Source organism: Panicum virgatum, chromosome 9N, assembly GCF_016808335.1.
Source record: "Panicum virgatum strain AP13 chromosome 9N, P.virgatum_v5, whole genome shotgun sequence".
In the NCBI taxonomy this organism is placed as follows: Eukaryota; Viridiplantae; Streptophyta; class Magnoliopsida; order Poales; family Poaceae; genus Panicum; species Panicum virgatum.
The window spans coordinates 27240803-27378367 of NC_053153.1; the positions used below are offsets into that span (position 1 = coordinate 27240803).

The following is a 137565-nucleotide window of genomic DNA, read 5'->3' on the forward strand; positions in this document are numbered from 1 at the left end:
AGAGCTCGGTCCGGGGAGGGAACGAGAGTGAAGAGGAGAAGAGCGATTTGGCTCGCGACTAGATGAGGACGGCTTGAGCGGCGATGGTGGTTGAATGGCGCGACGACGTGTGTAGTACTGACGTCGAGAACGGCGACGACGTCCACGGCGTGTCGAGCGGAGGAACGACGGGGGCGCGTGGCGAGCGTGGAAGGCGCCAGGGATGCCGGTGTGGGGGCAAAACTGGGGACGGGGAAGGTGGTTTTGGCCGGGGGCGCGACGCGTTGGCGGCCAGTGGCCGCACCGGCGGCGAACGGCGATTTCACGGTGAGGAACAGAGAGGAAGGAGAGAGGGAGATGGAAATGAGGGCAGTTCTGTAAATAACTCGAAGTTCCCAATTCCAGTTCGTAAACTCAGCTTTTCTCCTTCTTCATGGCCTCAAACGAAAAACTTGTGAATACCAAACTTGCTTAAAATTTTGAGATTTACAACTTTCGTTTCAGGCAAAAGTTCATTTGAGGCTTCGTTTGAAAGATAAAATTTGAAACTTGAGTACATTTGAAAAGATACTATATGCTTCGAAATTCAAATTTTCTCCCATTTTTGTGTGGCAACTCGAAAAACTTTGAACACGAAAGTTGTTCATCATTCGAAAACCCATAACATTGGTTTTGGGCAAAAGTCCATTTGAGCAATGATTTAAAATTTATTTTTAAAACCTGTTCGTTACGATTTGAAAGATAACTTAAACGTTTCGAACCTGTAATTTGAAGAACTCGTCTTTTGATGTACAAAACTTCTTTTTCTCACCTGTTTTCATATACACATAGACATACATACACATGCATATTCAAACACACACATATATTATTTCTCAAAAGAAATGCATAATTTGAATTGCTCTTGCTTATTAAGCATGATAATGTGTTTATTATTTCTTGCTTAGTATTTTAAAAATTTGGGATGTCACAGTAGCTCAACGTCTACTCACGAACACATGGCCAGAAACAAGGCAACAATATAAACATACATGCAAACAAGAGCAAACACTAAGAAACAGTACAACAATACATAAAAACAGCAAACAAAACTGGTCTAGAACTATTCTACGCGTTACAACGATCGCGTGATCCTGGCACGTATATGATTGCTCGGTTTATGTCCTTTTATAAACCAGATGTTACAGTGGCACACAAGTTAATCAAGTTCATATTCATGAAAAGGATACGACAGGAAGAAAGGGAAAAAAAAGCTATCCGGAGTATTATGTATTTCTAGTTACATCTATGATTATCCTCAGCTCTAGGCTCCCAGTCACACTATAGTGAGAACAACACATGGCTGGCTAGTTTGTGGAGCTTCTACCCCCTAATCGGACGTGGATGGTTACCCTGATCAGACAGGGCTGTCACCACCTGCCGGCTAACTCAACAAACCATGAAAAAAAGCGACATCTAGCAACAAATTATTAACACAGACACCATGCCTACATTGATAATTGATACTCTAGTATCCTACATGGAGCCTCCATGCCTACATTGATAATTGATACTCTACTATCCCACACGGAGCCTCCATACTTCAGATGGACAGACATCATATAAACATACGAATACTGGAACAGGCACTGTAGCACTAGATTTACTAATCATGCAAGGTATAAAGTATGAATACATGGCTAAGTAGGCTATAGGGATCAAGTGGTAGGAGTCATGGAGGAGAAAGCTAGGTTACGTCAAAGATTCGGTTTGTTTTCATTTTATAAGTTAAAACTTGGGGATGAAACTGAATTGCTTCCAAAATATCTAAGCTTCACAATAATTAACTTAACTTTGAATGATCTAAACTGGAATTACTTATGCACTTCAGTTGGTAAAATTTCTATTTGTACAACCACACACTCAGATTTTAATACAGATATTTGGATAAAAATTTTCTTGGAAAACCAAACTTACGAAATTGGAAACCAAGTTTTATATAATAAGGATTTAGCCAAAATATGAAATCTTATACATTTGTAATCAAGTAAAAAAGTGTTATACATGATATTCCCATAACATCAACAAGTGCGACACTTAGCATGTGCCCCGAGCAATATAAATGTATAATGTGGCTTAAAAAGATAGATAAGCATTTGGTAATGAGAACAGGTCCAAAAGGTCACCTCGCGACTGTTGTCTCGCACTACTTGTGTCCGTGAGGTGTGAGCTGCATCTTTTTGCCTGCAGACAGAGATGTGCCGTTGCTGATGGACTCGAGCGGTCAGAGAACCTGGACACATTCTCCCTCCCTCTGCATCGTGTCTTTGCTTTTGTCGTTTCTTAGTCCTAGCTCTCTATTTAAATTGGACTGATTAACGGTATCCTACACCCGAGTCACATCGTGTATAGTAGCGGAGCCAAAATTAAAATTTAGGGTCAGTTGGATTCGTGCTATTACAATTTTACAAGTTCACTGATTTGTCATTACAATTCACCTATTTGAAGATATGTCATTATAGTTTATTCTTTGCTTGAGATGAACTATTTTATACGTATTTGATTTCCTTAAATCCACATGCAGACTCTTAATATTTTCGTATGGACAAAAAGTGCCTTCACTCCATCTGCTTCCTGCTTCCTTTGGAGAAAAAAGGAAACAGGAAGCAGATGGAGTGGAGGTATTTTTGTCTATACGAAAATACTAGAGCCTACACATGAATCCAAGGGGAATCAAATACGTATAGAATGGTGCATCTCAAGCAAATAACGAACTGTAATGGCATATCTCCAAATAGGTGAATTATAATGGTAAATCAATGAATTTGCAAAATTATAATGACACAGATCCAATTAACTCTAAAATCTACCTATAGCAGAGACGTGGAGCGATGGAGGGCGAGGAATCACGGAGGCAGCCGAGGGCGACAAACCGACAGGCGTCGACGTTTTTGTACGTCAATTTTTTACGTTTCAGTTTCATAGCTGATGACCCAAAAGTCTAAAGTCTAAAAGCATCTCCAGCATATCACTTATCTCTCGTATCCTATCTATTTTCTTTTACTACTACAAATAATGCTATTTACATTTTTTATAGCCAGTGTTGTAGCAAATTACTCAAATAATAGGGTAGAGGAAGGAATTCCTCTGCATTTGACCAAGGAGGAGGTGTGTTTTGACGATCCCAAAAAATTTAGGTACTAACAATAGAATTGGTTATCTGCTTGAGCACCTCCCATTACCAAAAGAATATATTTTAGTGTTGAAGAGAATTGATGAGTAATTTACTGGAGATACTCTAAACAATTTATTTTCTTCTTCTTCAATTTTTAGCTGAATCATGATGGCTGAACATCGCAGAAACTGGCAAAGAAGTGCTCGTGGGTCACCGGGTATGGCGGCCGCCATGGCTCGCCATACCGGTGGCTCGGCCACTTATTCGTGCAACAAGCATCTACTTCTGCATGCTACTTGTTATAGGCTTTGGTATAGCCAAATTATCATATACTCTCTCCATCTCAAAATAAATATAATTATAGAACCCAACATGTAAACCAAGACTAGGTGCAAATTACCAAATTGCTCCTTGTCTTTTGTAAGAAAATTTTTAGACAATGGCTTATCTTTTGTATGAGAAGTTTTCGGAAACTCCTGTCTTTTGTGGTTGCTTAGTTAAAATTGCATTTTTTGTTGGACAAATTTGAAATCATAAAATTGCATTTATTTTGAGACAAAGGGAGTACCTCAATATTCTTTTTTAGAGAAAAGCAAAACAGAATATCTCGGTGACGCATGGGAGGCTCGTTTAACGAGCATTGTTGTGTTAAATAACCAGAACGGCACAAATCTCTGCTTGTCGGCTTCTCTCTCACCCTAATACTAGAAAATATTCAGCGCCAGACTATATACTACAGACATACAGTAGCTATGCTTCCCAGGCTCCCTCGCTCGACCCTCGCCCTCGGGCCTCGTCATCGTCTCTATCTCTCTCTCCGCGCCGCGTCTGCAGCTGCGTGCTGAATCACTGCTGCAGTTTTTCTTGAAAGCATTGAATACTCCTGCAAGTCCAAGAGGGATCAACCACATTCACCTCTTGTTTAGTTGCAAACTTCAAAATTTTAAATTTTTTTCTAACATCTGCATGGAGAATTAAATCTAAACGAAATAAAAAATACATTGCACAATTTGTCTATAAATGGCGAGATGAATCTAATAAACCTAATTAGGCCGTAATTAGACGCTAAATTACTAAGTAATACTACAGTAAACAACGTCTAATGACGAATTAATTAGTCTCATTAGATTCGTCTCGCAATTTACAGACGAATTCTGTAATTTATTTTATAATTAGTCTATATTTAGTACTTTAAATATAGAAAAATATTTTTTTGAAAACTTTACACAGTCAACTAACACAGGCCCAATACGAGTCCTCGGCAGGAGCGCAGAAAGGGTACAGAAGGGGGGCCACGAAGCCATGGCACCCCCTTGACTCATTCGCATTCCGTGCTCCCCGACGGCTCCGACGAGCGCCGCCACTTCTGAAGAGGGGGTTACTTTGCTTCGTCCTCGGCGATGAGGAGACATGGGTGGCAGCTGCCTTACCACCCTCTCCAGGTCTGCTTTCTTGCTTGGTGCTCTTCCAGGTTCCAACTAGCCATGGTGCTTTCCTTGCTGTTGCTGCCGTGTTCTTGATATGTTCAAGTGGCGCAGGTGGTGGCGATAGCGGTCTTCCTGGCGCTAGGCTTCGCTTTCTACGTCTTCTTCGTGCCGTTTGTAGGGGGTGATAAGCTGCAGTATGTGGTCGTGGGCCTCTACACCCCTTTGGTGAGGAGCATCACCACCTTGATTCAGTGAAACAAGTAGTGCATGCGCTTCTTCTTCGGATTGCTCAGATCTGCATTCCTCCAACTTTTTTTTTTGCCTGCCCCACCCCCCAAAAAAAACATTAAGGACAAATAGTATTCATTATGCTATACGTTAGACGGTTAGTTGAGTAATGGGTGTTCGTCTTATCATATCAGCTTTTGTCAGCGCGACATGTATGGGCGCATGGTTTTAAATAGCCACTATGGAATTAGTAACAAAACTTGTTTACATAGAATTCCAGAAAATGTTTCCTCGTCAGGATTTCAACAAGAGTTTTGAGTAGCTGTAATGTGCTTACATTTGGGAAATCTCATTTACCTGACACAAGAGTGGTATAAATGTTTGTGGTAGTCTCGAGAACTCAGTGCTTAGATACAACAATTCCTATCTTTCCTTATTGTTGATGGAACTTTCAGAACAAAGTCTCCGTGCTGTAATTGAGTTAATCCTTGCTTCTGCATTAGTATTTGCTCATTAACCATTTTTGAGCCCTTGTACAGATCACCTGTGTTGTCGTGTTATATGTATGGTGTGCTGCAACAGATCCTGGTGATCCAGGCAATTTTAAATCGAAAAGGGTCCCAAAAATTCAAGAAAACTCTGATCATGAATGCCCAGAAGGGAAGTCATTAAGCGATGGTTGCAGTGCTGTTAATAACAGCGAGAAATTAAGCAGTATTTTTGAAGGAAAAGATGCACCATCTCACCCTGGATTTGCTGGAGTTCTTTGCTTGATATGCAGCCCGTTTTCTTGCTTATGCAAAATGTGCTTCCACTTACATGATCAATCTTCAGAACAACATGGAAGTGAAGAAGGCATGTTTTTCTGCAGCTTATGTGAGGCAGAGGTATATGACTGGGTTTTGTCTCTGTTGCCAATCAATTTTAGTGTTGGAACTTGTTCATTTAAATGCTAAACTTATGACACTCATGTCTGATGTTCCTCTTAAGTCCATTCTAAAATTAAATTAGCTCACAAATAGACACATGCCTTTTGAAAACCACAAGAAATTGGCATTTGAGTATAAATTATATGATTATGTCATCCAGGTTTTGCAGCACAGTAAGCATTGTAGAGTTTGTGACAAGTGTGTAGATGGCTTTGATGACCACTGTAGGGTAAGATTCGTTTGCTTAATTCTGATTTTTAACATGGTTTTCCTGTAAATAAATTGTATTCTTAGGTTTTGTATTCGATATCATGCAGTGGCTCAACAATTGCATAGGGAAAAGAAACTACAAAAGATTCTTCATTCTGATGGCTTCAGCAGTCCTCTTGGTAACTACAAACCACCACAAAAGCTTTGATGAGTGTTAGGTTGTAAACAGTTACCCAATGAGACATTAGTGTTGGTTATGTATTTGTACTTATTAGTAACAGACAAACACTTAAAACCCGGAATCCAGTAGGCACTGCATGTAGTCAGCATTGCTGTCCCATATCCTTTTCATTCTAGTTGATCATTGACAGGGTCTCCATGGTTTGTACACGGACAGCTTATAATGCAGTGGTTGGTCGGCGCACTTGTCTTGATTCTTTGCTTTATGAAGCGAGGGGAGTTCTCTGGGCAGATCGTCTCAAACCTTGGAAGCAGCTTCTCGATGACGGCTTTTGTAGTTGTTTTGGTGAGTTTTTTCAACAAAGAACTTCTTGAGTATCTTCTATTTACATATATTTCTCTTGAAATGCTGACAGTCTCTTAGTAGTCAGTACCACAGATTACCACCACTGCAATAACCTTGCTGATGTGTTAATTGCTGTTTCCCTACACTGTTGACACTGAGCCACAATGTATAGTGTTGTTTACTTGTTTATACGGAATGCCTGTATTAAAATGTAAACAAAAGAAAAGAGGTTTTGATTTTGAGAAGTGCGATATAAATGTCACGTGTGCTTGCTAGTGCGTATTACAACACACAAAAAAGTGAAAATATTTTGTTCGCAGTATAATTGATTAGTTCAGAACACATTGTACTTGGCCCTGATACAAATTTCCTTTCGCAGGTAACATGTACCTTACTTGCAATGATTGCAACAATACCACTCTCCCAACTTTTGTGCTTCCACATTCTTCTTATAAAAAAAGTGAGTTCGAGAACCATTACTGACCATCTAATTACCCTGTGCATGCTAAATTTGAGAAACTAGAAGGCCATGTCATTTACAATCTCTACATTTCCTTGGTGTCAGATATAGCCACTGCATGTAATAAAAAATATATATCTATTTTCACTTAAAAATACATATTTCACTGTAGTTTCTAAATTTCCATAACAATAGCTGTATTAATTAAAGATTTTGATTGGCTTATTTCTCCAGTCACTTTGCTCTTGTTGGTAAATCTGCAGATAGTGTCCAAACCGTGCTAGTCAGATGCATTTGATGCTTGATAAAAAAGAAGAAATTAAAAGGCATAAATTAAATACATCTTCTGCTTTTGAAGTTAAACCCTTGAGGAGATTTAGAACGCTAAACTTCCTAGTTTGTTGTGGAACGCAATTAATGTTGCAAGCTGATTGTGGAGTTCTTATCCACATGGATGCAGGGAATCAGCACATACGACTACATTGTAGCTTTGCGTGAGCAGGAAGAACAGCAAGAACATGTTGAGCACCAGAGCCCACAAATGTCCATCATTAGCTCTGTCACTGGATTTAGTACTACTAGCTCTGTTGGTCCTCTTCATCGTGGGGCATGGTGTACTCCACCAAGATTACTTCTTGAAGATCAGGTATGCGCTGCTACCATGTAAATCTACCATGACAAGTATACAGAATACAAAGGCTGCATTTTTTTAAATGCTGTGTAGAGACTTCATGTGGATCTTGTTTGGTTTCATATCTACCCAACTTGGTTCTGATTATTGTTTGCTTCATGTGATCTTCTACTTCTATAACTACCATTAAATTTTTCGATTCGAACTTTCTATGCTACCTCAAGCCCTCCAAATAATTCTTCAAGGCTCCCTGCTACATGACGTTGGGAGTGAGATTGAGTGACCCCCCGTGCCGCCACCCCTCACAACCCTTCCCCCACCCCTGTTACAAGCCGCTCGAGTCTTTTCTTGTTTTGCTAGATCTTACGCCAGGTCGCGCATCGTTTGTTATGTAATTGTTTTTTCTACTTACGCGATCAGGAACCATGAACTTTTGTTAGCGGTGTCTTGACTTTGTAAAAAAAATTTCTCCTCACTCAGTGAAAAATGTGCTCAGGCATGGGCGCTCAATTTTTTTTTTTTTTGGATTGGCATCTAGGGTGGACTGTTCTTATTACCTCCTCAATTTGTAAAAATATGATATCTAGGAAGCATGTAACCAGATTTCAATAACTTTGACCAATATCGCAGATGATTTAAGATTATTTGGACTGGTCATGTGGAAATGGTACCATTTGATTTGTCACAAAAATTTCTGTAGTATAATAAGTCTACAACCTTTTACTATCACTTCCATATAAACAAGTATGGTTAAAATGGCACATCAGAGACCATGTTGATGCCATGTAGTATATACGCTGTATTTCTCTTTGTTGCTACTCTTCCTTTGCATGCATTGTCATTTTTGCCATCGCCAGCATTGCACATATCTGGCTTAGCAATTGAGCAAAAGCACGATAAAGGTTGTGCTGAATACCAAACCCATTGACTGACTAGAGACTGCCTCATATCCAGTACCTCCTTGATATGTATTATGTAATTTGAAAGTAGTACTGACTGATGTCTGATGGAATTGAACCTAAAATGACAAAAAATGAGGGGAAAACAAAATAGGGGTACTGGAAGAAATGGTGCTAACAAATGAGGGATGGAAACAACAGCTCCCCCTTGTGAGATCACACTCAGCATGTACACAGTTACTGGCTTTCCTTGTCCTTTAATATCTTGTGGATACTCAATGCTCATGCTATTTTTCTGCAGTATGTCTCTCATCCGCACATGCCACAGAATTCCATGGGCAAGAAGACAAAGGAAGATGAAGGAACCAAAAGAAAACTTCCTGTAAAAATCAGTCCCTGGACACTGGCTCGCCTTAACGCTGAGGAAGTATCAAAGGCTGCTGCAGAGGCCAAAAGGAAATCCAAAGTTCTTCAGCCAATCACAAGACGCGGGGAGGTTCCTAAGCCTGACAAAAGTAGGGTGTTACTACCTGAACAATCTCCTGATGTCTGTGGAAGGACATCTGCAAGTGGAACTGATAGCAACTTGAGCGACATGGCCATTGAAACACTTGGTAGTTTGGCCCCATTGCAGCATGAAGCAAGGAGTGTCTTCCAACCAAGCATTGCATCATCCATCAGGAACCTCAACCTTACTTCATCACCAGAGAGTAGCCTGGACTCACCTGATCTTCATCCCTTCCGTGTCTCAATGTCAGGAGCAGACAAACTTCGTAGCTTCATGTCACTTGCAGCTTCAGCATCCACTGCTCAGAAAAGCATTGCGCTTTCAAGGTCAACAAGTGGCGGGTATGAGGCGTCTGGAGGTGAGGACAGCGATCGCATACCCTCAAGGATTGTGCACCGATCGTCGAATTGGACAAATGTCATTCTTAACTCGGGTCGGCGGGAAATGGCATCGGATCTAAGGATCCCTTCATCTGGAGGGTTGCCTCCAGCCTCCTAACTAGGCTGAGCTAGCTGAAGATATGATGAGTTGCTACAACTTGCTGACCTGTTAATTGGTTATGTACTGCGACCGAGCATTTGACCAGTGTTGGAACGGCATTGCCTAGTTTTCGCTATAGGAGTTTAGTGCTACGCCACTCCATTCTCATTGTCTTTCTGTTTCACAATGAATGGATATGTATGTGTACCACTCAAAGTTGACTGTTTTCTATCGCACAAAAAAAAGGTACACTGTTTTAGCATGGTCTTGTACTGTAATTTCATCCAAATTTAATCCACGGTAAGTTTGTTTTTACCACAGTTTCCTTAGCTTTCCATATAATTAGTGGAATGCCTCGCTCTGTTGCCAGAACAGGTCTCAACTCCCTCATCATTAGTTGCTTGGGGTTCACCGTTCACGGAAACACCAAAATGGCTGCGATGAAAAACGGCCAGTTCAACTGTTTTCAATTGCATGACCAACTTTTGATTAAATTTTGATAATTTTTGTTATAAATTTGACCAAACTCAAAAAGGTTTGACTAACGATAAAATTAGAATGACTTTTTTTGGGAGGGGGGATGAAGGCAGATTTTATTCTGAAATAGATTCATTATTTAGCTATTTGGTCTCAAAATTTTATTTAAACCAGATTAATTATTTACTAATTTTATTCTTAATTTAAATATTTGGTCTCAAAAAAGTAATTTCTAACCCTTGAGCATGGTGGATTTTTTAACTCTTAATTATTAGGATAAGGTAAAAGGCAATTTGAAACCGGAAGGCCGAAAAGAACCAACTTATTGTCGAACTTTTATGCATTAATGTTATTCAAGATGAAAGAATATAGCCTTTTCATGTGAACAACAACAATCATGTATCCACTTCATTACACTGAGCAAGGCAAAAAACGCCAACCATTACAACGAACACTAATTGGAAATGAGCGATATCTCAGGTATTACAACCAACGATGTCTTCTTGGTAAAGAATGATTAGATTGCTGGGCTGGGCTCTTGTTCTGATTTCTCGGAGTTGTCCTCAAGCAACATCCCATCTTTCGGAACAAGGCAAGGAATCCCATCTTCTATCTAGAGTCAGCATGAGCACAAAATAAGAGTTAAGAAAAAATTATCAACAACATTACTAGTGCCGGGACCAAATGTTAATATACAGTTAAAGAGGGGTGCAAGATAGAAGATTTAGGCCTTGTTCAGCCGCTCTGGAACCGATACAGGCCAGGAACCATTCCGGAAGCGGATCAAGTGAATCCCATTGTTTCACTCAATCCTTGCCTTAGTTCCGTTCCTGCCTTGGATCCGATCCGGAGGAGCTTAGAAGTGGATCCATTCCGGGCCAAAAAGTGAGAAAAAAATGCAAACCGGCCCAGTTTTCATTCCAAGCCAGGCCGAAACGAACGGCCCATCCAAGTCCCACCTTGCTTGGAATCGGGCCATGTCCATCCGACCGGAACAGGCCGCATTCCGGGCCGTTCCGGGCCGAACCGAACAAGGCCTTACGCAATAAGAAATGATTTGAAATGTTTGGAAACAGCACCTTCATAGATTCCACCATTTGCGCAGTTCAAGTTTTTGTCTAAGCATAAAAAGTATAAAATCGATGCAAATCATTTATCTGTTCCCCATTTTTCCAATTGTGATCAGTTGATTATGAGCCACTTGGTGCGTGCACCCTGATCATTTGATTTCCCACACTTCCTATTAAGTTTACCCCGACGACCCCAATAAGCTCATGTCGACCCACAAAGATACTTGTAGCAGTAACACTTGGTTCTGGAAAGAGAACCACTAAATTTCGTTCCCAATTGGGTCTGAAAATGCTACGCAAGACCTGAACATGCTGAAATGAATTCCACTCTGAGCTGACAAAATACAGGGCCCCAAACATTGGCTGATTCCTAGGTTTGGTTTGCAGCCACTCGCTAGTGCTAGAAACCCATTATTCTCTCTCCTTTCATGAACGCTTTCTTTTACTCAGGCAATACAACAAACAGATTGCCGGCATACGTACACAAAGCAGGAAGCCGGAACGGCGGAGGGGCGAACAGGACTCACCGGGAAGGACACGCCGACGGCGTCGCTGACCAGGGACCCGCTGGCCTCGCAGTACCTGCTCAGCGAAAGGATTCGCGCAGGCACTTCAGTAAGCGTGGAGGGATCAATGGAGAAGATGCGCAGAGCGGAGCACGGGGCCCAAAGGGGAGACCGACGCCACCTTTTCTGGCCCGCTTGCCTACCTGAGAGGCTTCTTGGAGAGGGGGCAGACCAGCACGTCGGCGAGAGCCTGCGGGATGCCCCGGCGGCCGGCGCCGGCGTGGCCGCTGAACAGCATCGACGCCGTCCGCCTCATCGCGCTTTTCTTTTTGGTGTGGTCGGTTCGGCCCGGCAACCACCCGCCGCCTAATGGTCGCGGGCTGAGACGGGCCCCAATTCGACTCCAAATATCTGCCCTCCTGAATTTGGGCCCAAGAATTCTGCATCCTTCTTCCATCTTCTTTTAATTCTAGAAAAAGTTCTTCCAACCTCCCTCAACTATTGTCATTATTTGATTTACCTCATTCAATAAAAAAACCGGATTAACCGGATGTTTATGCTCCTCGAATTATTAAAATCAGCCAATTACATCCATAGACAGTTTTCAAAGTGCTTTTAGCCGACGCAGTGCCATACTAGCTGTCGTACGCGGCACCACGTAGCCAAGATGGAGGTAAATTGAACTTTCACGATAGTTCAGTGAGATTCATTAGGCTTTATAAAAAATGTGAAAAATATTATATATAGAAATCTAAATATTTTTTCTAGAATAAATGTGTATTAAAAAAATACTATATTCAATATTATAAAATTATAGACATATTCTTTTAAATAAAAAATCATAGATATTTCTTTCCATGTTCCTTGTGCATCGGTATTATGCACTGTTATTCAGATAAATCGTCGAATTGTATTGAAACCCTATAAAAACTTCTATTTTTTTTCCTTCCTTCCCTGTACGTAGAACAGAGCATGGCACACGCTGGGATACGTGATTCCGAAGGTCGGGGCCCTCACCGCAATCTGCATGGTGGCGCCCGGGTATACCTGGGCTAGCGCGCACCCATAGCGAGGCGTGGCGTGACTAGTAGTGGTTTGTGGCGGCGTTCACCTTACTGGCGGTAAATCGTCGGTTACTGGTGATTTTTACCGTTACCGCTACTTGGCGGCAACACTTACCGGTAGCGGTAACCGGTGTTTTCCGATTCAAAATTTAAAAATACAAAAGTTAAAAAACGATTACCGCTACAGTAAAAACGGTAAAATCTACAGTGCAAACGGTAAGGTGAACCCTACTTTGTGGTCTGTTGGTCGCTAAAGTAGGCGGCGAGGACGACCCAGACTAGACAGTCATGGTATGGAAACGGCAGGGGCAACTGGTGGCGGTGAGGAGAGGGGCACTAAAACTCGCCCTTTTAGTGCGAAGATTTATGGATATTAATTATCGAACAGGCATAGATTAATTAGCTAGGAGTTGGATTTAATTAATCATCTTTTAAATTTGCACGGTGATTCATATATTTTGACTTAAAATAAACTCTCTATGATGTTATAATGTTAAATAATATTTTGGTATTTTAATGTATATTTGCTTTAGAAAAAAATATATGCATTTTCTTAAAAATATTTCTACAATTTTTTTTAAAGTTCTAGAGATCTCCCTGAACTATCGTGAAAGTTCAATTTACCTCTCTTATGGTTGACATGGTGTCATGTAGGACAGCTGGCGCGGTGCCACATCAACCCATGATATCTTTGAAAACCATCTAGATAGGTAAATTGGCTAGTTTCAATAGTTCAAGAAGCACAAACATCAAGTTTTCTAGTTGAAGAAGGTAAATCGAATAATGACAATAGTTTAGGAAGGTCGGAAGGACTTTTTTTTTCTTTAATCCTCTCGTTCCAAATATCTATTTAATCCTCTCGTTCCAAATATCTATGACCCAGCCCATTTGAAGAGTTCAGCCTCGCACTCACTGTAGCCTAGTGGTTACAAAAGTCTCGGTAGCACCTGAGGTTCTGGGTTCGACTCTTCATGGAAGCGAATATTTTGGGATTTAACGGCGTTGTGCATTCAATGGTAGGCGACGTTTCCGTCGAAAGCGAGGCGCCTGTGGTGACTTCGTCAATCTCGAAGATTTGCCGGTTCAGTCTTCGAAAATGCTCATAAGGGTAGGGTTTGCGTATGTGTATTCATAGAGGTATGAGTGTGCGTGCATTATGAGTGTCTTAGTTGTTCTGTGTAATCTAAAAAAACTAGCTTTGCTCGAATTGGATCCGTATTATTTGCTCCGCTCAAACTTGTATGACAACGGCATGATCATTGCATCTAACGTCCCTTCTTATTTAACACAACCAGATTCGTAGTAGCGTAGAGGAAATTATAATTTGGCTCCAAAGGGATTTAATGTCCTAGCATCGCTGGGTCAATATGATGTTTTGTGGTTACCCTATAGAAACTTGACGCGGTTCAAACTGCGACAGTTGGTAATTGATACGAGTAGAGTAGAACCACCCAAGACGAGTTTTTGGTTATCGATGGTTGTACACGCATCAAATGCACAACGGCTGCAAAAGTAACTTGCAGTTGCACATGCCACTATAGCTCTTTATTTTATCACGCCATCACGCCCACTGATGGCTCTCTGCAGTCACGCGCATCCGGTCCGTCCGCTCGCATCCTATGGTGACCAGCGCATACCAGCTCCTTTCCTTCACGTATTGGGCTTCAGCTCAACACAGCACGGCCCAAACTCCACGGAGCCATCAGCCGGTTCGCCTGCCGGTCCCGCGGCTGCTGCGCCAGGGGCGGCGTTGTGCCTGGGCTCCTCGACGGTGAGATCCAGTCTTGTTGCCGACATGTCACTCCACCACGGACGAGGTAGAGACCACCGGCGTGTGAGCTCCAGCTGCAGAGCATGGGCACAGAGTCACCAAACCACCCCGAGCGCGGCCGCAAAGCTCAAGCTTGAAGAAGCTCGAAACTCAACCTTGAAGAAGCTAGAAAGAAGCCATGTTCTGCAAATCTTGAAGAAGCATTGTGTTTTGTAAATTGTGCAGGTGCTAGCAATTTGAGCAAGTTGTGATTGTATAGGAATGAGAAAAATTCTGCAAAATGTATGGCTTGAAAATTATCACTGGAATGCACAAATGTTCCTGCAAATTGTATACATTGCAAGTTGTCACTGAAAAGCACAGAATGTTGTATTGCTCTCTAGCAAAGCATCAGTGTCAACTGTTAGATGATCCCTTTTATAGTTTCAGCTCTTGGACACTCTGTTAGATGATTCCTTTTATCTTCCTTTCATTTGCACAAACATATCTGCAGGACCTAACCTTCCCTCGGACTTTCTTTTATTTGAGAACCTTTTTCTAACCTCAAATCTTTTTTGACCTCCATAGCTAGTTCAAACATCCAAGCCTCTTCTACAGTATTGAACTCCATGCCAACTTGCGGCAGCAAACCAGACAGCAAACCCTCCCTACAATGAAACAAAATAATTTGGTGGTACTTTAAACAACTAAAATCTATCTGATCTCATGGGAAAAATAAACAACCGTGACAGTACACACCTATTTGCTTCCATCTCATATATGCAGATTTCTTTTTGTTGTAGGAACACAGAATCTAATGAGGGGCCAGGGAAAGAGTTAGGCAGCAAATTTAATGGGTCGATCAAATGAAATGCAAGAAGAATGGAGGGATCAGTACATAGGAGGAGGAAGATTAACACACCTGGTGCTTCCACGATGGCAAACGAGATCGCTGCAGGCGACCGCCGCCCTCAAGACTCGCCGTTGCATCCGGCGCCGTCGCGCTTGCACCAGAAAGAGGCGCCGTCGCGCCAAAAATAGGAGTACTCGCGCCAAAAATACTAGCAGCCGATGGCTCCGTGGAGTTTGGGCCGTGTTGTGTTGAGCCGAAGCCCAATACGTGAAGGAAAGGAGCTGGTATGCGCTGGTCACCATAGGATGCGAGCGGATGGACCGGATGCGCGTGACTGCAGAGAGCCATCAGTGGGCGTGATGGTAGAGGATCTCGTTCCACCTAAGCAGTACCGTACCGTGGCTCCGGGTGTGATAGTAACCGAACAGTGGTAGCTGGAACGAGCGGCCCGTGCGCACGGCGCAGTGGTTGGGAGGGTAGCTGCTACGTGCGGCCCAGCCGCCCCCAGAACAACCAAATCGTGGCACCGGAGCTACTTCCTCTTCTAGCAGGTTTGTCTACCTGATCGCTCTTGTTTTGGGGGTAGGTGCAAGCGACGGCTTCCTGTTTTCGGTGCGGCACCCGGCCCGGGTGCTGCGCTGCTTATATGCAACCACCCGCTGCTGCTCCTCGTTCCAAGCCCACACCCGCCACGCCCGTGCCTGCGCGACCCGACGGCCAGCCAGACCGGCCATGGACATGGCGCTGCCCGTCCCGCTGCTGCTCGGCTCCATGGCCGTGGCCGTGGCCGTCGCCGCCTGCCTCCTCCTCCTCCTCCGCGGCCGCGGCGGGAAGCAGCGCCCGCTACCGCCGGGGCCGCGGGGGTGGCCGGTGCTGGGCAACCTGCCGCAGCTCGGCGCCAAGCCGCACCACACCATGCGCGACCTGGCGCGGGAGCACGGCCCGCTCTTCCGCCTCCGCTTCGGCAGCGCCGAGGTCGTGGTGGCCGCGTCGGCGCCCGTGGCCGCGCGCTTCCTCCGCGCCCACGACGCCAACTTCAGCAGCCGCCCGCCCAACTCGGGCGCCGAGCACGTCGCCTACAACTACCAGGACCTCGTCTTCGCGCCCTACGGCGCGCGCTGGCGCGCGCTGCGCAAGCTCTGCGCGCTCCACCTCTTCTCCGCCCGGGCGCTCGACGACCTGCGCGCCGTCAGGGAGGGCGAGGTCGCGCTCATGGTCGGGGACCTCGCGCGCCGCCGCGGGGGTGGCGCTGGGGCAGGTGGCCAACGTCTGCGCCACCAACACGCTCGCCCGGGCCACGGTGGGGCGCCGCGTCTTCGCGGCCGACGGCGGGGAGGGCGCCAGCAGGGAGTTCAAGGACATGGTGGTCGAGCTCATGCAGCTCGCCGGCGTCTTCAACGTCGGGGACTTCGTGCCCGCGCTGGCCTGGCTCGACCCGCAGGGCGTCGTCGCCAGGATGAAGCGCCTGCACCGCCGCTACGACGACATGATGGACCGGATCATCAGGGAGAGGCAGGCCGCCGAGGAAGGCAAGGACCTGCTCAGCGTGCTCCTGGCCAGGATGCGGGACCGGCAGCCGCTCGCCGACGGCGAGGACGGCACGATCAACGAGACCGACATCAAAGCGCTTCTCCTCGTGAGTGCTCTCGATTGATCACGAATCTTGAATCTTGATGGGACCGGCTGCTGATTTGCTTGTTCGTCGTTTTCGTGGGCAGAACCTGTTCACTGCTGGGACGGACACGACGTCCAGCACGGTGGAGTGGGCGCTGGCCGAGCTCATCCGGCACCCGGACGTCCTCGCCAAGGCGCAGCAGGAGGTCGACGCCGTCGTCGGCCGCGGCCGCCTCGTCTCCGAGGCCGACCTCCCGCGCCTCACCTACCTGGCGGCCGTCGTCAAGGAGACCTTCAGGCTGCACCCGTCCACGCCGCTGTCGCTGCCGCGCGTCGCCGCCGAGGAGTGCGAGGTGGACGGCTACCGCATCCCGCGGGGCGCCACGCTGCTCGTGAACGTCTGGGCGATCTCCCGCGACCCGGACGCATGGCCCGAGCCGCTCGAGTTCAGGCCGGACCGGTTCCTCCCCGGCGGCTCGCACGACGGCGTCGACGTCAAAGGGAGCGACTTCGAGCTCATCCCGTTCGGCGCCGGCCGGAGGATCTGCGCGGGCCTCAGCTGGGGCCTGCGCATGGTGACGCTCATGACGGCCGCGCTGGTGCACGCGCTGGACTGGCACCTCGCCGACGGCATGACCGCCGACAAGCTGGACATGGAGGAGGCCTACGGGCTCACCCTGCAGCGCGCCGTGCCGTTGATGGTCCGGCCGGAGCCCAGGCTGCTGCCGTCTGCCTATGCAGTAGAGTAAAAACGGAAGCGTATGTATGAAATCGGGCTTTTGTACGGCGAGGTCATCAAGTATAAACGACGATGTAGTATACTCTTGTGGTGCAATAAATAATATTCATTTAGATGTTAGTTTTTCAATACTTAGTTTTCAGACTAGTTTCTATGTAGAAGAAAATGTAATATTCACTTACTACGCTGTACGTAGTGCCATTTAGGATTTAGCCGTATAGCGAAATTGGAATGACGCCTGACTGGCTGACTGCTTGCCGATTCCTGTTGCCACAGCTCGTCAACACTGTACAAGTGGAAATCAGTTGCTCAACGTGGCACAATGAGCTGCACCGTGCTTTCATGCTTGCTTTTGCTTATGAGCAGCGAATGTGTCCTGTGCTGTCAAGGTCGCCTGTACTGTGAGGCTGTGAGAACGTACTGGGTGGGTACTATTGACAACGGACGGATAAGGGCTGTGTTGGTTAAAGCTGAAAAAATTTCGCGAAACTGTAGCAAATCATTAATTAATTATTGTCATTAGATTCGTCTCGAAATATTACACTCATCTCTAAATTTTTTTACAAATAGACCTCATTTAGTACTCCATGCGGAAGTTTGTCTTTTCGTGAAATCCTGATTTCACATGAAACCAAACGCGCCCAAGGATGCTGGACTAATAACTTTTTTCGATCAAAAGTATACTGTACCAACTCAATCGGTGTAGGGCAATATTGACCTTTCTTTCGATGTTGGATCAACGGGATGCACGACAACAGGACTGTGCAGCCGCTGTTTTCTTCTTCCTTCAGGATTCAGGTGCGTTGTCATCGGGTGAGGCTGGATCGGAGCAGCAGCGTTTGTTGAATGTTGACGTGAAAAACTCAATAGGTGGCCCCACAAATCAATGATGTGGCAGGAATTCATTATTTTAACTAATTATTGGGAATTATTGGAGATGAGTTTTTTCCCAAATTTTTTTTGGTAAGCTCAAAAGGCAGAGCACATCTAATAGCCTAGCTATCATACCTTGGCTAACTAGAAAAGTAGAAACATCTCTTAAAACTGGATCCAAAAGACTCATAAAAATACCACTCCCTCGCTACACTGCTAGTCATCCCCGCTCCTTCACTCGTCAAAGATACCGACATGGTGCGCGACAGAAGAGATGACTCCTCTCGCCTCTTGCGAGACGGAGCCTCCCGGCTCTGGCGCACCTAGCGCCGGCGCCACCACCACTCCTCCCAGCCCCCGACGCCCTCCAACCCTCGCCGGCGTCGCGCCAGAGACCGCCGCTTGCGACCCCAAGGGCTTCGGCACACTCGGCGAGGTTCGTGCCCCCTGTCAGGCCGGGGGAAGCTTTCCAGGACATCCTCCTCCGGGACTTCTGTTGACGGTCGTTAAATGCGAAATATAACCGTCAACTATGCTCATAAAAGAAGAAAAATTATACCTCTTACTCACATATTTGTATCACTAACTAAGCTCCACAGTTGTTTTTGAAGATCTATGATTTCAGGAGCACAAGTCCGGAATAAGAAGAAAACACGATGAATACGCACACAAAGTCGCAAATGATCGCGTCCTGCATAACACATGCAAAAGGAGGCCCATAAACCAGACCAAACCGACCAACCAAGCCCCGGCACCGACCATCTGACATCAGGACCCACCAGGCAGAGTATCAGAGAACGACAGTGGCCAAAGACGGCAAGAGGGGGTCGGCCGACCCCACATGTCAGGGTTTCCCGCTGATTTTTGGCGGGAATCCTAATCTTATCCTCCTAATGGCGGTTTGGCATGTTTCCATACAAGGAGATGGCGGGAATCGACCTCAAGCACTATATAAATGGGCCTCCCACCACTCTCACCACACACACCACTTGAAGGCCTCTTTCTCACTCACATTTGTGACTTGTACTCTTTAGGGTAGTGGAGCTAGGCTAGTACTTCATCTCTTTAGTGAATCCAGTCATCCTTAGGGTCAGCGAGCAATCCTCGGCCTCTGGTATGGCCACTGTTCGCCTACACGGCCGTTTACACCATTTACACGGCGTGTAAACGCTACTCGATGGGTAGCCGTGTAGGCCGGTTAGCCGTGTAAAGCCGTATAAACCCATTTTCACCATTTATATGGCCATTTAAATGGCCGTGTATTTCGACTATTTGCTACACGGTCAGTGACCGACTGTTCAATGTTTAACGTTTAGGCTAACACTGGGTATGGCTTTATATTCCGACTTTCGTTATGCTATTCATATTGAGTTCGTTCTTGGTTATTTTGCTATGTTCGTAGCTTGCTTAGCCTTGATCTGTGCTTTATCAAGTTATATTAGTTGCTTGCTTAGACCGGATGATCTGGGTAAGGATATTGGTTCTTTGTGGTTTCGGGCTTGCCTTAGCATCTTACTTGTCCATCCGAAGGGTGGGGGACCCGGGGGTGCTAGGGTAGTGACCTCGTATGCGGGCATGGTGCCCGGGTATGCGGGATTCTTCGAATATGACGGTGCTCTACGGTGTGACTGGGGTAGACCGTAGGTGGTGACAGCCCTGTCGGTCCGCCGGGAAGCTGCTTCTCGGTTAGCGTACTCCCCGACGTACGGGTATTGTGTAGTAGTTCATGCAAAGATGAAACGAGACTAGATGTTCTCCAGTGCGGGTCATTCTCCCCGGTGTCCCTAATTTCCCGGCACCTGCAGCTCTAAGCATGTAGTTAACGTAACTTATCTGCTAACATGAATAGTATACTAGGAATCTGTGCCTATGCTCCCACTAACCTTAGAATTGCTTGTTTATTCTTTATTCACGAGAGTTGGCTGTTCTGTGTGTGTCACATTACCCCGGATTATCTTTTATTTATCACTTACCCTTGTATAGTCAGTGGTCTTCATCTTACTTCATACGTGTCATGGTTATGAAACTAGTAAATAAACTTGACACAACCTAGCCATCCCTTGGGAAAATATAAATAACGATACCCTAAATACTTCCAGGTGAAATGCTACAACGGTATATCCGTGCGCTTGCGGATCCTTCTGTAAACATTAAGACATACCAACACGGCATTTCTGTGGCGTCGTTGCTAGGAACTAACCCCTCCTAGTGGCGACGCTAAGAAATGTCAACAAGCATTTCTGGCGCTGTTGCCGGTGATGGCACTAGGTGTAAAGATATTTACTAAGTACATAAACATGGCAATATAAGTAAGAGGTACCTACTGCTTATACAGGCTAATTTATCTTTTTATTTTCTCCTGATTGGATGAAAATAGGGTAGTGTATGTCTGGTTTCTCCTTGCCGACAAACTTTGTTGAAAATCCCGAGAAGCTCGTGAGAAGGGCCCAACCTCGCGTCGTCCCTCCTCCGATCTCGCAGTCGACAAGCGAGCCAGCCTTCCAAGCACCATCAACGATCACCGAACCCATGGTTGAGAAGACTCTCCGTGACTTCTTCGTCCCCTCAGCTGCCAATGTGGCAACTGGACCCAACGTTGATGTTGGGGACATGAACTTTGAGCTGAAGTTCAACCTCATTAACATGGTGCAGGCTACCCCATTCTGTGGCATGCCGAATGAGGACGCCAATGCCCATCTCCAGAATTTTGTGGAGCTCGTCAAGACCGTAACCATACGGGGCGTTACGGCTGATGCCATCAGGCTCCGCCTGTTTCCTTTCTCCCTCCTTTCTCCCTCCCGGGGAAGGCGAAACAGTGGTTTTATCAGAACAAGGAAGCCATCAGCACGTGGTACAAATGTTCCACAGCGTTCCTCGCTAAATTCTTTCCGTTGGGCAAAACAAATGCCCTACGAGAAAGAATTTCAAGTTTCTAGCAGACATGGATGGAATCCATCCCAGAAGCTTGGGAGAGATTGTAAGAATACATACTCGCCTGTACTCATCATGGGATGGACGAGTGGCTCGTACTCCAAAGCTTCTACAACGGCCTAACGACAACATCTAGAGCCCATCTCGATGCAGCTGCTGGAGGAGCCTATCTTGACCTTACAATTGCCAAGGCTACAGCCTTAATTGAAAAGATGGTCTCCAACCAGGGCTGGAACGAGGAGCGTTCCCAGCCTAGAACCAAGGGCGGAATGCATACCGTCAAGAAGACAGACATGCTCGTCGCCAAGCTGGACCTCCTACTGAAAAAGCTTGATGAAGGGAACCGACCACAGATGCATGTTCCCGTCCATGCCATAAACTCGTACTTTACGTGCAAGGTTTGTGTTGACGGTAGACACTCGGGGAATGGCTGCCCCGAGACTCGAGAAGATGCAGCCTACATCAACAACAATAACACCAGGTTCCGTCCACAAGGAGGCTAGGGGTGGAGTCAGGCACGCCCACCATTCCAAAGAGGAGGTAACAATTTTAACTCAAATTTCAATTCGAATTTTAATTCGAACCAACCCTCCTTGAGAGATCTTGTTTTTGGCCAAGCTAAAATAAATGAATCTTTAAACAAAAAGCTTGTTGCCAATGATAATATTTTAGAAGACATAAATGCAAAAGTTGAAACTCTTTCTTCTACTCTTAAAAATCAATTAAGTTTCAACAAAATAATAGAAACACAACTTGCTCAAATCGTTGCTGCTGTTCCTGTTTCTGAGTCCGGGAAGATTCCGGGGCAACCCGAATCTCCCATTGAAACTGCAAATATGGTGTCTACCGGGTGGGGCAACCTTCTCCGGCAGACTTTCCGCACTAACCATGCAGGCAGGTACAATCCCCCGAAGAATGACGAAGGGCAGGCACTCTGGGGTGCACCTGAATCCCAGCCGGAAGTACCTACGACCACACGATCCAAAAGAGGACGTGCAAAGAAGGTGTGGCGTAAGGTCGCAAGCTCGTCCTCGTCTAATTCTCCAAGATGAGCCGAGCAGTGGTAATCACAGCAAGAGAAAGGTCCCGCTCGTCAGACTCAAAACGACGAGCCCTTGCCGAAGGTAAATCGGTACGTATCTCATATTTATTTTCCATCATTTTACTTTTCTCGACTTTTTCGATTTCTCCCACTGCATATTTGAATTTTGAAAACATCATTGCAAGCTAGAAATTTTTCTAGCACTTTTTCTATTTTTTTAATCCAAAAAAATATTTCCGAGCATGAAAATCCTTTGAAAAATAATTTTGAATATCTTTCGAAGCAAAGTTTGGTCGGGCACCCAAAATTTCAAAACTTATAGCCGTTAGGGAGCCCCTGGGCCCTGGCTGTCAGCCAGTGGGCCCACAGGGGGGCCGGCCGAACCCTAGGGTCGGCCGACCCCACCTAGCAACGGCTCCCTGCCACTTTTTTCCAACGGCTAGTGATCATTGTGTTCAGCTCCTAGCTGTTGTGCCTAGGCATTCTCTCTTTAAATAGAGGCCGAGAAGTGGGTGTTGAGCTCTCACACTCAACTCTCATTCACTCACTCCCTCTCAAACTCTCTCAAACTTTGCTCTCAGGATTTCATTGGATTTTTGCTCAAGATTTGATTTCAAGAGACCTCTCTCTCTCATTTCTTTGCTGCAAGAAAGAAGGAGCAACTCGCGGGTAAGAACATTCATTTCGGTTTCACTAACGTAACTCATTTCGAGTTGCACGTATTTTTGTTCCATCATGAAAGGCTTAGGGCGGAAGATCTCTGGCGCACTCAAAAAGATGATGGGTGGAAGTTCATCCCATTCTCGGGGTGGCTCAAGCTCGTACACACCCGAACCTACACCTACACCAATCACGATGAACTATGAGGAAGAAGAATAATATGAAGAGATGCAAGCCGAACCGCAAGCTGAGGTCATAGAGATTGATGCAGAAGATGCACCGTACCTCGACTTGCGAGATGATCATGAACGACAAGGCTACACCATCCTCAAGAACAGAAGCTTCGTCCACACCCGAGCATTCGATCCGGACCTCCTCATCAAAACAGGTATGTACGAAGAATTCTCTAACGTTTGGCATGCAGTTGAATGGGATAATTTCGTTTCCATTGAGGAGTATGGTTCTCGACTCCTCACCATCCAATTTCTTGGCACTCTTCGGGAGGTGGAAAACGGGGTTTATTTTCGACTTTTCGAGAAAGAGTATTTGCTTTCTTGGAAAACTTTTGCCGGCCACCTCGATTTCAACAAACGCTGGTCGATTTCTCTCGATCGAGCTTGCCGCGGTTTAAATCGTCATGAATTTTGGGGCCAGATTTCGGGTCAAGTTGTCCATGGCAAGTTCGTACCTCGGTGCGGCGATATTCATAATCCAACTCTTCAGTTGATGCACAAGTGGTTAACCATCACTCTCTTTCCAAGAGATGATGTCCGATCCGTGCGCAACGATGAGTTGCTCATTCTTTATGCCATGGTCAACAAGATCAAAATCTCCCCCCACACAAGTTTTGGTTAAGCAATGGCTTTCGAATTTCAAGATTACGGGTCCTATTGAATGCACTTCTTTGATTACTCGTATCACTACACGTATTGGTGCCTTAGAGGGGAATTCTATTCCTTTCATTGAGGGCGACCGTACGTATATCGATGAGGCTTATTTGATCCAAGGTCACACACTCAAGAAAGGCCTGAATGATTCTTTGATTTTCTTTTACTTGGGCTATACAAATGAGATTCTGCTGCCCAATGCGGAGTTCCATTTGTATAATTGTCATTCGCTAACCATCTCTCTCGCTCCACGAGAAGGAGGTCGTAGGCATAGATCTTCTGGTTTGCCTGGCAGTATGACAAGAAGCAGGACCAGAAGAGAGGCAGATCCGACACCACCGCCTCAGCATCCACATCACTCACATCAACATGAGGCCGGTGGTTCGTCATGGCACAGTGCTAGCACAGAGGAGTGGACACGGCAGGCACCAAGCCGCTTATCCACAAGTTCCAGCTCCGGTGGAGCCCCGAACCTCATCAGACGGACGTCCTCGTCCCGAGGTTTCGGTGCCATCACCCATCATTTAGGTGAGCTGCGGGTGCAGGGCGACAACATACAGGAGACGCTGAACCAACACATCGATTCTACCCAAGCATGGCAGCATCACACTGGCAAAAGGATCCTCGACATGGAGCAGTCGCAGTTGCAGCAACAGGACGAGTGGAGGGCATGCTGCCGCTGGACGGGTTTCAACTCCGGTCAGCCGTAGTAAGCCTGAAGCTAGTTTGGGGGCGGACCCCCATGAGAGGTAACTTGTATCATTTATCTTTACTACTTTTATAACCTTGCATGAAACCTACAAAAATTTACAAAATCAGAAAACCCATAAAAATTTGCATAACTAAAAACAAATAAAAACTTGCAAAAACTTAGAAAATAGAAAAAATATTTCTTTTAATATGTATAGTAAGCATGATGTAAGTTTTCCTTGTTGAGATGATAAATCGTTGTTCTGTTAATTTTCTTCATATGCTTAGTTACAACTTTATGCTCTACCTAGTTTTGGGTTTGTTGGCTTAAAATGTTCAAACCTTAAACTTGAAACTTGAGGGTAGCAAAAAGCAAAAAGCATGAACCAAATCTAAATTGTTGTGAGCTATGATATGGTTAAGTAGAGTTGCTATGATCTTCTCTTATGTGATACTTGACATCCGGAGTATTTAATTTTTGGAAACACAAAAATATAATAAAGTTCCTCGATGATATGAAAATTCATATCCAAAGCCATATGTTGTTTTTCATTACAAAATCTTCCACATATGCAACTTGTTATCTTATTGAGCTTTGTCAAATTATTGTGGCCCTTAGTGAGATTCATTTCATACTCCCATGATCAAGATCACGTACACGTTTCCACCACATGCTATGCTTCTACACTAGAAGTGAGCAAAATTTCACCCATCCACAAAATAAAACTCCAAGTCCATGTATAACATATCTCTCAAAAACATGTCAAGGATATGGGGCTATGAGAAAATAAAAGATGCATACCCAAAGAAGGTATGCCACATGCTTAGCCATGTCAAAAAAAAAAGAAAAGATAGCCCCTTATCCAAAAAGAGAGAAAAAGGAGAGATGGTGCATACAAAAGGAGTTCATACACCACCCACCAAAAATATCCACACACTTGCACATCTTTATGAAGGTTTATGACTTGTTTCTCCTTTGGATCCGGTCTTTGACTTAGCAAAATATGAGAAGTAGGTATGCCTTCAAATCCTCCATACCTACAGCTCCACAAAAACAGACATTAGAGATAGGTTGAGGAAGAAACGCACAATAAAAAGCCTTGGTGAGGAATTATACACATTGAGCGACCTACAGCTCCACAAAAACAGACATTAGAGCTAGGCTAGTACTTCATCTCCTTAGCGAATCCAGTCGTCCTCGGGGTCGGCGAGCAATCCTTGGCCTCTGGTATGGCTTTGTATTCCGACTTTCGTTGTGCTATTCATATTGAGTTCGTTCTTGGTTATCTTGCTATGTTCGTAGCTTGCTTAGCCTTGATCTGTGCTTTATCAAGTTATATTAGTTGCTTGCTTAGACCAGATGATCTGGGTAAGGATATCGGTTCATTGTGCTTTCGGGCTTGCCTTAGCATCTTACATGTCCATCCGAAGGGTGGGGGACCCGGGGGTGCTAGGGTAGTGACCTCATATGCGGGCATGGTGCCCGGGTATGCGGGATCCTTCAAATATGACGGTGCTCCACGGTGTGACTGGGGTAGACCGCAGGTGGCGACAGCCCTATCGGTCCACCGGGAAGTTGCTTCTCGGTTAGTGTACTCCCCGACGTTCGGGTATCGTGTAGGAGTTCATGCAAAGATGAAACAGGACTAGATGTTCTCCAGTGCGGGTCATTCTCTCCGGTGTCCCTAATTTCCCGGCACCTGTAGCTCTAAGCATGTAGCTAACGTAACTTATCTGCTAATATGAATAGTATACTAGGACTCTGTGCCTATGCTCCCACTAACCTTAGGATTGCTTGTTTATTCTTTATTCACGAGAGTTGCCTATTCTGTGTGTGTCACATTACCTCGAATTATTCTTTATTTATCACTTACCCATGTATAGTCAGTGGTCTTCATCTTACTTCATATGTGTCATGGTTATGAAACTAGTAAATAAATTTTACACAACCTAGCCATCCCTTGGGAAAATATAAATAACGATACCCTGAATACTTCCGGGTGAAATGCTACACCGGTATATCCGTGTGCTTGTAGATCCTTCTATAAATGTTAAGACATACCAACATGGCATTTTCGTGGCGCCGTTGCTAGGAACTAACCCCTACTAGTAGCGACGCTAAGAAATGTCAACAACTTCCATGTCACTGCTTTCCCAGGTGCCTCTCCATCCCCCTCCCCCTCCCTCTGGATCACGCCACCTTTCCACGCCACCAGCTTCAACTCCTTCTACATCTCGTCGATGCTGTCCTATCTGCTTACGGGTCCTCCAAACCTCCTTTGTGCTCATTAAGTTGGTCGGTCGGTATTCCGCATTAGGCGCGCTAACTGCAATGTCGCTAACTACGCTGTTGTTCGTGGTCGCCTGGAGTTCAATCGTCTTTGGTTCACCCTGCACAGTTCCGAAGCTCAAGCTTTGGTGATGGCGGTTGTTCTCACCGAAAAAGAAGCATTTACTACCCCCCAACGCCCCCCATTCACTGGGCCGAACTACCCCCCGCCTGCAACGCCGCCCGAGGCGCCGCGGAGGCAATGGGCATGTCCTGAGGTACTGCTACAGGAGTTTACACGCGAGCCCATGGGATTTGTCAGGGGGCACCCGGCAAAGAAATCTCCCGAGATCCAGCATTCACTGCGCCCTGCGCGCCCGGCCTGCTTCCTACTCCGAAGCAAGCTGCCCCGAGCGACACCACGGCGCCTCCCCACTTCCCGATCACATCACCCTTCACTCCTGCTCCGACCTCCGCGTCGCACTCCTACCTGCAAGCTACCCTAACTCCTCCGCAGCCATCTCCACCCACCCGTCGCCGCCTACCGCCCATCCCGCCTCATCCAGACGCCTGCTTCCGGTGCCTCTCCCGCGATCACCAGGTCAGAGATTGTCGTGAGCCCATATGCTGCCGCACCTGCCACGGCACTGGTCACCGGAGCTACACCTGCACCATGGTGCTTCCCCACGAGCAAACCCCCTGCCTCATGCGCCGCCGTCTCCACCATGCCTTTCTCCCCCCGCTCCTCCCCGCCCCCTCCGCCAGGCCAACGCCCCCGCCCACCCATCTCAACCTACCTCCTTTCACCTCCGCCTTCTCCCTCTCAACAAGATCCCCCATCGAGCGCTGGGCCTGCTGTCGGAACCCAGGTACCGGTGACTGTAGCGGCCTCGGAAGACGAAGGCCCTTTCTTCCTTGGCGACCTCTTCCGGGAGCCCGTCACCGACGTGCGCCAGCGCTGCGGCATCCCCCAAGCGCGGGACATCCGCATGGTTGGTGCGGCTTCCCCGCCTGTTGCGGCTCATGCCATCGTTTGTGGCCGTGGTGTACGGTCCCCGCCTCCCCCTATGGCAGCTCGTGGGCCCACGCCGCCACCACCTCAGCTGCCCCCGGCGGGCGAGGTGGAGCTTGAGGAGCCGCCGACTCTGGAGGATAGAGAGGAGGAAGAGTCAGTGCAGAGCGACGAGTTGGCGGCAGACGGCCCCGACTATCTTCAGATCTGGGTCGACGAGGGCGACTAGGACCGTGCCGCCCGCTTCGCTTTTGTGGAGCTTGTGCCGGTGACTGTGGTGGCGATCCCTGCTCCTTGCATCCGCGCAGCTTTCATCAGTGTTGCGCCCGCTCTTCGCTTTCGGTTCCGCCCCTCTTCCCGTGGGGTCGCCCTCATGGAGTTCGACTCCGCCTCTGAGAGGGAGGCAGCCATGGTGGTGCAGGCGGTGCACCACTACGGGGATATCATCAAGCTGCAGTGGGTGGAGGACACCAACGATCGCTTCGTCCGCGAGTTGGCTTGGCTCGTGCATGTCGTCGTGTGGAACTTCCCCGAGGAGCACTGGACCGGGCCGAAAGTTCACAAGATCTTCGCCTGCATGGGGGACGTGATGGAGGTCGATCCCCAGTGCATCCCTAGGGATGACCACTCGTGCCTGGGTTTCGTCGTCGCGCTCTGCCACCCCCATGTTCCCAACCGCATCGGCGTCCACACGCGCCGCGGGCGCGGCATCACTCTGTGCTTGGATCCCACGTGTTTCCGGCCGCTTGCCGAGCAGTTCGACATGGCTGGTGACTGGATCCCGTTCTTTAGGCCTCCACCACCCACGCCACATGGTTTCGGCCCGACTCCACCACACCTCCTTGGCGAGCCCCCGCCAACTTTCGGCCCTGCGCCGCCTGCTCCTCCTCCCCAGCAGCAACAGAAGCATCAGCAGTAGCAGCAGCCGCACTAGCAGCTACACCCTGGCACATTCCTGGGCGCCACGATCCTGTGCCACAGCTTCCTCAATGCCTACTCGCTGCAACGCATGCTGGTACTCCCAATCCTCGATCATCTGCCTGACCCAGCGCCGGGTCCCCGCACTTGCTCTGTCACGCTGGTCCTCCTCCTGACTTGGCATCCCGCTGGTGCACCGCCGGCTGCGGACACTGCTTCCCCACCACATCTGCCGCACGCTGTCTCACCGCCGCCTCCGGCGCCGCAGGCCGCCGCCCGTGTAGTGTGTGCGCCGTCGCGTCGCGATCGGTGGTGCTGGGACGCGGAACAATGAGAGGATCTCTGCCAGAGATAGTGGGAAGTATGTCAGCGCCGCGGACAAAGCGGCTCAGTTGAAGGCTCTGAAGAACAGCCTGTCGCTTTGCTCCAAACCTGTTCAGCACCACATCGCGAAGAAGAAGCTGCTTCAGAAGACAAAGAAGCCCATCGGGCACGAGGACCTCGCCAAGCTCTCTGACGCCATTGGGCTTAGCGCTGTCACTGCCCGGGCGCTGGACCGGGTGATGGCGATTGGAGACGCCACCACTCACACTCTGGATCAGGTGCTCGGACGCAGGGAATGATTGAATGCCATGACGATCGCGCATTGACTGCTTTGTCGCTATTTTGTTAGCAGTAGTGCATTCCATGTCTCCCGCCGGCAGCTGCGTGTCGTCCGCTCCCGTTCCTGTTTCAGTTTCAGTTCCACTGTGTTGTGGGGTGCTGTTGGTGCTTCACACCGGCGGCATCAGTCTAGTGTGTGCTTGGTTGTTGTCAGTTTCGTGTGTTGTTGGCTCCCGTGGGAGTTTGCGAGCGTCGCCTGTGCGGCTGTCGCTCCAGTTTGTAACCAGGTGACTCCCACATTTCAATGAATGCTAACACGGTTCCCCTATCGATTGTCTCTTGGAATGTTCGAGGTCTTGGAGACTCTGATAAGTGCAAAACTGACCGGGACATCCTTGTCTCGGCCCGCCTTGACGTTGCTTGTATCCAGGAAATGAAACTGCGGCACACTGACCTCGCAAAAGCTCGCTCCTTCCTCCCCACTCAACTCTTCGATTTCTCTTGTGTTGATGCGAATGGAGCCCGTGGCGGCTTGCTAATTGCGTGGAACCCTAGAACGCTCCGCATGACCTCTTTCATCAAACGGCAGCGCACCCTTACTACTTTCTTCACCTCTACGGCCTCTGACTTGGCGTTCGCTCTCACTAACATGTATGCACCGGCTGACCACCGTGACTCGCTTGAGTTTTTGGAGGATCTGACTGAAGTAGCCAGCCACGTCCCTGCCTGCTGGGCGCTTGCGGGTGATTTCAACCTAACTCGAGGAGACGATGAGAACAGCAATGGCAATGTTCCGCATCTCGCTGACGCGTTCAACGATTCCATCCACTCTCTGGGCACGCTCTGGATCAGGTGCTCGGACGCGGGGAATGATTGAATGCCATGACGATCGCGCATTGACTGCTTTGTCGGTATTTGTTAGCAGTAGTGCATTCCATGTCTCCCGCCGGCAGCTGCGTGTCGTCCGCTCCCGTTCCTGTTTCAGTTTCAGTTCCACTGTGTTGTGGGGTGCTGTTGGTGCTTCACACCAGCGGCATCAGTCTAGTGTGTGCTGGTTGTTGTCAGTTTCGTGTGTTGTTGGCTCCCGTGGGAGTTTGCGAGCGTCGCCTGTGCGGCTTGTCGCTCCAGTCTGTAACCAGGTGACTCCCACATTTCAATGAATGCTAAAACAGTTCCCCTATCGATTGTCTCTTGGAATGTTCGAGGTCTTGGAGACTCTGATAAGTGCAAAACTGTCCGGGACATCCTTGTCTCGGCCCGCCTTGACGTTGCTTGTATCCAGGAAATGAAACTGCGGCACACTCCACTCTCTGGGCCTGATCGATTTGCCTCTGCTTGATCGACTCTTTACTTGGTCGAATCACCAATCCACCCCCACTCTAGCTCGGCTGGACAGAGTTCTCCTCAACACCCCCATGGCCACTGCCTTCCCCAACTCATCGCTCACCTCCCTCCCAAAACCCACCTCTAACCACACTCCAATTCTCTTATCCCTCTCAACCTCCATCCCAAAACCAAATGTCTTCCGCTTTGAGAACGGGTGGCTTAAACACCATGATTTCCTCCCCACCATTCTTCCTGCCTAGCAGGAGGCGCACGGCCGCAATGCCGCTGCTGTGCTGGTCGGGTCGCTCAAAGCGGTCCGTGGCGCATCGAAGGTTTGGGCGTAGAGTAAGCGTGCACCACCATCCCTCCACCTCAATTGCAAGTTTGTGATTTACCTATTTGATGTGTTCGAGGAGGCTCGTGTTCTATCTGCAGGAGAGTATGCTCTGCGGCAGGCATGCAGGGATCGCCTGGCGATCTCCCTGCGTGAACGAGCGGCGTACTAGAAACAGCGAGGTAAACACCGCAAGATGCGGGAAGGGGATGAGAACACTGGCTTCAGCCAGCGCATGCGGCGTAACCAGATCAGGGCTCTGGAGATTGACGGCGTCCTTCTCTCGTCTCACAACGCCAAGACTAGAGCGCTCACCGCGCACCTGCGCGCTCTACTGGGTTGTGCGGTGCCCATGGGCACCCTCGACTTGGAGGCGTTGTACGTGGGGGCGACGCCCGTGAACCAGGAACACCTGATGGCCCCCTTCACGGAGGCGAAAGCAAAAGCGGCTGTTCGAGCCATGAACCGCAATAGCTCGCCTGGGCCTGATGGCTTCAGGCCGGGGTTCTACACCGCGGCGTGGCCGGCGGTCGCGGGCGTCGTGATGAACTTCACCATGGAATTCCACCAGGGCGCGGCGGACCTGGAATAGCTGAACTGTTCATATATCAACATGCTGCCAAAGCACACCGCGGTCCGCCGCCCCGGCGATTACCGGCCGATCTGCCTGTAGAACTGCTCTCTGAAGATTGCGTCCAAAATGCTCATGACAAGGCTCCAGCAAGAGATTCCCAACTGATTGATGTGGATCAGACAGGCTTCATCCGCGGTTGCTCCATCTCCGAGAACTTCATCTACGCCATGGAACTGGTCCAGTACAGCAATCAGCGGAAGCTGCCGACCTTGGTGTTGAAGCTGGATTTTGCAAAAGCCTTCGATTCAGTGGATTGGGGCAGCTTGGTGGCGGTCATGCGGGTGCGTGGTTTCCCACAGCAATGGTGCCAGTGGATCGCCAACATCCTCACCACCACCAAGCTCGCCGTTCTTGTCAACGGGTCTACAGGACCGTGGTTCGGCTGCAAACGGGGGCTCCGCCAGGGGGACCCTTTGTCCCCCTACCTGTTCCTCTTGGTGGCCGACGTTCTCCAGCAGATGATCAAGCAGCATGCTGGCATCCGTCACCCCGCTGCGCCATACTTGCAGTGCCCGTTTTGTAGTACGCGGATGACACATTGATTCTTGTCCGGGCTGAGCGGCAGGATGTGGAAAACCTCAAAGCTGTTCTCGACCAGTTCGCTGCCGCCACCGAGCTGAAAATCAACTATGACAAAAGCACCATGGTCCCTATGCACACCACAGCGGCAACCGTGGGCACCTTGCAAGGGATCCTCGGCTACCAGGTTGGAATTTTCCCTCAAACCTACCTTGGCCTTCCTCTGTCGGACACCAAGATGCGCTTGACGGCCTTCGCTCCCCTGATCAGCAAATCAGACAGATACCTTGGGGGGTGGCAGGCGGCTTTGTTGAACACCATGGGCAGGGCGGTGCTGGTGAGCACAGTGCTGGACAGTCAGTTATCTATGCGTTGTCTGTGATGCAATTGCCGCAAGGGACACTAGATGCCCTAGATCGTCGTCGGCGCGCTTTCCTCGAGTCAGGTGATGAGCAGGCGTATGGTGCGCAGTGCCTTGTTGCTTGGGAGAAAGTGTGCCAAGAAAAGGAGCAAGGCGGCATGGGGATCAAGGACATCACGGCGGAGAACAAGTGTCTTTTGCTCAAACTCCTGCACTAGCTGCATAACCCTGGCGACTCTGTGTGGGCTCGGTGGATACGGGAGCGCGTCGACTTGGCAACAATGGCTGGTGAAGTTGCCGGTCCACACTGGAAGGATCTGGCGGAGCTGCTGCCTCTGTACTGCGCCGTCACCACATGCGCGGTCGGGGACGGGGCCTCTACCTATTTCTGGGAAGACCGGTGGCTGAATTGCGGGCGGTTGAAGGAGGTGTTCCCCCTACTCCACAGCCATGCCGTTAGCACAGAAGTGTCGGTGGCATGCGTGCTGCGCGACGGCGTCTGGGCGCACCTCATGCCGTGCCTGAATGCCGGCGCGCGGGAGGAGCTTGCCAAACTCTCTCCCTCCTTGAAGACATTCTACTCACGAAGGATGACGACCGGCGATCCTCTCCACTCGTCGAGCTGGATAACGTGATGCGCGCTGGCCCCATCTACAAGGTGCTGATGAAGACGACAGGAGCCCCTCTGTGTGCCTTCTCCACCTTTGTCTGGCAAAATCGCACGCCGCCGCGAATTCAATTCTTCGCTTGGCTCCTTGTTCAAGAAAGGGTGCAGTGCAAAACGAACCTCTTGCTGAAGAACATCGTCGACGACGCACGCTGTGAGCTATGCAACCAAGCGGATGAAACCTGCGACCATTTCATCTTCACCTGCCCCGTCGCTGCTGGCATCTAGTCTGCACTTGGGGTGAACACGGCCGGGTGCAGTGTGGCTCGGCTTTGGACCGTTCCTTGCCCAGCAACGCTGCCAACCAAACATTCTACTGTCTACATCCTCCTGGTGTGTTGGCAACTATGGAAGCAACAAAACAACTTCGTCTTCAATGGTGTGCCGCCCTCCATCTTGCGGTTCTGGTCCGTATGCAAAGAGGACGCACAGCTGTGGTGTCAACGGTGGCCTGTGGTGGATCGTGTTCTAGCGGATATCTGGTGCTCTACGTTTTCTTCAATGTAAAACCTTAGCAGAACATGGTTGTACTTCCCCTAGTTTAAAACCTCTACCTCTGCAAATGTAACTGATGTACTGGCATTTTGGCTTGCAGAAAGCCTATCAATATCTTCAGGTGGGGATGCTCCCCCGTGACCATCAAAAAAAAAAATACCGACACCCTCAGCTCAGTGCCCATCTATTTCCCACGGCCCCCACCGGCTGCCGAGGAGGACGGAGCTCCCCGCCGCCGCGCGCCAAGGAAGACGGAGCTCCTCACCATGTGTCCCTCCGCCGAGGAGGACGAAGCTCCCTGTCGCGCGCCCCTCCGCCAAGCTCCCTGTCACCGCACACCTTGATCCCCCGACAGGGCGGAGCTCTCCGGCTGGCTGTCTTGACAGCACGTGGCGACGTGCGGTGCCGAGTAGAGCAAGCAGGGCAGGAAGGAAGAGGGGAATGGAGGGAATGAAGAGGGGAATGGAGGGAATGAAGAGTGAGAATGACTGGTCTATTAGAGTGTACATGAAAAGGAAATTCTAGCTAAACGAAATTATAGAGATTGAGATTTAGCTAGGCATTTAGAGATGCTCGTCTCTAGTTTTTAATATAATACCCGAGATGCAGTCAGGGTCGTAAAGTGGCAGGTGCAAGGTGTGCATTTGTTCAGGTACCAGAAATTAGGAGCCTCCAAATCTTTCTTTGGCAATAGTTATTCATGCTTAATTAGCACAAGATTACAATTAATTATTCATGCTTATTTAGCACAAGATTACTTGTTCCATACGTTACATATATTGAGTTCTTATAATTAATTGGAATATTTTTTATTATGTTGTATTTTTATATAGTAGCAAATATGCTCATACGTTGCTATGAATGAAGTTCATATTCATATATATTAATTGTGTAATCATCTTAGTATATAAAATGTTTTTATGTGTCAATATATTTTGTAATTGCACTTAGTGGATCTCTACATCCTCGCTCAGTCTCATAAAGAGTGCAATTCTAGTTTTTTTTCTAACAAATTAGTGGTGTCGTGAAAGGACACTCATATCCTCATTTGTTGGCCATATACAGTTAGTTTTTTGCATGAAAAATATAACTCCTTAACTAGGTAAGTAGTTGAAGGACTGGAACATGCGACCAGAGAGGGGGCAGTAAATATGAGCCTTCAAAAAATTATCCTCGATGAGCATAAGGCTTATTTCATAAATTAAATCGACATGTCTCTCTTCTAACGGTCAAAGTGACACCAGCCAACTTGTAATGAGCTTACCTATAAACGGTTAGGAAAAAGCTCGATGTGAAGCGGAAGCAAGAAAACCAAAATGCCAAAAGCTCAACACAAAGCGGAAGCAACCAAGAAACAAGCTACTCGAACAAGGACAGCACAAAGCAGAAGCAAGCTACTCAAACAAGGTACATCACAAAACAGAAGCAATGACTTATCAAAGTGTCGAAAAGCTTTATCCAAAAAGACTTGCAAAAGAGTTTTCTTTACTAAGCAAACAACAATTTAACAAAGTTTAGCAAAGATAAAGATCAAGCAGAAGTAAAGCTTATACAAAAGACCAATCAAGAGTCTCATAGAAAAGACTAGAACTAATCACTATAAAATAGTTCTCTTAGTTAAGCAAGCAAAGAATAGGAATAAGAACTAATCAACATAAGTTAATAAAGTATGCAAAGATCTAGTAATGATTAGCGAGAACAAATACTTAAGTGAGCATGCAAATACTTCAGCTTCATTAGCAGCACCAAAAACTAATCATAGGAGTGCATGAATTAATTTATGGGAGCATGAAATAAAAAACAAGCTAAAAAGAGCTCACTGATGTGACATTGCTTGATCCTTCCTCATGGGCCGCGAGCAGCAGAGTTGCTGGCCTTGTGCCCAGCCTGCCTGCCCTCGGGCTGCGATCTTGGCAGCTTGCGCCGGCCTGCAGCGCTGCCCTCCTGGGCTGGCTGCTAGCACAGGCCTGGCTCGCTACGGCCCACGTGCATCAGCTCCTTAAGCGCGGCCGATTTTCTACCATTTCGTATTGACTGTCTTGTATTTCTAATAAATTGTTTAATTGTTGGCATGTTGTATGTATATAGAAAAAATGGGTCAGTTTAGATCGATCTTAACCTGATGATTCATCGTCATGATGTATTTCTATTTTCTATAAAATAGCATAAAACCCAAATTTAGGTTTGAAATAAATTTACAAGAAATCCAGCCACTACCAATCTTTAAACATTGCTGGAAATCACACTGGATCAGTATCGCAATGCTCGTCAACCATTTCATCCTCAGAATCGGTCCCTTTTTTGAAAAATAGGGAAAGAGGAAAGCTTTTAAGATCATTTACGCATTTGTTTACCAGAGTGAAAGGAATCGATTCTCATACCTATACCTAAGAGGGAGAGGAGTGAATTAGACAAACTTAAAACTTTAATCTATGGCTCCACCTAGAATTGCACAGAACATAAACTAGATCATATTATATAGATGTGCAACTATGGTTCAACTAGTGTGAAAACCTCATTCCAAAACAAGTTTTGCAACCTGATGAGGACGCGACACCTTTATATATGACCATTGATTATAAGGTGAGCTCATTCCTACTTTTGTGTAGTGATTTTCAATACAATTCACTTGGTTCCATATGTACATGTCATTATTTGTTTGTAGATACAAATATGTCTCAAAGTACAAGTACATCAAAGTTGAATTGTCAGGTCGTCAACAGGCCGACATTGCTTCATTGGGAGGGTCATAACTCATCCATCGCGAGTAAGATAGCGGTCAATGAGCAATTGATGGAAAGCTTGCTTGATAAGCTTTCAAATGGATTTTGTCCCACATCAATATCATGTCGGCGAGATCTCCAAATCATCAAGACTTGATGTCGATGTTTCTGCAAAAAGCTATCAAGAAATCCCTTAAACGTCCTCTCCCTTGGCCACTTCCTTAAGAGCAGCAGTTCCAGCTGCCTATCCTAGCCTTAGGAAAGCAGCCGTCGCTCGGATGCACTTCCCGTTGCCCAGAATTCTCAAGGCATGTCGTGCGTCCTATTCCTTTTTTTTCCCTTAAATTTATGCGTGTCAATCATCTTTGAAATCTGAACTTTTATGTGGCTTCATTCAAATCCAGCACGAAACTCTCGGCTGTTCTTTCAAGCTGGGAGGTGGATGAGTTTGGTAAGAAGATTCGTGCGTTCTTTGCTCACTTGCAACGGTTCCACCGACACGTCCTGACGTCCACCGGCCGAAATTCGGTTTGACATTGTCTATTCCGAATAACCACCGCACCCCAACATCAGCCACGGTGGACCAAGCTAGAATTAACGTGAACACGGCACGGCTGAGCCTGCTGCCACGTACACCATCACTGATTCACTGTATCCTCCAGGCTCCAGCTATCAAGTTCAGTTAGAACGGGGCAGTCAGAACTCAGAATAGCTGATATAGGAGTAGGTAGTAAAGGAGTCTCATCCCAAAGAAAACCAAAATCTAAGTTGCCAAAACTTGTGAATTGTTATCGGCCAAATCAATGCAAGCTGTGCAAGAAATGGAGGGGAGATCATACAAGCCATGACCTGAAAGTCTCTCCAACTTCGATTTCTCTGCTATTATATCTGCACCAGAGCATGCGTCAGAGTTCAGGCAGGCAGAGAGGGAGCACCGGCATGGCGACCACGCGAGCCGTGTCGCGGTCTCTCCTGGTCGCGATCGCGACGGCGGTGCTTATGCGCCGCGCCTGCTGCGCCGTCGACGCCCCGGCGCCGGCGGCGAACCAGACGCGGCCCCCGGCGCTGTTCGTGTTCGGCGACTCCATCGTGGACTCGGGCAACAACAACGCCATCACCACACTGATCCGCTGCAACTTCCCTCCCTACGGCCAGGACTTCCCCGGCCACAACGCCACAGGCAGGTTCAGCAACGGCAGGGTCCCCAGCGACATCCTCGGTACGAACGCCGCGCACGCACACGACATCCCGATCAGGAGGGCGTGTCATTGATAGAAACCTTGTCGTCGTTCTCATGCAGCCAGCCGGCTGGGCATCAAGGAGTACGTGCCGGCGTACCTCGGCACGGAGCTCAGCGACTTCGACCTCCTCACCGGCGTCAGCTTCGCCTCCGGCGGCTGCGGCTTCGACCCCCTCACCGCCCAGCTCGTGGTAACCGATCCTCCGTTCCAACAACTCCGGGCCTGCATGCAACTCCTGCGCCCCGCATTTCTGATCGATTTTCTCTGTCGCAAGTCGGTGCTCACCATGGACAACCAGCTGGACCTGTTCGAGGAGTACAAGGGGAAGCTGGAGCGCGTCGCCGGCGCACGGCGCGCCGGCGAGATCGTCGCGACGAGCCTCTACATGGTGGTGACCGGCACCGACGACCTGGCCAACACCTACTTCACGACGCCGTTCCGGCGGGACTACGACCTCGAGTCCTACATCGAGTTCGTCGTGCGGTGCGCCTCCGACTTCATCAAGAAGCTTTACGGGAAGGGAGCGCGGCGGATCAACATCGCCGGCGCGCCGCCCATCGGGTGCGTGCCGTCGCAGCGGACCAACGCCGGCGGGCTCGACCGGGACTGCGTGCCCCTCTACAACCAGGCCTCCGTCGTGCTCAACACGGCGCTGGAGAAGGAGATCAAGCGCCTCAACGGCAGCGCCGAGCTCCCGGGCTCCGTGCTCAAGTACATCGACCTCTACACGCCGCTGTTCGACATGATCCAGCGCCCCGGCGGCTACGGTGAGCCGCCGCACCGACCCAGAACGCATTCGGCGACGCCATCCATTTCCTAACCGATCCCCGTGCTCCCAGGGTTCGACGTAATCAACAGGGGGTGCTGCGGAACGGGGGTGTTCGAGGTGACGCTCATGTGCAACCGCTACACGGCGCACGCCTGCAGGGACCCCAGCAAGTTCCTCTTCTGGGACACCTACCACCTCACCGAGAGAGGCTACGAGCTCCTCATGCAGCAGATTATAAACCGGTACGGGCTCTCGTGACCGCAGTTGAGGTTCCGGCACAATGACGGTGCAGTTGCAGTTTGTAGTTCAGAGGCTTTTGCTGAGTCTTGGGTGTCCTGATCAAAGATATTGAGTGTGCTCTGATCTTGTAGTTGAACTGCAGCTAAAGCAATCAGCAGGTCGTTATCATGTCCCCAGTTTGTATTGTGGTAATATGCCAGCAGCAAATTGCTTATTTCTGTTGCAACACGAAACCTGAACCTTCTGTTGCCAAAAAAAGTGTATCTGAGAAAAATCATTCAGCAATTCTGAATAAAACTGTTACAACCATACAAAATTCTAGTCCTAGAGACAGTCGAATTCAAGGATGTATAAATCAGAACAAGCAACGGCAATTGACAAGGTTGTCACTTAAGCTCACAAACCATTTGACAAATACATATCAATTCACGCAAATCCTCTGCTCTTGATGGATTCATTCCAACATGATTTCAACCGACAAAAGGCTAAGATAGAAAAACAATTCATCCAGAATCCAGATTGATGATTAATGGGGAAAGTACACCACTTTCGCAAGGAAAAAGGATATAAGGTATAAATAAATACATAAAAGGGTCCATTTTATTATGTGATATATACAAACCATGGAATAAAGCAAACTGGACACTTATGACATAAGGGTATATGACAGTCTAACACTAGTCTAAAATCTAACCTGGTAACCATCATCTAAGATGGCAGCTAGGAGCTAGCTGGCAGACAAAATCCTTACCAAGGGCCTTCACACTATACACTACAGATGAAAGCAATAAACTTGTTGGATCCTCAAAGAAGCTTATTCTGTGCCACAGCTTCACAAAGCTCCTCATATCGTAAAACTCGAGGCGAGGGTGCAGCTTTGGATACAGGCCTTGGCAGTCCAGGTGGCACTGAGCGTCGGAGACGCTTTGTAGGAAAAGAAGTAGAAGACTCCTGGAAAAGAACTGCTGTAATTGGCTTCACATCAACCAGCTTAAGGCGTGAAAGGCGAGCAGCATGTTTTGGGGCCCGCGGGGTCCTTGGGGTGGAAACAAGCACATCCTTGCCATCGATTCTACTGAACATGCAACGTTATTGGAAGGGATTAGAGTATTTTTGAGGAAACAAGAGATTAGATATTACATTAGTTAGCACTATCTGTAAAGCAAATAAAATGTAGCCAACCTCAAGAAAGGCCAATGTTCTGTTGGAAGAGGAGTCTTGTTTAGGAGCAATTCCTGTCTGCTTCGATCTGGTGTAGTATAATTAAAATGGTACTGCCTGGCCAGTTCAACCTGGATTGAATTAACCTTATAAGTGAGCTTGGCAATACAAGTAAGGAGTAGAGCACTAGCTGAGAGTGCACAATAAACATGTAGAATATTGAACATGCAAATTAACTCAACAAATAGATTGTTGGGCATGCAAAAACAGTGACAGTTGACAAGAATGTATCAATTCACAAGTACATTGTTCAAATATTAGAAAAAAATGGAAGATGCAAGTAGGTCATTTGGAAGTAGAACAATTGACATTCTGTAACAGAAGAGCAAGCAACATTTTGTGCAATAAAGTATACCATCATTGATCATTGTCAGTCGGGAGAGAATAAGGTAAGTGTACAAAAAGTAAGACTATTTATTTCCACACCTTGTTGACAGCAGTTACTCTGCTTAATATGCCATGGTTTAATTAAGACTAAAGCTTGTAAGGGAGCTAGGAAATGAGAAAAAAGGTAACTTTATCCTACTTGACAAATAAGGATAGAACTGAAAGATGATACTTACTGCTTTTCGAATCCTTTTGGAAACATGGAAAACAGCCTTCAGTTGGTCATGGTGCAAGCAACACATGATCTTGATCTTTGCAACAAAAAAATGGAAATCAGGTTCACCACAAACATAATACAAACTGAAGTTAAAAAGGTGGTCATTTCAGTTCCATACCAGCAAATCAAGTGGAAGTGATTCAAGTCTTGAATCACCAAACTCAGCTGCATCAGGAGTCCTCGGAGTCCTCGGCAATATCTGCCCTTTATTGCTACCAAACGGCTCAAAATTGAGTCTTGCGGGGGACAAAATTGGTCCAGTGCTTTCTAGGAGAACCTCAGCCTGTGGTGATATCTCCAGCTCATCTTTCACATTCAACAGAATCCTTTTCTTCCCTATGTCCCTGCTGGTGCTCCTAGTATAACGAATCTGAGCCAGGGCACCAGGTTTCAAGTACTTGTTCTTTGCATGTTTCACTCGTTTCTTTTGCTTCAGAGTCACTGATCCAGACCCCATGGTGATTGCAGTTCACAATTAAATAGGAAGTGTCAGGTGCCGCAGAACTTCGATTCTTGTCCAATTTCATCTCTCAGCTTCAGTACAAGGGAAGAGAAATAAAGAAATTAGGATAACAAAAAAATTATCAGTGTCACAAAGCTTTATAAGCAATCAATCACTTTGCTGAAAAACAACTAGACTGAAAAGATGATTGGTATTAACATGTGTATCCATCATCTAACTAAAATACAAGAAGGCACTATTCTGGAAAAAAAAAGGATGCGAGAATCAACATTTTTGCCAAGTTTTATGCTACAATCACCCTGTTCGGCAGGCTGGAGCTGGAGTGGTGTGAGAGAAAAACACTGTTACCTGGCTGGTGGCTGGAGACGGGAGCTGGAGGAATGGGAGTGAGAAACACTGTAGCGCTGGAGGCTGGAGCCTCCAGCCGAACACGGTGAATGTAGGCTCGAGGGAATCAATGTTTGATATTATTTAATTATATTTGCTGATATCAACTTTAATAAATAACTAAACAGAAGTAGAGAACATGGTAATAAAATTGAACAAATGAGGGGTCAGATTATTTAAAGGATATGAGATGCATGTTTGTTTCTTTAACTAAAGCTCATTAGAGGATTTCTTTTTCTATGGGGAGGGACAGCCTCAGACACAACATAAAGGATATATACCAAGGATCAACACCTTTCATTTATACTGCCTCACGTACATGCACACAGAACTCAGATATATGCTTGCAAAGACAAATGTTAAAACACAGCCTGGCTGATAGACTAATGACTATTATAAGAAGTAAAAGCTTCTAAAATTGAGACTTGTATTGCAGCATCAAGAAACATTTGATCCAGCTAATAGTGGTACCTAGTACTGCTCATAGTATCAATTTTACCGATTGGTAGTTATTGATGTAGCATGGATTAAATATTTTGCTACAATAAGTGCTGTAGCATCGATTAAATGGTTAATCCCTGACAGATAGTAGTTTTAAATAGGAACAAATCTTCGCCGATTAGTACAATCATTTTTTGTAGCACCAATTAAATGTGTAGTCTCTAGTGTAGTAAATCTTAATTTTGACGAGAAATCCTTAACTTGTGGAAAAGGCACCAATTAGCATCTACAGCAAGTATCGAGCACCTCAAATAGCTACCGGAGATAAAATTCATGGGAGACGATTTGGCCGCCGAAACAAACGGTAGACCCCAAATCTACCACAGATCCGGGCGGCCAACAAAACATTAGGTTCCAACTGTAAGACACGAAACTCGCACTCCCAGCATCTCCACAGCACCACAGAAGCGACCGATAACCGCCCTTATCGCGTGGCAGCAGATCTAGAAGGAGATGCGTCATGAAGCAGCACAAGCACCCGCGCCCAATCCGCCCGGCAAACGAATCAGGGGGTCAAGAGAGGTAGCGCTATCAGGCATCTCAGCTGCCGGAGGACCGTCCGTCCCCCACCCCCAATCCGCCCGGCTCCGGCAGCGGCGCCAGAACGCACAAGAATCCAGCTAAAGACGCCGTATTTGAGGGGGGGAGGAGGAGCATAAGCGTTTACCTGGAACAGGGCAGGGCAGGTCAGGACCCAGCAGCTCCCATCACGCGCGAAGGGGAAGAAGCAGGCGCGAGCTGGGTGGTGGCTGCTCCCCCCACACCGCCGGCGAGGGCGAGCCCGGAGGAGGAATCAGCGGGGCGCCCGCGAGGCCGCGACCGCACTCCCACGGCAACAAATTGCTCCCCTGCTTTAATGGCTGGCAGCGAAATCGGGAATCGAGGGGGAGGAAAGAGAGAGAGATGGGTCAGGTTTTGTACGAGGGCGGGGGTGTGGGAGTGTGGGGCGAGAGGTGGTGGAGCCGTGGAGGGAAAGCCGAAAATTTTCGGCGGGGCTTGGCGCCAAAACGATCTCAGAGGTGGGGGCCCACCCACCGGCAGAGTGGGGGCACGGGCGCGGCGGGAGGATCGGGAGGAGGCCGTGCCGGGGCGGCGGTCTCGGTCTCGGGGCGCGGGCCGCTACCCGGCCGGACGTGCGCGGCGGGATCCCGATGGCGAGACGGACGCCTTCCAAACTGAGGCCCCCGTCGTCAATCACTGGCCAGCGGGTCCCGCATAGACGGCGTTCGCTCGGGCGTGAGAAGGGCGACAGGTGGGTCTCCGTGTGGCTCCCCCTTCTCAGAGGCGGTGGGTGCCAGGCAGGCTGGCGGCTGCCATGCCAGTGGGGGGTGAATGGCCGGATGGCGGCCGCCGCGCCGGGCTCCGCGCGTGCAGGTGTCTGGGGCTCGGAAACCGTGAGCCCCACCAGACTAGAGTCGTGTGGCGGGATCCGATTGTGGGGTGTTAAGTTGGTGAAAAAATTTGAATTTGGTTATTGGATTATATTTCGTTGTTATTTGATAATTAATGTCTAATTATAAATTAATTAGTATTATTAGATTCATCTCGTAGGAATCGGTTAGACTATGTAATTAGTTATTTTCTTTAACTGTATTTAATATTCTATGTATGTGTCCGAAAATTTGATGTGACAGATACTGCGTATTTTTTTTTAAACTAAACGCAGCCTCTGCTAGAATCTCTTTCCGCGCGTCAGTCGTTGGGGTGGGTGGTTTGTTTCCGTTCGTGCCGACGGGTTAAGCTCCGCGCGTGGACAGCGTGGGGCGCGTTTAGTTCCCAAAAATTTTATCTCGAAATTTGTGCTTCTTTTTTGCCATATGTATGTAGTACTAAATGTAATTAAACAACAAAACTAATTGCACAGTTTGGATGTACACAGCGAGATGAATTTTTTGAGCCTAATTAGTGCATGATTAGCCATAAGTGCTACAGTAACCCACTTGTACTAATTAGGGCTGGACGAAAAACTCGTAACTCGCTAGCTCGCTCGACTCGCTCGTTAATGGCTCGGCTCGAGCTCGACTCGTTTTATAATGAGCCAGCTCGTTTTATAACAAGCCAGCTCGTTTTATAACGAGCCAGCTCGAGCTGGCTCGCGAGCCGCTCACGAGCCATAACGAGCCAGTTAATTATGAAGCCAGCAAATTTAAATGGGTGCATTGTTAAAGACAAAAAATTCTAATGACTCATATTTGAAGAAAATGAGTGCTGCAATGTTAAACAAATTTGATAAATATTTGGAAGAGAAGAACAATGTCATGGTTATTGCTACAATCCTTGACCCTAAGTTCAAAATGATATATATTCAGTTCTATTTTAGTCAGCTTTATGACTCCTCAAGGTATGAACAAGAGGTTGCTTATATAAAAAATGAGTTAGAATAGTTGTATAAGAAGCAAGAATTGGAACAATGCTGGAAAATGGGTAAGAAGAGCAGCATAAGAAGCAAGAATTGGAACGAGCCAAACGAGCTATAACGAGCCAAACGAGCCATACCCTGTGATGATGTGTGTTCATATTGTCTCTCTACATTGGCTCGCGAGCCAAACGAGCTAGCTCGAGCTCGCTAACGAGCCGAGCCGAGCTAGCCTGCTGGCTCGTTAGTATAACGAGCCGAGCCGAGCCAATATGTTAACGAGCCGAGCTATAACGAGCCGAGCCATAACGAGCCGAGCTGGCTTGATATCCAACCCTAGTACTAATGATACGGTCAAAGGCCTCAAAAGATTCATCTCGCGGTTTCTAGGTGAGTTTTGAAATTAGTTTTTTAATTAGTGTCCGAATAGTTATCCCGATATCTAGTCAAACTATTGATTTGACAATCAAAAATTTTTGATTTGGAAACTAAACGCACCCGTGGTTGCGCCGGAGCGGACTGGCCCAGCTACGACTCCATCCGGGGCTCGGGCTCGAGCGTCGGCGGCGGCAGTACGGGTGCTAGTTTTGACAGTGAAATGTTTGTTTTTCTAATTAATTCGTCTTATGTCTTTATAATTTTTTCCCTCACCCTCCTCTATCTTCCCGTACCCTCGAATTCGAGAACGGTGGCCGGAGCTGCGGCCGGCTCGAGCTCGAGCTGTTCAGCCATGGCCGCGCTGAGCACAGGGACGACGTCCCTCTGTTTCTTCCCGTGACTCTCTCCCACCTCTGTCTTGTGTAATTCTGCCAGCCCACACAAGCACCAGCCCAATTAGTAGCCGCAAAAGTCCAAACCAACAGTCCAAGAACCCTCACGTGTATCTCCTTCCATTTAGGTTAATTCAGTTTTCGGAATTAATTATGCACCCTATCTCATATTTACAATATCTTAGCCATCCCAACTCCAATTCCATTGATTCTTTTTCCTAAATTCTTCTAAAAGCTTATACTATTTACTCCTTCTATTTTAATCTTCTTTTGAGCTCATTTTATTTTATGTTTGTGCATGCTTGTGTTTGTTCGTCGTGTGTGCCGTCGTCGCCGTAGCTGATGGAGTGATCGAGGAAGGGAACGCTGAGGAGTTTGGAGACCAATACCACGAGCCAGAGCCAGAAGACCCGTACCGCGAGCTGGAACTCTCGGAAAGCTTTGAAGACGGCAAGTTCAATCTCATCCTTTTATGCATGTTTTGTCCCAATTTTATAAACACAACATATTGGCATATTTTACAAAACTGCATATATTTTTTCTGCTGAAAACATGGTTGGATAGCCACCCCTTGATTTGTTATAACCATTACTTAACCACCTAGATTAATGTCTGAATATTATTTATTCTGTTTGGATGTTAATCGCTGCTAGAACGCTTATGACCTCGAACCCGGTACAACTTGTTTTATAAAAGGAAAATGTGTGAGTGTGTGAGAAGGAAAAATGTGAAATTTTCGAAAGATGAGTTAGATGGGATGGATGGCACTTCTGTGTGAATTGCCGAATGGTGTGCTCGTACCTGTGTGGTTGAGCAAGGAAGGGGGGTATCCATCTTGTCACAATTAAGGACCGAGTTCATGTGTCATCTTGCCTAACTCCACTATCGTGCAAACCACTCGACCGTTGTATGATCAACGTCTTAGCATAAATCCCACTAGTTAGTCTGATAGCCATCAGGAGAGCTGAGAGCAACGGGTGACTAAGGAGAAGGGATAAGCTCTGTGTGACTTATGCCCCGGTTAAACCTCGGAGATAGGTCAATGGCCCTTTGGTGGATACCGTGGTGGCTAGTCAGGTCTAGCTAAGGTGGGTAATGGCCTTGTTGGGATCTGCGCCAACACTAAGGTGATCGTGCTGCGGTACCCCACTTGTGGGTAAAGTTGCATACCTCTGCAGAGCTAAAAATCTATCCGAATAGTCGTGCCCACGGTACTGGGCGAGTTACGGTTTGGTCACACAACTAGTGTTTCTTCTGGGAATGGATGGGTTGGCATCAGTTGTTTTGGAAAAGTGTCTGGCAGTTGTGCCGTGTGCTATGACGGATGAGGAGCCCGGTAGCAATTTAAAACTTGGATCATATGTGGATCAACCCTACGTGTTACTCAGTGCAAGATAATGGCTTTTGAAAACCCCTTTCTTTCAAATAAACCCATGCATAAAAATTAGCTTTCCGCAAATTAAACCCTAACCTTATCCTTGGTTTACCCTGTGCATTATATTCTGTTTATACCCCCCTCCGTGGGTGTGGTTGGACTTGCTGAGTACGTTTGTACTCACCCATTTTCTAATTTTTACAGAGGAAGATCCAGACTTCGTTCCCGAAGACGTTGAGTAGGGGTTCTGTTCTGCACCCAACCTTGCCTGTGGATAGGGTCACCCGCAGGAAGCTCCGTATGGCGCAAGACTCTGATGACCTCTTCGTAGTTAATATCGTTGTGTGGGTTTTAGTTGTTATCCTCACGATAGTGGCGCTTCACTACCCATTACCGCGTAGAGTTGTACGGTGATGTACCATCTGATGTAATAAATGTGTTATCAGCCTTCTGGGACTAATATTTGTATCACATTTAAGTCTTCTCTTATAAGGGGATGCTTCAGCACCCCTACATCCATGTTGTTGAAGCACTCGCTAAGAGTATCGCTTCTCGGCAATCAAGTCTCTCTCGTGAACTCAATCACGGTCACCTTGATCTCGAATTCCACTAAGGAGCTTCTCCACAAAGGATGGGGGTCTCCACGTCCCCCGCACAAAGATGTCATCGCCGCTCCACACCAAGTCGGAGGGTCGATGACGTACCGGCAAGCCACCAAGCTCCAAGGGGCTGGCGCACCAAGATATCTTCTTGGTTCAACAAAGAACCACAGCACAATGGCTCAAGACCTTGCTTTCTCACTCACTAAGAGCTAACCTAGCACTAACACTCTCAAGAATGTGCTAAGGGCTAAAGATATGATCACTAAGTTATTGGATGGCTTGGAGATGTTCTTGAGTGTGAGTGTGATGTTCTTGAATTCTAGCAAACTTCAAATGGCCGGGGGAACCCATATATATAGGCCACCAAGTGGAGAGAGCCGTTGGGAGCCGTTACCCAACTTTTCTGCGTAGCGTTAGATAGACCGACGGGGTGGCACCGGTTCATCCGGTCACACTGAGCCCTGAGGTAGCCATTGGGCCTTCTGACATGTGATGCAGGAGGCGCCAGATAAACCGATGGCTTGGCATCGGTTCATCCGGTGCGCATCGGATCATCCGATGCTGAAGAGATCTTCAGCTGTTGCTGACGTCATTGCTCCGACGCTATGCTCCGGTGCCCTTCGGATCATCCGGTGCTGAAGACTTTGCTTCAGCGCGCTTGACATGCTCTCTGGTACATCCTCCGGTGATTGCTCCGACGCCCCTTTTTGACACCGTCGGATCATCCGGTGCAACTTGGCCTTCTATGTGGCCTTTCTTCAGTGCACCAAAATTGCACCGACGCTACTGTGTCGGTTTATCCGGTGCCAACCGGATACTCCGGTGCCCTAGCGTCGAATCATTCGGTGCCTATAAAAAATGCAGAACTCGTCCATTTTATTTTCTCTTTGAGTTCTTTCTTCGTGTTTTGCTTTGCTTGACTTTTTTGCTTCATCCCTGGGATCTATAATTATTCACTTGACAAACTCATTAGTCCTAATGATTACGTTGTTACTAAATCACCAAAATCACAAAATAATGGTCTAATGGGGCCATTTTCCTTACAAGATCTCCGAACTTGAAAAATTATAATAGCACGAAAAAAATTAACCATTATTTTTTTGCGAGTAGGAACCTTATGTAGGAGGTCCACAACTCACAATTGATATTATCCTTATAGTTGCCATATCCAAATTGGATATCATAGCGTACATGGAATTGCCATATCCAAATTGGATAAAACTAAATCAATATATTTTAATGCTGTATTTATTATTGTAAACTACTTTTATCACCCGTAGTAATGTACGGGCATGAACCACATGTGTAATAAACTTTGGGTTTGTTATTTTAGATTGACCAAAAAAACACAATTCTGTGGAGTTCTTGACTGCTCCTGCTCAACCTCATCCCTGGCATCGGGCACGTCAAAGGCTATTTGATTCCTTCTACGCTATTCTCTGCTAGAAAAGAATCTTCTATTCATGGGCTACTAAATAAAGTCTATTTGTAAAACTTTTTCAGGAATGGGTGTAACTTTTCGCGACGAATCTAATGACGATAATTAATCGATGATTGGCTACAGTGGTGCTACAATAACCATCCTCTAATCACGCGGTCAAAAGTCTTATTAGATTTTTTTAGAGTTCCTAGCACGGGGGTTCTGGAATTGGTTTTGTAAATTGGCTTTGTTTGACACCGTAATTAGCCGTCAAAGTATTATTCCCTAGCATAGCACAAGCCAAACAGGGCCAAGGTTGGCCTCTCGGTGGGATGAAGCAAACCTGAAGGCTTCGTTGTCTGCTACACTTCCAGAAAACACAGGCCGCAAAAATCGAACATTGAGTCATGCGAAGAAAGATACGCTAAGACTTGAGAGCTCTGCTTATCTCTAGCGCATATTCTACTTTCAATCGGAGAGTGCTAGTTAATTTCACATGTAAATTGATAAGGAAAATAAATTTAATCAGTAATCAACAGCAAACATATCAGCTGGAATTCCAAATAGTTTCAAAAAAAACATATGAACTGTGGAATCCAATACTTAACTGAAACTATCAGCTCAAAAGACTATTTCATTAGTGATAAGTGAAAAAATAAACTTTATCGTAAAGAAACACATCTAGCTAATTAAATTCAACTTATCATCACCATCAGTCGGATTAGATTATCGAGACGGCACTAATAGACAGGACCATAGATTAATTCAAACTTGTTGATAAATCTAATTACAATAAAAAAATTTCTTGATGGTTTTTGATCGGCTAACTCGACCGATTGGAACTCCAAGTTACCATTCCCATGTTTTTTTCACCACTTGAAAGGATCTTGATCACACGATGTCGTAGCCTAAAGGGGGGTGAATAAGCGTTTCTTCAAAATTTGGCGCTTAACCCTGTTCTCAGCTGTCTGGACCGGTCAGACCGGTCCACCAGACCGGTCAGACCGGTCTGAACAGGCAGACAGGCCAACAGCAGGGATAAAGTCCCCTCTCGAGCTTGAACCTATACGAAACTTGGAGTGTAGCTTTTCCAGAGTATTTCTTTCAATATAATTAGCTTCCTACACACAAGTAAAACACAACCAAGTAGATCGAGCGGAAGCACAATTCAAACTCAAAGACTATAAATGCAAGGTAAGTAAAACAAACCGAAATGAAGATGATGCAAAGGAGACACTGTGATTTATTTTACCGAAGTTCGGATTTACCCCGTGCACCCACGTGTGAATCCTACTCTCCGTTGAGGAAGCTTATGGTGACCCCAAGATCAAGCTATCTCCTCTCTCCACTATATGACCAGTGAGGAAGCTTATGGTGACCCCAAGATCAAGCTATCTCCTCTCTCCACTATATGACCATGCGCCCTCGTGGTACACAATCGCTGCTGCAATAAACTTGCCGCTGCTCACCACAATCTTGGGAGCTAGCCGGCGACACCTAGCCGTCTAGGAGCCGATGCTCCAAGAGTAACAAATGCTTCAATCGAGTTGGCCAACGCAACCTCAAATGCTAAAAAGTTAGGGCTCAATCTCTCTTACTCAAATGACTCTCAAGAATTGGATTCACTCAACCCAACTCAAGGATTCAACTTGAATCAAACAACTCTCACAAAGAGAGGTTGAGGAGGACTCTCCAATTGCTCACAAGGCTCTCACAAGTGTTCTGAAATGAATAGCATCAGCACGCACGAATAGGTGAAGTCATGGGGTATAAATACACCTCTCTCAAAAACTAGTCGTTGCCCCTGTCAGTGTTAGACCGGTCAGACCGGTCAGTTTGAAATACTAGCCGTTAGAGGCCTTGCCATGCCTAGACCGGTCAGACTGGTACCCTGGACTGGTCAGACCGGTCCCTCACTGGTTTTTGCAGTTATCTCTCTCTTTGGCTATTCTCTCTAGGGACTATTTGAGCACTTTTGGTATTGTCTAAACCCACTAATGTTGCATCTCTTTTGATAGTATGGTATACCTATACTCAAGTGCATAAATGAAATATACAACAGTCACAATTCTCAATTGAGCTTCGCAGTATGATCAAGCCGACCTTTCTTTGATCAATCCGTGAGGGCATCAACATCTTCATTCTTTGAGCATGCCCGCTGTAACATCCTGAAAATTTACCAAATCAAATCACGCGCTAAGTAATTTTAAAATCTCTTTTCAATCGTTGAGCTCAGTCCATTCAAAATCATTCCCCGCCCGATCTCCTGATCTCCCAAAAACCTAGTCCCGATATCCAACCGTTGTCCCGTCTCCCTGTTACTCCTCCTCCCGTGCACCACGCCCGAACGGCGCGCGTGCGCGACCGGCCGTGGTCGCCGCCGCGGAATCCGCCGAGCGATCTCTCTTCTCTCTCTCTCTCTCTCTCTCTTTTCCTCTTTTTCTTTTTCCTCCCCTTTTCTTTTTCCTTTTTCCTTTTTCTCCCTCCCTCTCTCCTTCCTTCCCTCTCTCCTCCCCCAGGCGCTGCAGGGCAGCCCGCTCGCAGCGCCGCCCCGGCCACGCCCGCGCGTGCACCTGCCTCGGCGCCGCCCATGCGCACGCGCGCGCCCCGCTCCCGGCCTGCCCACGCGCACGCACACACCCCAGCACGCCAAGCCCCTCGTCGCCGCACGCGCTCCCGCCCACGCGTGGACCACGCGGCCGCGCCGCCCGCCGCGCCGCTCGCCGCTCGCAGCGCGACGCCGGCTGCCCCGTACGCGCCCCGCCTAGCTGAGCCGTTGTCTTGCTCGCCTGCCTCGGCGCCCGGGCTTCCGCGTCCGCCAGCGAGCTGAGCCTCGTGCGAGCCCCGCCTTCGCTGCCGGCCACCCCTGTGCACGCCGACGCGCATCACGCGCGGCACTGCTCGCCGCGTCAAGCTGCACAGTGCCGCCTTTGCCGCTCGCCGCCTGCCCGAGACGTCCCATCACCCTGTGGCCGCCTCGCCACCCGTGCGCCACTCCACGACGGCCGCAAGCGGCCGGAGCACCATTAATGGCGCCACGCGATGCTCGCCGGCCGCCACCACCGCCTCGCTCCCCCTCCACCGCCTTTCCTCGCCCATAAAAGGGACCTCCGCCACGCCCTTCACCTCCACAAGCTACGCCGCCACCGCAGCTCCCGCTCCCCGGCCTGCAGCGTCGCCTCCACGCCCGCCACCGCCGCCGTCCTCTGGTCTTAGCCGCGCCATCTCCTCGAGCCACCTCCGCCCAAGGTGAGCGGGGGGATGGAGTCCTCGCATCTCCCTCTCCCTTTCCCCCACAAGCGCCCGCCCCTAGCCGCCCCTGCCTACGCTGACCACGGCCGCCGCCCGGTCGCCGCAGCCCTGGCCGTTGCGCCCCTCCCTGCAGGCCCTCTCCTCTGAAATTGGGGAGGGGAATCGACTCCCCATGGCCCCCTCCCTCTTTTCCCCCTGACCCCGGCCGCCGCCATGCCTTGGGCCGCCGGCGAGGGGCGCCGCCGGCGCCCAGTGCCCCCCTCCTCTGTTCTGCGTCGGGAGGAAGGAGAAAGGGGCTATTTTGCCCTTAAGCCCCTCCCCTTCTCCCATTTCAATTAAGAATCCCCACCCTTTATAACCCTTTTTCCAAAAAGGCCCTTCCACTTTGATTTATTTAGGGAACTAGCCCTCCACTATATAAACACAATTTCAATTATACCCCTACACTTTTCCAGAGTGGCCCCGATGTTTTCTAAAATTACAACCAAGCCCTTACCCCTCAAAAATATTTACAAAAAGGCCCTTTGACCCCGTTCGACCCCTAAACCCCCCTACAACCTATCATTTCATGCACCAAACGATCTCCGATCGACCCGAAGCTTTACCACGCCATTCCTAACATAGTTTTGGCCATGCCATTAGGAAATCGCTCAAAAACTTTACTTCTATCTCCATATCTTAATAGTTTCCGATTCGAGCTCAACGATAAAGCTTTTTTCTTTTTCTTGATGGTGTGTTGGTTTGTATGCGTCGTAGATCACGGTGTGAACAAGGGCGAGCCCGTCGACGAGCAGTATTGCGAGCAAGTGAACGAGGATCAGTTCCGCTACCCCGAACCCGAAGGACAGTACTTCGATCAGGACCTCCCGGAAGGCTTTGAAGACAGCAAGTTCAATCCCGCCCTTTGATGCATATTTTGTCCTAGTTTTTATAAACGCAACCTATTGGCCTGTTTTATAAAACTGCATATGTTTTGCCTGCTGAAAATATGGTTGGATAGCCACCCCTTGATTTGTTATAACCATTCCTTGACCACCTAGATTAATGGCTGAATGTGATTTGTTTGGACGTTAATCGCTGCTAGAGCGCTTAGGACCTTAAACACGATACAACTCGTTTTATAAAAAGAAAATGTGTGAGTGTGTGGGAAGGGAAAAATGGGAAATTTTCGAAAGATAAGTTTAGACAGGATGGATGGCACTTCTGTGTGATTTGCCAAATGGTGTGCTCGTGCCTGTGTGGTTGAGCAAGGAAGGGATATATCCATCTTGTCACAATTAAGGACCGAGTTGGTGTGTCATCTCACCTAACTCCACTATCGTGCAAACCACTCGACTGTTGTATGGGCAACGACTTAGCATAAACCTCACTAGTTAGTCTGATAGCCATCAGGAGAGCTGAGAGCAACGGGTGATCAAGGAGAAGGGATTAGCTCTGTGTAACACCCGGTTTATAAAAGAACATAAACCGAGCAATCATATACGTGCTAGGATCAAGTCACACGTATATACAACAGAATGAACAGTATATCATAGCACATATCACGTAAAAGACATAATAAAGCGAAAACGAATGTTATTTATCACAATAATGACAAAATGTCTGATACAGCGGAAGCGAAGTACAAAATACGATAAAAGCTCTCCGAAGGTGAAGCAGGGCGCCACAGGGACGTCGACTGGGAGACGAACGCCTAGAAGTCCTCGTAGTCCTTGTAGCGCTGAGCGAACTCCCTCGCGTCGGCAGGAACTGAGCAGCAGTAGCGTATCCGAGAGGAAAAAGTAGAGAATAGGCAAGAGTGAGTACACAACTTGTACTCAACAAGTATAACACAAACTATGAGGCCCTAAGGTTGGCTGACTCAACTGCATTAGCTTTTAAGTGTTGGCAGAATTTTATTAAAGCTATTTACTACGAGTGGATGAATTACCATTAACCCAGTTACATAGTAATTAGTCAAATTTACTCATGTTACTACTGAGAACCAAACCAAACCAAGCCACCAAGATAACCCCGAGAGGCACCTCCCTCGTCGGAAGGAGACAACCCCACTAATCAAAAGGAGGATCTGGGCCGCTCATAACCGTGAGCACGGCTAGTATACCAGTTTTACACTCTGCAGAGGTTGCACATCTTTACCCACAAGCCGTGAGCTACGCTAGAGGTTCATCACACTTCCGTAGGTGAGATGACTAGCGACTCACTACGAGGCCGTTACAAAGGACACGTTGGTAAGGTGTAACCGCTAAGGAATCAGGCTCCGCAACGATGGTAACCACCTCGAGGGGGTACAAGACACACAGACCAGCCTCGTAGCCTGGCCACCATTGAAGCTCACCACCCCCCCATGCCCCGTCGGTAAGTTACTCCTGAACCAAAATGGCCTAATTAGTAAGCCAAGACCGTCCCATTCCAGTCTTGTGGTGGCGCTGTTGTCCCAGGTTGTCGCTCTATGAACCGGTCCTTATGGAGAGTGGCCAACCAAGCACTAAGCACCGTGCTAGCCCCCTAAACCATGTTTCTAACAAAACCAATTTTAACGAGAAGTAAGCCACTCAAGCCACACAGAGTGCCACTCTCAGAATTAAATTCAAGTAAACCATTAATCAATTTAATTAAAAAGGACCAGAATATGTTGTAGCGCAGCAACCTAGCACAACTAACCAAAATGCAACCCAAAGGTACATATAAAGGATATAAAGTGGCTAGGAAAGTCCTTATAGGCATACAGTATTAAAATGCAGTATGAAATTGTAATTAAAGATGATAGGTGGTGTTCATGTTATACTTGTCTTCCTCGTACTGCTCCTGCTGCTGCTCAAAGTGCTCGGAAGACGGCTGCTCCGGGTACTGGTACTGGGGCTCCTCAGATGGATCAACGTCTACTCACGAACACATGGCCAAAACAATGCACAATAATAAGCATACAAGCAAACACTAATAAAAACTAAGAAACAATGCATCAATACATAAAAATAGCACACTAAACTAGTCTAAAACTATTCTACGCATTGCAACGATCGCGTGGATATAAAGAACGCTAAAAACGGAGCTAAAACGCATAAACTAGGCCTAAAACAAGGTTCAGGGGCTTATTTGTAATAAAAACAGGGTTACATGGACTTTTCTGCTAAAACCGAGGGCCTAGACGTAATTAAACTAAAGCTTCAGGGCCTAACTCGCAAAAACTTCAAGTCTAGACTGCGGGTACTATTTTAAAGAAACTCAGGGGGCTACGCATTAAAACCAGGACTTAAATCTAATTATTTTTGAACTCAGGTGGACCGCGGGTTGATTAAAGAAAACTCCAGGGTCTCTTTAACAAAAACACCAGGGCGAAGGGGTACGTTTAGATCTCGGCCGTAGGATTTGGATCTGAGGGTTAGGAATCGATGGTTTATGGATCTAATAGTGGCCGTCCATCCGAGATCGGGCGGCCAGGGTGGTTCGGGCTCGTGGGGGCGGCGGCGCGGCTCGCCGGAGCTCTGCTCCGCGGCGGCCGGCGGCCGGAGAAGGGGAATGGGGGGTGCCGGACTCGGTTTGGATCGCGGTTGGGTGCAAAAGAGCGAACGCGGCACGTGTAGTCCACTGGGGTACCCAAGGAGGCGGTGCGGGGCTGAGAGCATGGTCCCCGACGGCGAGGGCTGTTCGGTGGCAAAGGAGCTCGCCGGGGTTAGCGTGGTCTGTCCCCTATGGTGCGCCAAGGGCGAATACATCTAGCGCAAAAGGGATGGCGGGGCTTGGGTTGCTTACCAAGGTTTGGTCCGGGTGGGGGCGTGACGCAGGTGGCGCCGGCGGCGAGATCCGGCAGCGGACGCGGGTGGAGCTTCGCGGTCCGAGCGGCGCTGGGCTCCTCCGGGCTTGGATCCCCTCGAATCAAAGTGCCTAGGTGCTGCAGAAGTGGAATGCGGTCAGGGAGGGCAGGAACGTCAACGGCGGCGAGGAAACCAGTGGCGGCTCAACTCACCGGCGACGAGTCGAAATTCCGGGTGAAGCGTGGTGCAGCTGGCTGAGGAGATGATCGGGGGTGCTCCAGGAACTCAAGCGGGCCTCCGGTGGGGGTTCTCGGAGGCCATGAAGCAGCAGCGTGGCGAGGGAACGGCGGCGCAGGGCTCTGCTCCGCTCGGAGCTCGGAGGGCAGTGGCTAGGGTTTGTTGGGGGCGCTAGCGCGTAGAATAGGGAACAGGGGGTCCGTGGGGGGCCAATTAAAGGCCGGGCGGTGATCCTGGGCAGGCGTGCCCAAGGAAGGTCATGCGCGGGGATCACGGAGGGATTGGCATTGCCGTTGCACGGCGCGGGGGAGGCGGAGGGGATAGATCTGACCTGTGGGGCCGCGGTGTCAGCGACGAGTGAGGCGAGCGACGCGGGGTCTGCGCGGGCCGCCTGGGTCGGGCGCGTTGCTGGCGCTGGGCCTGGCACGGAGTGCGGAGGCGAGCGGGAGGGAGTGGGCCGAGTGAGGCGCTGGCGCTGAGCGCGTGGAGGGAGACAGGCCGCGCGCTTGGGCCGAGCTAGCGCGAGCTGCGGCTGCTTTGCGGCCCGGCTGGAGCGAGCGGCGCTGCTGGGCCAGGCACAGAGGAGAGCTGGGCCGACGGAGTCTGGGCTGCGGGTTTGGGCTGGGGAAAAGAAAAGGAAAGGCCTGCAAGGAAGGAGGGGTCGGGTTGGGTTTTCTTCTTTTTTTATTTCTATTTACTCCCTCTTTTCTATTTCTAATTCAAACAAAGTTTGAATTCAAATATAAATTTGAATTCAAACCACACTCAAATAATTAAAACTATGCACCAGCATGAATGCAACAACAATTTTTTTTTAAACTTAGACAAATTTTAATTACTTGTGAAACCAAAAATTAGATTAAATGCCAGACTAAGCAAAATAAATCCTAGAAAATTAAATAAACCAATTAAATTTATTATTAAATGCTGGAATTTAAATTAGGGTGTTACACTCTGTGTGACTTATGCCCCGGTTAAAACCTCTGTGATAGGTCAATGACCCCTTGGTGGATCCCGTGATGGCTAGTCAGGTCTAGATAAGGTGGGTAATGGCTTTGTTGGGATCTGCGCCGACACTAAGGTGATCGAGTTGCAGTACCCCGCTTGTGGGTAAAGTTGCACACCTCTGCAGAGTTAAGAATCTATTCGAATAGTCGTGCCCACGGTACTGGGCGAGTTACGGTGTGGTCACATAACTAGTGTTTCTTCTGGGAATGGTTGGGTTGGCGTGAGTTGTTTTAGAAAAGTGTCCGGCAGTTGTGCCGTGTGCTACGGCGGATGAGTAGTCTGGTAGCAACTTAAAACTTGGATCCTGTGTTACTCAAAAAAAAACTTGCTTTGAAAATCCTTTCTTTCAAATGAACCCTTGCATAAAAATCAGCTTTCCGCAAATTAAACCATAGCCTTATCCTTGATTTGCCCTTGCATTATATTCTGTTTATACCCTCTCCGTGGGTGTGGTTGAACTTACTGAGTACGTTTGTATTCACCCCATTCTTAATTTTTACAGAGGAAGATCCAGACTTCGTTCCCGAAGACGTTGAGTAGAGGTTCCGTCCTGCACCCAACGTTGCCTGTGGATAGGGTCACCCGCAGGAAGTTCCGTATGGCGCAAGACTCTGATGACCCCCTCTTCGTAGTTAATATTGTTGTGTGGGTGTTAGTTGTTATCCTCGCGATAGTGGCGCTTCACTGCCCACTTCCGCGTAGAGTTGTACGGTGATGTACCATCTGATGTAATAAAAGTGTTATCAGCCTCCTGGGACTGATATTGTATCACTTTTAAGTCTTCTCTTATGAGGGGACGCTTCACCCGCTTTGAGCTAGTGACTTTGAATCTTCAATTTGTATAGGAATGAAATCCATCTTGATTCACAAGTCACTTCCTTTACTTAAATAATGACACTCTTCAACATAGAGCTCTTCATGACTCTAGGATCTCCGGCCTTTGACCCGTATCGGTTTCTTTGCTCCCCCCAAGTCGTCGCTTGCGTAGCCTCTTGAAACACGCCTCTCGGTCCTCTACCTTTATCCTAGCCATCCATCTTGAACCCAAGTTGATTTGTTTCATGCATGAAATCTTCTTTATTAATTCAAATTTTCAATTCAATCTCATATGCAAGCTTTCCAATTTGAGACATCATATATGCATCAACTCATGTCTCTTTCACTTTTGCATCGTTTGCTTCTTTTGTTAACAACATTCATCACAAATGACAAGTTCTTCCACATTTGAGACTATGCAAAAGCATATCACATCTCATTCACAAAACCTTTACTTATCATTTTGAATCCCATCATAAGTCTAACAAGCCTTCACAAATATTATAGCCTTTATATCAACCATGAATACCTTGCTCTATTTTTCCTTTTCTTGTTTTGCTTGTCACATATATATTATGCCAATGAGATAATCACACTTGCTTGTAACACATGAGCCATCTTATTTAGTATCAATTTCTCAATTAAATTCCTGCTCATAATCTCATGCAAACAAGTTAGTCCTTTAATCGTGTTGTCAATCAATACTCCAAAATCCACTAGGGGCCTAGATGCTTTCACCACTACACAATCCTTCATTTATCCCGGTTCCTAACTGGCTTTAGTCCCGATTTTTCAACCGGGACTATCTGGCCGGGGCAAATGTACCAACTCTTTTGTCCCGATAGGTATGGAACCGGGATCAATGTAATTTTTAGAATAAAAAAATTCCAGCTTCCGCCCACACCCCCTCCCCCTCCCGCCGATACCTGCAGGTTTCTGTCAGAGTAGTTCTTGAGGCTTCAACTCCACCTCGTCCATAGAGATGCAATCAAATCATGAGCAATATTCAACCAAAGAATTAACATCGCAAGCATGAGTTCAATTTGATTCATTATACAACAATTGATTCACAACACATGAATTCGATTTGATTCACAGTACAACATCTAATTCGCAACACACTCAAACGAATCATTCACAAACACAAATCATTCACGAACACGAACTCATCTAATATGTAGCTTCTCACCGCCTGGATCCACCGCGGCTGGGCCTGTCCTCGCGTCCACTGAGTCCGAGCCGAGCTGCTGCTGTTGCCGGCCGGCCAAGACACGCCGCCCCGCGCCCACGACCGTCCGTGCCGGGCTCGCGGCAGCGGCGGCAGCTGGCCGGGCCACGGCGGGCTGCGCGCCCGACTGAGGGCGGCGGCGCCTGGCCAACCACGGTGGCTTGCGCGCCGGGCGGAGGGCGGCGGCGCCTCCCTAGGCCACGGCGACTTGTGTGCCCAGGCGGAGGGCGGCGGCCAGTGGCGCCTGGCCAGCCACGGTGGCTTGCGCGCCGGGCGGCTCGCCGGGCCGCCCCTGGGCGTACCCGCCCTGGGCTTGGAGGGGAGGGATGGGAGGCAGGAAGCTAGAGGATGGAGGGACGGGAAGCCTCGAGGCGAGGGAGATGAAGAGAGAGGGGGATGCGAGTTAAATAAAAATAGATGGATGGGAACTTGTGCGGTGGAAGCAATTTGTCCTGGTTGGAGATCTTGACCGGGATAAAATAGTACTCTCTAATCCCGGTTGGAGCCACCAACCGGGACTAAATGTTTTATTCCCGGTTGGTGGCTCCAACTGGGACTATAGAGTATTATTTTGTCCCGGTGGGAGTCTCTAATCGGGATAAAAGGTCTCTTTCTGCCCTTTGTTGGTTTTTAGATTTTTGACCCGGGACTAAATCTTTTATTGATCCCGGGTCCAATTGTAACTGGAATAAATAGGCAGAATCAAAGACCTGTTCTGTAGTAGTGGTTATGGAAAAATGAATCCGACCAATAAGATTTAATCTAATGCCACTATTCAAGGATCCGAGATAGCAAGATTAAATTAAATAAACCAACCAATAAGATTAACTATAATGAGAAATAAGACTTAAATAGCTTGGAAGTGTGATGATGATCGTAAACTCTATCGGCTATTAAGATGTTGCAAGCAAAAAAGGTTAGATAGAAGCCGATAGAAGTGCGATCACGTCATGAGACAACTTGTGAAATCTATTAAGAACTAGCAAGAGGTTCTTGCTATACGATGCAGCCTTACAAGAACTTAAAAGACATTGATAACAGCTGAACTCGATTGAAACTAACAAGAGATCGAAGAAGCAATGATAGCCTTGTTCAATTTAAATGAGATCGGATAACTTGATAGATAAACTAGACGAAGATATAGTGATGGGCCAATAATTAAAGCCTTGGGAATCTGGTAAGACAGGGCTTATGAGCAAACTGGAGGTTAAAGCGATGCAGCCCTGTTTACTGAAAAAGTAGTCAAAAACTACTGCTACTTCACTAATAGGGTTTGGGCGTTGAGCCGAGAAAACTTGTATTGATTGATGATTTTACAAGTCCTAACATACTATTTTATCAGATTTGCTAGATGTAAGGCGACTTATTTTCTGTGTTTGTGTAAGTCGATCGTGAGAGCGTCCGACCTGTGGGCAACCAGTCAGTGGTTTTCTCTATCAGTGTCAATTGTTGTATGTGAACTGTGATGTACACCGAGTGGGCTAGGTGCCTGTTTGCTTATTGTCCATTCAACCAGTGTGTCGATCCTCTCTCTCCTCCTACTGTTCCTCTCCATTCCCAGTCGCCTCCATGCACCCTCGCCGAGAACCCACCCGCCGCCCCGTGTGGGATTCAGATCCTCTGCAGTCCGGCGCCGCGACGTGTGATGCTCCTGTGCGGTCCCTCCACTAGCAGCTCCTCATGGCCGCCTCCGCCTGTTCTGTCCCCACCTCGGCCAAACTCGGACCTCCTCGCCGCCGTCGGCGGTGGGCCTAGAGATGTGTTCGGGGTCGAGCTCTTGGAGTGTGTGTGTGTGGGGGGGTCGCAGGACATCGGTAGCCAGAGCATGGTGGGGCATCAACTCCATCGGTCATGAGTACGCTTTCTCGTCAACTTCTTCTTCGTCTCCCCTGTTCTCTTGTTCCTCTCTCGCGAGGAGCAGTTAGAATGATGGGCTGGGATTTGTTAGGATTCGAATCGAGATTGTAGTTGTTCGATTGGGTCTTGAAGTTGTTGAATTGAGATGTATGTGGCTTTGATTTGAGGATTATCTATTGGTTAGGGTTCTAGGTTCAGGGTCTTAGTAGTTGTTGAACTGAGATCGACGAGTGGGGTGTGAATCGGAGACCTAGGCTGCTGTGTCATGGACCTTGATGGCAATTAATCTCCAGAAGTCAGGTTTCAGATGTTGGGGATTCTCTTCCCCTGTGTCTGTCCATTATTCCCCATGTTATTTGACGAGTATATGTCCTGTGGTTGTATCAGTTGCCCCCTTATTTTTTGGTAATTTGATCTTTGCAGTAGTAGATTTGTTGTCTATTTGTGTTAGATATGAGATGTACAAGTGAGTTGCACTTGCATGTGTGCTGCTAGGGTTTGTTTGCTTATCCTTACTGACTCTGCATAACAACTATGACATGCATTGAGTTGGCCATCAGTGTCCAGCAACAATATGTCTCCATTTCTCATTTCTTTTGCTAGTTTAGTGGTGCCAATTTTTTTTGTTAAAAATTTTCCAAAACCCGCAGCAATTGTATGATTAAACTAGCAGAGTAACAACATTCATTAGTGTTGTGATATGTAATTCCATGTCGTTTTGTGATCGACAGCATGGTTGATTATTTTGTGAAGTTCATATGTTGATCCTCGGTGTGCAATGGTTTTTTTTCTAGGTGAAAACCAGATATAAATTTCATACTTAAGCATCATCATTTATTTATTAGGTAAAATAGTATAGTAGGCAAAGAAAAACTCTTTTTCATGCACGTCTCTGTAGTTGTGATATGTGGGACATATCTTTGTGAAATATCTTAAGAGCATCATTCATAAAATATGTCGCATATGGCTGTAGTCTTTTGACCTGATGAAATTTCACTTTCATTTTTTTTAAGTTGTACATATCATGCTAGTCTCTGGTTGCATCTTGATTTAACTCGATACAGGTGCCCCATCATGTAGTCACCATGTTAATTATCTTGAAGTCTTGTGTAGTATGTTGGAACATTATATTTCTTGTTTGATTACCTGAAAAAAGTCATAATCTAATCTGTTCTTTTTTATGTGGATGTTTATGTGTTGAAAAAATCATTCTATCTGTTAAACCATCATGGTTATAATGTGGCAATACTTATGTATGTTAGCTTTAGGAAAATCAGGTTATGCTGCTGTTTCTTAGGTTATGTTGCTGTGTGTTGAAAGACTCATTGGTATGCTGCAATCCTTATTTTGGATCGACATTTAATGTTGATTCTGGTACTTTGAAAGATAACTGAATGAAAGCAATCTTGTTCCTGGACGCTTACTTCAAAATTTTTTTTTACTATTAACACACCTTCGTGTGTTGTTTGTCTTGTTTTCTATGCCTTTAGAAAGGCATCACCGTGAGCATAAACATATTTCTATGTGCATTTAAATACTCTTTTACTTATGTTCAGGATGTGCATGGATCTGTTTGCAAGGTGTGCACCTCTCATTGCAATTTTGGTTAGGCTTATATGTGATTTTGAATCCTGAACACCAGAAACCCTAAACCAGTGCTTGTGATGCACTAACTGATCTTAAATGTTGTATTTAATTTGTCCAGTTTCAATTTATATTTTAGCCACCTGATCACCTCAGCTTGTAATGAACCAACATTGGCCTCAAATATCTGCAGTCTGATAGATGTTGTCAAGGTTGTAGTTTTATTAGCCTTTTATTTTCATTAGATTAGAATTTATCAGAAGGGGAGCCTTGGCACAGCGGTAAAGCTGTTACCTTGTGACCATGAGGTCACAGGCTCGAGTCTTGAAAATAGCCTCTTGCAGAAATGCAGAGAATGACTGCGTACAAAAGACCCAAAGTGGTCGGACCCTTCCCGGACCCTGCGCAAGCGGGAACTACGTGCACCGGGCTGCCCTTTTAGACTAGAAGCTACCCTTCCCGGCCCCTGCGCAAGAGGGAACTACGTGCACCGGGCTGCCCTTTTAGACTAGAAGTTATCAAGGTCAGAGTTTTATCTACAGTCTTACAGTTTTGGGTTAGAGGAAGTACCAGGTGAAGTATGTTTGCCATCTGTTTATCTCCTACACCTACTTGCATTGGCTTGAAATATCTGAAATGTTGTATTTAATCTGTCTAGTGGAATTTGATATTTTGCCAAGCTGCAAGCTGCGTGTAAGCTACCTACTCTTATTCAACTGAAAAAAACTGTTATCTGTGAGAAATGTTGTCAAATAGACCGTAGAATTTGATGTTTTCGTTTGTTCAGCTATCAAGCTTCTTAAAAATACACTTGATGTCTCTTGTTTTATTGTATCTCACGATTTATTGTGTAAGTAAAAGAGCTTTTTTGCAAAACTTATTGCATATCTATTATTGTTGTTATTTTTCCACCGGAGAGTGTCCCTTTCTGCAGCTAGATTTTTCATATATATGCTAATTAGCAGGCTATATCTCTTAGATTAGCCCCCTCTGGCTGACTTCAAGGTCTGCCACTTATCTAGACTAAGCAATTCATTTTCATCTAGACATTTGTTTCATCCACCAGGCTGCAAGCTAACATGTATTTGATTGTTGGTCTAGTAGTTTATAAGCTAAGGAACTACTATATCTAGTTTTTTTATTTGCCATCTATGTTTGTGATGCTCCATCTTTCACTTGGATTATCTGCACTCTGATCTAAAATGTTTCATTTAATTTGGTCAGTTGTAATCTATATATTTTTTCCATACTTTGCTTTTCGACTGCGAGTGGGGCTTAATGTTGACAAATACAACAATGTTTAACTAGACTTGGATTGCTGTGATATATAAAGATTGCTTGCAACCTCACTTCCTTCTCAAATTGTCATTACATCCAGTGGATCATTTACTCTATTTTGCAATATATAGTTATCCAGTGGTCCATATAAAGTCTTCTTATATATGCTACTCTCTGACGGAATGTTTTTCTTCCTACCTGTCATATCCTTTTTATTGGTTATTTGGTTTACTCATTCCCGATTGAGAACTTCTTTCATTTAAACTTTGATCTCCAGTCTCGATATGAGCAATCAAGTAAATATGAAAATATTGCCAGAAATTTTAGGATTGTTATGCTAAAATTACATCCTCATTTAGTGTTGTAATTTTGTAGTTTGTTACTATAAAACATAGTAGTTAGCAATACTTCACTAGGATTTTCTATGCCAAATATACGCAAGTATTTTAGTTTCTCCCTGACGTGTTACTTTCTAAGATTGCAGGAGTGGAGTTGATGAGTTGAGGGAGGGAGAAATCATGTGAAGAACTTCTCCTTCGCTGCAAATATTCATCAAAGAATTTAGTATGCTTTTTAATGTTACCTGGACATACTTTGGGTTTAGAGTTTTTCCTGCACATACTTTAGTTTTAGAGTTTTGCATTTTTGTTTTGGTTACCATAGAAGCATTTTTTAGAGGCTAATGGATTATTAGTTTGATATATTAACCCTTGTTTTTGTTCATTAGTAGTATAGTCTTATATACAGTATTTGTCAATTGTGATTACTGATTAGTTACTTATTTTGTTTAATTAGCACTCCTGATCAATGGCTAGAAAACTACTAGTAACTTATTATAGAATTACACCCTGACCCTCATTTAATACTATAATTTCCTAGTTTTAGCTGTAAAATACGGCATATTGTATGCTATACATGTGAGAAGGCAGAGGCTCAAGCTTTTTTTTAGAAGGATTTCTTTTTCTTCTCTATTTTTACAGTGCTAGCTTGGTGTGTACTGATCCTGAACCATAATACTAGCTCTTATGTATGCTATACCTGTGCTTTTTGTCTTCAACAATTCAAGCACTATTGCTTCAACTACCTTGATATTTTTTTGCGCCTGCAGTCAGGTTTGTTAAAGTTGCATTCATGATTTGCTTTTGAGGTTGCCCCTTTGTGCGTACTGATTTGTGGTTCGATTGCGAGGTATGTGGCAGATTCCTTTTTTCTACTCTTGTGGCTGCACATGTTTTCTGAACGTGAATGTGTCATAACTATATGTTACTTTATGGAATTGCATCACCAGAGTTGATGAGTTGATAGAGGGAGAACTCAGGTGAATAACTCCTTTCCTGCAAAGATTTGACTTAGCATTTTAGTATGTTGTTAAAGTTACAAAACCTTAACTAAAAACTGTTAGCAGTAGGTCTAGTTTTCTATGAGTCGTTGTGAGTTGCATAAGTCTTTAATTGGGGTCATAAAAATCCAAAGGAGTTTCTTGTTGAACTATTCATCTGTTTATTTGTGTAATATATGTCTTCGATCTTCTCTAAATTAATATATGTCTTCGCTCTTCTCTAAATTAAAAGAATTTCATGTTCCTAACTTTTTCATAAAAGTTTCACTGAGTGCTAATTTGATGAAAGTAACTTTGATTTTCAACTAAATGTCTTGTTTGTCAGTGTCATAGGGAAAATTACACCCTTAGTAAAATGGCTAATGGCATCCTCTTAGCCTCCTAGCCACTTTTCTACTTGTTAACACTCAGAATTTGACACCACTAAACCTTGGAGAGTGCAATTAACCTGTTTCTTAGCTTGTCTTATCTACAAAATTAGACTAGACATTTTTTTTGCATACTAAATTGACCACAATAATACCCTGCTGCTAGGCACTAAGCACTAATCATCTGTTGATATCATGCAATAAATACTGGACATCGTTACTGTAGAATGTTTAAGTTAGTTCAACAGACTTTGCGATGAAAGTGTTGCCACCTCTACCTCCATAGACCTGTATTCATTTTGAATTGATTTCATGTAGTTTCAACAATGTAGAAAATAGGGCAATCCTTTCTGAATTTGAGTTAGACACAGACTTTGCCATGAAAGTGTTGTCAACTAAATCTCCATAGCCCTGTATTCATTTTGAGTTGATTTCCAGTAGTTTCAACTGCTGGTGTTATAGAGATTGCACCTCTGGTGTGCTGCAGGTACTGCAACCTGCCTATTTTAAAGACTCTGATCAACATGTTTTGAATGGTGACCACCCTGATCCAAATGTAAACCTCCAAAGCTCGGTATAGGGATAAGAAATTCCATTTTGTAAGGTTTCTTGGTGTGCAACAAGAACAACTGTCGAAGCTCAAATGTGTTTTGGAGTTCCTTTGTTCTGGGTAAACACTACATCACAAAACAACATAATAAGAATAACTTTATAGGTTGTGTTCATCTTCTTAAACTTTGGATAGTCTTTAATGCCTGCATTTCGAAGGGAAATATTGCTTGATAGGGATGGCTAAATTGCCTCCCCTAAGTATGTGAATCTAGCGTTATGTGGAGTCAAGTTCTCGGTACTAGGATTTTCTTTACATGCATTCTTATATGTATTCTTATATGTGGTTGCTGATTGGTCATTTTTTTTGTTAATTATCACTCCTGACCAATGACAAGAAATCTATGAGTACACTTATTCTAGAATTACACCCTCATTTATTATTGTAATTTTCTCATTTTTAACTGTAAAAAATGACATAGTGCATGCTTTACAAGTGAGAAGGCAGTGTGTCAAGTGAGAATTACACCCTCCTTGTAATTTTTTGTTTGTATTTTTTTGGACCTTTTGCATATGCTTCAGAATGCACATTGTGTGCATGTAGGGTATCTCTTGGAACCAGCATCAGATTGGCTCCAAGCATTAGAAAATTAGAAAAAACTGAATCCTTAACCTGCATTGCTTCTTATAATTGTTTCATAAAGTAGGTCGGCCCATTGCTTCTTATAATTGAGTCTAAGCAATAGACAGATAGTGACTCGGAACTTGATTTTTCTTCTTCAAATTTTGAGTTGGGAATGATTTCTAGACACAAATGCAAACAATAACTTCCATATGTTGTTACCGATCAGTGTGCAACATATGTCTATATGTCCGTGAATTGATATGTTATTTATTTGTGTTGGATTTGATATCAATCTAGTAGTAATTTGCACTTGCATGTGTCCTGCTAGGGTTGTGCACATCCTTGGTGACTATCCCTATCAGTTACCCATCAGTGTGCTGCATCGATCTGTCTCCATATCTGATTTCTTACTGTTTTCCTAGTTTAGTGATATTATTTTTTGCAATGAAAAAAAATCTAGAACATGCAAAAACTGTATAATTAAGCTAGTAGTTTTGATTAGAGTTGTGATTTGTCATTCCCGGTTGTTTAGACATAGCATAGTCGATTATTTTGTGAAGTGCAAATGCTGATCCTAAGTGAGCAATAGTGTTGTTTTATAGGTCAAAATTAGATATAAGTTTTACACTTGCCATTATTGTTTATTTGAATTTAGGCAAAAATTGTATAGCAGGCAAAGAAAAACATGTCTGTTAAGTTTCCTCCAACTCCTTAAATATGTAACATATCTGATAGGCTTGAGGCAGGCTATACTGTTTGGTTGTTTATATGCATTTATGTTAATTAAAGGCTCTCACTCTCACCATGTTCCTGCAATCTGTAAAGTGAGACTATTCTGAACCTACTTTGTTGAGCATATTTCTTCTGCACTCCAATTTCTATTCTAAAACCCATCAATCTTGAAAGTAATATATTAATGTTAGGAACGCTACTTTTAATTTCAGTTTTGTTATAGAATAACAGATAACTTATACTACAATTATATGATTATCTAGTATTGTAATTTCTTTTGTTTGTTAGTGTAAATATGCTAAAGTGCATCACTTTACTAGATTTTTGTAAGAGCCATATGAGGAACTATTGAGAACCTTTCAGTCACAGAAATTTCGGTGTTTATGTCCTAGTGGTGTAAGGGCATGGTGATTCAGTATGCTTCCACTGGTGGGCTTCTTTGTCATTGATTTTGACAAATCAAGTTTGTTATTTCTCAAAGGTAAGCTTCCAGTTCTGTACTATTTGCTATCTCCAAGCTACTTATTTGCATACTGAATTTTGTGTAAACATGCATAACTTGGTATTGCTCCATCATGACCGCAGTGCTGATATATTGATGTTTCTCTACTCTAGTGCAGAGTAATCTGATTGTTCTCTTTAGAATACATTGATTTCTCTTAATATCTTGTGGCTTGGTTCCCTCTCCATTTGTATGTTCAGACTTGAGATTGGGTTTGAAAAGTCACTGGAAGAGATTGGGTTTGAAAAGTCACTGGAAGTACATCTTATTCAGTCATTGAAGCATTCCACAAAGTTGGCTTCCTGATACAGAATATACATATCCAAGCTAGTGCTCTAACAAGATTATATTATTATACCATGTTGTGCAATTTCTCATATGTAAGTACCTGTGCTAAGTTAACTAGTATTCTTGTGTATCTTGCCGTGTATTGAAAGAAAACACAATCTTATGACCCAGATGTGTATACTTCTATTTCTATGCAAAGGTGTTCAATATGTTATGATAAGTCACTCATGTGTCATCATGTTTCAACTAGCAATACGATTCTGAATCAGACATTTCTAATGTTAGAAGCTTAGTTGACTTGCCAGTCAATCATCATAGAAGGCATTGTGTTATATGAATTCTACTTTAGATTGACATGCCTCCCTAAATGTTGTTAGCAGGTCTAGAATCGATCACAGCTTTAGTGTGTGAAACTAGTCCATAGCAATGTTGTAATATTTCCTATTTATTTATTTATTCAAATTTTGAATGCCAAATACTTGTAAATTTTGGACAAATAGTGTGCTACTATCATTTTTCAATTTTTAAGTATGTAAATTTTGGATAGACGGTGTGCTACTGTTATTTTTATTTTTTCTAAGTAATGTGAAATCCTTGTGAAAATTGAAAGATAACTGGTACAATGAGTCTAGGTCTATTGGGCTCAATGTTCTATACAGTTCAAAATATCATAACAGGTATGTCAACATACTGATCGGTCAGATGACCTGGGCACACTTACAGGGTATATAGCAGGCCAGGCTGCCATATATACACATCATGAAACTGTTTGTGTAGGATCACTAAAAATTTAATCTAGACTGTTGGATTTCAATCCAATAGTTCAAACGGGGACTTACAGGAAGTCAGCTTTCAGTCACCAATCCAACAGTTCAAATGGTGCTTTACACGAACCCAATTTCGAATTTACTTTTAGTGGTCTATGGATCCTTGGATGACATCCAATGGTTCAGGATAATGACTTACACATAAGCAAAAAAATAAGTCACTCGTAAAAAAGATAGTGACTTACACATAGCTAAATGTAAGTCAACTTACAAGGAGACAGATCCCTATTTTATACCTTGAAAATAAAGACTTATAATCGATCACACGCCGAAACAAACTTGATAAAAAGAAAATAACTGAATTTACTATATTTACAAAGCTTTCCAAAAGGAATCGGACTTCCGTGAGATCTTCTACTGATGTCATGTCCTAGTCTAACTTGCATTGCATCCAGCGATATCTGACCGAACCCTTAACAATACACATGTCAGCTCTGACCATATCTTTTGACAGCTTTGACTGAAATGGGTTATCGGTTATCAGTCTTTCCTGAAACTCTTCATCGGCCTCTTACAGGATTTTCTATTGGCTTTCTTTGAAATCACCATCTTTTCAAAAATATCCTTGCAAAATTTTAATGTCAATAAGTATATAAATCTGTGTCTCACCTCACGAACAAAAAGCCACGGTGTCTCATCGAAATCAAGATGCATCGTTTGAGGAGCAACAAATTGACTGATGAAACCATATTAGCTAGTTGTGGCAGGGCAACAAGAAGCAAATAGGCCGATATTGGTGGGAAACAAATCGCGCAGCGGAGGAATGATGAGACAAGGAATCAAGCCATCTGGGAGGAAGGAAAAGGCATTTTGGAAGCGCGATGATGAATCTGCGGGTGACCGTAAGTTTCTAAACTTACGGTCACTCCGATCCGTCCGCCCCCCCAGACCCCTCCCCTTCCCCCGTTTCCGTCTCGCTCTCTCCATCTCTCTCGCTCTCCACCGTATTCCTCTCCTCTCTCTCTCCGATCTCGGGTCCTCGGCTCGGCGGAGCAGCCCGGCCGGCGGCGGACTCCCTCTCTCCTCTCCACATCGCGTTGCCCCACGCCTACCCCTCCCTGCTCGCGCGCGGATGGAAAGGAGGCCGCGGCAGGCCCTCCTCGGCGGCGCCGAATCGAGCTCTGGCCAGCGAGCTCGCGGTGGAGGAGGGCGACAAGATCCTCCATGGCCGCCTCCCGTTCCTCCCTCAAGCCGCGCGCCCCCTTCCCTCCTTTGAGCCGGCTCCTTCCCCTCCCTGAAGCCGCCACGCCTCCCCCGCCGCCACCGGACCGCCGCGGGCTCTCCCGCCGCCGCGCGCCGCGGATCCGCCTCCCTGGGCCGCCGCGTGCTCCCCCGCCGGCGTCCCCCGCGAGATCTGCCTCGCTGGCCCGCCGCCGCCTGGATCCGCCTTCCTGGGTTGGGCGGCGGTGGCCGGGCGGCGGGAAGGCACGGCGGGGAGGCCGATCCGGTAGAGTTTTTTTCTTTTTTCTTTTTTCTTTTTTCTTTTTTAATTCAAAAAAATTTATGGAAAATTTTTCTGTTGAATTTTTTAAATTTGTTCGTACAAATTTTTTCTTTCTTGAAGGTTCCCTGTGTCCTTTTTTTTCAAAAAATTTTCTGCTCTCCAATTTTTTTCTTTGATTTTTCATCTTAAATTTTTTTCTCAAATTTTTCTCGTCAAAATTTTCTGTCTTTTTTTTCTCAAATTTTTTTTCTTGAAAAATTTTCTTGAAATCAGAAAACGACAAAACACTTACGAAAATAGGAAAAAAACGAACGGTCGGAAAATCAACCGTACGGAACTACTCCGTACGGTTGACCGTAAATTAGCGGTTCCCTTTTGGAAGATAAAAACAATATTGGTCATGGACTCTTGCAACGTGTTCTACTGATCCAGCATTTGCCCATTTATGATTGTAAATCTTCTATTTATTAAGTAGCATTGACAAGAGATACCATTTCTTTCCATTGAAAGTATCGATGCGAGTGTACATGTGAATTCAGATTAGCAGGCCGGCATAAATCGAAAGCACGGTCTTTCAAATAAAAAAGAAAAGAAAAGAAAAACAAAGGCACGGTATTGCCTGATCGTGATCCCCACAGCACAGCTCCTGAAGAAAAAGAACCCGCATTCCCTCCGGTCGCCCCGTCGTCTCGTCGTCTACTACCTCAAGCCGAAATGAAACGCCGACAGAGAAAGCATGAGAAGGAGCAAACCAGAAACAAACAGAGAAAGCAAAAGCGAAAGGCCAAAGCCAAAGACACCGAAAGGGAAAGGGCGGCATGCGGGAATAAGGCCCCCGACCCCCCGTCAAGGAAATGAAGAAAAGGCGGGAGCCACACCACCTGCGCTGCCGCCGCGCCGGCCAGCTTCTCCCCGGAATTAGCAGCAGCTTTTGTGTTCTCGCGTCGCTCGTCTTCCAGCGGCACTGCCCACTTGCCACCGAGGCCTCGCGCCGGGTACTTCATGGCCGCGTCCTCGCCATCCAACCCGGCGTCGCCGCAGCCGCCGCCCCTGCTGCTGCCACCGCCGGAGCCCGCGCCTCCTCCTCCGCCGCCGCCGCCGCCGAAGGGCGGGCACAGGCCGAGCACCGCCGTCGCCGACGGCGTCCGCCGCTTGCTCAGGTCCGGGGAGGCGCTCATCCGCGCCGTGCTCCGGGGTACCTCCGCCCACCCGCGCTCTCATCTGCAGCAGCACCTTCACCACCAGCAGCAGCCGCAGCATCACAGCCCTGTATGCTCCCCAACTGCGCTCTTTCTTGGGAATTTCATGATCCGTGAAACCGTGTCCCCGGATGTTAGTGATTTGAATTGATGTTCAAGCTCACTGATGTTCATGACTTCATGCTGCCGACTAATTGCTTCGAATGTCTGGCGTTTTGACACGCATGAATTTTTTTTTCGTCCCCAGTGGATGATCAGGAGCTGAAACTTCACATCTGCACTGGCAATTTGACATGGTTCATATTTCTGTGTGGTTCCGCACTGCAGAAGCAAAATAATAGCTCCTTCTCTGTTCACTACTGCAATTCATTGTGTTACAAAATTTCCATAACAACAGGCGAATTTGTACCATTTTATCAAACTATTGCTTAAGATTGTAATGACAAACTGCATGTTCAATGTCTGGCTCTACATAGTCATCAAGTTTTCACTCTCCATACTGACACTATCAAATTCTGAAGTTATATCTACCTTTGAACATTGGTTTGTAAGCATTTTTTTCTTTTGAAGAAAGTACATAATGTTAGAGCTTGGTTTAAGACCCTATGTATATTTCGCTTTAAATCAGATGAACAATATATCAATGGCTGCAATACATCTGTTGAGAGAATTGGAACCATATATAAGTGATTTTTTAAAAAAAATGGAAAAATGATTGTTTATTGAATATCTAACACTCAAAAAACGTCATCAGTTAGTCTGATTGATTGTACCTTCCTCTTGTGATCTGTACAATTAGTTCAGAATTGGCTCACTAATATTCATGACCGCAGGCTGATATCATGAAGCGCTTGCAGCGTGAAACATTTTCTGATGTCATGAAGTTCAAGGAGAAACATGATCAGATAGAGCATATCCTTTCCTTATATAAAAGTGGCAAGGGGTTCGAGTTCCTACATCTCCCTATCCAGGTGAAAATAGCACTTGATGCGGTTGGGGCACTGTTTCTTGTCGATGGTAATGAATTCGAACAAGCGAAAGCAACCCTCGACAGGGCAGGGAAAAGGACGGGCCTCAGCTCAAGGTTCATCTTCGAGTCGAAGACCAGGGGCAAAGATACCATTGCCGCAGAGCTCTCAACCAGGCTAGGAGCAGGTGCTCATCTTGGGGAGGAAATCGGGAGGCCTGTAGAGCTGACTAGATTGCAGTACAATGCCCAGATCAACAAATGGCTGTCAATGATCCTAGTCCCATTTGGAGCCCAATGCAACAACTTCTTGCATAGTTCAAGCATGATTCAGGTAATGTGTCCCTGACTTTCTGCTGGAAGCATTGGTTTCATTGGACAACACAATGACCGTGTAACTTAACTGACAAAATCATGTAATCATTTTCAGAATCTGCGGACCCAAGCCTCTTTCGACGGTCCACCATCATTTTTAGAACATCACAACTGTGCTGCTGGTTTGAGAATTGAAGGATCCAAATATACCACCTCCTTTGCTGAGTTAATCTTCGGTTCAGGAGGACTAGACAGTGGGGGTGGAGGGACTAACCGCATGACAACATTTGGGCAAGTGTCCTACAAACCAACCAACGATGTCAAGCTCAATCTGTCAGGGCTTTGGCAGGTTCGTTCGTTGTCCCCCCGGTTCAACAATCTAGGAATCCTTGCTATTCCATTAGGCAGCCTGAAAGCAGAAAACCCCACCGAAGCAGATACAGAAGAACAGGCCGAATTGAGTGTGAGGTTCCACCGTCCTGCTGGTGCCAATTCACACACCATGGAATCAACGGTGGCAGTGCAAGGTGCCTCTCCCGCAACGCACTTAGCGCAGTCGATCGCGCTAATGGTGGATTGCGAACTCTATGAAACTCTCAAGACAGAAGCCTGGTTTCAGATGGAGAGGTCCAAACATGGACCGGTGCGCTGGGGCTTCTCGTTGTCCGACATCCCAGAGAACGAACTTGGCTGGGGTGTGAGGGTGGGTGGCACGGCTGAAGGGAAAAAACATCACCTGCAGCACCTGGACCTGGAAGGGTACCTCAACTTCAACCTTGGCAAGGGCGCGAGACTGCAGCCAGGGCTTGTGTATGCCAAAATGGGTGAGAAGATGGCGCCGGCACTGCTTCTGCGGTCCTCATGGTTCATGTGATCTTCATCCCACAGCATTGTTTGTTTCTGGGAGTGAGAGCTGTCTTCTGCTGCGTCTTCTTCGTCTTGTTTTATCACTTGTTAACTGCTGAAACATGGTTGCAGCTAATAACCATTTTGACTGATAGCCTTGAATTATATTGAAATTTAGCAATCTTATGCAGTTGGCTCGTGTAACTGCATTTCTTTTGCGTGAAATTCGTCCAAGAATGATTTTACTTGTTCTACTACATGGCAATGGCAAAGAAATCATCTGATACTTTTTACAGCTTTAACTAAATTTGTATGTATTGCGTGACAATGTTCTTGCTCTAGGATAGGACCCTAGAGCAACGGCTGAATGGCCGCCAGCAACACTACCCAGTCATTGTCACAGGCTCACATGATTCTCTACACATTTTTCATGTAAACAGATCCCCTAAACTGTCAGCCGAGGCCTACACCGTATCGAACATTCAACTGACGACAATGTGCAAGAAGCAGCCAGCAAGCTAACACGAAACAAATAATTTAACTGAACAGGATTTGCAATGACTAGTAACACCTTCAACTGAGGACAACGTGCAAGAAGCATGCCAGTCTCAGCTGAAAAAAAAACAGTAAAAAGAACCATCCCCCGATCCACAACTCACAACAAAACTTGCTTCTGAACATTGGCACCAAGGCAAGCAGCAGGACACGCTGTTCAATCCTCGAATGCCCAGGCGTTCTCCCTCCTGACCTCGGCCTCCTGCTCGGGCGTGTAGTCGTTCTCGATGTCCAAGGCGACGCGGATCTGCTCGGGCGTCTTGCCCCTCATCTTGTCGGCCACGGCCGTGCAGCCCAGGTCGAGCAGGTCCTCGATGCCCAGGTAGTTGGCAGCCTGCATCGCAAATTCGCACACCAAGTTATTGTAAATTGCACGAGATTCGGATAAATTGCAGTTGACGAGGAGCAAAACTGTAAAAATAAAAAAGCATCGATCGGTGCGGTTACTGACGAGGATGACGGCGAAGAGGGCAGCGTTGTCGGGGAGGTCGCTGATGAAATTGTCGTCCCAGGCCTCGAGGCCGTGCGGGTCGGGCCCGGGGTCGGTGACGGGCCTGATGGCGTGGGCGGTGGGCGGGAAGTCGATGGGGAAGGGCGGGAACGGGTCGCGGAGCCTCGCCGCGGAGGCCGCCGGGTCGTAGTGCGGCGCGTGCCGCTCGCAGTACGCCGCCACCAGGCGGAGGACGCCGGCGTGGACGCCCGCGACGGGGACGCGGCCCTCCGCGCAGTCGTCCAGCATGTGGACGGTCGTCGACGACATCCGCGCCGCGGGGCGCGAGAGGCGCACCTCCGCGCCGCAGTCCGCCACCAGGACGAGGTCGCCGGCCTCGGCGCCTCCCGCCGCCTGCGGCTCCTGCTCCGTCGTCGCCCCCACAGCGGCGGCGTCGGCGGGGTCCCCTTGCGGCGGCATGGTGCGCTTGCCGGCGGCGGTGGCTGGGGGAGCCATGGATTGGAGGCGGGGGTTTCTACTTTCTCGGCGTGGGGATTTGGGGCTTTCGTTTTCCCTCGCGGTGAATTTGTGAGACAAATCCAGACGGTTCGGTTGGGGTTTATGGGCGGCCTGGTTCGAGCGCCTTGTGTCCGGTCCGGTCCGGTCCCGACTCGGCCTCGGTCGGGTTTCGGGTGTGGGTGGGCCTGGCCGGCGGTTCGAGCCGGTTGCTGTTCCAGGTCCAGGTGGTGTGCAGAAGATTGACTTCTTTCCACAAGGTTTTGGATTGACTTCACAATAGCTTGAAATTGCAAGTACTCCCTCCATCCATGAAAGAATGTAATTCTCGATTTTCGATAAATCAAGCAGTATATAAAAATAATAATATTTATGGTACAAAATAAGTATCAGATTAGTTATAGAGTATATTATTATAATAAATTTATTTGAAGATATAAACACTACTATGAATTTGGTTAAATTTGGTCTGGTTTGACTGTTCATTTGTGGACAAATGGAATAGAGATTAAAGCCTCAGATATTGCATATTTCAGTTCCCCTCTTTCCAGATCATAAAAGAGAGGGAATATACAACAAGGAGGGGTCAGACATGCTTTTAGATGTGTGTATGCGTGATTGCAGCCTAAAGTAAAACCAGGGATTCCTTTCGTAAACAGCAATTAACGATCTGAATGTACGTACGCACACATCAGTATCTCATGCCCAGCTTTTGGTTCCTGACTTCCTGTACTGGGTGGCATCTTAGTGATGCCCGACTGTAAGTACTGAATACTGATGATGCACATTGAGCCACACCCCGATCTTGCTTATTTGCAGATGTGTTTTATTGCTCGCTTCCATTCCATCTTGTCATCACTGTACAGAAACACGGTTCTTGATCCCGCGCCTCAGTCGTTCTTGGCTTGGCCGCCGCCGGGCTGCTTCTTGGCGAAGGCGACGAGCCAGAAGAGCACGACGGCGAGCACGACGTTCAGGACCACCTGCCGGTGCCTGCTGAGGCCCCCGGCGAGCCGCAGCAACGGGTGCTGCTCCTCCCGCCGCGCCGCCGCGCGGCCGATGTTCCAGCCGCCGCCGATCTCGGCTTCTCCTTGTCCTTGCAGCGGGTCCTCGCACATCTCCGCCGCTGAGTCCTGCTCGCCGCTCCCACCAGCGCCACCACCGCCGTCGCCCGGCACCTGGACGTAGAGCATGCCCTTGTCGAGCTGGACCTTGATCTCCGCCGCGTCGCAGGCGGCGGGGAGGTCGAACCGCTTGGTGAAGTGGCACCACTGCCGCCCGCCCCCGTCGACGGCGCGCTCGCCGCTGACCTTGAGGCTCCCCGACGGCTCCACCTGCACCTTGAGGTGGTCCTTGCCGAACCCTGCATCGACGACAATGGCCGACATGGATGCCGCCGTCCATCAGTCTGACCGACATCCCTCCTACGAAAAAAAAAACACACTAGCCAATCGACAGCGATCGCGCCGCTCGCAGTGTACCTGTGACGTCGACGACGAGCGTGTCGAACTCGGGCCCGCGCACCCACTCGCTGTGTGGGTCGATCTCGGCGAGCACGCGAGGCCGGCTCGCCGCTTCCATCTCCTCTTCTCGCTCGATCTCGCTGTGCTGGCTCGTCGCCGGAATGAGAGACGAGCCGTGCACAGCGGCAAGGTTATATAGACGGGGTTCGCATTGGGGTAGTAAAAAAAAACTGGGGCGTGGGATGTAAGGCATGCCTGCCTAGATCACCCAGCCTACCGGGGAGGCGGGGAAGAAGATGAAGGAAAGCAAAGGATACCTGGCCCGGGCAGCATGCTCGTCAAAGGGGTCTCACACGCATTGCTTCTGTCTACTGCACTAGGATTTTGCTTCACCCGGACGCTGATGTGCGTTGATGCATATTCATGTCTTTCGTGAAATAAATTTCAGTTTTTTATCACCTAGAAAGGAAAGTTTGGGATAGGGGACAAGAGATTCTAGGAAGAGACGCCCAACCATGAAAAGGAATCCTGAAATCCAATGAAGCCCACAATTTTTTTACATACTATGTATTTGTGCAGAAAGTACGACAACTTACTACCAATTAGCAGTGCATAATATGCTAAAAAATTTAGATAGGAAACCACAATACAGATTTGTTGAACAGCAGTTAGTTGCCTCACAATTGACGAATGAATTCCGTCGATATTTACCTCAGGACTTTGGGTTGCAACTCATGTTCCTGTCATGGTTGACAGTGTCCCCTCTAACGGCAGGCCACGTCATGGCCACAAAGGTTAGAAGTGGGGTCCACCGGCTAATCTTAAGGTCACCAATGCCCTAAACCTGCTTGGGAGATGGAGAGGGGCAATGTTGGTCATGGTGATGGTGGCCACGCGCAATGATGTTGTGTTAACCTTGAACCATCAAACCATGTGTGTTTATAAGCACCCGCAGTGTGGTGAAAAAGCAAGGCTTCATTTTTCTCTCTCCTGATGAAGCATCGACTTTAACACTGTGCTTACCGATGCTTAGTTAAAAAATGCTAGCATCACAATTCACAACTTGTACATGCTTCGATGCCCATCCAAGAAAATGATTCATATAGTTTCCCAAAAAAAATGATTCATATATAATAGAACCCATGATGTGTCTAGGCTCGATGCCGACCATAGCGACGCCCAACAAGTTCAAGCACCGCCTGGACGTGACAATGAAATGCCCGCCCACACTGCGGTTGCTTTTGCCTACGTTTCTACTACGTTTTACGGGAACAAAGTCAGTTTATGCAACTTGATAAACCAAAAAATGAACCATGACTGAACAAAACATTTTAAAGACTGGACCTCACACTACTACAAAAAATATTAACCATGATCTTTAAAAAGACTGGGTATGATTTTGAACCGCCTTGATTAATGCCTGAGATTAACCAATGCTGTCATTTTTCATTAACTGTGGCGGTTAAAAAATGCTTTACAAAATCTATTAATAGAGGCGGGCGCTTTAAAATGTCTGCATTAACCGAGACGGTTGTTCTAACATAAATGCCTCGGTTAATACATTAACTGAGGCGGGCAAGCTATAAGACACACATCAGATAATACTGGTCCATCTCGGAGCCCAGACAATCCATCTCGGTCCAATATATTGCTTGGAGTATATAGGCAGGAGTTAGGTTTCCCTCCCCCTCACTCCTCCCTCTCCCAGCCGTGCCTCTCCCTCTCCCAGCGCGGCTCCCTTCCCTCGCTCACCTTCATCTCGGCAGCAGTAGCGCGGAGGCCCTGCACGCGAGCGGAGGCCCTGCACGCGAGCGGAGGCAGCAATAGCGCGAGTGGAGGCGCGGCGGTGCCCTCTCTCCCTCTGGCGGCGGCGCTGCCCCGAGCCAGCCAGCACGCCCTCCTTCGGCACGCAAGCGCTCCTTCTCCTTCTCCTCCACAGGTTGGATCCAGTGCCGTGGACACCAGATCCAGCGAGTAGGGGCCGTATCCGGCCTCCCCTGGCGGCGGCGCCAGCGGAGGCGGCATGGCGGCGGCCTCCCTTGTGGATGGGCACGACAAGCCCAAGGATGGGCTTGTCCACGAGCTTTCTTATGTTTTTTGTTTTCTTATGTTAAAGCTTTTTGCCTGCCTCGATTAATCATATTGTAGTAGCGTCAAAGTATAAAACTGAACCGTTAACCCTGCAAACCGGTCACTTTGGTTCGATTTTGATTCTTTTTGTGTTTGGTGATGGGTAGCGCAGGCATGTGGATCGATGGCAGTGGCTTCACAGTCGTTCTCTCTCATCAGTTTGCATGGTTGTTTATTTAACCGTGCAACTGTCCACACAAATGATTCATCGAGCATTCAACACCAAGTGAAAACCTTAACTTTTGTTCTTGGAACATCTGAAGTTTCAACCTTTAATTTTTACCAAGCTCATCTTGGAATACCAAAGAAATCCTTTTGTTCAGTCAGCATTTCACACACATCAGTACATCAACCTGCCATACTTGCGACTAGGCAGATTCATCGACACATATCCGGCAGTCATATGTCAGGCTTCACATTAGTATTACCAGCCTGCTGGCGAGGAGCAAATACCATGCACTGCAGTTGCACGCACCAAATTTCTCGACCAGTTATCATGGCCAAAGGCTGTACTTGACATAGATGCCGAGGCTGATCAGGACGAGCACCACGCTGAGCACGGTGGTCGCCATCTTCCTCCTCCGGTCATGCAGGAAGCCGAAGCCTTGCCGCGGTGGTGAAGCGGCGGTCACCTCCCCTGCCCCACCGCCTTGGGCGTCGTCAGGGTCATGGCCGCCGTCTTTCGGGGAGCTCACGGGGCGCTGCCTCATTTCTTGCTTCTGCGCCGCCGCCGCCGCCTCGTCTTTCTTCTCCGCCTCGTCCTCTACTCCTCCCCCTCGCGCGGCACGATCGCCGTCTTGCTGCTGCGCGGCGGCGGCCTCCTTCTGGTCTTGGGCGGCGCTGGGAGCGGCCGCCGTCTTCGCCTGCGGGGACAGGCCGGTCTCGACCTGGACGGGCTCCGGCGCGACGCCGGGCATGGTGACGCGGACGACGCCGTTCTCGAACCTGGCGTGGATGGCCTTGGCGTCGCAGCCGTCGGGGACGCGGAGCTCGAGGCGGAAGCGGCTCCAGCGGTTGCCGGCGACGGGGCGCTCCCCGCGCACGACCAGTCGCCGGTGGCTGTGCACCATCTGCACCCGGATGTGCTCCTTCCTGTACCCTGCACCTGCAGCCAGCCACATGCCCAGCTCAGGATCAGCGAGCGAGGTTAATAGCAAGATCGAGCTCCATGCGTGGCGTGTGCTTGCCTGCGGCGGAGAGGTCGACGGTGAGCGTGTGCGTCGCCGGCTCCCGGACCATGGTGTGCGGAGGCACGAAGTCCTCGAACACGCGACCGTCGGTGGAATCCATGGCGGATCGGATCAGCCGAGCTCCTCAGACGAGAACACCGATCGACGAACCAAGGGATCAACGAAATGAGTAGAGTAGAGTATGCGAGGCGCGGTTGATTGAGTTGAAAGCATGGAAGATTGGTGAGGATATATATACACGCGCAGCATTCCTGGAGGATGATCACGAGCTAGCAGTGCCGACCGGGAGGAGGGATCGCTTGGCTTGACGGAGAGGTAATTTTGCAGGTGGAGTTTGGGTAAATTCCGGTGCGGGGATGATGGCCGATACCTTGTCCGTCGCCCTGGACCACGCCTTCCCCAGGATCACGTATGCCTCCCTGCGTCGATCTCCCACCGTCCACAAGGACACGCCGAAGCACGATGAGCGCATGCGGTCTCCACGAACCCGTATGCAGCTATGGTCCGACTGTTAAAATTATCTGAACTGGAAATAAATCTTTCCAAATTGTTATCGTTTTAGATACATGATTTTTTCGATGTACCTGCAACCTCCGACTGGGTCGCAGACTCGCAGTCCTTGGAGAACGTATCTCATCATGTTGGGAAAGCCCTCAGGCCCGATAGCAAAATTATGAATTTGCAATGCTCTTTAGTTTTATTAGCATAGTTGCACGTACCACGCTTCGAGTCCTCCGTGTACAAACCGTACTAGCATGAGGTATTGATTGTCCGTTCCGATTGATTTGTCTTAGTTCCAAATAGATTCCGATTAATTTGTCCATATCATGTTCCGATTAGAATTTCGATTGACAGACCAAGAAAACATTGCTTGCTTTAGAAATAGAGATCGAGATTTTATTATCGCAACTTTTTTTCATCTCATCCCGACAATTTTGGGGGCACTAAATCATCTACAGTATGCACGAAAAAATCGAAGAACTGAACAAAAGCAACCTAATTAGAAATACAACGAACTATCTGAGAAACGAAGCAGTATTTTCTCTCCTCTGCTACTCCCCTGTACGAAAGCATCTCACTGAGCTCATCCCACCAGACAGGTAAAACTAAAAGCCACTTAAAAATAAAAATAAAAAACGCATGGTGCACACTGCGCACCACTTAACCTGTTCTCTCATTCACTTGCCTCATTCCAGGAAAAGCTTCCTTCACTGCGTTCGTCCAGGAGGTATAGACCCAGAATTTGCCTTCGATGCGATTTAGAATCTCGCAACAACAATTTTAGCTGTGCAACTCACACTGCCATGGAAATTTCAGGATGAGGCATGCAGACAGCTGCGTGAAGCACCAATAGAATCGAACCATTCGGTGGCTGCGAAGTGAAAAATGCCCTTCTGGTTTGCGAATGGGTTGAACTATCAACAGCTTCCTGGACAGCTCAGCGGTCATCACTTCACCACTGATACTTGGCAGCAACGAGAACTTCCTCATAGAGTTTAGCAGCATTGTCCCAGCTTAGATCTTGCATCATTCCTCTCCTTTGGATGCCTTCCCAACTGCTCCTGTAATTTCTGTATGTGTTCAGGCAGTGCCCTAGTGCGTCAATCATTCTGTTTGCCTCTGCCTTTTCAAAAGTCCAACCAACTCCAACCTCCTCATAGGGATTATAATGCTGGACTGTGTCTCGGAGACCTCCAACCGCATGAACCACCGGGATAGTGCCGTACATCATGGCATATAGCTGGTTCAGCCCACAAGGCTCAAACCTTGATGGCATTAACAGTATATCAGCCCCTGCAGTCATACGATGAGCCAACTGGACAGAAAAACCGACCCAGCCCCTAACCCTGTCATAATGCTGGCTCTCGAGTCGCCTCAAGGTATCTTCAAGGTCTTGTCTTCCAGTACCCAGCATAATTAACTGTACATCTTGGCCAGCAATCCACGGCATTGCTTCTGCGATCAGGTCTACACCTTTCTGATGGTCTAACCGCCCTATGAAAGCAATGACAGGAACATCACCACGAACTGGGAGGCCAAGCTCTTTCTGCAATGCTTCCTTACATTGTGTTTTGCCTGTCTGAACCGTTTCTAAAGAATAGTTGGTGTACCCATCAGATTGTAGGTGGACATCATGCCTGGGATTCCAATCTGTTGTATCAACACCATTTACAATACCCTGGAATTTCCAATCATTTTCACCAATGATGCTATGAAGGCCCCAACCGCCATCAGGTGTTTTAAGCTCCCATGCATACCCATGGCTAACAGTAAGCAAACGGTCAGCAGCTTTAATACCAGCTGCAAAAATGTTTAGATGATCACCTCCAAATGGGTCATAGAGTTTGAATTGATCCATATAATGACCTGGCAAATCCAGGTAATTGAAGTCATCTATTGGGCCACGACCCTAGAACGAGAAATTGAAATTAACTCATGAACAGATAGCATAGTGAGATAATTATTACAATTGGAGTCATCCGAATGGATAAAATATTTATAGAGTAATAACATCAGCGCTAACATAAACAGGTTATAGAGCATAGCAACTACTATGGACAGTGTTAATCCAGAATTGAAATATGGGATTAAGGTAAATATAGAGGACAGCAAAATATAAGTTGTCTGTAAAAGTATCTGAACAGTGACGACATGAACCACTCAATAATTTCACAATCCTGTTGAAAATAATACTATTTTTCTGGATCTCTACAACTACAAGTTTTGTTATGCATGTTTAGCTGGGGTTGCAACCATATTTTGTTCAGGCATTCTAGAATATCCCATTATTTCTTGGTGCAAAACTGCAAGTATGCAAGGCACTACCTATTTCCTAGAATTCCTATCTGACCATGATAATCATCATGTCCATTTTTCACGTATTAATGTCTACCATGATTTTCATGAATTATGACGCATCAGAAGGCTCTAATTGTCATATGGTTCACCTATGTAGAAATAAAGTCCACTTGAATATTTCATATGAAGTGCAGGAAGTAATTGAAGGGAATAAGTCTTGTACTCTTGGTCTTTGTGGGGCTGCAGCATCTCCTTTTTGCTGCAGCACGCAGTGGGTTTGTGCTGCCCCTAGAGGACAGCATCTTGGACTGTTTTTCAGTTTGCTAGGACAGCAGCAGTTAGTAGGACAGCTGCAGTTAGTAGGACAGCAGCAGTTAGCATCTACTTTTCTAGGACAGCAGGAGCATCTTAGACTAGGCAGTTAGCAGCCCCTTGGCTGGCTGTATATATGTGTGGCCACCCCTCCCGTTGGATGGTATGGCTTTGAGTTTGTGAATGAAGAAAACCCCAAAAAATTGCCCCAAGTTCATTGTCATCCTCTCAGCTCAATGAGAGTTAGAATTGAGCTTCTAACAACTGGTATCCGAGCCGTACTTTCCTGTAGGTTGGATATCTCTTGCTCCTCCCCTTCCCAAGAGCTTGTAGCAGCCCAGCCCAACCACCACCACCAGCCGCTGCAGCAGTAGCAGCTGCACCACCGGCTGCTTCCCCTTTCCCTTCCTCTTCTCCACACAGCAGCCCCTTGGAGGCGCGCCATGTCCGACGCACCGTCTCAGCGCTCGGTCGCCTCGAGCGCACGGCGTCAGCGAGACGCCGAGCTCGCCGCGGCAGAGGAACGCAGGCGAGCGGCGGCTCAAGCCGCTGCAGCAGCGGCGAGGGCGGCTAGACTGGCTGCAGCGGAGCTGGCAGCGGCCACGGAGGTGGAAGCAGAGGAGGCGGAAGATGCAGCGCGTGCGGCGGAGGTTGAAGTTGAGACCTTGCGCGGCAGCCTCAGCGGCTCCATCGCCGGCGACACCACCGCCGACATGGACCTTGAGGAGTTGACGAGGGAGAGGGCACGGGAGCGGACTGTGCGGTGGGCAGCAGCCCACCCCCACGGTGCCGGCCTGGACGCCGGTGCGCCCGGCGGCGGCAACCTGGTGGCCCGCGCGCCCCGCGGCGGTGACCTGGTGGCTCACGCGCCCGGCGACGGCCCGCAGGCTGACGGCCGCGCTCCTGGCGGCGGCGCGCAGGGCAGCGGCGGCGCACAAGCTGGCGGCCGCGCCCCTGGCGGTGGCGCGCAGGCCGGCGGCGGCGGCCCAGGAGGTGGCGCGCAGGCCGGCGGCGGCGGCCCAAGAGGCGGCGCGCAGGGCGGCGGCGGCACTCCTGGCTGGGGCGCGCGCGGCGGCGCCCCCGGCTACCACGGCTTCCAGGCGGTGGTCAGGGACGTCGGTCCCGGCGGTGGGTGGCCCACCCTCACCAAGACCAACTACGTCGAGTGGGCCGCGGTCATGGAGGTGAAGCTCCAGGTGCGGCATATGTGGGAGGCAGTCCGGTACGGCGACGTCGACTACGATGAGGATCGACGGGCGCTAAATGCTCTCATCGCAGCAGCCCCGCCCGAGATGCAGTTCACGCTTTCCAAGAAGCGAACTGCCAAGGAGGCCGGGACTCCATCGCTGCGGCACGCATCGGCAGCGATCGAGCCCGCAAGACCACTCTGCAGGCACTTCGCAAGGAGTGGGAGAACCTGGCCTTCAAGCCAGGTGAGGATGTTGATGACTTCGCTCTCCGTCTCAACACTCTGCTGCAGAAGATGGTGCAGTTCGGCGACGACACCTACGACGAGGAGAGAGATGTCGAGAAGCTCTTCCGCTGCGTCCCCGAGAGGTACAGGCAGACCGCTCGCTCGATCGAGTCTCTGCTGGACCTCTCCACCATGACGATCGAGGAAGCGATAGGTCGCCTCAAGATCGTCGACAGCGACGAGCCACAGCCTCGGGAGGCATCTCCATCGGTGGGAAGCTCCACCTCACTCAGGAGCAGTGGGAGGCCCGGCGCGGTGACAGGAGGAGGGGGGAGCCCTCTTCCTCGACTGGTGGCCGCAAGCGCGGCAAGCCGCGAAAGGGGCGCGGAGGTGCCCAAGCCGGGGCACGAGGGCGCGCCGAGGGTGGTGCCCGCGGAGATGCTCAGGGCGGCGCCGCCGATAGGCCCAAGGCGGCACGAGACGACGCCTGCCGCAACTACTGGGCCAAGGACTGCCCGCAGCGGAGGCGTGGGGGCCAAGCCCACGTCGCAGAGGCCCAGCCGGATGACGAGCCGGCTCTGTTCCTCCTCCACGGGGACATGGAGCCGCATCCGGCGGCACCGCCTGCCACCACTCTACTCCACCTCGACGAGCCGCGTGCCCGAGTCCTCCTCGGCAACGGCTCCAACGACGACAGGGTCGACGGCTGATACCTCGACTCCGGCGCCACGCACCACATGACCGGGCGGCGGGAGTTCTTCTCCGACCTGGACGTCGACGTAGGTGGCTCCGTCAAGTTCGGGGACTCCTCCGCCGTGGAGATCAAGGGCGTGAGCTCCGTGATCTTCACCGCCAAGTCCGAAGAGCACCGGATGCTCACCGGAGTCTACTACATCCCGGCGCTGCGGAACTCCATCGTCAGCCTTGGGCAGCTCGATGAGAGCGGCTCCCGCGTGGTGATCGACAGCGGGGTCCTCCGCATCTGGGACTACCGTCGCCAGCTTCTCGCCAGGGTGGTTCGAAGGAAGAACCGCCTCTACATCCTCCACGTTGGGGTGGCCCAGCCTCTTTGTCTTGCAGCTCGCAGGGACGACGAGGCGTGGCAGTGGCACGAGCGCTTTGGGCACCTTCACTTTGAGGCCCTGAAGCGGCTCAGCGCCAAGGAGATGGTGCGAGACCTCCCGAGCCTCGACCACGTGGAGCAGCTCTGCGACGTCTGCGTACTGACAAAGCAGAGGCGACACTCCTTCCCCCAGCAGGCGAGCTTCCGAGCCAGGGAGCGGCTCGACCTCGTACACGGGGACTTGTGTGGCCCGGTGACACCGGTCACACCAGGAGGACGGCGCTACTTCCTGCTGCTCGTCGACGACCTCTCCCGCTTCATGTGGGTGATGATCCTCGGCAGCAAGGGAGAGGCTGCGGACGCCATCAGGCATACTCAGGCTGCTGCGGAGGCGGAGAGCGGCCGCAAGTTGCGCGTGCTGCGCACCGACAACGGCGGCGAGTTCACGGCGGCCGAGTTCGCGGCGTACTGCGCGGATGAGGGCATCCAGCGCCACTACTCCGCACCGTACAGCCTGCAGCAGAACGGCGTCGTCGAGCGGCGCAACCAGACAGTTGTGGGGATGGCTCGGGCCCTCCTCAAGCAGAGGGTGGTGCCGGCCTTGTACTGGGGAGAGGCGGTGGTGACGGCCGTCTACATCCTCAACCGCTCGCCCACCAAGGCGCTCGACGGCATGACGCCGTATGAGGCTTGGCACGGGCGCAAGCCGGCGGTCTCCCATCTGAGGGTCTTCGGCTGCCTCGCGTTCACCAAGGAGCTTGGCCACATCGGCAAGCTCGACGACAGGAGCACTCCGGGAGTGTTCATCGGCTACGCGGAGGGTTCGAAGGCCTACCGCATTCTCGACCCGGAGACACAGCGTGTGCGCACAACGCGCGACATTGTGTTCGACGAAGGGCGAGGATGGGCGTGGGACAAGGCGGTGGACGACGGCTCGGCTCCGACGTACGACGACTTCACCGTCGAGTACGTCCACTTCGAGAGAGCTGGGGGAGTAGGCAGCTCTTCTTCGCCGAGCGTGCCTACCCCGGTCCCCGAGCCTCCACCGACTCCGGCGCCCGCCACACCGGCGGCACCACGCCCTTCAGCTACGACTCCGGCTGCGCCGAGTTCCTCGGCTGCATCACCACAGCCGGCGACGCCGCGCACTCCAGTACCGATAGCCACTCCTCTGGGCACGTCTACTTCGACACCTGCTCGTGCTGAGCACAGTCCGGTGGAGTTCGCTACTCCGCTCTCTCACGACGAGGAGCGCGTCGACGCGTACCACGACGGCGAGCCGTTGCGGTACCGTACGATGGAGGACCTTCTCGGTGATCAGCCGGTGCCGGGACTGGTGCCTCACGACCTGGAGGCGCAGTTGCACCTCGCGTGCGACGACGGCGAGCCTCGGTCTTTCGCAGAGGCTGAGGGACACGCGGCATGGCGTGCCGCGATGCAGTCGGAGATGGACGCGGTTGAGAAGAACCGCACTTGGGAGCTTGCTGACCTCCCTCGCGGTCACCGCGCGATCACCCTTAAGTGGGTGTTCAAGCTGAAGAGGGATGAGGCCGGCACCGTCGTCAAGCACAAGGCTCGCCTGGTGGCACGAGGTTTCATGCAGCAGGAGGGAGTCGACTTTGACGATGCCTTCGCTCCCGTGGCACGGATGGAGTCCGTGCGACTCCTCCTTGCGCTAGCTGCCCAGGAGGGCTGGCGTGTCCATCACATGGACGTCAAGTCGGCATTTCTCAACGGCGACTTGAAGGAGGAGGTCTACGTGCACCAGCCGCCGGGGTTTGCGATCCCCGGCAAGGAGGGTAAGGTGCTACGTCTGCGCAAGGCCCTCTATGGCTTGCGGCAGGCCCCGAGGGCGTGGAACGCCAAGCTGGACTCCACGCTCAAGGGGATGGGCTTCGAGCAAAGCCCGCACGAGGCGGCCATCTACCGGCGGGGCAATGGCGGAAATGCCCTGCTGGTGGGTGTCTACGTCGACGACTTGGTGATCACCGGCACCAAGGATGCGGAGGTGGCGGCGTTCAAGGAGGAGATGAAGGCCACCTTCCAGATGAGCGACCTGGGGCCTCTCTCCTTCTACCTGGGGATCGAGGTGCACCAGGACGACTCCGGGATCACACTTCGACAGACCGCCTACGCCAAGCGCGTCGTCGAGCTCGCTGGGCTCACCGACTGCAACCCAGCTCTCACTCCGATGGAGAGGCTGAAGCTGAGCCGTGACAGCACGGCGGAGGAGGTGGACGCTACTCAGTACCGGCGTCTTGTGGGGAGCCTCCGCTACCTCGCCCACACACGGCCGGACTTGGCGTTCTCCGTCGGCTACGTCAGTCGGTTCATGCAGCGACCGACGACAGAGCACCAGCAGGCCGTGAAGAGGATCATCCGCTATGTTGCGGGGACTCTCGACCACGGTCTCCACTACCCGAGGTGCCCTGGGGCGGCACACTTCGTTGGGTACAGCGACAGCAACCACGCCGGCGACATCGACACCAGCAAGAGTACGAGCGGGATCCTCTTCTTCCTCGGCGAGTGCCTCGTTAGCTGGCAGTCGGTCAAGCAACAGGTGGTGGCCTTGTCCAGCTGCGAGGCCGAGTACATAGCGGCCTCCACCGCGTCGACTCAGGCGCTCTGGCTCGCTCGACTGCTTGGTGATCTACTCGGCAGAGACACTGGAGCAGTGGAGCTCAGGGTGGACAGCAAGTCCGCTCTGGCCTTGGCGAAGAACCCCGTTTTCCACGAACGGAGCAAGCACATCCGGGTGAGGTATCACTTCATCCGAGGCTGCTTGGAGGAAGGAAGCATCAAGGCGAGCTACATCAACACCAAGGATCAGCTTGCGGATCTGCTCACCAAGCCCCTTGGGAGGATCAAGTTCCTTGAGCTTTGCTCCAGGACCGGGATGGTCCAACTTTCCCACAAGACGACGCACAAGGCTTAGGGGGAGAATGAAGGGAATAAGTCTTGTACTCTTGGTCTTTGTGGGGCTGCAGCATCTCCTTTTTGCTGCAGCACGCAGTGGGTTTGTGCTGCCCCTAGAGGACAGCATCTTGGACTGTTTTTCAGTTTGCTAGGACAGCTGCAGTTAGTAGGACAGCAGCAGTTAGCATCTACTTTTCTAGGACAGCAGGAGCATCTTAGACTAGGCAGTTAGCAGCCCCTTGGCTGGCTGTATATATGTGTGGCCACCCCTCCCGTTGGATGGTATGGCTTTGAGTTTGTGAATGAAAAAAAACCCAGAAAATTGCCCCAAGTTCATTGTCATCCTCTCAGCTCAATGAGAGTTAGAATTGAGCTTCTAACAGTAATTGTGTACCTTACTAGATTCATTGTATAGAATTTGAAGTTAGGGATATCAAGTTTTGCCTATTTACCCATATGTTTTTTTTTACTGCAATCGTATGTTCTTGTTTTTACGCCAACAGGTGCATTCATGACCACAAGGTCTCACCTGACAGGTAAGCATGGGAATGTTCCACCCCCACCCATGCCCATCACTCATTCACCTATGTATTAACCTGACATATGTGTTGGAGTATATTGAGCCCTTGTATAGAGGCCCATCTAGAGGCCCATGTATAGGATCTATATATCCCACCCTTCTAGGGTTTGGAGGAAGATAAGCTATTATTCTCTCCTATCCTCTCTCTTACATGGTATCAGAGCCGAGGTCCCGGGTTCGAACCCACCCGGCCACGCATTTCCGCTGCGCGATTTCCCCTGCGCCTCTCGTGTGCTGAGACCTGCTGCGGGCTACGCCGGGCACTAGAACCTGCTGCGGGCTAGGGTTTCCTGGGCGCGGCTTCTGTAGCCGCCGCCGCCGCCGCCATGGCCGGCCGGTGGCCGGCGCCGCCGCCCCCTTTCTCCTCCTTCCCTCCCCACTCTTCCATGCCCTCTTCCTCTGCTCCGACTGCGCCGACCTCCTGGCCGCAAATCCGGCCGACGCAGCCCACTCCCACCGCCGTTCTTGCGGCCCTGTCGCCGCTGCCCGACCCCGCAGCCGCTGTCGCCGCTGCTAGCGCGCGCGGGGGTCGCGGCCGCCGGCACAAGGGCTGCGGCGGCCGCCGAGGCTGCTGCTGCCTCTGGGCCAGCGGGGGGCCGTCCGCCCGCGCCATATCCGGCCACCGCCGCCGCCGCGGGGGGCGCGGAGGCCGCTGGCGCCGCTGCTCCTCGCACCGCCGAGGTCGCCATCGCCGCGCCCTTGGTCGCCGCCGCGCCCTTCCCTGCCGCGCCCCTGAACGCCAACCTCCTGGCCGCGCGCTCCTCTGCCCTGCGCCTCTGGCGGACACCGCCCTGCGCGTATGAGGGCGCGGAGGGGGCTGCCCAGGCTGCTAGGGGCGCGCCTGATGGGCCGCCCCTTCCTGGGCCGGGACCCAACGGGCCGCCGCCCCCTGGCCCATCTTCCCCACCTCCCCACGGGCCGCCACTGCCTCCTGTGGCCACCGTGGGTGCCGCAGACGCGGCACGCGCCGCGGTTGTGGCTGCTGGAGGGAGCGCCGAAGCCGCCGCGGCTGTCGTCGCCGTGTTGCCTGCCGCCGCCCGGGCCGCCCAGGCCACGCCCCCGGCCCGTCCGAGCGCTGATGCAGCCTCCCCCACCGCCCCAGCGACTGCCGCCCCTGCTGCCGCCACTGCGGGCAGGAGCGCGGGGGCCCATGGCGTGGGGGCCGTCGGGGCCATGGGACTGCTGCAGCAGCCACTCGCCGCTGCCGCCGCCACGGCTGGCGCGGGGACCGCCGCTGCAGCCGCTGCCAGGGCCGCGGCCACCGCCCAAGCCGCCCACGGCGCTGCTACTCCCTCCTTCCTTCCTTGGCCTGCGCCCGGGATGCCCCCCGCGGCGCGGCCGTTGCCTGCCGCCGCCGCACCCTGGACCGCCGCCGCCGCCTCTGTTCACGGCGTGACGTGGCCCCAAGGCGCGTGTGCCTCCGCTGGCCACGCGCTGCCCCCTGGCGCTGGATCCACAGCCTCTGCCGCCGCTCCTCTATTCCAGGCCGCCGCCCAGGCACCTCTTCTGCTCCAGGGCGCGGGCCGCGCCACGCACGCCGCCGCCTTTGTGGCCGCCGTCGCGCCCGCCGCGCAGGCCGCGCGGGCCGCCGCCTCCCTCGCTGCCGTGCACGCCGCGCAGGCCGTTGCGCCTGCCGCGCACGCCGCGCAGGCCGTCGCGCACAGGGACCCCACGCGGGCTGCTGCCTCCCTCGCCGCTGCGCAGGCCGTCGCGCCCGTCGCGCAAGCCCAGGTCGTCGCGCCCGCCGCGCAGGGGGTGGGCCCTCGTCCTCAGCCCCGGCCGGCAGCCAGGCTCGCCACTGTTGCCCCTCTGTTCGCGCCGTTCTGGCTCCCGCCCGCTCCACCCGGCCAGCAGCCGACCTGGCTTGGGGGGTGGGACCAGGCCGCACCGGCGCCGTCCTTCAGCGCCACGGGGCGGACGCAGCCGTCAGCACCGAGTGGATCGCCGACTCGGGTGCCTCCTTCCACACCACTCCACATGCAGGTATCCTCTCTTCTGTCCGACCCCCACACCCCTCTTGTCCTTCTTCCATCATGGTTGGTGATGGGTCTTGCCTTCCTGTCACCGCCGTGGGTTCTGCTCCTGGCTCTTTTCGTCTTCCCAATGTCCTTGTGGCTCCTCAGATGGTTCATAACCTTCTTTCCATTCGTCAGTTTACAGCTGACAATTCTTGTTCCATCGAGTTTGATTCTTCTGGCCTCACTGTAAAGGATTCGGCCTCCCGGCGTCCGCTACTCCGGTGTGACAACACGTGGCCCCTTTACACCCTTCGCCTTCCTTCTTCCGCTGCACCACTCTCGCCTTCTTCGCCCTGGCCGTCTTGGTCTGCCGCTTTTGCCGCGACGCCGTCTTCCACCACCTGGCACCGCCGTCTTGGTCACCCTGGCCGCAACGTTCTGGCTCAGCTCAGTCATAGTGCCGATGTTCCTGGTACTAGGGCTCCTGCTGAGCCCCTCTGCCATGCGTGCCAGTTCGGTCGTCATGTTCGGCTCCCTTTTTCTTCTTCTTCGCATGCGGCGAATGCATTTGACCTTGTTCACTGTGACCTGTGGACCTCTCATGTACTTAGCCTTTCTGGTTATAAGTACTATCTGGTGGTGGTCGATGACTTCTCGCACTACTCTTGGACGTTTCCTTTGCGCGCCAAGTCTGAGACCTTCCCCACCCTCCTCCACCTCTTTGCCTGGGTGTCCACTCAGTTCAGCCTCACCGTTAAGGCCGTCCAGTGTGACAACGGGCGGGAGTTCGACAACTCCACCTCCCGTTCTTTCTTCCTCTCTCGGAGTGTTCAGCTGCGTATGTCTTGTCTGTATACCTCTCCTCAGAACGGCAAGGCTGAGCGGATGATTCGCACGACGAACGACGTCGTGCGCACCCTTCTGATCCAGGCCTCTCTGCCTCCGCGCTTCTGTGCTGAGAGTCTCCACACCGCCACCTACTTGCTCAACCGTCTTCCGTCCACTGCTTCTCCTGCTCCTACTCCACACCACGCTCTTTTCGGTACCCCTCCTCGCTACGACCACCTTCGGGTCTTCGGGTGTGCGTGTTACCCTAACACCTCCGCCACTGCTCCTCACAAGCTGGCGCCCCGCTCGACTCGTTGTGTATTCCTTGGTTACTCCCCTGACCACAAGGGGTACCGATGCTTTGACCTCACCTCTCGCCGCGTCCTGATCTCCCGACACGTCGTCTTTGACGAGTCGGATTTCCCCTACTCCACCTCCTCCACAACTTCTGACCCCGAGCTGGAGTCTCTGTTTCCGACTGACCCGGTGGTTCAGCCACCTTTTCCTGTCTGTACTTTCCCTGCAGGTTTTCCCAGTACACCGGCGCCGTTTCCGGTGATCCCTGCTGCGCCGAGCACGGCCCCCGTGCCCACAGTCGCGCCACGCGCGGCCCTCGGAGCTCCGATCGTGCCACACGCGGAACCGGTGTCTCCTGCTGCGCCACGCGCGGCCCCGGTGTCTCCTGCTGCGCCACGCACGGCCCCGATGCCTTCCCCTGCACCTGCGCGGTACGCTCAGCCGGTGCAGGTGTACCGGCGTCGTTCGGCGCCGACACCGGCGCCGCCTCCTACTCCAGAGGCTCCTGCGACGACTACACCGGAGCCGTCGCCGACGCCGCCTCCTCCGGCTCCCTCTCGAGCCGAGCCAGAGGTGTACCACCCGCCAGTCATCCATCGGGATCCTCGGCATATCCATCCCATTGTGACTCGGCGGATGGCGTCTCAGGCCGCGACTCTCCGTCACCGAGGGAGAGCCGCGGGTCTCTCCGGTACCCTCCTCTGTCCGCGACGCCTTGGCGGATCCTCGCTGGCATCGTGTGATGGAAGAGGAGTACGCGGCTCTTCTTGCCAACCAGACGTGGGACCTCGTGCCGCGTCCGTCTGGTTGCAATGTGGGGACTGGCAAGTGGATATGGACGCACAAGCGTCGGGCTAATGGCACACTGGAGCGCTACAAGGCTCGCTGGGTTCTCCGGGGGTTCACTCAGCGTCCTGGTGTTGATTATGATGAGACCTTCAGCCCAGTCGTGAAGCCCGCTACGGTGCGCACGGTCCTTTCGCTTGCGCTCTCGCGCTCTTGGCCTGTGCACCAGCTGGACGTGAAGAATGCGTTTCTTCACGACACTCTGTCAGAGACTGTCTACTGCTCTCAGCCAGCAGGATTTGTGGACTCGAGTCGCCCAGATATGGTCTGCCGGCTCAACAAGTCTCTCTATGGACTGAAGCAGGCTCCTCGGGCTTGATACTCTCGGTTCGCCACGTTCTTGCTGACATTGGGATTCACCGAGACCAAGTCTGACACGTCTCTCTTCGTCTTTCGCCGTGGGGATGAGGCTGCATATCTACTGCTCTATGTCGATGACATTGTGCTCACAGCCTCCAGTCCGCAGTTGCTTCAGAGTGTCATCTCCTCTCTGCAGCAGGAGTTCGCTATGAAGGATCTTGGTCAGCTCCACCACTTCTTGGGTGTCACTGTTGAGCCTCGCCCGTCTGGTCTTCTCCTTCACCAGCGGCAGTACGCTCTTGATATCCTGGAGCGGGTTGGGATGACTGATTGCAAGCCCTGCTCCACTCCTGTCGACACTCAGGCGAAGCTGTCTGCTGATCTGGGTGATCCGGTGGCTGATCCTACGGTCTACAGGAGTCTGGCCGGCGCGTTGCAGTACCTCACCTTCACCAGGCCGGACCTCACCTACGCTGTCCAGCAGGTCTGTCTCCATATGCATGATCCCCGGGAGTCACACCTTGCTGCGCTGAAGCGTCTCCTCCGGTACGTCCGTGGCACTGTGGACCTCGGCCTGGTGCTTCACCGCTCGTCCTCTGCTGAGCTGGTGGTTTACACCGACGCTGACTGGGCTGGCTGCCCGGACACTCGTCGCTCCACTTCCGGCTACGCCGTCTTCCTAGGCGGCAACCTAGTCTCCTGGTCGTCCAAGCGGCAGCCGGTTGTCTCCCGCTCCAGTGCCGAGGCGGAGTACCGGGCTGTCGTTAACGGCGTGGCGGAGGCGTCCTGGCTACGAGAGCTCTTGGCGGAGCTCCACAGCCCGCTCGCCAAGAGCACTCTCATCTACTGCGACAACGTCAGCGCCGTGTATCTCTCCACCAACCCCGTCCAGCATCAGCGGACGAAGCACGTGGAGATCGACCTACACTTCGTGCGCGACAGAGTCGCGATCGGCGATGTTCGGGTACTCCATGTCCCGACTACCTCCCAGTTTGCTGACATCTTCACCAAGGGGCTGCCCTCCTCGACCTTCTCGGAGTTTCGATCCAGCCTCAACGTAGCCGATGGCTAGTTGTGGCTGCGGGGGGGGGGGTATTTGCCCTTTGTACCCTGTTGTACTCTCTTCTTGTCCAGTCTTGAACACCGCTGTGTCGGTTGTTCAGACTGCGGGTGGTGTTAGCTTTCTTATTGTCCAGTCTTGAACACCGCTGCGCCGGTAGTTCAGACTGCGGGGGGGTGTTGGGAGTATATTGAGCCCTTGTACAGAGGCCCATCTAGAGGCACATGTATAGGATCTATATATCCCACCCTTCTAGTGTTTGGAGGAAGATAAGCTATTATTCTCTCCTATCCTCTCTCTTACAATATGAATCCAGTCCAATACATACAATCCCTACTCTAGGCAACAAAATTCATAATTCAGGCACCTTTCCTCACTTTTCCTCTCTTTTCCTCTCTCCACCTCACTACACACAAATCCAGGCAAGGTGTATCCCCACTCTCTTGGCTCCAGCCACTCACCTGCCTTGACACCTTCATTGGTTGCCTCTTTCCTGCTGCCTTCCAACCACTCAATGCCTCCCCCAGGGTTCCAGACCAACATCAAAGAAGCTTCTACACTTTAAGGCCTCTCAGCAAATCCCCAGTTCAAATATGGTATTCTAGACAAACTTTCTAATCAGAGAGGCCAGCCTCAAATGTCTTGAGGGATCATCACAAGGACTTGCAGCAGATAGGGGCTTTGTTACATGATTTTGTTACGGAGGTGGAGAGTATGGAGAACTGAACTGTCCGTATGTATTGATAGAGGCCCAAAGGGCAACATATATAGTACAAGAGGAGACCCCCAAACCCTAGATACTAGGATATTACCATTATACCCTTAATACCCCCTCTCAAATGCAACGTGAATGCAATGACGTTGCATTTGGAGAGTTGATACTAAGCACTAGACTCAACATAAACATGAAAATGATACATCCAAAGTCCGAAATGAAAGATGTCGTCGAAGCGTGCAACTCTTGAACATGTCGATGTAGATGATCTCCTCCACAAGAGGGTATTGCCTTCACAACCGTACTTCAGCAAATAGCCCGAGTCTTCACAAACCAGTATGTCGACTCTTCAACATGAACCTTGCTTTGGAGACTTTGAACTGAGCGACCGACGAGATTAGTGATGTGCCAAATCGAGCCAAATGAGAATAGAGATAAACCACATCTGCAAGACGGCATGCTGTGGTACTATCGTGTTGATGACTAAGAAGGCCACTTGGTGATGAAATATAGCAAGAAGGCTACGAAAAGGCCAAATGGCAAAGATGCATCAACCACGACGACGAAGATGGGTTGCCACACATCATGGCAAATCCGAAAAAGAAAATGATGGCTGAATTTGGCAACTAGGATGTAGGCACGCACGGCATTGACGAACTGAAGATATGCAATTGGACTTGGATTGATGTTGATGCAAATGACACCAATGCTAGCAGCTGATTTGGATGGAAACTGATGGAAATATGACACAATATAGTAGATACTAGCTGCAGGACAGATGCTATATAGCAGGAGCAAAAGGCACTTTGCCTCAAAACAGCAAAAATATATGACAATATACTATGGATAGGCAGCAGCAAGCAGCAAGCACAAGCAAAAGATGGATGGATTGACAGTGATGCAATGAAATTTAGGAAATTGGCCTTAACACTATAAGCACTTAAGCAGCAGCAATCAACAAGCAAAAGGAGACGGTGGAGCCTTGCACTAAGAGCAACAAAGGACTGATGTATATGTCAATTGAACCAGCAAGCCACGAGAGGCAGCCCAACCAGCAGGAAACAAGACCAACCAGTAGCAGCCAGTAGCAGAACAGAGCAGTTCATATATGAGCAGAGCAGAACAGAGCAGCACAGCTGCACCCGCACCCCCTGTCTGCACTGCAGAGGCCCCAACGGGAGGCTAGGAAGAAGACCCAGGCGGGCAGCAGAAGTACGTCCACAACGGGCGGACCGACGACGACGGGCGGCGCGACGGAGCAGATGGCGGCGCTGGACGGCCTCCGCGACGGGCGGAGATGAGGACGGGCCGCCGCGCGCCGATGGATCCGCGACAGGCGGAGACGAGGATGAACGGGCGGAGGAGAGCCGGCGGACGAACGGACGGCTCGGCGACGGCCAGGCGCGGACGAAGCGGACAGCGGCCGCGCGACGGGCGCGGCGGACGGGCTCCGCGCGATGGGCGCGGATGAGGACGAGCTGCAACGGGTGACGGGCCGCTCCCGCGGGGAGGCCGCGACGGGCGGCGATGGAGGGGCCGCGACGGCGGCGCAGGAGGGAAGGGGACGGCAGATCCGCGACGGGTGGAGGCCGGATGAAGATGGCGGCCACCTCCAGCCGCCGGATCCGCGACGGGAGAACGGCCGCAACTGGCGGCGCGAGGAGGACGCAGGGGCGACGGGCAGAGGACGGCGGCGACGGATCCATGAGGGGGAGGGGCTGCTGCTCCCCTCCCGCGAGCGGATCGATGACGATTCGACGACTGCGGGCGGCGAATGGAGTGGTGGCTGCTGCTGCTGCTGCTGCGACGACTCTACTAAAAAAAAAGAAAATGGGTTTGGGGATTGAAGGAGATGCTGCCCCCAGGAGCAAGATCGATGCTCCCAGGGGCAGCGCAGCGGTGAATCGAGGGTGGCGGACCGGATCTAAGAAACCTGGAGCTCTGATTCCATGCTACGGAGGTGGAGAGTATGGAGAACTGAACTGTCCGTATGTATTGATAGAGGCCCAAAGGGCAACATATATAGTACAAGAGGAGACCCCCAAACCCTAGATACTAGGATATTACCATTATACCCTTAATAGATTTATGTTGTTTGTTGCTTCAGAATAATTTTCCTGGTACTTAATTTTTTAGACCTTTTTTGGCCTTCTCTTTGTAACTTGTTCATAACTTGGATTCTTTTTAAATATGATTGTGGACTTCTTTTCTCTTGATATCTTTACTACTGCTCATGTAACTAACTAAAGTGGGTGCTTTGCATAATACCTGTCATGTGGGCAAATGTAAAATTTTTAAATATCTTCCTTCTGTCTGGGCACTCTTTTAAGATAACATTTGGCAGTCAAAAGGGCATGCGCGTAGTTAAGAGGCAACTATAAAGTTATATGTGCATCCACATGTGCACAGTTAAGCCCATAGCAGATGGAAAATAGCATGCAGGCACATGGGCCGAAATTGCCTAGCAGGAACTGGCATGGTTGCATGGGTTCATTACTACCTTTCGCACTGGACATAACTGTCATCCCTACCCCCTCGAATGGAGTATATAATTTTCTAATTTCCTATTAACTACTACAACAATAAAGCCTTTAGTGCTAAGCAAGTTGGGGAAGGCTAGAGAGAAACCCAACAAGATCCACCAACAATGGGGACAAAAAAAAGGGTAAAAAAGGCATTACTAACAGTAAATATTAGTAATAGCAATATTTCCTATAACTGCTACAAGTAAAATCCAGTACATAGGACACAAAAGGTAAGTAACGAAAAACAATCTTACCTGATGTGCTATGTTGTGTATCACAAGAACAGAACGGGCATAGGTCATAAAACCATTGTCGCGGTAGTATGCCTTCAGATAAACAGGCAGTAATGCAGTATGCCAATCGTTTGCAATGAACAGAAGATTTCCATCACCATAGCAATAGCCACCACATGGAACATACCATTGAACCTAAAATAATGTTTGCTATAAGCATATCACAGAAGACAATGATAGAGAAATGAAAAGGTTAAATGAAGGCCACCCACGTTGGCAATATTTGAGCTGGAAAAATCTGTATCAAAAGGGGCACTCAGACAGGGCAAATGGTAAAGTCATAAAGGTAAGGTATATTCTTTTGTAGTCATAAAAATCTGGATGCATCTGAAGGACTGGTCAAAAGATAAACTAAATATTCGAAGATTGTCCGCATATAAACTCATTATTCCCAACTATACAGTTCTTTTTTTAATTTGCAGCAGATTGTTGACTGTGTAACTAGACATCTTAGATGCTAATTTTGAACTACAAATGTAGTAACCAAGAGAGATTACCTCTATAGCTGCTTTGCACAACAAAACCATTCGTTTCAAGATGTCCTGAAGATAGATGTTAATCTGCTTAGTGCTAATAATAGACAACCCAAAAAGGCAAGAACTAACCGCTACATAGTATAAATCTCATCTCAGCTTTAGGTATCAGCAAATGAAGTGGCGGGATACTTACAGTTCGGTTTCCACCATAAATTTCACTCTCAACATGGTGGAAGATAGGATTGTCGATGAAAACAAAATCCACACCATCTATGTATGCATGGTAATACTTTACCTCCATATCCTGTCCAAAGAAATCATTTTTTTAAGAGGAGCCCTAATCAATAACCATATGCAAGCTAATACAACATGATGGCGGAGGAAAATACCTGCCCTGCGATTTGATACCTCCTTGGCTCTCCTATCTCTTGTGGTTCCTTATAGTCACCATACTTTGGAACTACTACCTACAAAAACCACAAGAAACAATGATATATTAAGTATTCGAGTACCCCCCCCCCCCCCTTCCCCCAATGTGGCTTTTCAAATTTTAGTTAATATTGCACGCAAAAGACTCAGAAACAGACCTATCATCCCATGCTACCTACGGAATATTCTATCATGCATTTCTGAATTTTACCTATAGCACACATATTTTTCGAAAGTAGAGTGCTCGATGTTCCTCAAAACAAGGGTGCAGGTTTGCTTTGGAATTCACTACATGAGTTATTTCCGTACCAGGCCCTAACCAAGATTCACTGCATGAGTTCTTTTTGTGACAATTTACTATGACTCCTATTAGCATTGCAGTGGTTTCTCAAAAGCATTTATTTCTACTGTTGGACATAACGAAGGGATTTCTTTACAGGGGCAATGCAGCAACAAGTTAATAGAATTAGTAGAGACTCTTGTGCTGTTGCATTTAGCTGATATATTTCAGGCCAACAGCATATGAGTTCTTCTGAACATATTGCTAGTACATCTTAGTCTTTTGTGGAGACCCACTTTATGTAAGGAGGCGATAGAGAAAATAAGTATCACCACTGGGTACTCATGATTTGCCCATTCGCTCAGGGTTATATAGTGGCCACAAATGTCATGGGATCCCAAAACTCTATTGTTAGTTCTATTCCTTTGAACTATGTAAACTTAGGATTTTACAGCCACCATCTGGGTCAATTGGTGATTTTGGGAAATTTACAGCCAATCATTTGTTTCCCATTTCCCATGTTAACCTTTAGCACTTCCAACTATTAAGAGCTTATTTAAATATGTCCAAAAACATTGAGATAAGATAGCGAATAGAAAGCACACCATGACGCGATGACCTCTCCTAGCCAAAGCCTTGGGCAAAGCTCCAGCAACATCCCCAAGCCCACCTGCAGGAAATTAGTAAAATGTTACTGTGCTCTCAGTGAGCAAGGGGCTAAAATGATAAGTGTATCTGAGGTAGATATAATGTGCACAGTAAAAAAATAACTAACTCAGGATATCTGTAATTTGGGGGATCATGGTTGACTAGCTATACATCATTAAAATCAGTAGCGGATTCATATGGGGAAGTATTGAGTTGCATGTACCAACCAAAACAACCCAAAAGCTTAAGCTGATGGGGAGAGGTGGGCAATTCCCTTATATCAACACTCGCCCTCATGTGCAGGCTCCGCCAGGCCTCAAACGTGGAAATAGGAGTCGGCTGCAATTATTTTATTTAATCGCGCCCACTAGGATTCGAACTCGAGAACTCTAGCCCTGGTACCATATTGAGTTCCATGCACCAACCAAATCAACCCAAAAGCTTAAGCTGATGGGGGAGAGGTGGTCCATTTACTTATACTTCAACAGGAAGGTCACTAAAACCCACACCCTTTTTTGCCAAAAAAAAAAAGATGGTTCTTTACCTGTATATGGTTACACTAAAGCATCAAGGATGAGATAGCGTCATTAAAGTAGATAGGTACAGCAACAAATAAACCTTTAGTTCCAAGCACATCAACTAGACAAATATTAAAAGATCAGCCTGTTCAACTGTAATTGACCCAACAAGTGTGAACATAAGTTATGCAAACCTCTGTCAAGCAGTTACACCTTTCTAAAACTGAACAGATCACCAAAACTTAAGTGGGATATGCAAACTGCAAAGTCAATCATCTTGACACACTAAACGCCAGATTCGATCATGAAAAGGTAAAGAGGTAAACTATTTAAGTTGTGATTCACTCCAGGATTTTGCACGATGGTAGTAGTAAACATGCATAAAGTTAACACTCAAGCAGGGAAGTACATGACCTAGATGTGGCTAAGGATGAAACCATAATTCAAGAATGAGGCAGTACTAAGGAGTGTAATCGAATTTAGGTTGGATGGGATCCATGGGGCACAATTTTGAAACATCTAATATGTTTACAATTTATTGAGTTGCATGCAGCAATAAGTTCAACCCAAAAGCTTAAGCTGATAGGAAGGGCAAGTCAATTATACTTCAACACTCCCCCTCACGTGCAGACTCCCTCAGGCCTCAAACGTGGAAATTAGGAGTCGGCTACAATTATTTTATTTAATCGCGCCCACTAGGATTCGAACTAGAGACCTCTAGCCTTGATACCATATTGAGTTGCATGCACCGACTAGTTCAACCCAAAAGCTTAAGCTGATAGGAAGAGGTGGGCAATTCACTTATACTTCAACACAATTATTACAGGTCAACCACATGAAAGTAATGCAATTATATTTGTATTGGAATATACTTTTCATGATGTATATTTTTATCTGCTTTACCAGCATATGTCCCTTAAAAACAATCGTAAAAGGCGTGCACTCGAAATTGGAACTGTAGAGGTTTCAAAACAACTTATACTAAACAATTAGAGCAGGTGGCAAATTCCTTACTAGACTCATAGCAATGAAACTTACTAGGTTTTCACCATAAATATCTTGCAAAGTCTCATAATTCATGCTGCATGTAGTGCTAAAATGCATACGAAATGGGTAGTGGGTGATAAATTTATAAAAAGATTTTAAATCATATACGGTAGGGTCAGCTCTGAGAAGTTGTTATTGTACATGCCTCAAGTTGTGGACCAATAACTCAACATGCAATAGATATATGTATGAAAAACAACTCAACGAGCATCACATGTTATTAGGTTGGGAAAGATAAACGTGTAAGCTGTAGCATGTGTGCTCTTCGTCAATCTAGCACAATAAGCCAAGTATGAAGGAAAATTACTGAGAAAAATAGCATAAACAGGCAAAAGGTAGCACAGTTTCGTCTAGACATTCTTTGTGATCCACTAAAATTGATCTAAAAAACTGTAGCACAGTTGCATGGGGATTCCCGAGCAGCCACTACATAGTCGAAATGACAGTTGGGTATGAAAATTGGGATGGCCTAATAGCAACCGATTCGGTCATATTTAGAGAGATAACAACAATTTCACACTAGACTACCTAACGACACTTCAAACATGTGAAAAATTGGAGAATGACTCTCTTCGGTGAAATCGTGGTTTTCACCCTCATACTGATTTCAAGGTCCATGAAGATAATAGATAGATTCATCGGCCCTGTTAGCCTAACCGAAATTAGAGAACAAAGGGCATTTGTGCCATTTTGATTCATGTGCAATGGGATATTCCTTGATATTGGTATTTTCCTTAATCGCCAGCCTTTCCGAAGCTATTGAGCAGCTAAGGTTCCTTTATATTTTCAGCTTGTGAGCATGCATCCTTTTCTTAGCTATCACTACCGTCCCATGTCATGAGATGTGTATTAAATCATACATTTGACAAATCAGAACCCATGAAACACCAATCCACCCATCACAGACACCTATGCTTTCCAGCATTTGGTAGGCTGACAGCACAAGCATACAGATTGGACAAATAATGTCCATGCTAAGTTTAAACCATACCCTTACAAGAAAATAAGAAATATAGTTATATCATTTCGTTCTTGCCTGTTTTGGACCAAGGAGCACACTCTGCGGCTACCAATATGACATTCATAACGCCAACGTCACCTGAAGCAGCAGGATTGCCATTCGCTCCCTCATTAACTGACTGGTCTTTTTCGCTTGCTTCACTTATTTGTGCCACAAAATGATGATCCATACCATTGGCAGCTTCTGGTTGATATATACTGGGAGCAGCTCTAGGAAAACTGTCATACTGATAATATTTGCCATAGTTGTCCTCACCAAATGATCTGTTAAAATCAGTATCTTCATCTTCTACACTTCCATAGTATTCACTCTGATCATAGATGGACTCCCCATAAGTTGTGTCGAATTCAGATTGTTGTGCATGCGTAGCAAAGTAAGTTTGACGGCCATAGTCAATCTCTTCACCCTCTGATACTGCATTCAGGTTTGAAAAGGAACTATCACTCTGACCACTATGTGGTTTTTGTTCATTATGAATGGAACTTTCCGCTAGAACTGAGATGAGCTTCTTCTTTTCCGATATCTGAATAAGTTGCCGACATATCATCATCCAAACCATCATATAGTACAATAAACAATACAACATAAGCATACACTGCATCATTTCAGAGGGTTAAGGTTCAATGCAAGTAACAAGCTAGTAAAATAGTTAATTAAAGTTAATTGCAAACTTTCCCAGCAAACATATCACCAAACATTCCACTAGTTCTGAAAAGAAGCAGGTGGTGATTACAGGCAAAAATGGCAGAAAAACTACGACGACAGTAAACAATTATTAGCAGTGTGACAGAACTTAATCGATTTCTGTAAGAATATATCAAAAGGACACCTTCCTTGGCGGACTCTATACATCAGCAGTACTCTTTTGCTCATATGGAAGGTAGCAAAAGCATGTCATAGCCTCATTGACAAAAGGAGCACCATTACCAATACCATCACATTCTTCCTCAAAATGTCTAGACTATGCACAAACCCACAAGTGGTGCGATGTAATGTGTGAAAAACAAAAGCACTTCGACGACCGGCAATGCTGGTTGCTAATATCTCAGCACCTGAATTTGGTCATTGCCGGGCCTGCCACTTCGACGACCAGTTTTTCGGCTTGGTGGAGCATAACTATAAAATTTGTGCCTAAAGATCGTCGCAAGGGTCTGAACTCCCTCATCATCCTGGTCACGTGGGAGATCAGGAAGCACCACAATGCTTGTGTGTTAGAGGGTGCTCGACCAAGTGTTCAGTTGCTCCTCCAGACAGTGCCTAGCGAGTGTGTTCTTTGGTACATGGCAGGAGCATCCAAGCTCAAGGAGCTCCTTGATAGATCGATGCCCCTGGCACCTTAGGTCCTAGGGGCGTGGTCATGGGTTGTTTTCTTTTGTAAGAGACGACCTATTTGTGTGAGTTGTACGGAGTACAGGGGTTGTCTAACCTCTGTGCTCTTTCCTTTTTTTCTATCTTAAATGAAATGACGCGCAGTTCTCCTGCGCCGTTCGAGAAAAAAAACAAAAGCACTGTTTCTAATAGAAAAGTGCAAGGTCTAACAGCTGCTACAAGGACAGAAGGAATCTGACTCGGATATCTAACATTCTTCTGTAAATCACATCTCAACTAAATCTGCATTAATACACTCTTCAAACAATATGGGAATATACATACATGTATGTAAATTTGCTCCAGTAAATCATACCTGCTCCAGTATAATCTTGTGCCTCGCCAAGACTTCCTTGCTTTTGCGGATGGTGGCGCGAAGCGCCTCATTGGTGACACGGGCCATATCCTCGTCGTCATCGCCAACTTGACCAGAAGCTTCAGCATCCGTCGCTGCAGCACTTAAACCCTTCTCAAGCCCCCGGCTGCTCGATCCCCTGAGCACCACGGGCCACCCAGCACCAGCACTGACGCGCAACCTCACCTAGAAACAGAGTGGGCACAAGCAACCACCGGATCAGCAGCAGGCAGCGGGACACGAGACAGGCGCACCGAATCAACCGACCCAAAAAAATCAGCCCGGATTTGTGAAATTGTGACCACGCCAGGTGCCCCCCGACACAGCGAATCAGATTGACACAGGCGTGAGCCGGGCCGCGGCGCGTGGGCGCCGTTAGGAGTGTGATCCCGCGCGCTGATTGTAGTGGCCAGATCACTGGAACGCCCCGCATTTCAGGTGAACGAGAGGGTCGATTCGGAGAGAGGGGGAGAGGACAGAGCGGCTCACCGGGTGCGCGCACGGCGGGCTGCGGCGGCGGCGGCTTGGGGCGCGAGCCGACGCGCGCGGAGCGGAGCAACTGCGGCGGCAGCAGCCGCCGCAGGCCGCGGGTGGAGAGGCGCCGCGGGGGCGCAGTACCGCGGGGCCGACGAGGAAGGTGGAACTCGCCATTGGAGCTCGCAGCGAGGTTGGGGGCTCCGCTCCAGCAGTGGAGCTCGGCCGCTCGTCACCAGCCTGGTGCGCTGCTGATTCGGAAGTCCGCGCGTGTGGTGGGAGGGAGACGCGGAGGAGAAGCTGGTCTCTCTCTCTCTGGGAGCGGGTCGGAGGAGACCTCGGTTCCAGCGGGAGCTCGTGCCGTTGCGCAGGGGTTCATTTCCCGACCGGTCGGACCTAACCTCCGGCGTCCGGTTCCGGTTTACGGATCGGTTTGACCGGTTACCGGTAGAAATCGGTCAAATTTAAATTTGAATTCAAAAAACTCAGTTTAACCGGTTCGTACCGGTATACCGACCGGTTAGACTAGTTTACCGGTCGGTTTGACCGGTTTGCATTCAAATCTAAATTTAAAATCGCATGTGTAACAGGTATACCGACCGGTTAGACCGGTATACAGACCGGTTTACCGGCCGGTTTAACCAGTTTACCGGCCGATTTGACCGGTTTACCAAGTGGGCCTTAACGGGCCGTTTCATTTTTTCCTTTTCTTTTTTGTTTTAACTTTAAATGCCCGAAAAATATGTTAAACGAACGCATTTTTGAGAAAAGTTGACACCATTAGATTCGTCGCAACTTGAAGTATTTTTAGGAATTTTTTATTTTTTTGAATTCAAATTTAAATTTTGAATTTGAACCGGTTTCATACCGGACCAAACCGAAACCGGGCCGGACCGGTTTGACCGGTAACCGGTCAAACCGGACCGGTTACCGACGGTTCGGTGAACCTTGGTTGCAAGTTCGGGAGTTCCTGCTGCCTTTTTTTTGCCTTTTCTGGGGGGTCTTTTTCTTCCGTTTCGCTTTGTGCACAAGCAGTGCAACAAGGTGCGGCCACGAGAGGGGAGTCAGCAAGGCCCGTCAGGCCGAGCCGCCGAGGTGGAGGCCACAGCGAACGTGTGGCTTGCGTCTCTCCTTTTCGGGCCTTTTCCTCCCCCACCTTGCTTTTGAATCCCAACCAAGCAAAAAACAAAAAAATTTGGAACGCAACGGAGCTACTTTTTTTACTTTTCAGTTACATTTCGCAGTTCAAAAATATTTGGAGCTATTTTGTTTTCATATGGTAGGGCGCTTGCAAAAGATAGCTGTCTAACGTAAAGCATTCAGGACTGTAGGAATCAAAGTATTCGTAGGAGGGATGAAAACAACTTCTATGCTTAAGTGCTGCAAAGCTGGCCAGAGCATTTCTCCGATTGAAGATGGAGAGAGGCAGAGAGCTTCGAGAGCAACAAACCGGGAGAGCATGTGCAAGGGGTGGTAATGGGCATGGTTAACCTTACCGTTGGGAACCGGTCCGGTTTGACCGGTAACCGGTCAAACCGGTCCGGACCGGTTCCGGTTCGGACCGGTTCCCAACCGGTCCAAATTCAAATTTTGAATTTGAATTCAAAAAAATGAAAAATTCCCAAAAAAATTCCTAAAAATATTTCAAGGTGTGATGAATCTAATGGTGTAAAATTTTCTCAAAAATTCGTTCATTTAGTATGGTTTGCGGAATTTATAAGTTAAATCAAAAAAGAAAAAGAAAAAAAACGACGGCCCATTAAGGCCCATCGCGCGGCACATCGTATTTAACCTATCCCCAACCGTCCCGCAGCCTCAGCAACCCCTCGTCCGCTCCTCTCGCCCCCTAGGAACCCCTGTCCGCCGCCAGCACCCTCCGTCCGCCGCCCTGACCCGGCCAGCCGGCTCCTGAGAGCGGCTAACCGGCCCCAGCACCGGTAAGCCGGGCCGCCACCGGATCCACCGGTTAGCCGCCCGTGGAGGCCGGTTTACCGGCCCGGCTAGGCGGTAAACCGCCACGAGCGACAGTAAGCCGCCGGCAGGTGAGGTTTTTTCCCTAGATGATTTTAGATGATTTTTTTTAGGATTTAGGTGTATGACTTAGGTATATTTAGAATGTAGGTAATATTTAGGATTTAGGATGTTTTAGGATTTAGAATGTTTTAGGATTTAGGTGTATTTAGATGATTTTAGACACTATGACTTAGGAGTTAGAATATTAGATGATATATTTTTGTTGTCCATGTATGCAGATAGACAATGGCAAGCAGAGATGTTGTATGGGAACACGGGGAAAATCTTGATGTTGAAGGATATAGCTCGAAGGCCTGAACATGGTGTTATCATCAAGCAGTGCAAGCGAATTTCAAATTGGTTACACAATCATGGTCAGTTGAATACAATGATGAGGAACGCAATCGGTGGTGAGTTGGTCAAGTGGAATGCCACTCGATTTGGAACCAACTACATGTTCCTAGAGAGCATCTATCGGAAACGTGATCGTTTCATGCAGTGGATGGCATCTACTGAGTTCCAACACAGCAAATGGGCGAATACCGAAGATGGTAGATTTACTCATGCAAGTTTTTCAAGTATGGAGTGGTGGGATGCATTGAAATATATCATCGACACGGTTCAACCAATATACAAGTTCCTTCGCTTCGCTGATCAGGACAAGAAGCCGAACATGTGCGAAGTCGTGATGGCCTACCAGACTATGAAACAGGAGCTGAAGTCTTTCTTTGGAACAAATGTTTCCACACTGAAAGAGTATGTTGAGGTGGTGGACGAGAGGTTGCGTGATGTGTTCATAGGCACGTATGTGGGTCCAGGTAAGCACACATCAGTCGTCTATTTTTAAACTCTATTGAAATAATGCTTATTTGAAGTGATTTATATTTTGCAGCTGCTGTCCTAAATCCGAGGTATGCATATACGATGGATCCAACTCAACAAATGTTTCGTGGACTTAAGGATACATTTCAGCGCATGACGGATCTCCAGAGCGCCGTCCAGGCATTGCAGGAGTTTGACGTGTTTCGGCAGAAAATTGGCGAGTATAGCAGTGATATGGCAATGCGGATGGCGATGGACACAAAGACATCCTCATGTAAGAGTTATTCCGTATGAAATTGTTATTTTCTCTATTCGAAAATATTGCTTACATACTCGGTTGCACATGCAGCGTCCTGGTGGATGATGTTCGGATCAAGTACTCCAAAACTGCAGTACCTTGCCATGAGGCTTGTTTCACAATGTTGTTCGTCCAGTGGATGCGAGCGGAACTGGAGTACTTTTGCCTTGCTGCATACAAAGGTTCGCAATCGGTTGTCGCACAAGAAACTTAATAAGCTTGTTTATGTCAACTACAATCTTCGTCTCCGACTTGAGGAGGTCTCCGGGCCACTGATGCGTGAAGAAGGTGATTTCATTGACCAGCTAGCCCATCTTTCTTTCTATGATGAGAAAAATCCGGTGCGGGAATGGATGGAATATGGTAGATCTAACCGGGCTCCAGTTCTGGACGAGGATGATGATGACGGCGACATCCCTCTCCCGTCCCATATTGTCAGAGATCAAATAAACGAGTCAGATCTACGTGAGGCTACGGGGAATGATTCCATCAGCGATTGGGCACGTACAAATATAGGTGACACTCACCTAGGGAAGAGAAAGTTGCAGAAAGGACCTAAGAAGGGTGACCCGAAGCGTCGAAAAGGCAAAGGAACAGCAAAACCAGTGAGCAGCGACACCGAGACTGATGATGGCAAAAGTGAGCATAGTCCTCCATATCAGGAGTCCGAGGATAGCAGCTCGGCCGATGATGGTGATGATGGTGATGATGGTGACGGTGCTGGGCCTGATGCTGGTGGTGGTGGTAGTGGTGCTGATGCTGCTGCTGGTGGTAGTGGTCGTGCTCGTAGTGTTCGTTTCACAGGTATACATTGCACATACAAATAGACACATATTTCTGACTATTGACTACTAATTATGAAATATGGTTGATTGCAGGGGAGACTCAGTTCACACATGCTACTCAGGACACCGACCATGGAGCACCGCAATCGCAGAGGAGAACAGGTGGACCAACGGACTATACGGACTATGATAGTCCACAGCACTCTTCTTCCTCCTACAGCGATTCGAGGCACTCTTTTCACTATCCCATTCCTGACATCAGCATGCAGCCACCGACGAGATGGGTGTACGAATGGGAAGACCCCCATTTTTACACTATGTTAGTTCAGGAATGGCAGACAACATCGGCGTGGACGGGCCAAACTTGGCAACACTACAAGGCTGAGCTGCTTAGAGTGCGAGGTATCGCTTTGATGTCCAACGCCGAATACCAAACCGCGTCCCAAATGGGGGTCTTCCCATTTCTACGTTGAACTTTCGTTTCATGTGTCTAGGTGTATGACTCTGTATTTGTATGCACGCTTATTACTATTGTATTTGTATGTATGATTATAACTTGTTGCTTTGGTATGGTCATTTACATTAAAATGTGCATAGCTCATGCCGAAATTTTCTTTTATTTTACACCGGGATCTATTTTTGAAGCGCTGGAAAATGAACCGGTATACCGGTCCAACCGGCCGGTTTACCGGTATAACCGTCCGGTATACCGGTATAACCGACCGGTTTACCGGTTCGGGCTACCCCTCCCACATGACCGGTATACCGGACCGTCCGGCCGGTATACCGGTCCGTACCGTTTGACCTCCGAGATTTGAATTCAAACGAATTCAAATTTCCTTTTGTCCGGTTCCGACCGGTTTCCGGCCTAACCGGACCGGTAAACCGGTACCGGAGCCCGGCGGTTAGGCCGGTCCGGTCGGGATTGGAAACCCTGGTAATGGGTCGGCTGTCATACTCGCTTCACAATCTTATTTGATACTTAATTTTTTTAGCTCAAAATTGTATAAGAGTAGAGTTCGATCTTTTAGAGTCCAGCTCTTAAATTATCTAGGCTAAAAATTAAGACTCTTTACCACCCTACGCAATGCACAGCTCAGTGTTGGAAACCCAGAGCCCGCATTGGATTTTTTTTCGTTTTGAAATCGCAATTTTTGTAATTTTCCCGTGAAAATACTCCATGTCTCCATTATGGAGCCTAAGGTTTAGGAGGCGCCACGCAAGTTTTAGAGTACTTATTCCAGATTGAAGATGTAAAGAGGTTGAGTTGCAGATCCAGAGTTTTTTTTTTTTGAGAAACTGGCAGGAGCACTACCAAATCATATAAGAATGAGAAGTAGGCTTACAAAAGTCTAAGAGGATATTACATAAAACAGAAAACACACAAACTCAACCGATGTAGGAATAACATAGGAACTACTTGATGTTCGGCGCTCTCAAGGCCACTTGTCGCAGGCCTATCTCCTCCAGAATGCAGCTAAAACCAACGGAGTTGTCATTGATTTCCCTTCGAAAACTCTTCAATTTCATTCATTCCGTATATTCCACGTCGTGTACATGAGCAGGGTTGCTACATGTCTCCACTGTTCTTGAGGTATTAGCCGCAAGGAAGACATCCACCATGCTTCAATATCAACTCCTCTTTCAGGTGTCTTCACCAGGGTTAACCAAACCGGTGGGAACTGGTCCGGTTTGACCGGTTACCGGTCAAACCGGTCCGGGCCGGTTTCGGTTTGGGCCGGTACCAAACCGGCCCAAATTCAAAATTCAAATTTAAATTTAAAAAAAATGAAAAATTCCTAAAAAATACTTCAAGGTGCGACGAATCTAATGGTGTCAAATTTTCTCAAAAATTTGTCCATTTAGTATAGTTTGCGGGCATATGAAGTTAAATCAAAAAAGAAAAAACGGGCCGGCCCATTAAGGCCCACCGCATATGGCGACCGGTAAAAACCGGGAAACCACTTTTAAACCGTCGGATTTTTTGGTTAAAACACCGGTAACCGGTCAGACCGATCGGTATACTGGTCGGAACCGGTTACACATGTGCTTTTGAATTTGGATTTGAATTCCACCGGTTTCCGGTCAAACCGGTCCGGTAAACCGCTACCAGAGGGCGGCGGTTTGACCGGACCGGTCGGTTTTGTAAATCCTGGTCTTCACTACACCATTAGACCAACCATGCATCAGAAACCAAACTTCTTGTGCAAACACACAATGAAGACAAAAGAGGAGCCGCGGTCTCTAGTTCTTGGTCACACAAAGGGCAATTTGGATCACACAGCCAAGCCCTCTTGATAAGTTTCTCTGCGGTGAGAATTTTAGATTGAACCAAAAGCTAGACAAAAAACTTGTGCTTCCTCTCAGCATTGTACTTTCCATATGTAGTTTGCCTTGAAACTACAATAAGAACCATTAAATTGTGACAAAATAGGCAGACTTGGAATAATAGGAGCCATTAGCTGTCCAGTGCTAAGAGAGTTGGTCTTCCTGATCATCCAAAGAAACTTGCTGCAGATCCAAGTTTACGAGCATGTATCTCTAGCTCTTCTGTCTTGTGTGCATTTCGAATTACTAGGATGTGCATACTTTTGAACAAAAATTTGAAAAAAAGTTATTGAAGAAGCCGGTACATATTGTAAGTACATTCAGAGGTGAACTTTCATGTTAGAGTACATTCAGAGGTTAACTTTCATGTTATATTAAATTTTTGCTTCTATGGGTGGGCTTTGTTTTGTGTGATATTTCTAACTTTTCAACAAAAATGCATGTGGCAAGCATGATCTTAGGTTTGGCATGTCATAGCTCGGAACCAAGCGTACCCTTACTTTTCAACTAAACAACACTAAAATGTATTGTACTCCCTCCTTCCCTGTTTATAAGGCATACACGTATATCAAGATTCAAACCTTGTCATCTTTGACCAATAATTTGACTATTAAAATTTTATTTTTATAATACAAATTTCATATGATTGGATTCATAATCAAATATATTTTACAATGATTATAAATTTATAATCAAAAGTGATATAATATATGATAAATAAATGGTCAAAATGTTGTTTAGAAGACCGTGTCATGTTCCACCATGCCTTATAAACGGGGAAGGAGGGAGTATGTGGCAAGCTTAAGCTTAGGTTTGGCCGCAGGTTATGACTGGGAAGTGGGAACCAAGCACATCTTTACTTTCCAACCAAACAGTTTTACTACAATGCGCACAGATTTATTTACACATCTTTACTAAAATGTACTGGTAATTACTATTTACACAGATTTATTTCTCACCCAAGCGCACGATTTTTTTTTACATCGTCGAACCAAAGATGGTTCCCAACATATCAAGGATTCATCAAGGACGTGTTGGCGGCATCGTTCGCATCCTAAGCTTGGAGAATCTCTGAATCCGTCGAGGCGTCGTCGTCGCCTGATGGGCTATCAGGATGTTTCTTTGCCCCCGCCGGCGATCAGCTCGCCGTCTGGTGGGCGCGGTGGCCGTCGTCGCGAGGCGGCTTGACGACCACGATCGGGCAGCTCGCGTGGTGCGCGCAGTAGTCGCTCACGCTCCCCAGGAACGCCCTGCGTGCAGTGCAGACACAGATCGATCAATAGGCAGATCCGAACCGCGTGTCGCTGACCTGACCACGGGCCCGCGTTCGTTTACGTACCTCTTGATGGCGCCGAGGCCGCGGCTGCCGACGACGAGCAGCCCGGCGCCCATGTCGTCGGCGGCGCGGCACAGCGTCTCCCTGGGCTCCCCTTCCACCACCACCGCCTCCGCGCTCACCTGCAGGGCAGACGACGACGCCCAGAATGCAGCACTTGTACTGAAAAAGAAAGAAAAAAGTTAGCCTACCTACCCCTCGTTGGTGGCAGATCCGCTTGGCCCTGTCGAGCAGCCTGCGCGCGTTCTCCGCCTGCGCCGCCCGCACCGACTCCACCATCGACGGCGCGCCGTACACCGCCGACCCTGCGCGCGCGGTGGCAAGTTTGCAGTAAGGCTTACACGCACGACGTCGGACGTGCACCGACGTGCCGGTGGCTGGCCAGCAAGCGGCGACTATTCTAGAGAGAGCAGCGGGCAGCACCTGGCCCGACCGGGTACATGACGTGCCGGAGCGGCTCCAGGGCGTGGACGAGCGCCAGCTCGGCACGAGGCTCCGCCTCCGCTGCCGGCTGGTCGGCGGCCGGGGATGGGAGGAAGAAGAGGTGGTCGAGCGCCCAGGCCAGCGCATGCCGGCTGAAGTCGCTGTCGTCCACCGCCACCAACACCTTCATCGCTCCTGCGCTTGCTCACTCTCTGTCTCTCTCGCACCGCACACTGATATCGGGGGGTGTTTAGTTCAAAAAATAATATACAGTATCCGTCACATCAAATCTTCGGACACATACAATGCAGGAGACATTAAATACAGTTGAAAAAAATAATTAATTACATAGTCTAATTAATTAGCACATGATGAATATTTTAAACATAACTAGTTTATGATTAGGCATTATTTATCAAATAATAATGAACTTTTTCACCAACTAAACACACCTGTGGTTAGTTCGGCTGGCTCGTGACGCGGTTGCGAAGAAGTCTGCCGAGCGGCGTCGCCGTGGTGGTATATACCTGTGCGTGCGGTGGGCCCCAGGCCTGGGCTGGCTGGCGCGGTGGACAGAGCCGTGCGTGCGTGGCAAGCAGTGTGCCCGGATCAGAACGGAGCGGGGCTATGCGCGCGCGTGGCTGCCATGCAGGGCCGCACCGCCGCGCCGCGCCGCCCCGCCTGCCGCCAGAGCCACACCGCCACGGCGCGCGGGTTTCCCCTGCGGCCCTGCGCCGCGCGGCGCGGCGAGTCGGCGACCGAGCAACTGGCCTCAAGTCCAGCTGTCTACTCTATTGCCGTACTGCGCCCTGCTACGAATTTCCTTTTCTTTTTCCAATTTCCTGGCGAAGCAAGAGAGTCCATTCGGTTGGACCAGCTTGAAATTTCTGTTCCAACTCTGTTTCAAGATCTGTTTTGACATTTAACTTGAATCCAACGCGGAGTAGCTGCACCGACTACTCGATCGAAAATCTCGAACGATGATCTAATTCAACTATGTGACGGTGCCACCTCTTTCACCCGCAGAAGCACTGCTCGTAATATCAAATCATTAGATCAAGATCAAGAACCAGAAATTTAGATGGGACATTTTGCCTCGGCTAGCTTACTGGCCCTCATTAGAAGTTCTCGAGTTATCTTCACAAGTTAGTGAATGTTCAAAACATTCCATGAGTCACTGTCGAAATCCAGCAGCAGCAGCCACGTCATCTAAGTTACAATTTTTTTTGAATGAACGAGCACAGACTGTGCGTATTTCTATCAATAAAGAAGGAGTAACAAACCATCTAAATTATAAACGTAGCATTTTCTTCTTCTAAAGTTCCCAACAATGCATTCATTCAATTCAGAGATCTAAAGCATGTATAAATTCTTTCACATGATGTTTCTACCGTTTGCAACTAACTGAAATACATAAATTCTTCCATATGATGTGGCTACATTTGCAACTAGCTTTAGAAGGCCAGCCTTGAATCAGTTGCTTAATTGCAAAATCAAAGTCCTACCTTAAATCAAATAAGTTTCCAGGATTCCAAGGAATCTCCTCAACATCTCAAATGTCCAAGGTGTCAAGATGAAATAGAGATCGAATCATGGAAGTAGCTATCACATGAATTTAGAATCTGTTTGGCAGAGCTTCAAAATGGGCCCCAGCTCCGGCTCCACGTGGAGTCCTACTAAACGGTGTCCACCACGGCTCTAGGGTGGAACCCTGTCAGAGCTCCGGAATTTCCACTCTCTAGAGCAGAAGGATAAAGTTGGAGGCACAAATCGTGGCTTTGCGCGGCTTCGCGGAGCTCGTCCCGTCCGTTGGACCACCTTGTTCTTGTGAGGGGCATCGAGGCGCGGGTGGAGGCATGAAGGAGGAGGAGGCATGGGCCACCGCCGGCATTGAGAGGAGGAGGAGGCATGGGTTGCCGCCGCTTGGAGGAGGAGGAGGCGCGGGCTGCCACCGCTTTGGAGGAGGATGTGCCAGAGGAGGCATGGGCTGCCGCCGCTTGGAGGAGGAGGAGGAGGAGGAGGAGGCGCGGGCTGCCACCGCATTGGAGGAGGATGTGCCAGTGGAAGAAGGGCTCAGGCGATGGTGGGTTGGAGAATAAGGAGAGAGAATAAAAGGAAAGTAAATTAAAAAATGAGAGGTAAAATAAAAAATTGCTAAGGGTATATTGGGCATTTGACATCTTCATCAATTTATGAAACACAAGATGAAGTTGTTTTACCAAACATTTTTCCAAAATAACTCAGCTCCATCAGAGAAGCTGCTTCACTAGAGGAGCCGGAGCCAGAGCCTCACCAAACATGCCCTTAACCCAAATAATAATTTTCTAGATAATTGACCTACATAGTATGGCCGCATGGGCAATGCAAGATCATCTAATAATTGAGTTACTTATTGTTGGAATTGATAATAAGATCTCCCGGAGTCTAAGGTTTTGTTTAGATCACTTTGCATTTTGTATTTTTGGATTTTTTTGAAAGAAATCTTCAACATTTGAAGTATTAAATGTAGACTAATCACAAAACTAATTACAGATCTCGTCTATAAACTACGAGACGAATCTAATGAGCCTAATTAATCCATCATTAGAGCATGTTACTGTAGCATTGCTGTAGCAATTTAGTGTCTAATCACATCCTAATTAGGTTCATTAGATTCGTCTCTCGATTTACAATCCATTTGTGTAATGCGATTTATTTTTCGACTACATTTAGTACACCATGCAAGCGATTTTCAAAAATTTTGCATTTTGTCTTTATGGATCTAAACAGGGCCTAAAGTAAGACTGACTCCAACAAGGGAATGCAAAGCCATTTTTGCATCTCGGCGGACACTGTGCCGCACGAAATTCATCTCCAACAGATGAGGCATTGCAGCATGCAGTTTGCATCGTGAGGAGAGATGTGAGCTAAAAATAGATTCCCTCTCTCCTCCTACGCAAATCCGGAGGCGAGCGGCGGGGCGGGCAGCGCGAGCGAGCGCGGGCGACCTCCTCCCCGTGCGGCGGGGCAACGGCGGCGGGCCGCAGTCGCGGCGGCGCGCACACGAGGGGCGGAATGGCGGCGGCGCTCCTCCCATCATCCTCCTCCCTCCTCTCTCCGCCGCGACCTCCGCCGGCCTCGAGCTCACTGGCCAAGCAGAGGCACAGGCGTGGCGAGCGGAGCCGCGGGCCCGCGCCACCCTCACGCGTCTCGAGCTCGACCTCCGCCGCCGGCCTCATGCGTCTCGAGCTCAGCCAGCTCCGGTGGCGTGCGGGGCGAGCAGCGGCAGCGCGCGGGCTGAGCGGGATCCGCCAGCTCGACGGGCCAGCTCGACGGCGCGGCGCGGGGTGCTGCCGAGGTGGGCGGCAGGCGGCGGAAGGGCCCGGCGTCGGGGGCGGAGCGGCGGGGGCGAGGATGGAGGGGCGCGACCTCCTCACCGCCGGCGTTCACGAGGTGGGCTGCGCACGGGGTAGCGGCGGAGCCAGCGTTCACGAGGTTTGCGGTGCACAGGGCGACCGGCGGTGTGGCGTGGAGGACGTCGGCGGCGCTGGGACGACAGGAGCAGGCGGAGCCGCCCTCGACCACGGCTGTCGCGGTGCTAGGCACTCGGGACCGCAGCGCTGCGGGGGCAGTTGACGGCGGACGCGCTCGGTGGCTGGCGTCGCCGACGCCGCAGCCGTGTGGGGCGGCGTGGCGGAGAGCGGCGGCGGCCCTCGACGGCGGAGCGGCGGGCGTCTTCTTACTCGGCAGGCGTTTGCGTTTGCCTCCTCTCTGTTGGAGACCGTCACCGAAAATTAGATAGGCAGCTACTGTTCACACGATGCAAACATTATTTTGCCTCTCAAAAATGCCATCTCTTATTGGAGTCAGTCTAATCATTGCAATTAATCGCACCACTTAATTGAATTTGAACACACTGATTGTGACCCACATTTGCGGCTTGCACGGGCTTGCACGAGCTTCGCCTTGAAAAGGGATCCAAACTTTCAAAAGCGTGGGCAGACACACAAACTGCATGCCAGTACATCAACACAACGTAAACACCCAGAAGCCAGAAAGGGTAACAGCAAGGGAAAGAGGAAAAATCGCTCCATTCACACACAATTCGCAGGCACGCGGTACAACCCCGGCGGCGGCTGCCTTCTCCCCCTCCCCCTCCCCCTCTCATAAACCCTAAACCACCTCTCATTCCCCAACCAGTTTCGCCATGGAAGCGGACGAGGCCTCGCCGCCGCCGCGGCCGCCGCCGTGGGCGCAGAACAAGTCGGCCGCGGCCATGGAGGCGTCGTCGGGCCCGCTCGCCGCCGCGGCCGCCCGCCTCTCCGCCCGCTCCCGGGCGCTCCCCTCGTCCCGCGACTTCCACTTCTACAACAACTTCCCGGCCTTCAAATCCCCCGTCGGCGCCGCGGCCGCCAAGGCCGACGCCTCGCTCGGCGCGCTGGGCGGGGCCCCGCTCCTCCCGGCGCGGCAGCAGCCGTTCCCGGGGGCCGCCGACCTCGACGACGCGCACGACTGGCTCGTCGCCCTCAACGACGACCTGCTCGAGCGGTTCGGCGCCTCCATGGACGAGTTCAAGGCGCTGAGGGAGAAGGAGGAGGCGGCCGGACGGAGGGCGGCCACGGAGGCTGGGGACGGGTTCCAAGTGGTGTACGGGAAGAAGAAGAAGAAGGTGGGCGATGGGGACGGAGGCGTTGGAAGAGCTGAGGCCTTCGGGTCCTCCAGCTCCGTGAAGGTGGCCAAGGACAAGGCGGCCGCACCGGGGACGAAGGCAAAGGTGCCCTTCCACATCCCCACCATCCCGCGGCCACAGAACGTGTACCGCATTGTAGTGGACAACTCGAGCAAGCCGTTCGAGCATGCTTTGCTTGAGCAGAGTGAGGATGGCACCCGTGCCGTGCACCCATTGGTTAGTGTTTTTCGACATATTCTTTGTGAATCTCACCTCAAAGCAAGTCTGCTTCCTTATTTCCTTAATGTTCGATCTCACCACTGAATCACAAAAATTGCCTGCTCCTTACTGCCTGTAAATTGCGATAGGTATGGCTAATTTGAAGACAAAGAAAAGATGTAGAGAACCAGTTTTTTGTTTGGTTAGAGAACCAGTTTTTTGTTTGGTAGCGTGAGCAGAGTATGTAGGATCAACAGGTTTCATATGCAGCTGATGATGAATTATGCGAAAGGGCATAACATGCATATACTAGTTTAGAAGCAAAGCAACATTATTCTGAATTGATTATGCTTTGGTTTTATGGGGACTTGATGAATTACAAGATATTGTTGGTGAAAAAGAAATCAATTCACTCATGGAGACTTAATGGGATGCAAAATCAGTGGATGAAACGAGGAAACTATCGTGTAAAAGTTTAGCGTCAGCTTTAGGGAAATATGCTGCTGTCCATGTTCTGCATTTGTATTGTCAAATGTAAAAAACAATTGATTTCCATTTTTACATGTTTATTCTATATTTGCAGGAAAAACTCCCCATTGAACAACTAATCGACAGAAATGTTCCATACAGTGAACCTGTAAAGCCACCTGCACTAGGTGATACCCCTTTTACATTTGTTGAAGATCTGAAAACCTTGGAGGTGCTAGCCACAAAGCTGAAGAGTGCAACTGAATTTGCTGTAAGTGTGCTTATTTCTTTTTGATGCCATTCATACATCAGTGGCTCATAACATGATATTCAGGAGTGTTCAGTACATACTTTCAGTATGCTTGAGTTTGTGCTGTTTATGAGGAGTATTCAGGAGTCTTCTTACTTTGATTGTAACCCATATAAACTGAGATTAGGAGTTTGAAGATTAGTATTGTGTGTCAACATACTTATAAGTTCTGGTTATTGAGCATTATTTTCTGTACTGGTGGTATTGTGTACATTAAGTATATGGTGCACTGCAGATGTAACTTGTGAGTTAGGTTATGTTTAATATGTCCATCATACCAGCCATCAAATTCAAAAAACTTTCCTTAATCATCGGGCCTTTGCGGTCAATATGGCGGATCCTGGTATAGTTATGTCATATTTGCTGCCAATTCAGGCCTTCCCTTTTCTGTTAAGGTGCGCAAAGTGGTTAACTTTCTGTTATATTTGTTTCCATGCTAGATTCCTTGGTTTTCTGAGCTAGTTCTACCTTCTTATCACCCAAGATACTTTGGATGAATTTCTCCATTTGTTGATGCATGACATGTCCTAGAACAGATTTCTACTCTCTATGTTAAACTTAATGGTTGGAAATTATCTGAACTCGATATTTTTCTGTGTTGCTTTGTTGCAAAAATTGATTCTTTGACTTCTTTTAAAATGGATTTTTTGATATATTGTGCATCATTTATTAACTGAAGCATTTTGACCCTTTGCTCCTACCATTTCAGGTTGATTTGGAACACAACCATTATAGGTCATTTCAGGGTCTGACATGCTTGATGCAGATTTCGACAAGAACAGAGGATTTTATTGTGGACACTCTTAAGCTTCGCAAATATCTCGGTGATTACTTAAGAGAATTTTTCAGAGATCCAACCAAGAGAAAGGTACAGTATTCTCTCTTTACGTTTGCATTTTATAATATGTCTGAAATTGTAGTTTCTCATTGCTCTTTTGACAAATAGGTAATGCATGGCGCAGGTCGTGATATAATATGGCTTCAACGAGACTTCAGCATATATGTATGCAACCTTTTTGACACAGGCCAGGTATAATGCACATACAATGATTATCTGCATATTCATATGTCTCGCTTCTGTTTCTTTTTCTTTATATTTTCTGTTGTACTTATTGTTTTAACGTTATGTTAACTGAAGCTTGATTTCTCCACCCAACTTAAAACAGGCTTCAAAGGTCTTACAGATGGACCGGAACAGCCTGGAGCATCTTTTGCAGCATTTCTGTGGAGTGACCGCGAATAAAGAGTGCGTGATTTGTTTACCTCCTTCATGCTTCTAGTTTGCAGGTTCCATGTATGGGAGCTGTAAAGCGTGGCTAAGACATACATTTTCTTGCAACAGGTACCAGGCTGCTGATTGGAGGTTGAGGCCCCTTCCTGATGAAATGATCAAGTACTGTGCCCTTATGCTTTTTGATCCTTTGATCATCATGTTTTATTTGAACATCTCTGAGGAGGTAGCTTTGGATAGGAGCGCTTGGAGACTAGCTATCAACGTGCCTGAACCGTGACCTTTGTGTCTTGTGGGTTTCATCTCTAGCCTACCCCAACTCGCTTGGGATAAAAGGCTATGTTGTTGTTGTTGATCACCATGTTTTATTTCAATATTTCTTTTTATTAGTTTTTTACTCCACTCTGGAGAATAGTTTCCACCATTTGTATCTCATAGCTGTTGCTGTGTGTAGATATGCTAGAGAAGATACACACTATCTGCTATACATATACGACCTGATGAGATTGAGACTAGTGAAGGAGTCATCAGATGGCAGTGATATGCTTTTAGAGGTAAATTTCTTCATTTAATGCATTCTCCCTTCTTCCCTACTAATTTCTGAGACAAGTGTAGTAGGCCCTCCATTGAAGGTCTATTAAGTTAAGATTCATGCCTTTACCTGAGTTGCCATCCAGGTACTTGAATAGTTGACTGTGTTTTTATATTCTTAACTGATTTGGAACATTGGAGGGCATGCATAATGTTTGGTTCGCTCCTATTGCATACAAATTCACTAAACATACTAACTGGAGCAACTAAAGTGATGCGTCTTTCATCACTGCAGGTTTGCAAGCGCAGCAATGAAATTTGCTTGCAACTATATGAGAAGGAGCAGCTGACTGATTCATCGTATCTACATATACATGGGTTTGTATTATGCATGCTTCAATGCAGCATTATTCAGCAAAAATCTGTTCTACCTTTCATAATCTCAGTTCTTTCAATTACAGGTTGAAAGAAATCGAGCTGGATGCAAGACAGCTGTCAGTTCTTTCTGTAAGTACATAATTCCTCTTAGAGGGCATTATACTGGTGTTTTGACTCTTTTATTAATTTGCAGTATGTTGGTTTGTTAGAAATGAATTCCTAGCTGTCCTGGTGGATGATTTCGTATTGATAACCCACTGTTTGAGGCTATGGCTAGTTTTTATAGATCTTAGATATGCTAGCTGGAAGGTCATAATCTGAGTTTTTTTCGTTAAAGCAATTCCATATTTTCTTCTATACATCTTGTCACGGGTAGTCAGCTGGGCTTATTGGGCCATTTGGGCCGCGGTACTGTAGCGCCGCGGTACTGTAGCGCCGCCAGCCCTCTAGGGTTTGTTGGTTAGGGATAAGTTACTTAGGGGTAGGAAAGGAATAAGATTGATTAGGTTAGGATATTACTTAGGGGTCAAGTAAGCCTTGCTTACAGGTCAAGTAACCCTCTCTATATAATGAGAGGAGATGTATCAATCTAATTAAGCAATGAACAATGAAGAAACAATTCTAGTCCCCCTCAATCTCTCAAGCTCTTGGCAAAGCATAAGGCCTAGTTACCCCAAAATATCCATCTACATTACATCTGGTATCAGCTCTTCTTTGGTTTCGATCCCTCCCCATGGCTTCTGCTACCAATGACGCCTTGTGCGCCCTTGCCGAGGGGCATCGTCTCATGTCTGAGCAGCTCCGTCATATGTCCACAACACTGGATCATCTAAGGGTGTTGCTCGAGGTGAAGACACGCGAACGCCAGGCGGCTGTACGCCTACAGGCTGCGGCGCGTGGACTCCTGGCACGCCGGCTTCTACAGACTCTCCGTGGGGAGAAATCATCGGTGGAGCAGGCAGCGGTGCGCCTGCAAGCAACAGGGTGAGGCTTTCTTGTCCGGCGCATGGTGCGGACGAGGCGCATGGCGCTCAACATGGCGCGATGGCAAATCACAGCCTGCAGGTTCGCCCACTCGAGCTCGCCTATACTTCCTGCCGAGTTCCAGGTATGGTGCCTCCCAGCACCAACCATGGCAATGCAGGGGCAGGCACCAAAGGCGGTTCAATCTGTGCCAAGAACTGCAATGGCTGTCTCATCTGTTCAGGCGCCCAGCGGACTGGTTGGCTGCTACATCCTCCTCTTTTCAGCCCACATGAAGCCGGAGCTCTTTCCATGGGATCCAGGATGACATAGTTGTAGTCCAAATTTATTTCATACTTTAGTTCCCAATTTATTTCATATTTTCATCTTAAATAACAACGGTAAGCCGAGATGTAAAAGGCTTAACCCTAGGTTGCGTCAAGTAGGTCCGCGGCAGCTCGTGGGCGAGCTGCTCCGAAAGGGGGGAGTAGTGTCACGGGTAGTCAGCTGGGCTTATTGGGCCATTTGGGCCAAGGCACTGTAGCGCGCCGCGGTACTGTAGCGCCGCCAGCCCTCTAGGGTTTGTTGGTTAGGGATAAGTTACTTAGGGGTAGGAAAGGAATAAGATAGATTGATTAGGTTAGGATATTACTTAGGGGTCAAGTAAGTCTTGTTTACAGGTCAAGTAACCCTCTCTATATAATGAGAGGAGATGTATCAATCTAATTAAGCAATGAACAATGAAGAAACAATTCTAGTCCCCCTCAAGCTCTTGGCAAAGCATAAGGCCTAGTTACCCCAAAATATCCATCTACATTACACATCTTTGATTAATCAAGGCGCAGGAATTCCAGTTTAAACAATTTACTTGTATTAATGAAATAATTCTATTGCTCCTCATCTTATTTCTTTTTCATTTTTCCGTGCAGAGTCTATATCGATGGAGAGATGGCATCGCCCGTGCTGAGGATGAGAGCACTGGCTATATATTACCAAATAAGAGTCTACTTGAGATAGGTTTATTTCTAATCTCAGCTTACTTAGTGTATGGCTTTGCATGCCTTGGCTAACTTCTTTCCTTGCGTTTTGGATTTAAAGCAAAGGAGATGCCTGTGACAAGTGGGAAGTTAAAAAGAATGGTTAAATCAAAAAATTTTGAGCGCCACCTCAACACTGTTATTAACACTATTAGGGATGCCATATCAGCTTCTGGTGCTTTTGCGAGTATAGCAGAACAATTAAAGAAGGGAAAGCTGGAAGAGGTTTGTTATCCTGATTTTATTTCAACTTATCTTCCACTTCATTTCAGTCTTCTGGACATCATTTGAAGTGAACATATGATTTTCTGCAGTTAACGGTGACAAATGCGATGAACAGCAGTGAAGATGCTGAAATGATCCCTGTTGTTGATGTTGATAACAATGAAGATGCAATTGATGAATCTGCTGTAGTTTCCACAGTGATTACAAATGTTGGTACTGCTTCTCCCTGTGTGGGAACTGTTACAAGCGGAGCATCTTTTGATAATATGCATTTAGAGGACTTCACGCCTGAAAATGAGAACTTTGGGAATTCGTCACGGTTTACTGGACAAGCTGATAAGGGAACATTAAGCAATGGCCCGCAGCAAGTAAGGAGAATCATTTTTCATATGCATCTGCTGTATTTCTGGCCTTGTATTCAAATATCTGCATTGTCTAGGTAGCAAAGGCCACTGTTCAAGCATCGAAGAGGACTACAGCTTTTGGTGCTCTGTTTGGAAAACCAGCTGCTGGAAGAAGGCCGAATCTTTTCCAAGGGTTTTCAAATGACCAGGTAGTTCATTGCATCTTTTCTATGTGGACGGTAGAATTGAATTCTCTTGATATTGAAGCCTTGTATATAGGGAGATGCAGTTTCAATGATCGGTTTACTGCCTGCCATACTTAAGCACTACCTCTGTTTCGTAATAGTTGTAACTTTTTCCGAAGTCAAACATTTCTATCTTTGACAATCAATTCCTACAAATTCATATAGTTTAACATGTAAATATATTATGGAAGTATATCTCGTGGTGAATCCAAAAAATCTCTTATAATGTTAAAGTATACAATTTTAGAACTTAATGGTCCAAGATAGAAAGATTTGACTTAGGACAAAGCTAGAATGACAACTATGAAGAATTGAAGGGAGTATTCAAAGTGCATTGCTAGAGTTTTGACATGCATAGTATGTTCAATTCTTTGATGAGCATGCATCTGCACAATCAGTGATACACTGGCTTTATGAAATTTATGTCTTGCCTGTGTTCTCGAATCAAAGTTGGCTTTTCATAGCAGCTTTTGATACGAATGCTTAGTGGCCACAGAGCCATCCTGACTCAGTGTTGTATGTATAACAATTGCAGGGTAAGAGTAAGGTGGATAAGATAACATCTTCTGTGGTACTTCCTTTCCATAATTTCTCTGGTAGTGTGAAACCTCCATCAGGCAACCTTCCACTGAAAGAACAAGTGCATTCGGAACCAGAAAGCATTCAACACAGTGATCCAGCCTGTCAGACGGAAGACGTGATACAGTTGGACACTGAAACAGATGATCCTCAACCACCAGAAAGTTGTAATGATGATGAACATGAGGAACCCAAAGACATGGAAATGTCCAAGTCCCCTTCAGATGTTCCCTCTGATACTGAGCAAAGATTCCAGTCACTCGACGAAGAGAGAAATGTTCAGCAGAATCAGAGGGCACCTCAAGAACCTGAATTTAGATTCCCACTGGTGCCCTTTGACTATGCTGAAGCTAGAAAGAATCTTGTGTCTGGCGAGCCTAAAGCTGAGAGGAAAAAAGACGATGCTGTTGCCAGGCCCATAAACATGGATTCTGGAGATAAGAAGCTAACTTCAAACAAACCAGGCGTTGGAGAGAACGATGGGAGTTTCCAGCATCCACGAAGGCGGCAGGCTTTTCCGCCTTCTGGCAATAGAAATTTTACGTATCACTAACAGTTGAGATGTATTAACTGACGAATTGTGATGTTCCAAGATTGTAGGTAAAAGAGCTCGACAAAAGAGGATCACACGTTGTATTCGGGAATATTCTGTGGGTAGAGAGTAGAGACAAATTCTTGAACTTTAACTTATGGATGACTTTGAGACAATTGTTAAGTAATGCGGAATTTAATGTTTGGAACATGCCAATTCACCATTGTTTTAGGAATTATGTCGTTTCCTGCAAATTTCTTGCCGTGTTTTTTGCTATGGAATATTTCAGTTGGCTATAAATTATAAGTATTTGGACCCTAAACTCATCTGCAAAGATGCTTAAATTTGTAAACTTGTTTGATTTACTTTACACTAGGTCAAATCCCCTATTCGTCTGTGCCTGGCTGTATGTGTCCTCTTTGATCTCCAGACCTAATGTGCTGCTCAAATCGATGCTTGATATTTTTTCTTTCCTCACGGAACTTCATTTTGAATATTGCAACTGCTCGAACGGATATCAATATCCATCGGCTAGCACTAGCAGGCTACTGCACCTTTGAGCTTGCGAGTTGGTAGTGAGAAGGGAAGAAATGTTTCTGCTTTTTTAAAATTAATATTGCCATTGGGCTCTAGTTGATCCATGCAAACACTGCGACGGGGAGAAGGAAACCAGACATCAGGGGTGATGCGATGAAGCTTTTGAAAAGTTTGATGTGATGAAGCTAGACATCGAGGGTGATGAGCATCGATGTTGTACGGCGCACTGTGGCCGCCCTTAAGTGAGTTTTCTTTTGAGGATGATGGGCAACTGGCTAGGGTCTTGCTCAAAAGGGGTTGGTACAAGTTTGTAAGGTTATTTTAATGAAAGTTTCATCAACATTAAATATAATGTTATATCAGATATTTGATGATGTGGTAAAAATCCTATGTTCACTATTTTTAAGATGCTTGTGTCTTGCATATAGCTTAGGAAACAATAATCATTGTAGAAGTGGTTTCATTCAAGATTTCAACTAATTCTATATGATATAGCAGCATTGTAAACAGTGAAGTAAAGTTTAGCACTTAGGCCCTGTTTAGATCTTCACTCGTAAACCCCGTAAACGCAAAAAAACGTCACATCGAATGTTTTGACACATGCATGGAGTAGTAAATGAAGTCTATTTACAAAACTTTTTGCATGGATGGGCTGTAAATCGCGAAACGAATCTAATGAGTCCCACTTAATCCATGATTTGCAACAGTGATGCTACAGTAACCATCCGCTAATTATAAATTAATCATGAATTAATTAGCATCATTAGATTTGTCTCGCGATTTACAACCCATCTGTACAAAAAATTTTGTAAATAGACTTCATTTAGTATTTCAAATTAACAAGATTCTTTTACAAAATTTTTACATATAAACAACTAAACAAGCCCTTAGAATGATGCAAATGACATGCGAACAGGCGCCTAGCCGGATTGGTTTGGTGGCTGCAGTAATAGTTGAGGTTAAACAAATTCACTTGCTTGCCTAGACACCAAAGTACGCTCTGGGCGACTTGCAGGTCGAGTTTTTTTGCGATGCAAATGACGCGTGGGCATATTTTTGAAATAAAAAAATTGCATACTAGGAAAGTTTATTTTCCCGCCGGCCAAGGGGAGGTGATTAGGTGAAACCGAGGAAGTCAATGCCCGTACTTCCACATGGGGAGCAGGTCAAGAAGCTTGCTCTTGACGCTAGCGCGATCTCATTAGGACTTCAACCAGACAATCTCTCGAGTTCTTGATCTGCTCTCCTCCCCGCCGCACCCCTTCTCCTGGGGCCTTGGATGATCAAGGCATGGGAGGCCCCTCCTGGCCGGACTTGCAGTGCCTGGTGCGGCGGAAGCCGGCGGCCACGAGCTCCGCCGGCCGCGCCGAGGCTGCCGACGGGGGCGGCGGACAGCACCTCGCCAAGACGCTTACCATTCCCCACCTTGCCGCCATCGGTACCCGCCCCATTCTCACTCGTCTCTCACCTGGCCTTCCCATGGCTAATCAGGAGTAGAGTAGCTAATCCAATCACATTTCATTACATTTTAGCCATCTGTAGAATACTACTACTCAGTTCTTTTTTTTGTGCTACGTAACTTTAAGAGGACCATGACCTGATCAGTTAGCTGACTGCTGCTGCATTTCTCTCGAAGCTGCTATTGAGGTAGCTGAAAGTATCACAATTAGCATTGCAATTAAATGGCGATTGCTAATACAAATCTTGCTATTCCTTTCTGAATAACACGAGAACGTGTAACCACACCATGGTATGTAAATACCTTCTGATATGTGATGTGATATATCACTTCCACAAAACTTGGGCCACAATAGTAAACAGAACTAGCAAGAACGCCTGCATATTTCCTAGTGTGCACAACAACTCTGAAGTGTGTTTTTTTGGGGTCCAGAGTTTCTGAACTTGGTCTTTGCTGTGCTGCTTCCTTTGCCTCCACTGAATCTACTTCAAGTTCCAGGCATTGCAACATATGCCAATTTCGATGTCTCACTTCTAGTGCTGATTAGGTGTTGGTTCGACGATTGGCGCTGGCATCTACGTCCTGGTTGGAACTGTGGCCCGTGAGCACACAGGACCAGGCCTGACTGTGTCCTTTCTGATAGCCGGCGTCGCTGCGGCCCTTTCAGCTTTGTGCTATGCTGAGCTCTCCTGCCGTTTCCCTTCGGCAGGGAGTGCCTACCACTACTCCTACATCTGCATTGGAGAGAGGTGCATTACAAATGCACACTTGCATTCGGTCTATGTTATTTTCCTCTCTTAGTCTATCCGTATATGTTTGCCTTACCTACTTGGTGCATGAACATCCATCGTAAGGTGGAAACTATGGTTTCTATCTTACCTTTGCTTTGTTCTTCGTCTTCAATTGTGAAAAATTATGGTCAGTGTTGCTTGGCTGATTGGGTGGGCCTTGATCCTTGAGTACACGATAGGGGGATCATCGGTGGCACGCGGCATATCGCCAAACTTGGTAATGTTGTCTATTAAGTTCTCGCTTCAGATAAGTGAACTTTTCATAATTAGGCCTTTTTTTTCAGGCTCTATTTTTTGGTGGCCAAGATAAGTTGCCCTTCTTTCTAGCACAGGTACATGTCAAAGGGCTAGACACCCCAGTTGATCCTTGTGCTGCTATTCTTGTCCTGATAGTTACTGCATTACTGTGTCTGGGAATCAAAGAGGTATTAGCACAGAGCCCACACCTTGTTTCAGAAATTTTGTTCGCTTTTATAATTACTAAAAATAATTATCCCCTTACATGGCGTTACAATATTATGGACTCAATGATGTTGAAAATTTCTTTATGGTAAAAATAGATTATAGTGTGAATGATAGAGTCTACACTATTTTATTTTCTATTAGTGACTTTCACTTCGGCCATCATTTCTGCTCTGCTTACACTTGGTTTGCTGAGTTCAAGAATTGTGGCTACTTTCAAGATTTAACTTACAATTTCAGTCTTAAAGTATGAGTTATGTCCTGACCAGAGCTCATTTGTGGAAGGCATCATCACCACTGCAAACATCATAGTCATGCTCTTTGTCATCTGTGCTGGTGGATGGTTAGGATTCAGGAATGGCTGGGTCGGTTATAAAGGGCCAGAAGGGTAAAGTTAAATTTCTTGCTTCATATAATCAAAATGAACACGTTGACCTACCAAATTGGATTTTGAAACTTTCTTGGCTGGCACACAGTTACTTCCCTAATGGTGTTGGTGGAGTCATTTCTGGATCGGCGACCCTCTTCTTCGCGTTCATTGGCTTTGACACAGTAGCTAGCACGGCTGAGGAGGTCAGCTTGCATTCCTCATATACTGAATTCTTTTTGTGTTCTTCTGAATTTCATTACAGTTTCAGTGCAATGGCATGATAACCTTTAATTTGGTTGGTCTAAGTGATTTCCAGGTGAAGAATCCTCAGCGCGATCTTCCACTGGGGATGGGCCTGACCCTATCCCTGTGCTGCTTCCTTTACATGATGGTCTCTGCTGTTGTGGTCGGTCTGGTGCCCTATCGCGCGATTGATCCTAACACCCCTATTTCTTCTGCGTTTGCACAGTACGGGATGCAGTGGGCAGAGTAAGTTTCGGGTTCCCTTCCAGCTGAAAATGCTGAAATGATCCAGCTGTGATGGAGATTATTTGCACCTTTTGTCTAGTCTATGTCAGTCATTGAACAATTTTTACTCCATTGGAATGTAGGTATGTTGTTTCCAGTGGGGCTGTTCTTGCCCTCATAGCATCCTTGATAGGCGGTATTCTTCCCCAGGTTTGCGTCTAAGAATTGAAACTCGAGCATTGTTGAGCTCCCTTTGATTTCAGTAGTTCCCTACTTTCTATGAGGAATGATACGTGTTATGTGACTTAGAAATTCGAAAAAAACTACTGTTTTGAAACATGTGGCAGGTAAATGTAATACGTGATGGTTCAATATGTAGGAACACATGCATGATTGATACATTTGCCTATCTTGAGGGGAAGTTTGTTGTAATATGTGAAATTATTGGGGACCCCCTGACAAATTCAGTTAAATAAAGAGCGGTGTGTGGTAAGAGAAGGCTACCCTCCGATTTTCCCAAATAAACAAACACAAAAATAAAATAATCAATAAGTTTATTTGCAGTAATAATGTAGAGCTTTGCAGTCTTGGAGTGCCAAAAAGGTTGGACACATTAAGTCTCAATTGGCCCTCGCTCGTGAGGTGCTGCATAGACTTGAAGTAGCGCAAGATTTGAGGCTGCTCTCTCCGCAGGAAGAGTGGTTAAGAAGGGAGCTGAAGAAACTTTGTTTGAGCCTTGCTTCATTCGAAAGGACTATGGCAAGATTACGGTCAAGGGTCAGCTATCTTAGAGAAGGAGATGCAAACACTTCATTCTTTCACAAGCAAGCTGCTTTTCGCAAGCGGAAAAATTATATAGCCAAACTCAAGGATGGTGACAGAGTGGTTACTTCACAGGAGCATAAACAGGAAGTCATGTATAATTTTTATGATAATCTGATTGGAAAAGTTGCTGACCGAACTTTCTCCTTAGACCTGCACAGCTTCCATAGGGCTAGTTTGGACCTGTCCATGCTTGACGCCCCGATCTCGGAAGATGAAGTTTGGGAAACTATTAAGACCTTGCCGAAAGATAAGGCCCCGGGTCCAGATGGATACACGTGCAGATTCTACAAGGAATGCTGGTCTATCATTAAAGCAGATGTTATGGCTGCTATTATCACCTTGCAGCAAGGAAATGCTAGAGGGCTTGGCCTTCTCAATGCAGCTTACATTACACTCATCCCTAAGAAGGCGGATGCAGTGTTGGCCAAGGATTTTCGCCCCATCAGCTTAGTGCATAGCTTTGCAAAGTTGGTAACCAAGATCCTTGCTAATCGATTGACACCTCATCTAAACTCTATGGTTGCTGCTAATCAGAGTGCTTTTATTCGAGGGAGATGTATTCATGATAACTTCATCCTTGTGCAACAGACCATGAAGGTGCTCCATCGTCAAAAGGTGCCAAGTTTATTTCTGAAATTGGATATATCTAAAGCCTTTGATTCAGTTTCTTGGGCTTTCCTCCTGGAAGTTTTGTCTCACTTGGGCTTCGGTATGACGTGGTGCAATATGGTGTCTAATCTACTTTATACCTCTACCACTCGTATCATGCTGAATGGGGAACCTGGTGGGGTAATTCAGTACCAGCGTGGCCTCCGGCAAGGCGATCCTTTATCCCTCATGCTATTTATTCTTGTTATGGATGTTCTTAATAGTATTATTGTGAAAGGCGAGGAGGATGGACTTCTGCAGCCCCTCTCCCGAAGAATTTCTGGACAGCGGCTCTCTTTGTTTGCTGATGATGTTGCTCTCTTTATAAGGCCGGTGGAGGAGGAGCTACAGGTTACCAAGGAAATTCTTAATGCCTTTGGTATAGCCTCTGGACTGCGGACAAATCTGAGCAAGAGTAGCATCATTCCCATTCAGTGTGAAGAGGGCTCTCTGATGCCTGTCAGGGACATCCTCCCTTGTACTGAAGCTGAGTTTCCCTGCACCTATTTGGGGTTGCCTTTGTCTAATAAAAAGCTGAGAAAATATGATCTTCTGCCTTGGATTGAGAAAATAGCTGACAAGCTGTCGGGATGGAAGGCTGCCTTGATGAATAGAGCTGGGCGCATCACTATTGTTCGGTTTGTCCTCTCAGCTATGCCTATTTATCTCCTGATCGCCATCAATGTCCCAAAATGGTTTATTAAAGCAGTTGATAAAATACGGAAAGGTTTTCTTTGGAAGGGGAGGGAACAAGCTAATGGTGGTTGTTGTTTAGTTGCATGGGAGAAAGTCATGAGACCACTCGACCTAGGTGGTTTAGGAATTCCTAATTTAGAGATTATGGCATGGGCGTTGCAAGCAAGATGGCAGTGGCATAAGAAAACCCGAACTAATCGACCTTGGACGGATCTTGAGCTTCCCTCCCACCCTAATTCTCTAGCTTTGTTTGCCATCGCAGTTAATGTTAGATATCTAGGCAATTTTCGGTATATTTTCATTCCAAATATTAATATTAATTTCATGATATAGATGAGTGATAATGTGTGTACAAGATATGTGCATGTGTTCATGTTATTCTCACTAATAAGCATGAACAAAGAATTAAACCAGAGTAGGTTTAGTAAGTACCCCAAGGCGGGACCAGTGCCGGAGGCACCGGTTGTGCCGTTACCAGCTGGAATAGACATGCTATTCGACTGGCCTTACTCGAAGTAGCCGAACTATGTCGATGCAGGAAGATGTTCGCAGTGCAGTCCCACGAACGGTTACGCCGGGAAGTAGTCGAAGTAGTCGTCCCACGAACGGTCACGCCGGGAAGTAGACGAAGTAGTCGTTCGGGGAGCGAGCAGTCGCGTCAAGACGCTCCCCAAAAACCTAATTGCCCGCGTCCCGTGCAGGACCTTCAGCGAGCAGAGGTTCCGGAGGCCCTGCTCTCGCTAGACCTGTGCGCGCAGTGCTAGCGGTGGGGAAGGCAGAAAGCAGCTGAGGGAGAAGGGAGAGGTCTCCTGAAGAGGAGTACCTGGATGAGTGCTTGAGATGAGTGAGGATGAGAGGAGAGGGTGCTGGTTTATATAGGCATGAGATGCCTCAGGATCAACGAACCTGGACGTCATGAATGGCTTTGATGAGCGGCAGTTAATGTGCCTCAGGTTCAACGAACCTGTACGTCGTAAAGAGCCTTCAATGTCCGGTCATTAGTGACGACATTAACCCTCTGTTTTAATACTCTTTACTGCAAAACATCCTTCTCATCTCAGCACATCACGTCGCACCGCACCGCACCGCATCGGCACCTGCACGTCACGTCCGGCCGCGCACGCGCACGCGCACCGCACCGCCTGTCCGGCCGGCCGCGCCGCGCCGCGCCTCGCCTCGGCCTCGGCCACGGCCACGGCCCGGCTCGGCGAGGCAAGCGAGCACACGCGCGCGTGTGGTTCACCGTCCTCCTCTTACCGGCTTCACAAGTGGTGTACACGAAGTCCACCTTTTAAGTCGATTGAGATCCTCCTCAATTCCCGGTACGGAATTAAGCATTGATTCCCTAGCATTAATAGTGGGCTTTAAATTCTTTTAATGCTTTAGAATGAATGGGCCAAGCCCATTACTCCAACAATCCCCACCAAGAAATTCAAGCCACACTAGAAATGCCCTCATTCCCTCATTGATATACCAGTATTCGACAGAGACTGTTAAGTTGAACTTCCATCTAGGACAAAGGCTACACTTATTCACAACTGTGCAATGGACTATGCCTTGAATTGCCAGTTTTGTGCAAACAAGTTTGACCAGAGCCCTACACTGGTACTAGGCTGCAAAAGCATCCCCGCGGTTTGGAGCTTATAAGTCATACTCCAGGCCCTTCATGGATTTCTAGAGAATACCCAATTCTCATAGACCATGACCAGTGGTCAAACTCATATATGTGTGTTCCTTTCAGATGTTCTGTAGGACAACATCTTTGTTTCAAGAAAACAACTCATTTGTTTAAAAGAAACCACCTGGCACACATTAAGGTATAGACCAACCTGCCATACAGATTAGAAGAGAAATGCACCTTATACACGGAATGAGCCCTTTTCACAAAGGTTCTCTTCTCACAGTCAGACTTTAGTTTGTTTCACCATCCTAATTCACGGGATCTCCGATCACATAGGACAGGTTTCCACTATAGAATGACTCACGTGGGTCTCAAGCCCAATTCCATAGATGCATTGTCTATCACATTTCGTGAAAGACCCTTTGTAAACTGATCTTTCAGATTTTTAGCCATCTGAACATAGTCCAGGGCTATAACTCCGGAGTTTCTCAATTTTCTGACAGATTTCAACCGCCTTTTCACATGTCTAGATGACTTCATGTTATCCTTTGAACTATTCACCTTGACAATTACCGTTTGATTGTCACAGTTCATTAGGATTGCCGGTAACGGTTTTTCAACTATCGGCAAGTCCATAAGGAGCTCACGAAGCCACTCAGCCTCAACAGTGGCGGTATCTAATGCTGTGAGTTCTGCTTCCATAGTTGACCTCGTTAAGATGGTCTGCTTGCAAGACTTCCAGGAAACAGCTCCACCACCAAGTGTAAATACATATCCACTTGTGGCCTTTATCTCATCAGCATCAGAAATCCAATTTGAATCACTATACCCTTCTAGTACCCTTGGGTACCCGGTGTAGTGAATTCCATAGTTCATTGTCCCCTTCAGATAGTGCATTACTCTTTCAAGAGCCTTCCAATGATCATCTCCCGGGTTTGAAACAAACCGGCTCAGTTTGCTTACAGCAAACGAGATGTCAGGTCTTGTAGCGCTCGCTAAATACATTAATGAACCAATGATCTGATAATATCTCAGCTGATCTCGCATTATCCTTTTGTTCTTTCTAAGAATTAAACTGGCATCATATGGTGTTGAGACAGGTTTATAGTCGCTATAACCAAAGCGACTTAACACCTTCTCCACATAGTGAGACTGTGTAAGAATCACCCCACCATTGATCTCTTTTACCAGTTTTATATTAAGGATAACATCAGCTTCTCCCAGATCCTTCATCTCAAAATTTTGAGATAAAAACTCTTTGACTTCTTTAATCACATTAAGGCTAGTGCCAAAGATCAGTATGTCATCCACATACAAGCACAAAATCACTCCTTCAGCCCCACCATAGCGATAGTACACACATCTGTCAGCTTCGTTCACAACAAAGCCGGCAGAGGTCAAAGTTCTATCAAACTTTTCATGACACTGCTTAGGCGCTTGCTTGAGACCATATAAAGATTTTAACAACTTACAAACCATTCCTTCTTGACCCTTTGATACAAACCCATCCGGCTGATCCATATAGATCTCCTCTTCTAACTCTCCATTGAGGAAAGCCGTCTTAACGTCCATCTGATGAACGAGAAGACCATAAGAGGCTGCCAGGGAAAGTAACACTCGAATTGTGATCAATCGGGCAACTGGTGAATAAGTGTCAAATAAATTTTCTCCTTCTTTTTGGGTATAACCCTTGGCCACAAGCCTAGCCTTATACTTTTCAATAGTACCATCTGGCCTAAGCTTTTTCTTGAACACCCACTTGCATCCAACCGGTTTACATCCATAAGGACGTTCAACGACCTCCCAGGTTCCGTTAGACATAATAGAATCCATCTAACTCCTTACTGCTTCCTTCCAATAGTCAGCATCAGGAGATGAATATGCCTCCTCAATGGTTCTGGGTGTATCATCTATGAGGTATACAATGAAATCATCACCAAAAGACTTTACAGTCCTTTGTCTCTTGCTCTTTCTCGGAGCATCATTGTTATCCTCCTCAGGATTTCCTACAAGTGTATGTTCATTGTGTTCTATCGGCTCAGCAGAGCCATCATCCTCGATGAACTCTTGCCTAGATGAACTTGTTTCATCTCTCATGGGAAAAATGTTTTAAAAAAATGTAGCATCTCTGGACTCCATTATAGTACCAACATGCATGTCAGGTACTCCAGATTTCACTATTAAAAATCTATATCCAACGCTGTGAATAGCATAACCTAGAAAGATACAATCCACAGTTTTAGGTCCAAGCTTACGTTTCTTAGTTATTGGCACACTCACTTTTGCCAAACAACCCCATGTACGTAAGTATGACAGTGTTGGCATTTTCTTCTCCCATTCCTCGAATGGAGTTATCTCTTTATTCTTTGTAGGAACACAGTTTAGGACATGACATGCAGTCAATATAGCCTCACCCCACCATTCCTTGGAAAGTCCCGCTGTATCTATCATGGCGTTAACCAAATCCGTTAGAGTGCGGTTCTTTCTTTCGGCAACCCCATTTGACTGAGGTGAATAGGGAGGCGTCCTCTCATGAATAATACCATGTTCCTCGCAGAATAAAGTAAATAAATTTGAGAAATACTCGCCACCACGATCTGACCTAACTCTTTTGATCTTTCTCTCAAGTTGGTTTTCTACTTCAGCTTTATAGATTTTAAAGTAGTGTAAAGCTTCATCTTTTGACTTCAACAAATAGATGTAATAAAATCTAGTACTATCATCAATCAAAGTCATGAAATATTTTTTACCACCTTTTGTCAACACTCCATTCATTTCGCACAAATCGGAATGAATTAATTCTAAGGGTGCCAAGCTCCTTGCCTTCGCGGTCTTATGAGGCTTACGAGTTTGTTTTGATTCAACACATACATGACATTTAGAATTTTTGACAAAAGTGAACTTTGGAATTAAGCTCAAATTAGCTAAGCGCATCATACAACCAAAATTAACGTGACAAAGCCTCGAATGCCAAACATTTGTTTCATCAACGTTAATAACATTGTATGCAATTTTATTACAAACATCTGACAAAAAAAGACGGAACAAGCCTCCGCTTTCGTAACCTTTTCCAACAAAAGTACCAAACTTAGACAAGATACATTTATTGGACTCAAAGACTAATTTGAAACCATCTCTACACAGTAGAGAGCCGCTGACTAAATTCTTCTTGATGGTGGGGACATGCTGCACGTTCTTCAGCTGCACGGTCTTCCCCGAAGTAAACTTCAGATTTACCGTACCAACACCAAGAACACGCGCATGTGATCCGTTCCCCATCAGCAAGGAGGAAGTCCCGCCGGTCTGGTAAGAAGAGAACAAAGAAGCATCAGCACAAACATGAATATTAGCACCAGCGTCAACCCACCACTCGGGTGAACCAAAGACTGAAAGAACAGTAGGTAATAAATTACCGTACCCCGATGTTCCTCCAGGCTCGCTAATAACCATGTTGGCGGAGTCGTTGCCTTTGCGGTTCGGACACTTTGCAGCAAAGTGATCCGTACTAGCGCACACATAGCAAGCTCCCGTCTTCTTCTTCTTCTTAAAAGTGGTTGTCTTCTTAGTCTTTGGTTGGTTCTGCGGTGGCTTTTTCTTGTTCTTGTGGGAGTTGTTCTTCTGAACAAGATTAGCACTTGAAGCACCAACAACTCATTTCCCACGTATGTCCTTTGCTCTCGCCTTCTCCTCAACATCAAGAGTCCCTATGAGTCCATCTATTGTGAACTCCTGTCTCTTGTGTTTTAGAGAAGTAGCAAAGTCCCTCCAAGAAGGTGGTAGCTTAGAGATTATACCTCCGGCCACAAACTTATTGGGTAACACACATGGGGACTCTTTGCTGCAATTTTTGAGATCTTTTGCCAGAGTATGTATTTCATGAGCCTATTCCACTACAGAACGGTTTTCGACCATCCTGTACTCAAGGAACTGCTCCATGATATACAACTCACTCCCGGCGTCAGATACTCCATATTGAGCCTCAAGAGCATTCCACAATGCTTTGCCAGTTGGCAGCCGGATATAAGAATACACCAGGTTATCACCGAGAACACTAATGATCAAGCCTCGAAAGAGGATATCAGCCTCATCGAACGCACTCCCTTCCTCTGGAGAGAATTGTTCAGGCTTACCCTCTTTCACATGGATCACTCTCGATAGTGTTAACCACAGTATAAGCCGCTCTTGCCAACGTTTGTAATTTGAACCATCAAAAGGTGGTGGTTTGATTGATGCAGCAAAGCTAGATACCGAATGCCTATTAACACAATTAGTTTTTTGGATTGTTAGATATCTAGGCAATTTTCGGTATATTTTAATTCCAAATATTAATATCAATTTCATGATATAGATGAGTGATAATGTGTGTACAAGATATGTGCATGTATTCATATTATTCTCACTAATAAGCATGAACAAAGAATTAAACCAGAGTAGGTTTAGTAAGTACCCCAAGGCGGGACCAGTGCCGGAGGCACCGGTTGCGCCGTTACCAGCTGGAATAGACATGCTATTCGACTGGCCTTGTTCGAAGTAGCCGAACTATGTCGATGCAGGAAGATGTTCGCAGTGCAGTCCCACGAACGGTTACGCCGGGAAGTAGTCGAAGTAGTCGTCCCACGAACGGTCACGCCGGGAAGTAGACGAAGTAGTCGTTCAGGGAGCGAGCAGTCGCGTCAAGACGCTCCCCAAAAACCTAATTGCCCGCGTCCCGTGCAGGACCTTCAGCAAGCAGAGGTTCCGGAGGCCCTGCTCTCGTTAGACCTGTGCGCGCAGTGCTAGGGGAAGGCAGAAAGCAGCTGAGGGAGAAGGGAGAGGTCTCCTGAAGAGGAGTACCTGGATGAGTGCTTGAGATGAGTGAGGATGAGAGGAGAGGGTGCTGGTTTATATAGGCATGAGATGCCTCAGGTTCAACGAACCTGGACGTCATGAATGGCTTTGATGAGCGGCAGTTAATGTGCCTCAGGTTCAACGAACCTGGACGTGAGGGAGAAGGGAGAGGTCTCCTGAAGAGGAGTATCTAGATGAGTGCTTGAGATGAGTGAGGATGAGAGGAGAGGGTGCTGGTTTATATAGACATGAGATGCCTCAGGTTCAACGAACCTGAACGTCATGAATGGCTTTGATGAGCGGCAGTTAATGTGCCTCAGGTTCAACGAACCTGGACGTCGTAAAGAGCCTTCAATGTCCGGTCATTAGTGACGACATTAACCCTCTGTTTTAATACTCTTTACTGCAAAACATCCTTCTCATCTCAGCACATCACGTCGCACCGCACCGGCACCGGCACGTCACGTCACGTCCGGCCGCGCACGCGCACGCGCACCGGCCGACCGGCCGGCCGCGCCGCGCGCGTGTGGTTCACCGTCCTCCTCTTACCGGCTTCACAAGTGGTGTACACGAAGTCCACCTTTTAAGTCGATTGAGATCCTCCTCAATTCCCGGTACGGAATTAAGCATTGATTCCCTAGCATTAATAGTGGGCTTTAAATTCTTTTAATGCTTTAGAATGAATGGGCCAAGCCCATTACTCCAACAGTTAACAAAGAGGTAGGAAATGGACATAACACGCTGTTTTGGTCAGATAAATGGCTGCATGGCTGTTCAGTGGAGAACCTGGCACCTGCTGTCTTTGCATGTGTGCCTCCTAGAGTTCGTAAAAGACAATCAGTGGCAGATGCTTTGACCAATAACAAATGGGTTTCAGAGATATGTGGCGGTCTGACTTGGAGTGTAATTAGGGAATTTCTGCAGCTA

The 137565-nt window shown here is 48.0% G+C and overlaps 13 protein-coding genes, 2 long non-coding RNA genes, 1 other non-coding gene and 1 pseudogene across 23 annotated transcripts in view; 8 read left to right on the top strand and 9 right to left on the bottom strand.

Moving 5' to 3' along the window:
• Positions 1 to 4415: 4415 nt before the first annotated feature.
• Positions 4416 to 9746, top strand: LOC120692016 (probable protein S-acyltransferase 22). Of its 3 annotated transcripts, XM_039975228.1 has the most exons (9): positions 4416 to 4575; positions 4672 to 4785; positions 5328 to 5675; positions 5878 to 5946; positions 6035 to 6106; positions 6325 to 6453; positions 6833 to 6913; positions 7374 to 7559; positions 8745 to 9744. In XM_039975228.1, exons 1-9 carry the CDS (start codon positions 4534 to 4536, stop codon positions 9447 to 9449), a joined length of 1746 nt encoding a protein of 581 aa, XP_039831162.1. In that variant the 5' UTR covers positions 4416 to 4533; the 3' UTR covers positions 9450 to 9744. The 3 variants fall into 3 exon arrangements, with proteins under 3 accessions (XP_039831162.1, XP_039831163.1, XP_039831164.1); XM_039975229.1 differs by lacking the exon at positions 6833 to 6913 and having other exon boundaries at positions 8745 to 9746; XM_039975230.1 differs by lacking the exons at positions 5878 to 5946; positions 6035 to 6106.
• Positions 9747 to 10221: 475 nt separating this feature from the next.
• LOC120692017 (UPF0434 protein Mmar10_2939-like) lies at positions 10222 to 11878 on the bottom strand. The gene is made up of 3 exons (XM_039975231.1): positions 11688 to 11878; positions 11506 to 11560; positions 10222 to 10521 (listed from the first exon to the last, which is right to left on the bottom strand). Exons 1-3 carry the CDS (start codon positions 11798 to 11800, stop codon positions 10426 to 10428), a joined length of 264 nt encoding a protein of 87 aa, XP_039831165.1. The 5' UTR covers positions 11801 to 11878; the 3' UTR covers positions 10222 to 10425.
• A 2372-nt stretch (positions 11879 to 14250) lies between these two features.
• LOC120692886 lies at positions 14251 to 15547 on the bottom strand. 3 transcript variants are annotated; one of them, XR_005682773.1, is made up of 4 exons: positions 15221 to 15547; positions 15058 to 15112; positions 14862 to 14966; positions 14251 to 14502 (listed from the first exon to the last, which is right to left on the bottom strand). It is a non-coding gene; the product is annotated as an uncharacterized LOC120692886 (long non-coding RNA). The 3 variants fall into 3 exon arrangements; XR_005682772.1 differs by having other exon boundaries at positions 14253 to 14510; XR_005682771.1 differs by lacking the exon at positions 14251 to 14502 and having other exon boundaries at positions 14591 to 14966; positions 15221 to 15544.
• A 260-nt stretch (positions 15548 to 15807) lies between these two features.
• Positions 15808 to 17633, top strand: LOC120692885 (annotated as a pseudogene).
• A 3650-nt stretch (positions 17634 to 21283) lies between these two features.
• Positions 21284 to 21390, bottom strand: LOC120693571. Its single transcript, XR_005683033.1, has one exon. It is a non-coding gene; the product is annotated as a small nucleolar RNA R71 (small nucleolar RNA).
• Positions 21391 to 37285: 15895 nt separating this feature from the next.
• LOC120691417 (GDSL esterase/lipase EXL3-like) lies at positions 37286 to 38956 on the top strand. The gene is made up of 4 exons (XM_039974472.1): positions 37286 to 37667; positions 37749 to 37879; positions 37964 to 38456; positions 38529 to 38956. Exons 1-4 carry the CDS (start codon positions 37349 to 37351, stop codon positions 38714 to 38716), a joined length of 1131 nt encoding a protein of 376 aa, XP_039830406.1. The 5' UTR covers positions 37286 to 37348; the 3' UTR covers positions 38717 to 38956.
• A 244-nt stretch (positions 38957 to 39200) lies between these two features.
• LOC120692450 (F-box protein At4g35930-like) lies at positions 39201 to 42783 on the bottom strand. Of its 2 annotated transcripts, none has more exons than XM_039975756.1 (5): positions 42542 to 42783; positions 40642 to 41057; positions 40483 to 40557; positions 39881 to 39990; positions 39201 to 39773 (listed from the first exon to the last, which is right to left on the bottom strand). In XM_039975756.1, the coding sequence occupies exons 2-5, from the start codon at positions 40978 to 40980 to the stop codon at positions 39503 to 39505; spliced, it is 795 nt and encodes a 264-aa protein (XP_039831690.1). In that variant the 5' UTR covers positions 40981 to 41057; positions 42542 to 42783; the 3' UTR covers positions 39201 to 39502. The 2 variants fall into 2 exon arrangements, with proteins under 2 accessions (XP_039831690.1, XP_039831691.1); XM_039975757.1 differs by having other exon boundaries at positions 39201 to 39770; positions 42542 to 42782.
• Positions 42784 to 64191: 21408 nt separating this feature from the next.
• On the top strand, positions 64192 to 66319 carry LOC120691880. The gene is made up of 3 exons (XR_005682396.1): positions 64192 to 64600; positions 64701 to 64730; positions 65607 to 66319. It is a non-coding gene; the product is annotated as an uncharacterized LOC120691880 (long non-coding RNA).
• A 4577-nt stretch (positions 66320 to 70896) lies between these two features.
• LOC120692037 lies at positions 70897 to 73603 on the top strand. Its single transcript, XM_039975243.1, has 3 exons — positions 70897 to 71355; positions 72119 to 72586; positions 72683 to 73603. The coding sequence occupies exons 1-3, from the start codon at positions 71089 to 71091 to the stop codon at positions 73439 to 73441; spliced, it is 1494 nt and encodes a 497-aa protein (XP_039831177.1). The 5' UTR covers positions 70897 to 71088; the 3' UTR covers positions 73442 to 73603.
• A 111-nt stretch (positions 73604 to 73714) lies between these two features.
• Positions 73715 to 74982, bottom strand: LOC120692038 (SKP1-like protein 13). Its single transcript, XM_039975244.1, has 2 exons — positions 74420 to 74982; positions 73715 to 74302 (listed from the first exon to the last, which is right to left on the bottom strand). Exons 1-2 carry the CDS (start codon positions 74912 to 74914, stop codon positions 74126 to 74128), a joined length of 672 nt encoding a protein of 223 aa, XP_039831178.1. The 5' UTR covers positions 74915 to 74982; the 3' UTR covers positions 73715 to 74125.
• Positions 74983 to 75416: 434 nt separating this feature from the next.
• On the bottom strand, positions 75417 to 76579 carry LOC120687546 (23.2 kDa heat shock protein-like). The gene is made up of 2 exons (XM_039969559.1): positions 76396 to 76579; positions 75417 to 76277 (listed from the first exon to the last, which is right to left on the bottom strand). The coding sequence occupies exons 1-2, from the start codon at positions 76493 to 76495 to the stop codon at positions 75805 to 75807; spliced, it is 573 nt and encodes a 190-aa protein (XP_039825493.1). The 5' UTR covers positions 76496 to 76579; the 3' UTR covers positions 75417 to 75804.
• Positions 76580 to 78778: 2199 nt separating this feature from the next.
• On the bottom strand, positions 78779 to 79902 carry LOC120687949 (inactive protein RESTRICTED TEV MOVEMENT 2-like). Its single transcript, XM_039970047.1, has 2 exons — positions 79695 to 79902; positions 78779 to 79612 (listed from the first exon to the last, which is right to left on the bottom strand). Exons 1-2 carry the CDS (start codon positions 79795 to 79797, stop codon positions 79002 to 79004), a joined length of 714 nt encoding a protein of 237 aa, XP_039825981.1. The 5' UTR covers positions 79798 to 79902; the 3' UTR covers positions 78779 to 79001.
• A 666-nt stretch (positions 79903 to 80568) lies between these two features.
• LOC120687948 (soluble starch synthase 2-1, chloroplastic/amyloplastic-like) lies at positions 80569 to 104560 on the bottom strand. 2 transcript variants are annotated; one of them, XM_039970046.1, is made up of 9 exons: positions 104235 to 104560; positions 103707 to 103931; positions 102038 to 102545; positions 99394 to 99458; positions 98469 to 98546; positions 98273 to 98383; positions 98101 to 98145; positions 97565 to 97738; positions 80569 to 82107 (listed from the first exon to the last, which is right to left on the bottom strand). In XM_039970046.1, exons 1-9 carry the CDS (start codon positions 104394 to 104396, stop codon positions 81151 to 81153), a joined length of 2325 nt encoding a protein of 774 aa, XP_039825980.1. In that variant the 5' UTR covers positions 104397 to 104560; the 3' UTR covers positions 80569 to 81150. The 2 variants fall into 2 exon arrangements, with proteins under 2 accessions (XP_039825980.1, XP_039825979.1); XM_039970045.1 differs by having other exon boundaries at positions 102038 to 102617; positions 104235 to 104551.
• Positions 104561 to 106838: 2278 nt separating this feature from the next.
• LOC120691505 lies at positions 106839 to 107513 on the top strand. The gene is made up of 2 exons (XM_039974580.1): positions 106839 to 107050; positions 107125 to 107513. The coding sequence occupies exons 1-2, from the start codon at positions 106906 to 106908 to the stop codon at positions 107346 to 107348; spliced, it is 369 nt and encodes a 122-aa protein (XP_039830514.1). The 5' UTR covers positions 106839 to 106905; the 3' UTR covers positions 107349 to 107513.
• A 3812-nt stretch (positions 107514 to 111325) lies between these two features.
• Positions 111326 to 112414, bottom strand: LOC120693350 (universal stress protein YxiE-like). Its single transcript, XM_039976769.1, has 4 exons — positions 112225 to 112414; positions 111997 to 112106; positions 111805 to 111923; positions 111326 to 111715 (listed from the first exon to the last, which is right to left on the bottom strand). Exons 1-4 carry the CDS (start codon positions 112412 to 112414, stop codon positions 111604 to 111606), a joined length of 531 nt encoding a protein of 176 aa, XP_039832703.1. The 3' UTR covers positions 111326 to 111603.
• A 3874-nt stretch (positions 112415 to 116288) lies between these two features.
• Positions 116289 to 124162, top strand: LOC120689587 (protein RRP6-like 2). The gene is made up of 14 exons (XM_039971897.1): positions 116289 to 117109; positions 117675 to 117830; positions 118579 to 118737; positions 118816 to 118899; positions 119036 to 119115; positions 119212 to 119262; positions 119555 to 119654; positions 119927 to 120009; positions 120093 to 120138; positions 121902 to 121989; positions 122071 to 122234; positions 122324 to 122602; positions 122674 to 122787; positions 123359 to 124162. Exons 1-14 carry the CDS (start codon positions 116411 to 116413, stop codon positions 123953 to 123955), a joined length of 2700 nt encoding a protein of 899 aa, XP_039827831.1. The 5' UTR covers positions 116289 to 116410; the 3' UTR covers positions 123956 to 124162.
• A 1458-nt stretch (positions 124163 to 125620) lies between these two features.
• LOC120692649 (cationic amino acid transporter 3, mitochondrial-like) overlaps positions 125621 to 137565 on the top strand; it is a 14760-nt gene continuing 2815 nt past the window's right edge. The window contains exons 1-8 of one of the 2 annotated variants that reach the window (XM_039976030.1): positions 125621 to 125909; positions 126478 to 126679; positions 126854 to 126938; positions 127006 to 127053; positions 127453 to 127571; positions 127660 to 127756; positions 127870 to 128042; positions 128165 to 128231. In XM_039976030.1, the coding sequence (XP_039831964.1) occupies positions 125762 to 125909; positions 126478 to 126679; positions 126854 to 126938; positions 127006 to 127053; positions 127453 to 127571; positions 127660 to 127756; positions 127870 to 128042; positions 128165 to 128231 (939 nt within the window). In that variant the 5' untranslated portion in view covers positions 125621 to 125761. Of the gene's footprint in view, positions 125910 to 126477; positions 126680 to 126853; positions 126939 to 127005; positions 127147 to 127452; positions 127572 to 127659; positions 127757 to 127869; positions 128043 to 128164; positions 128232 to 137565 lie in introns of both variants that reach the window. The other variant, XM_039976029.1, reaches the window with a different exon arrangement.

Bases quoted from the DNA above. Each gene is read 5' to 3' on its own strand.
- LOC120687546 (XM_039969559.1), bottom strand. From the start codon at position 76,495: ATGGAAGCGGCGAGCCGGCCTCGCGTGCTCGCCGAGATCGACCCACAC. The intron at 76,278-76,395 runs GTACACTGCGAG...TCGTCGATGCAG, and splicing joins GCTCGTCGTCGACGTCACAG to GGTTCGGCAAGGACCACCTC.
- LOC120692037 (XM_039975243.1), top strand. From the start codon at position 71,089: ATGGCCGCGTCCTCGCCATCCAACCCGGCGTCGCCGCAGCCGCCGCCC. The intron at 71,356-72,118 runs GTATGCTCCCCA...TCATGACCGCAG, and splicing joins AGCCGCAGCATCACAGCCCT to GCTGATATCATGAAGCGCTT. The intron at 72,587-72,682 runs GTAATGTGTCCC...AATCATTTTCAG, and splicing joins ATAGTTCAAGCATGATTCAG to AATCTGCGGACCCAAGCCTC.
- LOC120691417 (XM_039974472.1), top strand. From the start codon at position 37,349: ATGCGTCAGAGTTCAGGCAGGCAGAGAGGGAGCACCGGCATGGCGACC. The intron at 37,668-37,748 runs GTACGAACGCCG...GTTCTCATGCAG, and splicing joins GGTCCCCAGCGACATCCTCG to CCAGCCGGCTGGGCATCAAG. The intron at 38,457-38,528 runs GTGAGCCGCCGC...CCGTGCTCCCAG, and splicing joins CCAGCGCCCCGGCGGCTACG to GGTTCGACGTAATCAACAGG.
- LOC120692016 (XM_039975228.1), top strand. From the start codon at position 4,534: ATGAGGAGACATGGGTGGCAGCTGCCTTACCACCCTCTCCAG. The intron at 4,786-5,327 runs GTGAGGAGCATC...GCCCTTGTACAG, and splicing joins TGGGCCTCTACACCCCTTTG to ATCACCTGTGTTGTCGTGTT. The intron at 5,947-6,034 runs GTAAGATTCGTT...GATATCATGCAG, and splicing joins GCTTTGATGACCACTGTAGG to TGGCTCAACAATTGCATAGG.
- LOC120687948 (XM_039970045.1), bottom strand. From the start codon at position 104,396: ATGGCGAGTTCCACCTTCCTCGTCGGCCCCGCGGTACTGCGCCCCCGC. The intron at 98,547-99,393 runs GTGTGCTTTCTA...TGGTTTTTGTAG, and splicing joins GGAGAGGTCATCGCGTCATG to GTAGTAGTTCCAAAGTATGG. The intron at 98,146-98,272 runs GTAAGTATCCCG...ATCTATCTTCAG, and splicing joins TTTATGGTGGAAACCGAACT to GACATCTTGAAACGAATGGT.
- LOC120692450 (XM_039975756.1), bottom strand. From the start codon at position 40,980: ATGGGGTCTGGATCAGTGACTCTGAAGCAAAAGAAACGAGTGAAACAT. The intron at 39,991-40,482 runs GTAAGTATCATC...AATTCAATCCAG, and splicing joins CCAAAAGGATTCGAAAAGCA to GTTGAACTGGCCAGGCAGTA. The intron at 39,774-39,880 runs GTTGGCTACATT...TTGCATGTTCAG, and splicing joins GAACATTGGCCTTTCTTGAG to TAGAATCGATGGCAAGGATG.
- LOC120689587 (XM_039971897.1), top strand. From the start codon at position 116,411: ATGGAAGCGGACGAGGCCTCGCCGCCGCCGCGGCCGCCGCCGTGGGCG. The intron at 118,900-119,035 runs GTATAATGCACA...AACTTAAAACAG, and splicing joins ACCTTTTTGACACAGGCCAG to GCTTCAAAGGTCTTACAGAT. The intron at 121,990-122,070 runs GTTTATTTCTAA...TTGGATTTAAAG, and splicing joins TAAGAGTCTACTTGAGATAG to CAAAGGAGATGCCTGTGACA.
- LOC120692038 (XM_039975244.1), bottom strand. From the start codon at position 74,914: ATGGCTCCCCCAGCCACCGCCGCCGGCAAGCGCACCATGCCGCCGCAA. The intron at 74,303-74,419 runs GTCAGTAACCGC...TTTGCGATGCAG, and splicing joins CCCTCTTCGCCGTCATCCTC to GCTGCCAACTACCTGGGCAT.
- LOC120692017 (XM_039975231.1), bottom strand. From the start codon at position 11,800: ATGAGGCGGACGGCGTCGATGCTGTTCAGCGGCCACGCCGGCGCCGGC. The intron at 11,561-11,687 runs GTAGGCAAGCGG...TTCGCTGAGCAG, and splicing joins CTCTCCAAGAAGCCTCTCAG to GTACTGCGAGGCCAGCGGGT. The intron at 10,522-11,505 runs GTGAGTCCTGTT...TGCTGACTCTAG, and splicing joins CCGTCGGCGTGTCCTTCCCG to ATAGAAGATGGGATTCCTTG.
- LOC120691505 (XM_039974580.1), top strand. From the start codon at position 106,906: ATGTGCGAAGTCGTGATGGCCTACCAGACTATGAAACAGGAGCTGAAG. The intron at 107,051-107,124 runs GTAAGCACACAT...TATATTTTGCAG, and splicing joins AGGCACGTATGTGGGTCCAG to CTGCTGTCCTAAATCCGAGG.
- LOC120693350 (XM_039976769.1), bottom strand. From the start codon at position 112,414: ATGAAGGTGTTGGTGGCGGTGGACGACAGCGACTTCAGCCGGCATGCG. The intron at 112,107-112,224 runs GTGCTGCCCGCT...CCGCGCGCGCAG, and splicing joins CATGTACCCGGTCGGGCCAG to GGTCGGCGGTGTACGGCGCG. The intron at 111,924-111,996 runs GTAGGTAGGCTA...TCTGCCCTGCAG, and splicing joins GGATCTGCCACCAACGAGGG to GTGAGCGCGGAGGCGGTGGT.
- LOC120687949 (XM_039970047.1), bottom strand. From the start codon at position 79,797: ATGGATTCCACCGACGGTCGCGTGTTCGAGGACTTCGTGCCTCCGCAC. The intron at 79,613-79,694 runs GCAAGCACACGC...GGCTGGCTGCAG, and splicing joins CGTCGACCTCTCCGCCGCAG to GTGCAGGGTACAGGAAGGAG.